General features: G+C 40.5%; 1 protein-coding gene across 1 annotated transcript; it reads right to left on the bottom strand.

Annotated features, from left to right (window-relative positions):
- Nucleotides 1-40,554: 40,554 nt before the first annotated feature.
- Nucleotides 40,555-141,584, bottom strand: LOC124783083 (heparan-alpha-glucosaminide N-acetyltransferase-like). The gene is made up of 11 exons (XM_047253995.1): nucleotides 141,288-141,584; nucleotides 119,720-119,832; nucleotides 119,522-119,625; nucleotides 119,219-119,346; nucleotides 104,183-104,289; nucleotides 86,473-86,580; nucleotides 77,730-77,999; nucleotides 69,929-70,215; nucleotides 66,701-66,825; nucleotides 64,198-64,381; nucleotides 40,555-42,741 (listed from the first exon to the last, which is right to left on the bottom strand). Exons 1-11 carry the CDS (start codon nucleotides 141,423-141,425, stop codon nucleotides 42,563-42,565), a joined length of 1,743 nt encoding a protein of 580 aa, XP_047109951.1. The 5' UTR covers nucleotides 141,426-141,584; the 3' UTR covers nucleotides 40,555-42,562.
- Nucleotides 141,585-144,179: the final 2,595 nt, after the last annotated feature.

Here is a 144,179-nt window from a genome sequence, read left to right as displayed (position 1 = left end):
ATCCGTTGACGGGAAGAAGAACGCGGGGCCACTAGCCCTGCCGTTCACAATCTGAATTAGTGATGTACATTTAAAATGAAAAATTGAAAAAAGAATGTTGAACAGGGCAGTGCAGAACTGTAGTAACACTGAGAGGGAGCTGTTGACATAAAATTTATGCATAAACTGTAAAACACAATGAAACTTTTCCCTTTACACGAGTGGCATGCAAGTTTTTAATTTAGTGGGGATATACATGTGGCAACATGGAACAACACGCCACAGTCATCGGTTAAAAGAACATACACATGTGCACTCCCATTTACAAGGAGCTCATTACTGAACAAATGGGAAAGTAGCGAAACCTTACAGTCCACACTGTCGGAAACTATTACGCCAATTAATAGCTACCAGGAAAGGCACTAAATGGACACGTTAAATGTTGGGTCAGTTTAAAACCTGCTAACTAAAAGTCGACAACTAATCGTGGCTAACATAAGATAAGACCTGAGATGAATTTTGCATCATTAAAGACAGGTAAATTTTAATGTGGCATAGTCATAGGATAAAAAATGATAAACATGTAAACTTCTATTAAAAGAGGACATCTTACAGCTATGTAAAATGAACTGGGTGGACCTTGCAGACTTCACTATAGGACACAGACATATGTTGTACATTCGTTAAGCCTAATTAAGGGCCACTAAAGTAATGGCGAAAAACACTGACCCAGTTAAGAAATAAACATGTGTACACCAACCAGAAAGAGAAGGAATAAGGCTGGACGCTGCTTCAAAAAAGAAAAGTTATTCAGCAGGACTGCGTGCTTAAGCGCAGTTTGCTCGTTCAAAATGCCTGACGGATCACGGCAATTGCTGCGGGTGATTTCTATTTCTTCTAAAATGTTTAAAACTGGGCCGTTACGTTGAATATGTAGAATGCTGCAGTTCGTGTTTATATTTGAAATGGAATGGTTATGACCTTCAGGTGGTTACTGAGAGCGGATTTGGAACTGCTAAAATCCTGATGTTGTCTGAACCGTTCGTAAAAGGAGCGGCCAGTATGGCGTACGTATGCCGAAGGGCAGTCACTACACTGGATACGATAGACGCCCGATTGTGCGTAGCGATTGTCTTCTCTAGTTTCGTGGTGCTTCAATAGTTTCCCGACCTTATGTGAGTGTAGTGCGGGTGTAGTAGGTGGGTATAAACCCCTCTTTTCTGAGTCATTTGCCGATACTGTCAGATATAACACCTACGTATGGGATCCTGCAAAACAATTTTTTAGAGTTATCATTTTTAGTAGATGAGAGGGTAGTCCGGTAACGATTGTTGGAAGCGGCTTTCAATTGCATTTGCTGATAAAGAACATCAACATCATTTGGATGGTAGCAACTAGCATGTGCTATGAATTTAATGGCATCCAGCTCACACTGGTAGTTTTGTTTTGAGAGAGGGACTCTAGCTGCACAGTAAAGCATTGCACGAAGAGCTGCCATTTTTTGCTGCTTTGGATGAAATGAGGAGCAGTGAATAACAGAACTAGTCGTAGTTAGTTTCCTAAATATGTTAAAGTGAACTTTACTGTCCTGTAACGTAATTTCCAGATCTAAAAATGGGAGTGTAAAGACAGAGTGGTATTCTATCGTACACTGAATCTTGGGGCGCATTTTGTTAAACTCGTGTTCAAAAAGTTGCAGCTAGGTGTCAGTCCCTTAATACAGGTGTATGATGTCATCGACATATCTTTTTTAACGTATTATTCTTTGAAGGTGTTGCGGGTGGGTTGAAAAAAAATTGATGTTCAATGTGATTGACGTAGCTTAAATATTAGCTATTATACTGGCAATGGAAGATCCCATGTCATGTTAGACATGGAAGGCAAAGTAATTATGGTCCAGAACAAATCTGAGTAAATGAAGGAATTCATTAATGTTTTGTGAATCTAAACGAGAGAACAGCTGTAAGTTGGATTCAATAATAAGAATCACCTCTTTAACGGAGATATTCGTATACATGCTTACGATCTCGAGATTTGCTAGATTCGCATCAGTGGCTACAGGTACATGTCTGAGGTGTGTAATTAACTCTTCTCTGTTCTTGATGGCATGATCATCATGGAAAAAAATATGCTTACTGAGGAAACTTTGCCGATTCATTAGCCAATAAGTAATCTGGGGCTTTAATAGTGTTGATAATTGGCCTGTAAAACACATCAAAATCGATTCTGGAAATCCACTTCGAATTGCCGGTTTTCCAGTTTCGCAATCGATTTTCGCTTCCACGTAAACGCAACGGTTTTGAAACATGCTTGGGCTGTCAGGTTTCGTTAGTTTCTAAAGATTTTCCGCTAATATGGACGGAGTGACCTTTTGTACAGTGAACGATAAGCAGAAATACTAGACAGAAGTTATTTACACCTCGTCTAATTGAAGAAAAATAGTGATTTTGCTGACTAAATCATAAACAGTATCAGCTGTTTTCCAGGCATCATAATTAACTGGGCTCGGAAACCCGCTTCAGATCTTTTAACATATAAACATGACAGCGAATAACAGTTTCCAAAATTCGGTTTTCGTCTTTCGGAAGAGGTGTTGCATGTAAACGTCGAGTTAGAACTAGAAGCTTCGAATGCTCTAAGAATTTGAGTGTGATGATTGTTTCTTTCTAATGAGTTTATTGCCCCATTTACGTGTCATATCACAGCACCTGAAATTAATCACCAGAGTTAAATTGCAGCAAGTATTAAGTCAAAATGTGACTACATGTCAACAACACCCAGACTCATTTCACAGGTCTTTGCACCTTACTACCTCCTAATAAAGTCCGTCACGCTCAGAATCCTTGAGCCATATCAATATTTCTGACGCTGAGGACCACCAAAATTCAGTATCAGTACGTACGAGTACTTGCACTAGTCAAGTAAAAAATTCTGTCATGCACAATGTCTGAATGTGGCCCAATGAGGAATATCTAATTTCTGTACTGGAAAATCGTCTGTAAATTGTAACAGTAATCAGAAATTTTTTAATAAAAATGGTCCTGATTCCACTGTAATTTCAAATCTGCAACTTTTATTCCTTATTAACTGTGAAATATACGCTACGCATTGGTAACTTAAAATAATTCGCTTACAATTAACTGGTGGCAGTACATTATTAATTACAAATAGAAATTGGTGTGAGTGTTGTAGCCAGTGGTACGTTGAAAACAAAATATTCCTAAGAAGTAATACAGTGCCCCGTGGCGTACAGTGTCATTGTGAATGTCGTTTTTGCCATTGAAGTTGTGGCAAGTAACTGTGCCATGTGTCACCTTCCGTTCTGCCGCTAGAGGCCGAAGGTGACAGTGCTGAAGGGGCTCTAGCAGCACCCCCTCTATAGGTGGTGCTGGCTCTAGTCGCCAGGGGGAAGGCGAGCACATCTGAACGCAGTGTCGAGTTGCTGCCAGGGCGATGTACTGATTGTCTAAATTGAAGGCTGAGGACGATTTGCTAGCAAAATCAGTTAAACAGGTGCATCCTGCTCATAATATTATTTTCCGAGGCGTGGTGAGAGATGCTCTACACAGTACAAAATCAGTTGAACGGGTCTATCCTGCTCATAATATTATTTTACCAAGCTTATTGAGAGATGCTCTACACATTAGTACTCCAGAAGTGAGATAAAGCAACAGATATAAGCACCTCCATCTTTTGAACTTGGTATTAAATAGTATGAGTAAAAAAAGTTACCGCATGGTTACGACTAGCCTCTGTTCCTCCAAAATGCGTTTCCTAAAATTGAATTGCTTCTCAATGTCAACACTAATCATCTCTGATAAATAGTACAATATTTCCCTCTTCATTCTCACATACCGTACTTCAAAATATTTCTCGTTGTTGTAGCAACTGAGGAAGGAGCATATGTGTTCACCACGTCCTTCCTGATACTCATTTAACTTATTAACATGCATTTCGACGTCGTTTCAACGGAAGCAGCTGCAGTGCAGTGCTCATCTCTAAACACAGAAATGTGGGATACGTCTCGTGAGCAAGCGGTTTCCCGATGTTACAGTGAGACCTTGGCCGACTTTTTAGGCGGCGTCACACTGGCTCCGACATCGGCCGATCTTTTCAAATCAGTACGCCACAAAGTGCGCGGTCACATTACAGCCGATCTCATCTCTCAGACGTACAGACTTCGGATGACAGTCGCTGAAATTCAAATCGTTTCGTTTTCTTCAGTCATATCGACTGACGTTCTCGCACGCGAAATATGGAATGTGAGAAACTGATAAATTTAGTCCAAGAAAGAGTGAGTTTGTGGCATCCCGAGGATGAAAATATCATAGTCGATATATAGTTCGAAAACTATAGACTGAAATCGCAGGTTTATTCGAGACCTCAAATAGGCAAAATCTTTACTGGAAATTTTAGGCATAGATTATAATCTCAGAATATAATTCGTTCAAGTGAAGAGGGTGGCATATATTATATGTTTATAACTACTGTACTGATTTTTTTTTTGTGGTAGGTTGTCATTAGTTGACTACAAATTACATTCATTACTGCTTACTGGCGTTTTATGTCAGTAGGGTAGTGATTCTATGAACATGAAGTGGTTTGAAAATATGGTGCCAGATATGTATTCCCACTTTTAAGTGCTTTAAGTTTTCAGAGTATCTTATGCTACCCTTTATGCTTATCTTTCGCTCGTGTGCTAAATGACAGTTATTGAAAGTTAATTGACGTATGTCTTCATAACTTTAAATAAATACAGCGAAATCGACTGTTTGTAACTTGTTTTTCTTGCTCACCACGAATTACGTCGAGTACGTAACAGAACGTTTCTCTCGTCATCTCATTTGTTCGTAAAACTTGGCTGATTATTTCGATAACTTAGCACGGAGTGTATAGTACCGTACTTCACGAAACAGGAAAGCTCATTCAAACGCATTCGGCGTCTCTTTAATATCAGAAGCCGCTATGCAGCACTCACATCCAAGCACAGAGGCGTCGAAGTATCCACCCCGCCCAAAGAGATTAAAATCGAACCTACATCATAATCAGGTTTGAGTTACCTGAGACTGAAGTCGTGTGTGTGAGTGTGTCGTCTATTTTGGACGAACAACTTACTGGCCGAAAGCTTTCTTTGTGACTTTTTGTTGTCAGTGTTATTAAAATGAATAAAGTAGGTTGTCTGCAAAAAGGCCCTTTAATTTGTTAAGCGTAGAAGAAAAGATACAAATCAAAGGCTGAGGCGCACATCAACCACCTACAATATTACGCACACAACACGAAAACAATTAAAAGGAAGTTGTTTATACTTCATTGTTAGCTGCGGTATTTCTTGGATTAGATCATTAATCCCTATTTACAGTTTACAGTTATCATATTTACTATTTTTCTAGTGTTTTTAAGCAGTATGACAAATAAATTTTATATAACAAACAATTTGGAACAAGTCTTTATTGACCAACGCAAATGCCCACCAGCTGCCACTGTGAAACACACTGCCCCATAAAATCTCCTCAGTTGTAACCAGCCGCCACTGTGAAACACACAGATATATCTGCCCCATAAAGTCCCCTCAGTTGTAAAGTCTTCGAAGCATCCGAACATATACAATTTGGAAAATTTTTAGCTCTAAACCCATTCCAAAATAATTCATAAACTTTCGAAAAATATATGCACACGAAAACAGTTAATGACAACTGAGTATGTAGTCTACTTATTAACGGTGGGTGCGTAAAAATAGACGAACAATGTAGCTTAAGGCCAACACATTTCAATTACGCCAACAACGAAAGCCATTTTCTGTCCTTCATGCGCTGTTTATATGAACTGACGCTATTAAGTAGCTTCATCTTACCAAAAAGCATTCTTGAAACTGGGCCCAAAGCTGAATATCTTTTTCCGCTGCAGAATTCACAAATAGGCATGCTTCATCAACATTGAGAACTGAAGTATTGCAATTTTTTACGCTCCTTATAATATTTAGTACCGTCATTCTCGGAAGAGAATGTCAGTAATGCTTCATGTAATAGTACAAAACACATCATAGAGTAGAACCACGTATAAGAATATCACAGCTTTCAATGCAAAGAACACACAAACAAATCTAAGCACATGTACTTCACGTGACAGCTGTCGTCTCAACACGTGAAATACATATTCCTGTCAGACAGACGCTTGATAAAATCAATGTAGTTTATTAGAGGGAAAGAGTGTGATCCCGTGCAAACGATTTTTCTTTTTCATCAAAAAATAGCTAGCAGAGATACAGCAGCCACAAATCACAGATAGGAGAACGTAAGCAATGAGAATAATAAGGTTTATTGTGTATTTTTGGTTTTAAACAGCGTAATAGATACATGTTCGCACATTACTTTCACGGATACTTTGTTGTGCTTTTATTTTTTAATGAAAAGAACTGCGAAGCTCGTGCTTAATCACTCCGTTCCCACACGATGCAACCGACTTGAAGTTAGCTTCATTTTCATATTTTTTTTTCACCGCCTGGATTCAGGGGTGCCAACATACGCGATTTGAGGCTACTCGCCGATTGTTTTCCACTGCGTCCCAAGCTCCGCGACTTCGTCTTCCAAGTTCATAGACCCATAATTAAATACATATCCGCCAACGCAAATGCCACTTGCAGTATGTATAATACACTCCTTCTTGACGTTAGCAGCCGAGGGTGCCATGCGCGTACTTTCTGCCATTTTTAGCTGTCCATATTTCCTAATTGAACATTTAACCAGAACTAAAGTATTTGTCTCTGGATGCTGCAAGTGGAATATTGCCACGGCGAATATTTATTGAATTATTGATCTCCGAATTTAGACGTCGAGGGATCGTATCTTCTGCAAGATTTTGTTATCGGTACGTCTTGATCAACTAGTTAATATAGTTTCTTTCTTTTTTTTTTTTTTACACTACACTGAAGAATGAGTCTTCTATGGACGCCAAATTTGGTGCACGGCATTGTACTGTTGAAGCTACAACTCTCCGAATCCAAAATCTACGGAACCCAATATCTGGATCTTCTTGTGTGATGGTTAAACAATGGAAACTCCAGGTAGGAATATCAACAATGTGGGAAAAGATAGATTGCTTCTTACCGTAAAGATAACACGCTAAGTTGCAGACAGGCACAATCAAAACACACTTACACATCCGCTTTAGGCCACAGCCTTTGTCGGAAAAAGTGAAACACGATTGCCAACTCTAGCAGCTCGGTCCACAGGTGCCAGAGTTGGCGGTCATGTGTCCATGAGGTGTGCTTGCTTGTGTGTTTCTCTTTTTCCGACGGAAGTCCATTGCCCAGAAGCTTATATGTAAGTGTCTTTTAATTGTGCATACCTGCAACTTAACGTGTTGTCATTACGTTAAGTCGCAATCCATCTTTTCCCACATAGTTGTGTGTTGGTCAAGTTTCGTTTGAAAATAGTTTAAGTTCTCAAGTGTGTTTGTGCGTTGTGTGGCAACGATTCTGTGTCTTCTATAAACTAAGTATCTCGCTGTAAAGCGCTGTGTTATTACGCAGGTTCGGTACATTTCAGCAGTTGGCATTCGGCCGTTTTGCGCCTGCCGGTTATACTGACCCGCAGTGGAATTCGTAGCTAACTTCAGGCTGGTAGCATGCTACGAATATACCGTCTTTCTCACGTACCCTGTTGGACCTATGAGTGCTGTGGCAATTTTCTACCCATCACATTTCTTTTCGTTCGCCATTTGCTCTGTGTACCTCTTCGATCCCAGCAGCACGGATGATATCTATATTCTTCTATCAGCAATATTTACATTCTCTTCAGCTGACTTCATCGCCCATGGAAATCATGTCAAAAACCATAAAATTAGACAAGAGAGCAGCCGAACGTGTCGTGTATATATTGCTAGCATCAAAGCGGAGAGGACGCGAATTTCCTTTGATGGTTCGCTCAAAAACCAGCAACCCGTGGATTGCGGGCGAACGTCTGCGAATGCGGTCCGAGCACGTTTCCACGCGCGTGCCTAACCTTTACACCAGAGATTTCTCATTGCCTATTGGACGTCCGCTTGTGTCGGTTCGGTTTAAAGCGGACCTACGAAGCATGAGCGCAGCTCACGTTTATGTCTACATTTAGTTCAGAGGAAATACAGGGCGATCGGCTAGGATAAGCTAGGGATGGCGGTCTTCACTGAAACAACTGGTTTCCGGTTATATTGGTTTCTTCAGTGCCAGTTTAACCTGACTGTTAAAAGGGCTCAATACAGCCTGTTTCTAAAAGAAGCTATTTTCGACTTTGTGTTTCTATTACTTCCGAAAGAAACGTAGAAATCGAACAAAGAATAGTGGCTAGTTGTAAAATACTAGAAAAAAATCATCAGCATTCTAATTTTTCGAAACTCTGCTCAAAAATCATGTAATCAGGGATTAAATCAGTATTTCAGCATAACGAATAGTCAGTGCCAAAAGGTGAAAACTGAGGTTGAGGAAGTCTATTTTTCGGATTAATTTGTCCGTTTTCATCGGCTACATGCAGATGATGGCAAATTGTGCAGACACCGGCAGCAGATCAGTTATTGTCTATGTTTATCGTGCATTATGGATGAATAGTTAGTAATTATTAATTTATTGCTTCCTCTTGTATTATATCATAGAAATTCCAGACAAATTTTTACTCCTTTAAAGCAAATGAAGTATTGTAATTCATTGTTATGGCAGTTCGTAATAATATTTTCAGACAAGGGTTGGTGCCATTTTGCAATGTAACGGATGGTGGCGAACAGCTAGAAGCTACCGCGTACACCAGATGGGTAAGACATTGTTGTCTCAGCAACGCTGTAATGTGTTAGTTGCTCGCTTCACAGGCGTCTAAAGCTAGCGAAATGAGGGATGCTCAACTACCGGACCTACCGATAGATGGCTCTACCAGCTGATTACTATCGTCTGTATTGCCCGCCATATTTGAATTTGCCAAGAAGTTTCTCTCGGTCTGTACGGTGTATAAGGAATTAAGGATTATCGAAATGGTGATTTCTTGTTCCGCTTTCAATTGTGCGAAGCGATGGAGTAAGGAAAGTGACTTACCATTTCACAGGTGATAAGACTGCCGATACAATACGACAACAATACAGACTTAGTGCGTTTGCTAATTCGATGTTTTTGAACAGGTTTCCTCTAAAGCACCCAGAGCTGCTAAAGAAGTGGATTACTTCCGTGAAGCGGAAAGATTTTAAACCCAAGTCTTGCAGTTTTCTTTGCGGAAACCCTTTCCCACAAGATGATTACGTAGTGAGCCCTGGAACGTGGAAGAAACGTCTCAGATCCGAAGCAGTGCCATCAATTTTTGACTTTCCGACACATTTGATGCCACCAAATAAGCAGCCACGACGACATTTTAGGATTTTGAGTGACTACGATGCTTCTCCATTTGAGGTAGCTAATTAATTTCCTTGCTATGTGTGTGGTTTTGACTTTTGTGAATTTATTTCGTACGGACACGGATGGGCTACATAGGTCTACGCAATGTTGTAATACAGTTCCATATTTTTGTTTTTAGCGTTCTGTCCTGGAATCCGTGCTTGATTTGCCCTCTGCAGAAGCTACTGATTGCGTGGAGAATGTTGTCAATGAGAATTCTTCCGTGGAAAGCTTGTCCCATTTATCCAATGCAGAAGCTACGAATTGTGTCGAAATCGTTAGTATAAGGATGTTTTCACACCCCCAAAGTTTTCTTATAATATTTTTTCATCAAGCCTTGAGTTATTTCAATCATATATAACGAAATTGTTTCTTTATTTCAGAGTGCAGTTGGTTCTCAAGTAATTGATTGTGGTATACAGCCGAAAGTAGAAATGGAAGACAAGCGACCGAAACTTGCAATTTTTTCTCAGACATTGTGCACGAATTAAAACGTAAACTGAAGTGTGTCCGTGAAAAACTTCGAAGAAGAGAGAAGAAAGTGTTTTCCATGGATGACATCATAAGTTCATTGAAGGAGAAGGGGCATCTTCCTGAATAGTTACATAACTTCCTCAATCATCAGAAAGGAACACAAGTGGAATTAGTGTGCAATTTAGTGGACAACTCTCTCTCGTCAAAGGGTAATAGATACACAACAAATGTGAAAATGTTTGCGATGACTGTGTACTTTTATTCACCAGCAGCATATGAATACCTGCAAAAATTAATGCCTCTGACCCATAAATCATTGATTCCCAAAAGGGGGGCAAGTGTCGACTGTGAAACTGGCTTCTTAAAAGATGTTTTTAAGTAGGCCTACATTGATTCGAACCCAATTGTAAGGGACCAGTTCAGCAATTCATGTCTAATTGTAGACAGTGTGGCACTTAGGAAGCAAGTAGTTTGGGACCAAGGAACTAAGCAATACACATGTTTTTTAGAGTTTGGTGGGGAAGTGCCTCAGTCAAAAGAAGTAATAGAGGCATCTGAGGCTCTGGTTTTCATGCTTGTCTCTATTAAAGGCAAATTTATATGCCCGATTGCATATTTCTTTATCAACGGTGTACAGGCAAATAATCAGGCCACACTGATAAAATCCGCTTTAGAGAGGCTGCATAGTTCTGGCATTAGGGTTTGGTGTGTTACATGTGATGGCTGCAAGGTAAATATAAGCACTTTACGTACACTTGGCTGTACTTTAAATTTTTCCAAGGGTGATTTTAAGAGCTACAATGTTTATTGTATCTTGGGCATGTCATATGATTAAGTTTGCCAGAAATGCTCTAGCAGAAGTATCTGCTATTGAGTCTCCAACTGGCATTATTAGATGGCATTTCGTTGAGCAATTGAACAAGGTACATCATCTCCAACTGGCATTATTAGATGGCCTTTCGTTGAGCAATTGAACAAGGTACAACAAGAAGAAGGTATGACATTTGCCAACAAACTATCAGGACAACATATAAGTTATGTAAATAGAAAAATGAATGTTTCATTAGCTCCACAGATTGAGTTCTAGTGTGACAGATAGTATAGAGTGTTTGAGGAGGGTTGCTGATCCAAATATTAAAGGAAGTGAAGCAACAGTAGAATTTTTGTATAATATTGATAGGATTATTGATATTCTGAACTCCAGAAATCCATTAGGTAAAGGGTATAAGAGCCCCCTGAGACTTGACAACAAATCTTATTGGCTTGGTATTTAAAAAAAAATTAAATTAAAAAAAAATGGTTCAAATGGCTCTGAGCACTATGGAACTTAACAATTATGGTCAACAGTCCCCTAGAACTTAGAACTACTTAAACTTAACTAACCTAAGGACATCACACAACACCCAGTCAACACGTTGGTATTTTCAGACACACTGAAAATTATATCAAAAGCTTAAAAATCATTGGTGTTCCATTGCTGCTCCATGCAAGAAATATTTTTGCTTTTGGGATAATTTTCAATGTGCAATCAGTAAGGCACATAGCTCTGACAAGTATGCTTCGTGTTGAATCTCCTTTGAAGTATTTGCTAACATATAAACTGTCACAAGACCACATAGAGCTTTTTTTCCCCTGCATTCAGTCCAGATGTGGTTGGAACAACAATCCAAAAGCATACCAGCTCAAATGTGCCATGAGAAAGTTGCTCTTGGGTAACAGTGTCACTGCAATGAATGGGAATTGCTCAAATTTTAATGTGTGTTGTTTGCCACCTGTTTATGATTTTCATGCAAGAAAGCATGTAGTAGAAAGTGATGAAAGTGCTGCAGAAAATGAAGTAGAGGAGTGGTGTGCACTTCTTGATGATAAGATTAAGTTCTCATTTCACAAGTAAAACATACTCAATTATATTGCAGGGTATGTGTCATTGCGCCTTTCAAGGCAGATCACATGCAAAGACTGTCTTCACATACTGAAGCCACCAGTACTTAAATCTGCATTAGAATGTGATTCTCTCTATGCTTTTCCCAATATGGCCAATAAAAATGCATTTGTAAATTTTGTTAAACGGGGAAAACTGTTTAAAACAAGTGACTGCATGTACTCTGTTGTAGAATACTCAGAAACTCTTTCAGATGATTGTGACTGCTGGGGATATGTGACAAACATATACAGGCCAAGATTTTGCATTGTGTTAAAAATAAATTTGTAGATTACCCATTTCCTGCTCTTCATGATTACCGTTATGAAATTAGGATTGAGGACTTACATCAGACTCAACTTGTTTGTAAGATTGCATCCCTATACTCCTGCATACGCTTAAAAACATGTGGAAAAAAAGCCTGCTGAGAAAATTTTAAACAACAAATCAAGTATAAGGCAGAAGTTAAATAAACTCATATTGTTTAATCATGTATAGTGCTCAAATTTGAAAAATTATGTAATGGGACATTCCATGCAGATGGGTGCGACATTTTGACAGATTTTTTAAAACTATTTTGTCCATAGATTTGTTGTTGTGTAATGATGAACTTCAAAAGATGAATCACATTGAAGTAAAATTAAGTCTTTACATCCTGTGTAGATATTGTAACAAAATTATAATTGTTTATTATACAAGCTTATTTTAAGATGTTTGGTGTTACAAAATATGCACTTGCATTAAAAACGGGTGATTTTTGTGAAATTAATGAAAAAAATGTGCTGAGACTTATTTGACAGATGGCTTTCAGCATGAGAAAATATGTCCCTCAATAACTATGTTAACTTGAATTTTTCACTTTAAGAAAACAGTTTAATCACAGGATGGGTGTGATCTAATGAAGTATGCAGTGGCCCTATGTTTCAAACAGTAATGTTTGTGGATACTCTGCAACATAAGAGCAATAAAATTGTTACTCTGTTAATTCTTGTTTTAATACTTCCTATAATGAACACAATGTTCCAGTTGATCATAAGCATTCTTATTACTTTATAACCATTCTAGAATAAGGGGACCTGAGTCAGGCAAAACCTAATTTTCTGAATTTTGTCCTTATTTTGTTAGGATGTCTTTCTATTATATTTTCCTGTGGAAAGGAGTGGGGGGGGGGGGGGGGAGAGAGAATGCAAATAATCATATAGAATTATCTTTCTAGCATTACAAAGTACAGAATACAGTGATTACAGGTACACGTGGAAATCTAGGAAATTTCAGTATTCATGTTACATGCCTAATTTTCATCAACATTTACCTTAATTATACGGTTACACTTTTTGCTGATTTGAACTGTGTACTACATGTTAAAAAGATTTTGTTTGGTCATAGTAATAAAAGCATTTCATTTTGTTAGTTCTTATGTCCCATACGGAACTGAAATTATCGAGTTATGATGACAAAGGAAGGAAATAACATTAAGGAATCTTACTTCACAGAAATTATGTAACAATGGTTACACTTTTTGCTTGTTAACTTTAACATAAACCATTTAGTTTTCCATTAAAAGTGAAAGCAGTTGCACGAGTCACATAAAGAACAAAGTTTCCCATAGGGAACTAAAGTATTTTACGTTTGAATTATTGCAGATCCAAAGTATTGTGATCTTCAAATTTCTATTTAAAAAAGTTTGTAACTCAAATTCACAGACATTTTGGAATCTGTACATACATGTGTGTAGCAAGGTACTTTTCATGTGCCATGTGGAACCTTTAATTTTCTGGCTTAAATATAATTTATTTCATGAATTACCTTTAATACCAGCACTGTCTGAATGCATTATTTACCATTCAGAAGATGAAATATTAGTGTACAGAATAACAAACCTCATGAAAAATGCAAGAGATTGTTCTGTACAGAACTTGGAATGGCTCGTAATCAATAGCAGGTAAAAAAGAAGGCTTCTATTAAACGTTCAAAGAAACCAGTCAGTACCTCTTAATTCGCCATAGAGGTGATACAGTAATAAAACAATTTACTTTTTTCAGAATTTCTGCTAAGTATTAAAAGTGTGAAGACGTATTCAATTAGTATTTGCTTTACCAATAACCTGTAGTACAAGCACACGTATAAGCAGATAATTATGGGAGTCAAGAGTTATGTTAAAATTAAAGATACTGACTATTATTACTTGCTCACAAAGCATTGTAGTTGCTGTACAATTTATGCTGTATGTGGTGTACCCAATGTGATTCCTGGAGTACATAATATTCTGTTATCCTGTGGGAGTGCACTGGTACCACACCTACTGAAAGTACGTTTTGTTGTGGAATAGTTGTATCAGGTGTCTGAACCACAAAACAGATCTCCACTGTGACACCCTCATGTTCTTGGTATGCTATTAGCTATTATTACAGGAATACTCTTCACATGGAGGAGGAAGCATAGTGAGATTTTCTTTTTCATCATTTCCAACATTGTACACAACTTTCTTGCACTTTTATGTTATCACATTTTTCCCTTGATAATCGAAAAGAGAGTGAGGGGAAAAAAATTTAAGCGAGCTTTCATAACTGAGAACTCTACTTGCGTCATTTGTTATTTTCAAAATGTTACTCTCTTTCCCAATACTGTCCTATTTCTTCAAACCAATTTTGAATTTCTCAGATTATTACATATTATTTACTGTACATTGTCCACTAATACTTCTGTTGTTACCAGATAGTTTGTAATGTGGCACTACCTTTGTGCCACTGGTATTGGCTAGTGTACTTTTGCAGATAAGAAAATCGACTGGACTAGATTGTCCTGTCAGTATAGGACAAATTCAGACAATATGGAACTTTTTACAATAAATTTGCAATATAATGTCACCCTTGTCTCACACAGATTGTAGCAGCCATTGGGGTGCCTGTCTGGCCAGCTTCTGCAGCTTTCACTTTCAGGTTTGTTTTTTGCTTGGGCCGTATACTGACAACCACTCATTCCAGTGATTGACACCATGTCAAAGACTGGAACCAAGATTCACAGAAATAGAATTCTGTGGTTGCAAGTCAAAGTGTAATTAATTTTGCTCACTGACATGTTTCGAATTCAATTTTAAATTTGTTTGGGTGTCAGACTGGAAAATTACAGTTTTAAGACACGCCAACCTTAAAATTAACAGCTGTGATCGAGGTTATTTTCAACAACTTCCTTCACTCCCTACATCATCATGGATCAGTCCAATACAAGTCATGCATTTAAGAGGAGCCTTAATGTTGGGCTTTGAGTTTATCTCATTCAAATGTATTTCTTGTCTCGTATCAAAGACTGAAGCACTGTTAAATACTGGTGCTTCTACCATATCACTCAGTTTAAATACACCGTGTCATGTACAGGCGTTAATAAAATCATGGCATTTAAATTACTGATCAAAGGGAGAGCCAAATTCGTAAGTGCATGTTGCAATTACAGTGTCAGCATGGCAATGCATCACTTCAGATAAAGAAAAATAACATTTTTTTCTGTTTATACGTAAGTAATACTTTAATAGTTCAGTTGTAATTTCTGTTGTCAGTAAAGATACCCCTCAGCAAACGATGTCAACTTTTTTTCAAGAGACGTCTTCACTGTTGTCCACACTTGATTTTCCGAATTATACCAGTAGTTAAAAGTTTCGGCAAGTATAGTAATTTGTTGACCTCCATTGAATCTTAAATAGTGTTTTAAAACGGGCAAATAAGTAAAGCACTCATAAAATGGTAAACAATTTATAGGTCCGCTTGTCAAACTTTCAAAACACACTCGAATTTAGGAATTTCATAGCAGAACTGTCACTGTTTTTTCTCGCTAGGTTAGAAACACTTCATTATGTTGATGTGTAGATATCTAGAACATCCAATATAAAATACTTATGAGGGCGCAGAACGAAAAACATTTTCATCCGTGTTTTGACACTTCGTTTGTTTGCCAAATTCAGATATGGCGGACACTCAATTATACAACGTCTTGCCGGCACGCGCTAGAGCCATCTATCGGTAGGTCCGGTAGTTGAGCATCCCTCATTTCGCTAGCTTTAGACGCCTGTGCTCGCTTCTCTCAGCGTTGTTATTGCAATAGCATTGATCACTTTTCCTATTTTCTATAATAACAATATTTCACAATAACTTCCTTTTTTTTAAGAAAGGTCTATTTAAAAATGACAAATTTTAATGCTGTTGCTGTGGCCAATTCATATTTCAGTTTTTTTACGAAGATATTAGTAAACAGTAAGACACATCAGTTGTAATCGAGACCAAACAAGTAACCAAAAATATTGCTTATTCGGAACTAACATAGAGGTAGCGGTTTTAATCAGTCGGCTTTTCCCATCCCTAGGTTAAGCAGAGGGGCGGGGCGACGTATGTTGCTGCTTATCTCCACCGTTCACCCAAGACACTAACTTTCGCTTACCGCTCAAGAGTCTTTTCCAGCAGTCCAGACGCTCTCGTGGAGTAAAGATCAGAGACAGGAGGAAGCTGCCACACCTCGAGGGTGAGACTTTGATCTTGGAAGTTCGGCTGGTTGGTTGATTTGGAGGGAGAGACCAAACAGCGAGGTCTTCGGTCCCAGCGGATTAGGGAAGGATGTGAAGGATGTGGAAGTAAGTCGGCTGAGCCATTTCAAAGAACTATCCCGGCATTTGCCTGAAGCGATTTAGGAAAATTACGAAAATGGTAAATCAGGATGGACGGATGCTGGTTAGAACCGTCCCCCTCCCCCCCCCCTCCCCCCCGCCACACACACACACACCAAATACTAGTCTTTGTGGAATGACAGACATATTAATTTCAAAAATTGTGTTGTGACAAACCATGGTTCAAATGGCTCTGAGCACAATGGGACTTAACTTCTGAGGTCATCAGTCTCCTAGAACTTCGAACTACTTAAACCTAACTAACCTAAGGACATCACAAATATCCATGCCCGAGGCAGGATTCGAACCTGCGATCGTAGCGGTCACGCGGTTCCAGACTGTAGCGTCTAGAACCGCTCGGCCACCCCGGCCGGTGACAAACTATGGGAAGAAATGGGAATACAATAAACTTGTTAGGTGAGATTAACTTCTCACTGTAACTATCTCTCTCTTTCCCACTGTCACTGTCACAGACTCTGTCTCTCATTATAACTGACTCTCACCCACTTCCACTTTCTGCATCTCTTCATCCTTCTCCCACTGGCACTGTATCCTCCACTCTTCTTCGAGGACTGTTCGGTGACAGTCAACTGTGTTCCACTGGCACTGTGTCCCTCTCTTTCTCACTCACTGCCATTTTCTCCTTCGCTCTTTCTGTGCCACGACCACTGTCTGCCATCTTCCAGTATTTACCACTTTTCTGTCCCTTTCCCACTGCTATCTCCTCTGTCAGCACAAGAAAGCGCGAATATGTTGGCCTGCCAAAATGTTTGGGAACATTTTTGAAGGTGCCTTGGAAGGTAGAATGAGGCAGCTGGTACCCCGCTCCTCCGTCAGAGTCTTCCGAACAAGAACATATTCGCCTTTTTTGTGCTCTGATAGCAGCATTTTTCTTTTCATCCTTTTCTTTTCCCTGCTACGATGGGGCAAGTCACTCACATGAAAAGAACTTCATGGGTCAGCAAAAGTATGTTAGTTTCAATATGTGAAACATAAATAACGCAAAATTAATTTTATACCTCAGACAGGATTTTATGTGCACAAACATTTTGCATGTGCTGCAGTACTACATGGCATTCTCGACACACTTCTGATGATAATGGAAACACTTTACGGCATATTTCTCCGTGGTACGTTGCTTAGTAAACTGCGTTGCGGCTCACACTGACTTTTGCGGCATACACTACTGGCCATTAAAACTGCTACACCAAGAAGAATTGCAGATGATAAACGGGTATTCATTGGACAAATATATTATACTAGAACTGACATGTGATTATATTTTCACGCAATTTGGGTGCATAGATCCTGAGAAATCAGTACCCAGAACAACCACCTCTGACCATAATAACGGCCTTGATACGCCTGGGCATTGAGTGAAACAGGATGGCGTGTACAGGTACAGCTGCCCATGCATCTTCAACACGATACCACAGTTCATCAAGAGTAGTGGCTGACGTATTGTGACGAGCCAGTTGCTCGGCCACCATTGACCAGACGTTTTCAGTTGGTGAGAGATCTGGAGAACGTGTTGGCCAGGGCAGCAGTTGAACATTTTCTGTATCCAGAAAGGCCCCATACAGGACCTGCAACATTCGGCCGTGCATTATCCTGCTGAATTGTAGGGTTTTGCAGGGATCGAATGAAGGGTAGAGCCATGGGTCGTAACACATCTGAAATGTAATGTCCACTGTTCAAAGTGCCGTCAATGCTAGCAAGAGGTGACCGAGACGTGTAACCAATGGCACCCCATACCATCACGCCGGGTGATATGCCAGTATGGCGAGGACGAATACATGCTTCCAATATGAGTGCACCGCGATATCGCCAAACACGGATGCGACTATCATGATGCTGTACACAGAACCTGGATTCATCTGAAAAAATGACATTTTGCCATTCGTGCACCCAGGCTCGTCGCTGAGTATACCATCGCAGGCGCTCCTGTCTGTGATGCAGCATCAAGGGTAACCACAGCCATGGTCTCCGAGCTGATAGTCCATGCTGCTGCAAACGTCGTTGAACTGTTCGTGCAGATGGTTGTTGTCTTGCAAACGTCCTCATCTGTTGATTCATGGATCGAGACGTGGCTGCACGATCCGTTACAGCCATGCGGATAAGATGCCCGTCATCTTTACTGATAGTGATTCGAGGCCATTGGGATCCAGCACGGCGTTCCGTATTACCCTCCTGAACCCATCAATTCCATATTCTGCTAACAGTCATTGGATCTCAACCAACACGAGCAGCAATTTCGCGATACGATAAACCGCAATCGCGATAGGCTACAATACTCCTTACACGAGGCATCACAACAACGTTTCACCAGGCAACGCCGGTGAACTGCTGTTTGTGTATGAGAAATAAGTTGGAAACTTTCCTCATGTCAGCACGTTGTAGGTGTCGCCACTGGCGCCAACCTTGTGTGTATGCTCTGAAAAGCTAATCATTTGCATATCACAGCATCTTCTTCCTGTCGGTTAAATTTTGCGTCTGTAGCACGTCATCTTCGTGGTGTAGCAATTTTAATGTCCAGTAGTGTATTTTGGTGTATACTTTGAGCCTCTATATCTCGGAAACAGATAAAGATAGGATGAAGTTTTCGAGGATGTTCGAGATAGAGATCTTACTAATATATCATAAAAACCACACTCGTGTGCTGTGCATAGCCATCTTGGAATCTGCGGCTCGATTTTATTACCCAAAAACCACGTTTTGTGGTGTTTCTCATAACGGATAAAGATTATTGCAAACAGGGAGATGGCACTTTTAGATAAATGCCTGGAGAATACAACGTTAAAATTCAAGCAACTTGATGCGGTTATTTATTATCTTGATTACGCCTCACATCGGATTTTACGTGCGTAGTTTACGTGTAGATGTAGGGTAATTTTTGAGTCTCTGTATCTCGGAAACGAATGAAGATATCAAGAAAATTTAATACAAATATATGATAAATGTAATGTCGAAATGATACGGATACATCAGCTTCATGTACGTTGGACACTATTTTGCAATTCATGTCCCTCACCCACTTCGAAATGTTTCATTTGTGTCTATTTAGTCATCATCACATTATTTGTTTTTGATTTCAACAGCAATCTCCAACACGTATGGAACATGTACCTGAATGTAAACCACCTGAAGATTGGCACAAGCTCGAAACCGGCTGTGTGTTAAATAAAATTATCATCTATTGCGACTGGAAGCATTTATTATTCTACAACCTATTTTCAAGATTGGTCGAGATTGAGCTCTTAGGAACATATCGTAAAAAATTCAGCTAATTGCTGTACATAGTGTTGTGGACTGACAAGACAGCCAGTCCACAGTGACAGGTAACCGAAAGGCACGCACTTAAACTCATGCAGGCTGGCGTGAGGTCTGAAACAGGATACGTAATGAATGCTATAAAGAAAAGTACGTAGCTGCTGGAATACTTAACTTTAATCCACAATTGGTGAACATTGGTCTTGTTACTGTACATGCTTCATTAGATACACAGCAAAGGATAAATGGCGCCTTGCTAGGTCGTAGCAATTGACTTAGCTGAAGGCTATGCTAACTATCGTCTCGGCAAATGAGAGCGTAATTCTCAGTGAACCTTTCATAGCAAAGTCGGCTGTACAACTGGGGTGAGTGCTAGTATGTCTCTCTAGACCTGCCGTGTGGCGGCGCTCGGTCTGCAATCACTGACAGTGGCGACACGCGGGTCCGTCGTATACTAGCGGACCGCGGCCGATTTAAAAGCTACCACCTAGCAAGTGTGGTGTCTGGCGGTGACACCACACATAGTAACTTGGAATCCGCGGCTCGGTTTTGGGAAAAAAAAACTTTTTTGGTGGTTTTCTAAAGAATCGCCCAGAGCTAATTGTGCCTAGATAAGCTCCTTAAGGATGTTCGTAGATTACATCACATGTAAAAAGAACCAACCACTTTGCTTCATTTACCTAAATAGGAGGATATTCATACTTCGACCCTGTACCATGTTCACACCTAGAGCTGCATCTTCCAACGACAGCAAGCCACCATCAATATAGGACAAATCATCCAGCTGGTTTGTCAAGGGAGTAGTTTCGTCGCTCACTTTACGTGGTTCCTTTAGATTTGTTATGATCCTCATTAGAGGCGAGGTACGGCAAAGACCCATCACCAGCATTTGCTCTTTCATTGTTACACCCTATTCAGAAAATAAAAATTTTAAAAACTGTGTGGAGGAAGTGTCCACATTGTATGAATTAGAAGGGATGAGATCAGAAGCCAAAGTGTAGCGCACTTTTTGGATAAACAAACAGGAAAACTTTGAAACTTTGGAGATGGCAGAATTAATCCAACAAGCAGCATCTTTTTATCCAGAGGTGAAAACAGGCCTAGAAATTTTACTGGCAGTGCCTTATTCCACGGATACAACTGAAACGTCGTTTAGTACACTCAGGTGGATAAAAGCAAGGCTCAGGTCAACAATGACTGAATTTATGTTAAATGAGCTTCGTACGCCCAGTGTATATGAAGAACTTGTACTCACTATGGGCGATTCTATCATGGGAAATATCATAAGCCATTTCACCGAATATCCTCGAAAATTACTTTTAGGACAGATGTCTAATCAAACAATTTAAAATAAATAAAGACATATTTATATTTATTTCTTTGACTATCCATTATGCAGCATCTCCCGTAGGCTTTTCCCCTACACCCTACATACACCTAATGTTTCATATAGGTGTCTTTGTATAATTTGTAGGTCAAAACAAGAGCAGGGGACACAGCTTAAGAAATTTTTTTATTCCCTCCCTCCTGCACCTCCCCCCCCCCCCCCCGCCCCCCCCCCCCCCCCCCCCCCCCCGCCCCCGAAAGCCAACAGCAGGGTACGCCCATGACCTGTACTTGCAGGACAATGACACTAAGATGATCCTTCTGTTGGGTATAGAAAATGTGGTGTCACCGCCAGACACCACACTTGCTAGGTGGTAGCCTTTAAATCGGCCGCGGTCCGTTGGTATATGTCGGGCCCGCGTGTCGCCACCGTCAGACCGATGTTCACCAATTATGGATTAAAGTTAAGTATTCCAACAGATACGTACTATTTCTGCTAGTATAACTCCTTTAACTGTTCCAGACCTCACACCAGCCTGCGTGAGCTTAAATGCGTGCCTTTCGGCTTCACCTCCCAGTGGCTTGGCTGTCTTGCCAAGTCACAACAGAAATGCCCAAGTTCTACCCAAAGCAATTGACCCTACCTTTCTATCACTGTCACATGAATAGCGATTCTATCACTGTTGCATGCATACCGATTCTTTATTTCTATTTATTCTATGGCTGATCTGAAATGTGGCTCTAATAGACTTCTGAATTCATTCGTGGTCTCTTCACAGAGAAATGATATGTGGTCTACCCCACAGTGGCAGCTGATCAAAGGAGCCAAGGCAGGCCCAGCTTTCTCTCTTTTCTGTAGTAGAAGTAGATGTAGTAGTAGTAGTAGTAGTAGTACAAAAATGGTTCAAATGGCTCTGAGCACTATGGGACTTAACTGCTGAGGTCATGTCCCCTAGAACTAAGGAAATCACACACATCCATGCCCGAGGCAGGATTCGAACCTGTGACCATAGCGGTCGCACGGTTCTAGGTGGTGGTTGTGCTGGTGGTGGTGGTGGTGGTGGTGGTGGTAGTAGTAGTAGTAGTAGTAGTCGTATAAGCAATAATTATTTTTACAATAAACATTTATACAGTTTTTTCAGCAAGCATTAAAGATGTTAACTTGCTATGTTTCTTCTAAGCCACCAGCACTTGACAGCAAGTCAAAGCACGAAAGCTTAGCCCTGACCTAAACTGGAGAGAAGCGTGAAACATATGGCGAGGTGGCCAGATACTAGCCAGGCTTCAATTCCGGTGAGAACTTGCGGTGCTGAAATACTGCTATTTTGCTAGATTTTTTGGAGAGAAAAATTCGGAGTAGGAATTAAAACCCAGGGAGAAGAAATAAAAACATTGAGGTTTGCCGATGACATTGTAATTCTGTCAGAGACAGCAAAGGACTTGGAAGAGCAGTTGAACGGAATGGACAGTGTCTTGAAGGGAGGATATAAGATGAACATCAACAAAAGCAAAACGAGGATAATGGAATGTAGTCGAATTAAGTCGGGTGATGTTGAGGGAATTAGATTAGGAAAGAAGACACTTAAAGTAGTAAAGGAGTTTTGCTATTTGGGGAGCAAAATAACTGATGATGGTCGAAGTAGAGAGGATATAAAATGTAGACTAGCAATGGCAAGGAAAGCATTTCTGAAGAAGAGAAGTTTGTTAACATTGAGTGTCAGGAAGTCGTTTCTGAAAGTACTTGTATGGAGTGTAGCCATGTATGGAAGTGAAACATGGACGATAAATAGTTTAGACAAGAAGAGAATAGAAGCTTTCAAAATGTGCTGCTACAGAAGAATGCTGAAGATTAGATGGGTAGACCACATAACTAATGAGGAGGTATTGAATAGGATTGGGGAAAAGAGAAGTTTATGGCACAACTTGACTAGAAGAAGGAATCGGTTGGTAGGACATGTTATGAGGCATCAAGGGATCACCAATTTAGTATTGGAGGGCAGTGTGGAGGATAAAAATCGTAAAGGGAGACCAAGAGATGAATACACTAAGCAGATTCAGAAGGATGTAGGTTGCAGTAGGTACTGGGAGATGAAGAAGCTTGCACAGGATAGAGTAGCTCGGAGAGCTGCATCAAACCAGTCTCAGGACTGAAGACCACAACAACAACAACATTAAATACGTAGTTTACCGGCCATCTAAACAAATTGATGGCCTTAAAATCCAACCCCCACCTCCCTTCCCCATCACTATGTTTCCCTCTTAACACCTGCATCAACAACCAAAAGAATTTTACCTGCACCAGCAATACCCATTAAAACTACAGAAGAGTATTTCAGTTTGTTGAAATAAATTGATCCACTATCCAGTGAACATTGAAGTTCACAAAGGCCTCAATCTATTGCTCCAATGCAGTTCAGAAATTTCAATAGCGGAAAATATTTTAATGTTACATTCTTGAGGTGCTTTTTGCTAACCGGAGGCTTTATTTCAAGTGCAAACTCTAGTACAATAGCAGAACATGTGTCAAAATATGAAAGTAACAGTACATCTTCTAAGCATAAATTCAAATGCTAGATGTCTTAAGTGGTAAAAGAGGCACACGTTGCCAAAACACTGAAAGAAAAGAGAACAAATTGTTTTAATACGAAATAATTTATTTCATATTGTTAAAATTAATCAGCAATTGTCTAATTAAAGAAATAATTAATAATTTTAATTATGATGGAAATAACTAATTAAACAGATTTGGCACTTACTAGCAGTGTAAGAGCCAATTCCGTTTATTTATTTTTTCCACTATAAACAATTAAAGAACAGCAGAAATATGCCATTTTTGATTTTTTATCAAGATAAATTCTCATTGTTCTAAGGGGCGAAAGCAGTGGAAAAACGTGAAAGGTACATTCAGGAAGAATGTGCTAACTCCACATGTCCATTTTGTGCTGCCTCCAATCCTCCACACAAGAAGCGAAAAATTTGCACCTACCATGAGTTCGCCTGGGATGTTGTTCTTTTTAGCACAATGATAGGAAACCTTACGTCTCCTTCAGGGGATAAGACCACACCACTGGAATCAATGGCAAATTACAGAGACCAATGACATAGAACCTATCTATCAACGATGCACAGTGAATATGACAATAGGCTTTCCAGACCCACTGTTCCAAGAAAAGCTTAAGGAAAAAAGACGTGGAAAAGTGAACGATGGGACTGTAGGAAGAAAATGCTATTTCAAATATGGGGAAACAAACCGCTACTAAGGGAGGTGACCATAATTTCTCTTAAACTTTACATCCGTAAGTGAGTCATTATATGGGAACACGAAATGGGGAAGGTGCATCAACAATATCCTCCATGCTATGAGTCATTGTCAACCAGTAGTAGTTATGTTGAAAGAGAAAACACCTATTGAGGAATGAATAGATACATGAATCAAATGAAAATATCATGTATTTTTTTAATAAAATAAACTGATTATTTTCTATGTTTACTCTTCTTTCGACTCTGTCAGCCACAGAATTCTATTAAAAAAGCTCCACTGCTATGGTTTTAAAGGTAAAGAACTATCTCTGATTAAATCTTATCTGAATGAGAGAAAACAACTGTACATTTGAACAAAAACAAATCAGACATTCTGGGTGAAACACAAGGTGTCCCATAATGTACCATGCTTGGGCCCTTGCTTTTCATAATTTATATAAATGTCTTGTCCAACATGATAGAACCTTGAACACAATCAAGCAGAAAAGTGCAGAACACCTCAGAATATCCGGTATATAGTTCAGAACAAATGAATAACAAATTAACCACTCTAAAACTGTATATATTCTTTTTAGCCTATGTAACAGCAGCAGCAACAAAAACAACAATTGTAGTGCCTCATTTAAGCTTCTTGGGATTCCTCTTGATCCAAAATTAACTTGGGAAACTCACACTAAGTATGTATGCAAAACATTAGCCCATGTCACCTATCTGCTAACTAAACTTACGACTTATGTGATGGGCAAGCTACTGCTGAACTCCTATTATGCCGTTTTTTCCATATCTACATCACATATGCAGTACTGTAATGGGGAAAAGAACTTTTATTTGCCAGAAAAAGGCCATTAGGTGCATTGTTGGAGTAAGAAACCATGTATTATGTGGGGAATACTTTAAAGAACTCAAAATACTGACAGATCACTGTTTGTTCTCAGCAGCCTGGTGACTATTGAGGAAAACGAAGACAGTCATAAACTGAGTTTCTATACATAACCATGACACAATAAAGGCAGAGGATGACATTCCAGTTACTAGACTTTTAAAAAACCCAAAATATTTACATATACAAAGGGGTACAATCACTTAATATGTTACCACATACAGCACAGAGCATATCACCGAATGTCTTCAGAAATGTTACAAAAAGGTGGCTTAAACAAAAAGCCTTCTTCACGGTAGAAGAATTTAAAAAAAGCAATTAAAATGATCTAATCTACTAAAGGTGCTGTATGATATGACCACTATATTACTTCAGCTTTTCAGGATATATTATTGTATCGTACACTCATGCTTTATTTTCATAATACTTTTATACTTAATGTTTAACGTGTGTCAAGCATATCTCATTTATATTTGTCAAAATGTTTTTCTCAACATTGAGTATTGTTTTACACATACTGTTTCTCCTTTTGTCATTCTGCATTACACATTTATATTTAATGATTACTAAAATGTGTCAAGTAAAAACCATGGATATTCCATCAAGATGTTAAAAATGTATGACTCATTATGTAGCTATACAATATATGTAAAATGCTGATATCAATTGCATGGAAAATATTTATAGATGGATCGATAAATTAAATCAAATCGACTACTTTCGAGATATATATGTATATTATAAAATACTATCAATTCTTTGCTAACGTAAAACAATAAATACATAGTTTAAACCAGAAAGATTTTTTTTAAACAATTTTTCAGTAAAGTGTCTGTAATTTGGTAAATTTATTTTTTACATACCTCAGTGCTACAAGTTTCTTTGCTGATGTCATTTGCAGTGGAATGGTTGATTTTTTTCTGTGTTCAAGCTAGGAGCTATTTTATGGAGTATTTAATCAAATGTTAGACAGACATTCTTGCCTCAGCCAAAACCCTGGTTTGGTCATTTCGTAAATCACAAAATATGTGGTGGCACACTTCATAAACTTTTCTACTCCCATTAATCGTATTCCCTCCAACAACTCACATTTCCAAAAACAGCTATTTTCACTCAAAATGAGGAGCTTAGCTAGATCATGTGATGATGCCATGTTACAAGCTGATGGAAAATATCGCTCTGCCACTTTTATCATTGCCAACAACACTCACCATTCCCCCACTCATGCCCACTGCTCGACGACTCACATTGTAACTGTGGCCTTACATGGGTCTTGCACTCAGAATCTGGTATTTTATGGTCACATCTAGAGAACTTGATAAAATACCAATATTTTTTCAGAAAAATATCACTATATATTTTTTCCCCATGTATCAACATATCGATATCGAAATGGCATTATTGAGTGCTGATATTTTTGTTTTATATTTTTTCACAGTTTTCGGTAAATATTTGAAATTCTTCTTTTGAAATTGTAGTAGAACACTATTTTACTTTCACTGTGTGAAGGAGTCTTACAATTTTTGAGCCTTCATCACGTCCAGTCTTTCTCTTTGAGTGTGTGAAGCAAGTATTGGCGGCACAAAGAAGAAGTCTGATTGCACTGGGCATGGTGGTGTGAATAGAGTAACAGGATTTTTTATGCGAAGGGAAATAGCACACCAATTGCAGTAACAAACAATTTTTGAAGTAATTAGTGTGCTACTCCTTAACTTCAGCAGTTGCTGAAAATAATGAAAAAAAATCTAAATGAGCAGAGTGGTCTTTGCAGTGGGTGGAGCCGTGTGAGGGGAAATGCTGATGTAATTGGCACTCGGCACTACCAACAGAAACTGCAATATTTAACTTCACAACACAACTCTGACCCTACAACTGCTATGTTCCTGGCATTTGCAGAAATGAAAAAAACAGGGAAGTCAACATGAAGCACTTCAGACAAATCTGATGTGTGATGAAATCGGATGATAGACCCATCAGACACCTTTTACTGTGCCACTTACATGGAGTTACCATTGTTAGCAAAGTGGTTATTGCCAAGTGTGTTGTGCATCGTTTTCCTTTCAATTCTTGTCCTAAGGGGAGTAAGCAAGCTACTAGATTGTTGATGCACAGAATATCGAATAATAAATCAATACTGTACCTAAATATACAGCTCTAAAACTGGAAGTATATTTAAGATGTGGAGCCGATATTTTTATAGGTCAAGTTACAGCAAACGATCTCTGACAAAAAAATTGTGATATATGTTTGTAATAATGCACAGTAGGCCATAGTGGGGCAGAACATGTAAATAAAACTTTGGTGCTAATGTGCAATACGTAAAATGTTGTTTAAGGCAATAGAATTCCCATCAACTGGGGAACATTGCCTGTTTTTGGAAATGATTACTTTTGGGCACTTTACAAAGTTCCTGACTAACCAGTGCGCACATCACAGTTTGCTTTGCACACAAACATGTTTAACAACTTCAATTTTGCACATTTTCAGCATTTTTGCAGGTTTATACTGGTGTTTCTGCTTTCATCTTGGAATATATGATTTTTTGGTAGTCTAAAAAGGGTCTCACCCTTCTCATTCATTTACATATGGGAATTATCTATTTATCTTTCCTAATGATCCACATAATTCTCTATCAAATACACACATCAAAAGAAATTTTTCATTGGTTGCAAAGATGGACTTCGCGATGGACGTCGGGAGTGAAGTTGCGCATCATGCAGCCTACTGCGCAAAGTTTGAGTCGTAACACGGCGTCCTGTGGCTGCACGAAAAGCATTATTCAACATGATGGCATTGCTGTCAGGGTTCCTCCGAACCATAATCCACAGGTAGCGGTCATCCACTGCAGTAGTAAGTAGCCCTTGGGCAGCCTCAGCAAGGCATGTCATCGACAGTTCCTGTCTCTCTGTATCTCCTCCATGTCTGAACAACATCGCTCTGGTTCACTCTGAGATGCCTGGACACCTCTCTTGTTGAAAGCCCTTCCTGGCACATAGTAACAATGTGAATGCAATCGAACTGTGGTATTGACCGTCTATGCATCGTTGAACTAATGACAACATGGGCCGTGTACCTCTTTCCTGGTGGACTGATTGGAACTGATTGGCTGTCGGACCCCCTCCTTTTAATAGGCACTGCTCATGCATGCTTGTTTACATCTTTGGGCGAGTTTAGTGACATCTCTGAACAAAGTGTGTCTGTGACTGTGATCCAGTATTCACAGCCAACGCCTATCTTCAGGAGTTCTGGGAACTGGGTGATGCAAAACTTTTTTTGGTGTGTGTACAATTTAAGATGTGAAAATTACTTCGCATTACCTGGTAATGTTGCACCAGCAAGACTGATGGAAATGGGACAACTTTTTCTGCACTTGTTTTCAGATTGTGCTTTTTTTAAATTTTGTTTTAGATGCCATGATGCATGAGGACCAGGCTGGGAGGCAGCAGTGATCAAAGCCATCATGAAACTGCTCACCAACTTACTGTCTCTGCAACGGTTATTAAGGAAATGTGCAGTGGGACAGCAGCCCAAACATATTTCAGCTAGAACAATTGAAAATAAAGTGAAGTGCCTTCATCCAAAGACACCAGAGGCACCAGCTGCAGCACCTTCCCCCAAATCCCTATGGAAAAATTACGCTATCTTCACAGATGTAGCATTCTGTACCACCACATAGGCACATGCACCAGTGTAGCATTAATTTGAAGAAAGGCAGATCATGTAACACATAGTGACTAGTACCTGTCCAAAGCAGACAAAGGAAAATGAAAGACAAATTGAAATGGAGAGGAGAATTGGAAAATTAGTAAAATCAGTCAAATCACTCCTTTTTCCTCCCAAGTATTAGTCGCCATACGCAGATCAAGTGCACTGCTACGGAACATGACATAACAACCTGACATAGTGGCATTCAATGTACTAGTTGAAACTGATCAGTCAATGAGAGCAACCAATGGCAGGTGACTGCTACAAAGATTGCCAGCAATTTATCGTCCATTTGTTAGGCATTTAATGAACTCACCGTTGAGCAGACTACTCAATGTGAAAAATAAGGTGGTGCACAGCAGCGTAAGAGGTCATGTGCAAATTATACAGGCTGCTTTAAAGCAACTACCACAGAATCACAGAAATGAAATGGCATTAAGTAGTGACATCCACAGTGTGAAGCCTATTGCTTAAATTATTGGTTTGACACCAAAGGTGGCACTGACCTATATGTATCCACTACTAAGAGAAGCGAGGAGCCAGAAAAATACTGGCATGTTGAATTGTGATAGAGGATACAAACTGCACTGACTTAAAGATGAGTACTGTAATTATTTTCAGCAGAAGTATCAACTTCAAATTCCATTAAAATTCAACCTCTTTTAATAGCAAATTAGATTTATGACAAAAATACAGCTCAATGCACAAAATTTGTCTATAATAAGCTATAAATTATTATTCAAGTGTATTATTTCTAATGATATGTGCATGGAAAATGTCTTTTTCAAGACACTGCCATGACACATTCAACTGTTTGCTTTATCTGTGTGAATGAATAGGTGCAATTGGCATGACAACTTCAAAAGAGAATGGATAATTTTTAGTAGTCTGACATTCGTGTAATTACAAAATTTATAAAATTCAAGTTTCTCCAACATAAAATGCTTCAGGCAAGTCGTGAAATGGTTTGGATGACTTGTTTGCATAATCAAACATCTATGAATATAACTGCCATGACCAGAATCTCCAATTCATTAAACATACACACTGGTGACAATTTATGTTATGCATCCATAGAAAAAGGCAATTGATTTGATGCATGTGTTTTGGTTGCCAGGGACTGGCTACCCCCAGATGTTGTTTGATGATGGCTTACCTTCTGACTGCTATCACTTGTGTGTGTTGTTACTGTATTGCACAGTTTTCTTCTTTGCTGGCTAGGGATGAACACAGTTTTGTTGTCACCAATTGTTTTGCCTCAAACTGATGCTTAGCAACAGTATACCTGTTGGAGGGATCCTTGTATTGTGAGAACATGTCAGGCCAGCCTGAGTGGCCGAGCAGTTCTAGGTGCTTCAGTCTGGAACCGCGCGACCACTACGGTCGCAGGTTCGAATCCTGCCTCGGGCATGGATGTGTGTGATGTCCTTAGGTTAGTTAGGTTTAAGTAGTTCTAACTTCCAGTGGACTGATGACCTCAGCAGTTAAGTCCCATAGATTTCTCTGTGAAGAGACCACGTCCCATAGTGCTCAGAACCGTTTGAACCATTCTTTGAACAGTGTCACATATTTACTCTCAGGAGTACATGTGGAAAATAATCCCCAGATAATTTAGGAAACCATCCTGTGACAATAGCAAGAATATAATTATGCTGGGACAAGTGGAATAATGCCTAGGGACCTCAGAAAGGAACACTTGAAATGGAAATGCACAGTAGAAAATTTGTTGTTATTGAACTTGAAATAAACACGCGGTTACAGTGAAAGAGAACATAAATGCTTTTATTAACATGCACAGAACAAATGTAACCCAAGGGCAGGCAACACAATACTATGTTAATGGAACGACTATAAAAGCGTCCGTAGCAACTGCAGCAAAGATAAATATTAAGCAGAGGCATCAAGTCTAAATTCCAACACCTCCGCTAGAAGCGATGTCTCTCGGTACCTCATTCTCAGAGTCCAAACTCTTGTGTTAGTTCCTGATGTCTGGTTCTTGGCAGTGGCTTTGTCATCATATTGAAATTCGCTCCACTGTGATTTCTCCTGAATCTATCTTTTCCCCGATAAAATGATGCATGGTGTCAAAGTGTTTAGTGCGACCTCTGTATCCACTTGTCTTTGACAGATCAATTGCATCTTTGTTGCTGCAAAACAATCTTATCGGTCCCTCTTTTGGCAAAGAGGATCTCTCTCTTTGTGGACATTGCAGCCAAAGTGCTTCCTGACATGCAGAAGTTACAGCCATATATTCTGCTTCTGTCGTCAAGAGAGCTAGTGTTGGTTGTTTTTTACTATTCCACGAAATTGCTTGCACCTTGTGACACAGATAAAAAACCAGTGGTTGATTTCCTATCTCCTATGTCCCCAGCCCAGTCAGCATCAGTGTAACCTGTGATGTCATGATCGTCTTTGGAAAATTGTAGCTTGAAGTCTTTAGTTCCCTTTATATACCTTATGATTTGCTTTACAGCTTGCCAGTGGGATATTCCAGGATTATTATTAAACTGACTCACAATTCAAATTGCGTACGCTAGATCTGGTCTAGTATGTAGTTGTGCATACATTAGACTACCTATGGCTTCTTTATATGGGACTTTCTTCATCGCATCTCTTTCTCTCTCTGTTTTTGGGCTCATTTCATGAGTTAATACTTGGTTATTGTCAAGCAGAGTGTGATACTGGATTACAGAGATTCCATGTTATACTTTTGTAAAATCTGATTTATGTAATGAGTCTGATCCAACCATAAAAGTCCAAGCTTATAATTTCTTGTCACTCGAATCCCTAGACAACTGGATACTTCTCCAAGGTTCTTTAGTTTAAGTTGTTCCTTTTAAATGTATCGTATCACTGGTGAGTATGTTTCTTCATAATCTAAACCTTTAACTTGTGAACATCCCTTAACTACAAGTTGAGCTTTATGGTGAATTATCTGTCCTTATAAGTCTCTTTTTATCTTGTAGACCCACCTAGCTTCAATCGCTTTTTTGCCTTGAGGCAGGATAGCTGGTTCCTAAGTTTTATTTTCTGCATGCGACTTCAATTCTTCTCTACTGCTTGAAACCATTTCTCTGAATCCTTGGATTGCAAAGCTTCTTCCAGAGTTGATGGCTCTGATTCTTGTGAATCTTCTGTAGTACAATAGGTCACATAATCATCTATCTTCTTCAGTCTGGGTAGTTTGGAAGATCTTCTGAGCATTTGTTGAGGCAGTTCAGATTCTTCTTCTATTTTGAGTAATCCTGTTTCTTCTGAAATGCTGTTATCTGATCTGTTGTCCCTTGAATCATCTTGAATCGTAAAGTTCTCCTCCTTATTTGTGAATGGAATAGATATCTGATTTGGTTCCAGCAAATTATCACATGTTCCTGGCTTGTTATTATTCTCTTGAATTATTTCTCCTTTAAATATCACATCACTGGATTTAATGATTCTTTGTTGAACCAGACGGAACAACCGGTATGACAGCTGTCTTCACAGTATCCAATGAGTATGCACTGAACACATTTCTTGTCCCATTTTCGCCTAATGGTTTTTGGTAAATAGACAAATGCCTTACTGCTGAATAATCTTAGATGTCGGAGGTCAGGTTTCTTTCCTGAGAAAGCTTCCTGTGGCGTTATGTTGGAGGGCTTTTGTTGGTGATCTGTTAATGAAATAAACTGCAGTGGAGACTGCTTCTCCCCAAAAATTTGTAGGTAATTTTGCTTCCAATAACATACATATTGCCTTTTCCACGATTGTTCTACGAGGTGCGGCTAGAAAAAAACTGGACTGATGCTGGAAAAAACATTTATTTACAATTATTTACAATTTCATGTTATCTCCTTCAATGTACTCTCCTCCTCGGTCTCTACACCGCTCCATACGAATTTTCCACTGTTCATAGCAATGCTGCAGATCATTTTGGGTAAGTCCATACATTACTTCCGTCGCTTTTTCTTTTAGTGCTTCAACAGTCTCAAATCTAGTTCCTTTCAAAGCTGACTTGACTTTAGGGAAAAGAAAAAAGGTCACAGGGGGCCAAATCAGGTGAGTAGGGTGGATGATCTAAGATGGGAATGTTGTGTTTTGCCAAAAACGTCTTCACTGACAACGCACTGTGAGCTGGGGCATTGTCTTGGTGAAGGATCCATAACTTTTTTCTCCACAAATCGTTCCGTTTTCTCCCTACTTGCTCACGTAGGGTAGCCAGGACGCTAATGTAGTAATGCTGATTCACTGTTTGTCCCTCTGGTACCCAATCAATGTGCACAATCCCTTTGATGTCAAAAAAAACGATCATCATTGCCTTGAATTTCGATTTTGACATTCATGCTTTTTTTTGTCGTGGAGAACCAGGAGTTTTCCAATGCATCGATTGGCGTTTAGTTTTGGGATCGTAAGTAAAAAACCACGATTCATCGCAAGTAATAACATTTTGTAAGAAGGTGGGATCACTTTCAATGTTTTCCAGGATGTCAGAACAAATCATTCTTCGGCGTTCCTTCTGTTCAATTGTGAGACACTTTGGAACCATTTTTGAACACACTTTGTTCATGTTGAAACTTTGATGAAGAATCTGCCTAACACTTTCCTTGTCAACTCCTGTTAACTCAGACACTGCTCTGATTGTTAAACGGCGATCTTGTCGAACAAGTTTACTGATTTTTTCAATGTTTGCATCAGTTTTTGCTGACAATGGTCTGCCAGTGCGAGTGTCATCACTGGTGTCTTCGCGGCCATCTTTAAATCGTTTGAACCACTCAAACACTTGTGTTCGCGATAAACAATCATCGCCGTACACTTGTTGTAACATTACAAACGTTTCACTTGCAGATTTTCCTAGTTTGAAACAAAATTTGATGTTAACATGCTGTTCTTTCTGTACACTCAACATTATACGACGCACAGACAAAACGTCAACTACTTAAAACAGACGCCACATGCAGACTGAGTGCAGGAGGCAGATGAAACTCGACCAGTAGGCGGCGCGAGAGTCACGTGACAGGCCACGCGACTTTCAGCCTTATTGCATTCGTTTTATTGTTTCACCAGTACTAGTCCGGTTTTTTTCTAGCCACACCTCGTATAGTGCTTTGCAACACCATTTTGTTCTGCAGTGCAGGGAACAGTGAATTCATGTTTAACTCCTCCTTCCCTTAAAAAATTTGCCAGTCTATCATTTACATACTCTTTTTCATTATCAGTTCGCAAGATACAAAGCCTCTCGCCTGTCTGATTCTCTATGAACTTTTTAAAATTGTGTATAATGTCAGGTACTTGGTATTTATTGCTGACCGTATACAAAAAAATCTTTTTAGAGAAATCGTCAGTCAGAGTTCGAAAATATTTAGGTCAACCAATCGATGTGGTTTGCATTGGACCACACAAATTTGAACGCACTAACTCCAAAATTCTTTTAGCTCTAGAAGTGGAGTGAGGAAAGGAAAATCTAGTTTGCTTACCTTCTAGGCAGGTAACACATGGAGTGTCGACGGCTCCTTTATATTTGATGCCATTAGCCAAATCGTTTCATAATTCTTCCATCACATCTGAATGTAGGTGGCCTAATCTTCTGTGCCATAGATCAATCACTTGGTTGGTCCAGCCTCTATACATTCCGTTGATTAACGATGCTGTAGCTATCAGTTTCTTCTCTTTATATCGAATGCGACAACCTCTATTGTCCAAAATGACTGAGTGACCCTGTTGCACTATTTTGCTTACAGAAAGTAAATTTGTACTCAGCTGAGGAACATAAAGTACATCCGTCACCTTAATATTTATTTTCTCTCGGCCTGCCACAGTTTTAATATGCGTGCAACCTGCCCCTTTAACGGGGAAATTTTTGTTGTTGGCCATGACCACTTGGGAACTGGGAACTGACGCTACGAAATTTAAATCACATGGATGGTTTGACATGTGAGCTGATGCACCAGAATCGACAAACAACTCTTTGTGTATAGCTTTAGTTGACAGTGGCATCATGAAGAATGCCTTGTAAACTGATTTCTTTAATTACTGATTTTTTGCTTGCCTTGTTTTTACTGTGACAATTTTTTGCTATGTGTCCAATATTGTGGCTGACACTATGACAGAGCACCTATCATAAGTGGTGTACACAATGTGTGCGAGTACGAATAAAGTTACAATTTAGTCCTTAACGCCCCTGTAGATAGATGCTAAAACAGCCATATATTTCAAAACACTTGTAAATAAGTAAATATTTTTTATCATAGCATGCTTCTGTGGTAGGATTTAAAAACTTTTCCACAACTATGCCCAATATTATACAAAGGACACTAAATTCAATGCGTCTGGCTGCCAGATACGACACCATTTATTGGGCTGCCAGATATGACACCATTTATGCACTTAGAGATCGACTGATGTTCTTAAGGATATGACAAACCTAATTATTAGGAGTAAGAAAAATAATGAGCAGAGTTTAGAAATAGTTCCTAAAAGCATAATTGAATCATACAGATTTGTTGTACAATGCAAAGTACTAAAATGAATCACTATAATGCTCAAAATCAATGAGATTGGTGGTTGGAGTTACATGGCATCTTAGGCATGGTGCTTTCAGACAGGATCATTTGGCAAACATTCAACATCTGTGAAAGATGGGACATTAAGTGCAAATTTCCTAGGAAATACATACAAACAGTAAAGCAGCACATTGTCAAGCTATTCGAGTATGGAAGGCTGACAGAGCCTGTACATAGAGTGACGCTTTATTTACCCAATGACTGGCAACATTTATTCAGAACAAAATATTTTGTATTACAGAATGAAGTAAGTTATAGACCCAGACAGAGCAAACTAACCTTTGTTCATGCCTACTGTCTGTGATGAAGATCTTTATAATTAAACACTTTTTTTCTGTGGCATTTCTTGATGACATTCCTCTTTTGTTTCCAATGCAGTTGATGTTCATAAAAACATCATTTAATGTATAAGTGCTGAAACTGTGTTATGTGCAACACTTAAGCACAGCTGATATTGACCTCCCCTGAAGTACGCACAAATGTCCTTATGTATCAAACGGAACCTACAACAGCTGCAAAAAGCAGAGTGTTCTCTTTCCAAGCTAAAAATAATACACTGACTGAGGAATGGATGTCTAGTCTATCAGCAGGAGAAGGGCAGTATGCATAGCTGCAGGCTTGTTTGACTGGCGAGAGACTGTGACCGAAATGATGAAAAATTTTAACTGGCAGAACTGGAAGTAAGACAATGCACATCTTGCAAGAATATACTGTGATAGATGACGAGATGAAGTGGTGATGTTTTGTTGAGATGAGAATGGGATATGGGCAGGCTCGAAATGATCTGCAATTCAATTCAGTACCACATCATTAGTTATCTGATCTTACCACTGAACTTCCACCATTATTTTGTACCACCACGTTTTGAAAGCTTCTCTTCACTCCTTGTCCACATTATTTACTCATACTGTCCACATTTCACCTCCATTATAGGCTACTAAACTCTATACAAATACTTTCAGAAAATGCTCCTAACAATTAAATTTATATATGGCTTATAACTATGAATCCTTTTTGCTTATCACCTCTTGCAAACAAACCATTCTTCCTTTCATCATAATCCACTACTAATTTTTCCCCATGAGGCAAATGGACACTCTCTGGGCAGGTCCTGATCTGTGCCTGTTCTCTGATAAACAAATTTCGGAATTTTCCTCACAGTTAATGTACATAACAATGTGTCCTCTCAGTATTGCAATCTGTAAGTCTTTGCACTTCAAAAAATTAGAAATGGCTTCATTATTGCAAGAATAAATCTAAAAGCCTGTGCAGACTCAACATCCTTGTCCGTGTACAGCCTCCTCAAATTTGTCCAGAAATTATCAGGCAACAAGAATGGAAACACATAGAGTAAAATCAATGTAATTGCTCTATATGGCCCTATTCTTGCTGATACCTCATTATAGCCTGAATGTGGTGGGTGGCGAGTATGTAAAAAAGGCATGGGATGGGGAGGGTAAGGTATACAGTAAAAAAGACAATGCAGATGTATGTGCAAATACAAGAAGCAGCTAGCTATGAAGTGTGGTAAAATGAGGGTTGGGGTGATTGTTAACATAAATACTGAAAGAATAGTACAATGTGAATGTGGATTATCTGGAATGAGAGAAAGAGGCATAAAAAGTTTTAGAGGGGAGTGTGGAACTGACCTGAAGACAGGAGGGTGGAATGGAGTGGAAACAGAAACAGAGCAAGAGACGAGGAAAACAGTGACCGGTGAAAGAAAGAAAGTGAGACTAGTGTTTTAACATCCCATCAACACCGCAGTCATTGGAGCACCAGCTCAGGTTATGAAAGGATGGGAAAGGAAATAAGCCATGCCCTTTTCAAATGAACAATCCTGGCACTTGACTGGAGCGATTTAGGGAAATCACAGAAAACCTAAATCTGGATGGCCATCAGGGATTTGAATAGACGTCCGCCTAAATATGAGTCCTATGGACTAACCAATGCGTCATCTTGCTTGGTGAGACTGCTGGAGATTAAAGCGAGGAAGATTGTATAGATAAAGACTATTTAGGGGGGTCAGTTCCAATGCGATCTGTTCGATCAGCAGTGTTGGTGGTTGGATCCCAATGACCTAGGTCACTGTTAGTCTATGTCCTCAACATGCTCTTATCACCCACTAGTGTTCTCACCATGTTATACTCTCCCAGTTGCTAGCCAGCTTCTTTTTCCACTGCCCAAGTTCATCTATGTTTTCCTTCTTCCCTTTACTAATCTCTCTCAGGATTCTATATAGTTAATTTGCAACAAAGTTTAGCATTTATTCTTTTGCTCCCCACCTCATCTTGATTCCAGTGTAGGTGACAGTCCTTCCCATTTGCACAACAGCATGTTTCAAAACTGCATTACCTTTCTGTATTAATGAAGAAACAGCATAACAGTTGCTGAATGAACAACCTTTTGTTGCATATACGACCGGTTTTGGAACACTGAAAGTTCCATCATCTGTTATAAACTGTAATAATGAAAATATTATGTTACAAGATAATGGGAGGGGATCCTCAAGTCTTTTGTTGGATAAGGAAATATACAGTTAAAAATTTCTAAGTAAAATAAAACAGAGAACAGGATGTTACTTACAAATAAAACAAGTTAACCCCTCTGAGGTCATCTTTGCTCCCAAGTGTTGTCATGGAACAAAAGTTCCATGTCAGAAGAATAAATGATTTTTTTTTGGGGGGGGGGGGGGAGGGGGGGGGCTAGAAACATTCTAAATACCAACATTACAACTGGACACCAAAAGTTACCACAATCATAAAACATGTTAAGATTCAATAAATATGTGAAGAGAAACCATATATTGTGTGGAATTACATCAATTCTGTAAAAACCATTCCCCTGTGCCGCCTAACCAGGAACACTAAGAGGAAAATTATGCAACAGTAAATATCTACTAGGCGTGAGTATTGGGGGTGCACACAGCCTGTAACACAGGTGCTGTCTTTATCAGGTACATGATTGGTAAACTTTTTAAACTGGAAAAGTAGGAAGTAACAGCAAAAAGGAGACAGAATCATCACAACATTAGGAGAGAAGAGAAGAGGGGAGAGAATCTGTACATCTATTACGTTACACACACACACCTTAACTTGCCTGAATCATGTTGTAACTAACTAAAATATTTTTGTGATACAAGTCACAGCATTAATTAATAGTATCAAGAGAATGGGAACGGAGACTTCTTAAGATTTCAATTTCTTCCAGGACATGGAGTATTTGACCTTTCTCTGCAGTGTGTAAGACAGATAAATTATTGCTTACCTGCTACAGCTGATGCTGGCTGTCAGTCAAAATCATTATCAAAGATCACCTGGAATTGGCTAGATCTTTGTGTTCTTTAAATCTCATATGAAAATTCCCATCTGTCAGGCCAATACATCTGCTCTTACACATACAGCTTGTATCACACTCAATACGACACTCAAGAATAGGAGAAGAATGCTTTTTGAAAAACTCACAGTTCCTTAATCAAATTTTTTGGTATGAGAACTGCTGGAATTATGTTAGCTGACAACAGTTTCTTTCCAGACCTCCATGATGCAGAATCTTATAACACTTGTTCCTTTTCTCCACTGGATTGATAGCGATTCCCTTCAGTGCTCCCCTTCCCCACTAGTATTTTTTTATTCAGTTTCTCAACCACAGACTACAGATATACATTACGTGTGGCAATATACTTGATTATACTGAACTCCCTTTCATATACCTCTGGTGTCAGGGGAAAATTATTTATCTATTCAGGAAAGACCTGAAGGCAGCAATTTAATGTTTAAATGGGTGGTTTGATATTAAATGTTCAAATGTGTGTTAATTCCTAAGTGACTGAACTGCTAAAGTCATCAGTCCCTAGACTTACACACTACTTAAAGTAACTTACACTAATGTATGCCAAGAACAACACACACACCGATTCCCCAGGGAGGACTCGAACCTCCGGTGGGAGGGGGCACGCGATCCGTGACATGGCACCTCAAACCGCGTGGCCACTCAACTTGATGTTTCATTTGGAACTAAATCACTGGTAGACTCTTTTCTAAAAATATCAAACTCTATCTTACCTCCATTTAAGGTGATCTTCAAGTCAAAATATAGCAAGGTCCCCTTGATTTTATGTTAAACAGAATATTTATAACTATTATTTTTTTCTGCATAATCCACGAGTGCAGCAATTAATGAAGATACCTACGATGTTTCAACATCATGTGATGTATACAGCTCACACTGCAGCACTCTGAACACTATCATTTTAATAAATAATTTTCAGGCAGTTATGGAGATGTGTATTTATTTCCTACCTACCTACCTATACCTAATTTTTAAGTCTGCTTGTAGGAGCCCAAAAACTGTCTTTTCATAAATCTGAGATTTTTACATGAACATATTGAATGCAGATTGGGAATTAAGTTACAGATGATGAAACAGCATACTGAACGATGCTCAGTCACACAGCGTAGGGCTACTCTTGGATACAAATTTGTTGATATTTGGGACATACCAACTCAACACTATTTCGTTATTTTACAACTGGTCCCATAACCTCAAGGAACAAGTCCAGCACTAATAATTTTATTTGCAACTACAGGTGGCTGAATATATTAAGACATTCAATGTAACACATTTTGGCACCATTTGCTTGCAGCTCTACGATGCTTATATGTGTTGTTCATAAATAATTTTACTTTTTTATATTTGCTTTGAGAAGAACACTAACTCAACAGTTATTTTAATGCCAACAAACTGCTAATACTATTCATTTCCTGTAGTACCACTGATTTTTATTTTCTTGACTGTAAAATTCCATGTTTGAATCATTTCCGTTTACTTACATTTTATTTTCTTCTTAGTTTTTTCCTTTATATTTTGCTTCTATTTTTATTCTCAAGCAAATAATTCTTTGGCTGTTTCACTGACACTTTTTTTGGGAATCTTTATACCCCATCATTAAAAAGGGATGAATAAACACATTGTTTATAAAAATATTTCAGAGTCACAAATATTCAGCACGAACTGTCTGTTACTGGGCATTTTCTCCAGTGTGAATTTCCATTTCATTTAAAACTCTGTATTAAGCTGCGTTTGAACAAAAGATTAAAATTTAGGAGCACTTGTAAAAGAAATGTACATTTAAACATTTCTGTTATTTTTATTTATGCACATAATATTACAATGTAAGGAGATCTAAAAATAGGTGTATCTAGCATAAAAGTAGTTAAAAAATACTTATTTCTCTGTATGGTTTCGTTCTTTAACTTTTTTTCAGTGCTGATACCAATTAAAACAGATAAAAGACTATTAACAGTAGGTCTTAAGGCCATATTTTTACACATGAATCACATTACTATTGATAAACTGATTTTACACCAATGTTTTAAAAGAACACTATTCAATAAATACAATAAAATTTTAAATTCATGTGCTCAGATCATTTTAAGCCAGTATTTGCTTGAATTAAATTTGAATCATATTCAAGTTCACTTACGTCACGTTGGATTTTTATTACACGCAAAGTGCAAATGTTCAGCTAATGTCACACTTACAAAATTGGGAGGCAAGCTCACCGATCAGTTGAAGTAATCAGTGGTTGCATATTGTACACTCTTAAGGCACAAATTTTATTCTTTTTCTTACTGGTACTTTTAATGATAACAAATAAATCCTAATGACACATGATTAGCTGTTTCTGAAATTAACAACAATGCTGGAGCAGTCTTATTAATAACAAATAAAATGCAATCTATTTTGCAAAAATACTCAAAGTTTGTTAAATAAATAATGTTTACTAAAAACAAGCCCTAGAACAGGGAGATTAAAGTCAAATTTCAGATTTAATGTAGTCGATAATAAATGGCAATGGGACATTGGGATTCAGATTTTGCTTCCTGCTCTACAGATTATACTTGCTAGGGAAATCCTTCATGAAACGTGAGGGACAATAATGCTTTACGAAATGTGCAACATAAACTGAAACAGATAGTTCATAGTTGTCAAATACAAAGGAAAGGACAATAAATCCTTAATCCTAAGGACCAGCAGTGCTGCTTCTGGAATGCAAAATAAGACAAAAGAAGTGACTGTTAAGGAAAGACAATGACATAGAAGAGGCAGCAGTGATCACCTGGATCTCTTTTACCAATCCAGGTCAGGTCCACATGGTCCTTTTTTTGTCATTTACATACTTATCTTTTTCTATTTTAGACAGTAACCGTTTGTCTCTTATGTGACCTAAGCATTGCCACTGACCTCAGTGATAAATGTTACAGATGTGAACTGAATACTATATGAGGATTACTGATGGGAATATGGACTGTGGCTGTAAAACACAGAGTGGTTAAATTCCCAATTGTTCAGCAATATGAAGAGTAACAGGACTGTCTGCTCCTCTGCTCCTATATGAAGGACTGAATTGACTGACACAACTGAGTAAAATACATATTAGAGGATCACAACATCATAAATACAGCTTTTCAGGGAAAATTCATTTCACTGCATAAATGCTGGACACAATGTTCTTGCATATGAGAGGACTTTTTCAGGGATGACAATGACGACTACCTTTTACACAACACAAAATTATTATGAAGTTAAAAAGGATAAGGACAAGACAAGGAAATTTTAAGGTAATCACAGACATGTTTGTAAAATAAATTGTAAGCTCACCAGAGGATTTTCAAAAGTTGGAGAGTTGGATGAGGACAAAGTACATGAATTCCAAGCAACTGAATAATGAAATAATTCAATGTAAAATGTAACATAATAGTTTGCAGGGAATATATATGAAATCCTCACTGATTCTTTAAAATTGTGAAATATGAAATCTGTGTGTTACAGTAACTTAAAACAACTAGTATCAAGTGACAGCAGTCTGAAAATTAATATAAACTAAGATAATTTTTTTACACATTATTTGGAAAACAATAATTAACAAAAAGCTGCCAAATGCTATGTTGACAAAACAGAATTTATAAATTACCATTCATTCAACAAAGAATAAAAATAAATCAAAATCAACTTCTGCTATATGAAGACAGCTGTATAATCAATTCCTGTGTACCTAGTAGTACTCAGTGACAATAAATAGTGTACAAGATATATCCTTGAGTATTCATCTCATATCACGTGTGTGTGTCATGTATAGCAGATAAAATCAGTCTCTTAGTAACACTTCTCAAACAGTCACAAAACAGTCTTTGCGATACATAAAATATGCTATTATTAACCACAGAGCAGTACCCCAGATGTTCATTGCCAATAGCTCAGAATGATTATTGTAGAGAGGTTTCCAACTCCATGGAAACATATGCCTTGTCAACTCATGGCCAACATATAGCACCAATGAATTCATGCCTGAATAAAATAAACAACCAGTCAATTTTACAATTACTATACAAACAAATGGGTAATACAGGTACAAGCAAAAAAGAAAAAGTCCTAAAACAAATAAAGCAACAAGTGGTAAGAACATCAAAACCGCTCCTTTCCGTGATGAGGCATGCTATGAAGGCAAAAAATTAAAACAGTGAAAGTAAAAGTTATCACATGTATATGAAATAAGTTATTCAACACCTCCAACTCAATGTTTCTTCTTACTGAAACTGTTTAATATGCACACACTGCAGCAGTACTTTTTGGGTTGGAGTGATCATACTGTGGTAAATCTGAGAGAAAACTCCTGCTTAACTTAAGTATGACATCAGTATTCACCATTTGTTCTTCTCCAGTGCAAGGACTTGTATCGAATTTTATGAGAAGTTACATTACCACATAATTTATTTTTACTTCACAGTAAAATAAAGCTGAAAGGGTCCACAAAAATAGCAATTCAACATGTACAACTATCACAACATGCTCAATCTTTATGTTATAAATTCTTTCAGTCTCCCTCATACAAGAAGTGATTATGCAAATACTTTAAACTAATTACTTACGTTTTTAAATAATACAGGGTGTGTAAAAAAGAATCACTCAATTTTAAAAAATCATAACTATTATGTTATTTGAGATATGGGCGTGAACAATGTACTGATGGAAACAGAAAACTCTTGAGTTTTACATGGTTCCCAGTAGGTAGAAGTGTGCGCCTACTTCAGTTCTAGCAAAAATGGTGTCAGGACAACAGAAAACGTTTTGTGTTCCACATTTTGTGCAGTGCAGGTCAGTAATAACTGTTCAGCAAGACTTTCGTACTAGTTATGGTGTTCCTACAGCACAGAGCATTAGGTGACGGCACGAACAATTCCGAGAAACAGGTTGTTTGCGTAAAGGCAAATCACCGGGCTATTCTTGAGTGTCTGACGTAGATGTCGAGCGCATCCGCCACAGTTTCACAAGGAATCTGCAGAAATCCATTTGCCATGCAGCTCTATTGCTCAACATGCCCCTGCTGTCTATCTGTCATGTTTTGTCAACGTTTATGCATGAAACCATACAAAATTCAACTACTGCAAGCTCTTCATGAAGGTGACAAGGAACAATGTTTGGAGTTCTATAATTTCATTCTTGGAAAGATGCAGGATGACAGTTTTCTTCCACACTTTGTGTTTAGTGATGAGGCAACATTCCATTTAAATAAGAAGGTGAACCGTCACGATGCGAGAGTATGGTGTACATAATAACCACGTGAATTTTTACAACATGAGAGAGGTTCTCTAAAATTTAATGTGTTTTGTGCAGTTTCACGGGTAAAAGCGTATGGTCCATTTTTCTTAGCCGAGAACACTCTTACAGGAAGCACATATCTTCATTACTGGCCTCCAAGGTCACCGGACCTGACTGTATGTGATAATTTCTTGTGTGTGTGTGTGTGGGGGGGGGGGGGGGAGTTTATAAAAGAATTTGTTTATATGCCTTTGTTACCAACAAAAATGAATGAACTGAGACATTGCATAACAGCAACTATGGAAGCTGTAACTCAAGACAAGCTCGCTGCAGTGTGGGGACAACTTGAATACTGCATTGGCATATGCCGTGTATCTCAAGGGAGTTTCCCATTCATCAAAAAACAAAATTCATTGTAGATGTTTATTAGTTTCAGAAATATAGACATGCTAAATCAGATGTTTCTTTTTGATACACCCTGTATTATGGCACAGATATCCAAGGCCAGTGTCAATTTACTTGAAACCTTTTTCATCATTAGAACGCATCACTCTGTAACAAATATAGAGCAAAATATGATGTTCAGACGAAATTTAAAAAAATCTTCTTTGGGGTGACAAAATCTTAAGGTTTAGTTTCAACGTCCCAAAGAGGACCATTGAAAATTCATTGAAACATTGGCTTCTGTTTTATTGATATTTAATTTTCAATCTGTATATGGACTTCACCCAAATTGCTTTATAGCAGAAAAGCTTGGATGCTGACACAAAAACAACTGAGTAAAATACAAAGAAGTGTTAAGGGACGTACGAGGAATGGTGGGATGTGAAATTAATATATTAAGCATAGAATTGGTACATAGTAAAAAATAAAATAAAAGACAGAACTGGATGCCTAAAGACAAAAATGATATTTTCATATCTTTAAATAATGTTGTTTCTGCCTTCACTTCTCACTGGTTCCTTGTAGGCCACAATCAGCAATCTCAAGACTGTTACTTAAAGCCCCCCCACCCACCCTAAGCAGCCATTTTTTTTTTTTTTTTTTTTTTTTTTTGAAGTGGCCCATCTCCATAACTGAGGCTCTGAAGGCCCTAGTCAGGATCGGGTATAGAAGTAAATAAATATAATTTAAAATCATAAATGACAATTTGATAAAAAAGCTCAACTTAGTATGTTGTCACAAATTTTTCCGTGGGGAGGGAAGGGGTGAGGGGAGGGAAGAGATGTCATATGTTGATGACATGTTGACATGTATGTTGTTAACTTCAGGCTATTGGAAGCCTGGGAGGACACTCCAAGATAGCAAATCAAGAGACACAATGCAGAGAGAGGGCAAAGCATTACCATTTAGGTTACCAGAAATAAACAGTAACACTGTGGCCCTGCAAATTGCAGTCACTCTGCGCAGCTGTCCCTGAGTAGATGTTCCAGTTCATTTCAGAAAATTAACTGCTAACTCCATTTACAGCCTAGATGCTGTTGTAAGGCATTAAAGTAGAAGATGGTCACAAACAGGTATATCTTAGCACATGCAGCAAGCTCGATGCTCTCTCCTGAGAACAGCAGCATCAGTGGGTCTACCCAAGTTAGAGCAGATGGGAAATACGTAAACCTGCTCGGACAGTGGTCTCCACTCATGAGTAGCCTCAGAATGGGACAATGTGATTTACAGCACCGTCGTTGCTAGCTATAACTGCAAGGGCAATGGCATTTAGCTTTCAGCTGAAAGCTGTTGCTACCAAACTTTGTGTTTCTTAATGTGAAAGCCAGGAGCATCCCTTTCCACAGAGTAGGAGACAATGAAGAATCTGAAAGTGGTTGGACAGAAGCACCAGGGAGACGCAGAGCCACACATTACATTGGCCAATGTCTGTAAAGTGCTGGTGGATTGACGAGCCAACTATAGATAAGCAGAAATAGAGCACTGCCACAATCCTTTAAAAACCCAGAGTTCTCGTTCAGATCATTGGGATTGCCAACTGTGTGTCACTTGTCGCCAGCCTTGGGTACACTGCCACAAGTCTGTTTCTCACTTGGAGTGTTGCTCTCTATTGCCACTTCTGACAACTCTCACCCCACACATTCAAAAACTTACTTATGTTGTGCAACCAGTTACATCCTTTACTTTTTCAGATGTGTAGAATTAGCATTCAGTGTAGCAGGTAATTTGAATGCAAATAAATAGTGTTATTCAGATCTCTGAGTTCCTTGAGTCTCCTGCTGCAAGTATCCTATTGAGTCCAAAAATGTGTGCCTCTCATAAGTTCCCTTTGACAGTATTTGGGGCCAGTTGAAGAAGTCAATATGCCGTCACTGAAAGTTAGTCTGTCTGCATTTGCTAATTGCTCGGAAATTGGAGAATGACCTGTAGAACCCTTATTCCCTCTCTCCTATCCAGAAAACTACAATATGCAATGTGTTATTGCAGCCACATTCAGCCAAATCTACATAGAAGTCTTAAAAAATTCGATGAAACTATTATGTTTATAGTCATCTCAGTAGCTAATTACTGCCAGTAACAAATGGCAAACTCCAAATGATTTGAGGGTTGGAGTCTGGTACACTGTTGCACTATAGAATGATATTCAAAAGCGATATACTGTTGTGAAAGTTTCATATCAGCGCACACTCCACTGCAGAGTGGAAATCTCATTCTGGATATACGATTGTACCACCCAGCGATGATGATATATCAGCCAAAGTAGTAACCATCTACCCAGCTTCACGTGCTGTCTATGGCAGCTGGTCCTCCCAACAAGTATCTAACCATAGGAAGTCACATGATCACTGAGATTCGACTTACTGCAGCCAATGATGTTCGAGGGACAGTTCTGTATGCTGCTAAATTCATTCAGCCTTTATGTGCTAGTCCCACACTACTGACATGATACAACAATCAATAGATAACAATAAGGGAAATTCCTGGAAGGAACAACATGTAAAATAAGGAAAAGGCAACCACTCACCTACAGTGGACTGATGGGCGAAACACAGAATGAGCTTATCAAGTGACTTATTGGGGGGAGGGGGCAGCCTCCTCCCCCACCCTCCCCCATTTTCCATGACCCCTTTGGGGACAGATTTGCAGCTTCATGTCAAATTCCTTTTTGCTCACTTGCGGGCTGAATCTTGGAGGGGCTACCCCTCTGTCTAATAAACTATATGCAACGAAGGGCACTCCCACCATGTGGCATTCTTCCTTCTGCCTCTCCCAGCAGGAATCTACTATCCTCTGCTGTCTTCATATTGGCCATCCCATTTTGACCCATGGTTTTTTACTCTTTAATGAGCCCCCCTCCCCCACCCCTTTTGTGTTTGCATGGCCCCTGTCTTTGTGGTTCATATGTAGCTGGACTGCCTCTACCGTTTGACCATTTACACTAAACATGTCCTCCCACCTTTCTTGTCTGTGGTGTTAGAGGATGGCCTTTTTTTTTTGAAAGTAGTTTTTCCTCCCAGATTTAAGTACCTGGATTTTCTTCCAGAAGTTGGGTCCCTCAGTGTTGGCTTTGAGAGGCCTTCAGTCTTGCTTCCATGCTGGCCAGGTTTTCCCCCCTTTTCCCCTACATTTTGTCTGGTATTTTATACCATTTTGTTTCCCCTTTTCTTGTGTCTTCTTCTCGTGATGTTGTCTCAGTTGTGATGTGATCATGGTATGAGTGAGGATTGAAATAGGTTGGTGGCAGTGCTGCTGCTCCATTCTGCATAGTGCCTTTGGCCCCCCCCCCCCCCTCTCCAAACTCTTGTCCTTTACTCTTTTTGCTGCCTCAACTTTCCATTTGTCTCTTTGTTTGCCTATTTTCCTTACCCTTGACTGGGGTGTGCTATTTGTGTTGTCCCTGCCTTAGTTTCTGTCACCTTAGATCCGATGACCTCCCCGTTTGGTTCTCCCAACCGTCCTCCTTCCCCCAAAATCAACCAACCAGCCAACATCTGCTGGTTCTTTAGGATTTGTGCAAAGAATTTGTATTTGGAATTGGATATGCCTGGAGTGCAATCAAATTAAATCAGGTGATGCTGAGGGAATAGATTAGGGAATGAGATGCTTAAAGTAGTAGATGAGTTTTGCTATTTGGGCAGCAAACATACGATGATGGCCAAAGTAGAGTGGATATAAAATGCAGACTGGAAATGGCAAGAAAAGCGTTTCTGAAGAAGAGAAATTTGTAAACATCAAGTATAGATTTAAGTGTCGGGAAGTCTTTTCTGAAGGTGTTTGGAGTGTTGCCATATATGGAAGTGAAACATGGAATATAAGCAATTTAGACAAGAAGAAAATAAAGCTTTTGAAATGTGGTGCTACAGAAGAATGCTGAAGATTAAATGTGTAGATCATGTAACTAATGAGGAGGTACTGAATAGAATTGGGGAGAAATGAAATTTATTGGCACACACTGACTAGAAGAAGGGATCGATTGGTAGAGACACATTCTGAGACATCAAGGGATCACCAATTTGTTGCTGGGGGGGAAGTGTGAGGGGTAAAAACCATAGAGGGAGACCAAGAGATTGATACAGTAAACAGATTATGAAGGATGTAGGTTGCAGTAGTTACTCGGAGATAAAGTGACTTTCACAGGATAGAGTAGCATGGAGAGCTGCATCAAAACAGTCTTCTGGCTGAAGATCACAACAACAACAACAACATGCCTGATACTGATGTTTTACATCAAGATTGGAATAAAACACCATGTTGGGTCCTAAGACTCCACGTAGCAGGTGGCCCACTATATGCATGACTTCAGAGTATGCCCATCCTGTACTTGACTGTCACTCCAACATCTAGTACAAAGACAGACAATCTCTCTCTCTTTCTCTCTCTCTCTCTCTCTCTCTCTCTCTCTCTGTCTCTCTTATGCACCCGCACACACCACACACCACACACCACACACACACACACACACACACACACACACACACACACACAAAGAAATGGGACATCTTGGAGGGGCTTCCATGCACAGGGCAGGGTGGAAGATTGGAAAGTAATGAAAGGCTTCCACTTATTCCAGATGGAGCACATTCACCTGACATTTCAATATGATGTCCTTTACCAATATTGTGACTGTTTGGACACGACTTTATTGTACAGAATGTGTGAGCCATCAACACACCTGGCCGCTGTCCATCCCAACGCTCACTACTTTATTTTCATAAATGCTGCCATAAACAGTTACATTTCTGCCCCCAGCGAGAACATGCTGTCATTATATGCAGCAGGCAGTATGTTTACAAACTTCAGAAAACCAGAATGTAGTTAATGTTCTAGTTTCTTCAGATGTGATTGTCACAGTTTGTATACCTGCAGCGAAGAACATGTGTGTGTGGTTTTTTTAAATGTTAAAGTATTGGTTTTAAAGTGACCAAATTAATCCTGTCAAGGACTTTGGACTTCGAGAAAGGAATACGATACTCAGCTTTCTGTTCCTGTGTTACATATTGTAGTATACACTGAATGGAAACCAACCATGCAAGAAGCATGTGTAAAAGCTGTTAGTTATGGCTACTGATACCATAGTACAAAGAATGTACTGTTATCTGTGTACAATATCCTGCCAAATTACTCAAGTACAAAAGTCGTTTTCGTCCAGGCCTGTCTTTCAGGCTTAGAATACAGCTGTTTCACCACACGGGCCAGTTGGTTACTTCGTTCCAGTACAAGTGTTTCTGAGCTGTGCAGGTGGTCATTTTCTCTGCAGTATATCCTGCATTCTCACATTTTCCCTGTCCTAAACCTCCACTAACCTGTTTCCCACTACCTCATCCTACCTTTCCCTTGTCTCTTCTGACCACACAACTCCTTCCCCATCCAGATCATGCAGTGCCTTCTCCTGCCACTTGCCCCCCCCCCCCCTCCCCCTTCCTCCATCCCTCAAGTGAGTTCCCTCTGTGGTGTCACCGCCAGACAGCACACTTGCTAGGTGGTAGCCTTTAAATCGGCCGCGGTCCGTTAGTATACGTCGGACCTGTGTGTCGCCACTGTCAGTGATTGCAGACCGAGCGCCACCACACGGCAGGTCTAGAGAGACTTACTAGCACTCATCCCAGTTGTACAGTCGACGTTAATAGCAATGGTTCACTGACAAATACGCTCTCATTTGCCAAGACGATAGTTAGCATAGCCTTCAGCTACGTCATTTGCTACGACCTAGCAAGGCGCCATTACCAGTTATATTGTGAAGCATGTACAGTCAAGAGCGATGTACACCAATTGTGGATTAAAGTTAAGTATTCCAAGAACTACGTTCTTTTCTTTATAGGATAATTACTTTATCTTGTTCCAGACCTCACGCCAATCTGCGTGAGCTTAACGCGTGCCTTTCAGCTACCTCCGAGTGGCTTGGCTGTCTTGCCACGCCACTACACCCTCTTCCTCCCCTCCCCTCCCCTCCCTCCCTCTTTTCCACCAGTCTCCCGCACTCTCTCCTCTTCCTGTTCTTCTCCATCTTCCTTCTCTCCAAGCCCAACCCTCCCCCCCCCCCCCCCCTTCCTCTATCTCTTATGTTCTCTACCCTCTGTACCCCTTTCTTCTTGTCATGCAACCTCTGAGTGATCTGTCACAAAACCGGCTACGCAGTATCTCGCTACCTCCTCTTCGCCCTGTGCATTCTTCCATATCTCCTCCCCACCTCCATCAACACAAGCAACTGCTTTCACTAGTAAGTAATCAGTCCCATAATTGGGAGTGTGCACTTGGGTGTCTATGTAGTTGTGTGTGTGAATGTTTATACTTTTGCAGAAATGAAAGAGAGAGAGAGAAAGAGAGAGAGAGAGAGAGAGAGAGAGCACTTGGAAGCTAATGTGAATATGAATATGAATATCCAGGTGGGAGAGAATGTGAGGAATAGGGCAAAGAGGAGGGAAGGTGGAAATCACAGCGAAGAGAAGTGTGGCAGAGTCCAACTGATAAACCCACCCAAGGGCGGGCAGCAGGTACGCAACATCTCAAAGCCACAAAAAGAATAGAATAGGATGTGTGAGCAGGGGAAGAGCAGCCAACGATGACACAGGAAACCAAGAGCTGAGACCACTGAACCAGAAGAGGGTGGGGGTGAGGTCCCAGTGTCAACTAGAGGACTATCAACAGTGCTTTTGTAAAGGGCATCTTTGGCCAAACAGATACCACGATTGCGAACTGTGTCCAAGAGGAGCAGTGTGGAAGGCACAGCTGAGCCATAAGCTTGATAGCAATAGTCCAGATGGAACAGAACTAAGGCCCAAGCAACAGAGAAAGTACAGTTCTGGTTCAGGATGGATCATAGTATGGAGACAGAAACGCACCACCCACGATTAAAGGGGTGGACAATTAAATCCATGCAAAAGTGTCCATGTGGAAGTGCACCAGACGGCACCCTGCAGCTGTTGGTTTGCAGAAAATCCTAAGAAATTTTGGTCTTATGTCTAAGCGGTAGGTGGATCAAAACAAAATGTCCAGACACTCTGTGACCAAAATGGTACTGAAACAGAGGATGACAGACTAAAGGCCGAAATACTAAATGTCTTTTTCCAAAGTTGTTTCACAGAGGAAGATTGCACTGTAGTTCCTTCTCTAGATTGTCGCACAGATGACAAAATGGTAGATATCGAAATAGACGACAGAGGGATAGAGAAACAATTAAAATCACTCAAAAGAGGAAAGGCCTCTGGACCTGATGGGATACCAGTTCAATTTTACACAGAGTACGCGAAGGAACTTGCCCCCCTTCTTGCAGCGGTGTACCATAGGTCTCTAGAAGAGCGTAGCGTTCCAAAGGATTGGAAAAGGGCACAGGTCATCCCCGTTTTCAAGAAGGGACGTCGAACAGATGTGCAGAACTATAGACCTATATCTCTAACGTCGATCAGTTGTAGAATTTTGGAACACGTATTGTGTTCGAGTATAATGACTTTTCTGGAGACTAGAAATCTACTCTGTAGGAATCAGCATGGGTTTCGAAAAAGGCGGTCATGTGATACCCAGCTCGCGCTATTCGTCCACGAGACTCAGAGGGCCATAGATACGGGTTCACAGGTAGATGCCGTGTTTCTTGACTTCCGCAAGGCGTTCGATACAGTTCCCCACAGTCGTTTAATGAACAAAGTAAGAGCATATGGACTATCAGACCAATTGTGTGATTGGATTGAGGAGTTCCTAGATAACAGGACGCAGCATGTCATTCTCAATGGAGAGAAGTCTTCCGAAGTAAGAGTGATTTCAGGTGTGCCGCAGGGGAGTGTCATAGGACCGTTGCTATTCACAATATACATAAATGACCTTGTGGATGACATCGGAAGTTCACTGAGGCTTTTTGCGGATGATGCTATGGTGTATCGAGAGGTTGTAACAATGGAAAATTGTACTGAAATGCAGGAGGATCTGCAGCGAATTGACGCATGGTGCAGGGAATGGCAATTGAATCTCAATGTAGACAAGTGTAATGTGCTGCGAATACACAGAAAGATAGATCCTTTATCATTTAGCTACAAAATAGCAGGTCAGCAACTGGAAGCAGTTAATACCATAAATTACCTGGGAGTACGCATTAGGAGTGATTTAAAATGGAATGATCATATAATGTTGATCGTCGGTAAAGCAGATGCCAGACTGAGATTCATTGGAAGAATCCTAAGGAAATGCAATCCGAAAACAAAGGAAGTAGGTTACAGTACGCTTGTTCGCCCACTGCTTGAATACTGCTCAGCAGTGTGGGATCCGTACCAGATAGGGTTGATAGAAGATATAGAGAAGATCCAACAGAGAGCAGCGCACTTCGTTACAGGATCATTTAGTAATCGCGAAAGCGTTACGGAGATGATAGATAAACTCCAGTGGAAGACTGCAGGAGAGACGCTCAGTAGCTCGGTACGGGCTTTTGTCAAAGTTTCAAGAACATACCTTCACCGAAGAGTCAAGCAGTATATTGCTCCCTCCTACGTATATCTCGCGAAGAGACCATGAGGATAAAATCAGAGAGATTAGAGCCCACACAGAGGCATACCGACAATCCTTCTTTCCACAAACAATACGAGACTGGAATAGAAGTGAGAACCGATAGAGGTACTCAAGGTACCCTCCGCCACACACCGTCAGGTGGCTTGCGGAGTATGGATGTGGATGTAGATGTAGATGTAGATGAAGCCATTGAATATGAACTAGCGCAGATACAGCATCATCCACATACAGAGCAGGAGTGATCAACAGTCCAACACAGACCACAAAGTCCATTAACAGCGATGAGAAGAAAGGCACTTAATATAGATCCCTGTGGAACGCCATTCTCCTGGGACTGTGGAGATCCGAGAACATTGCCAACCTGAACCTGGAATGACCACTGGGTCAGGAACTGGAAAATAAAAATCAGAAAGGGACCCAAAAGGCCCCAATCATGGACAGTTAGAAAGATTTGATAGCACAAAGTCATGTCATAGGCCTTACAAAGATTGAAGAAAACTGTGATAAGATGCCAATGCGGGGAAAGGGCCTGTCATATTGCAGTTTCCAATTGATGCAGATGATCGACTGGAGACCGTCCCTTCCAAAAGTTAAGACTGGCAAAGAGACAAGAGGTCCCTAGATTTGAGGACCAAACAGAGCTGATGAGCTACCATCTGTTCAACTAACTTGCAGAGGACATTGGTCAGACTGATCGGCCTGTAACTATCAAGGGGTGATGGCTTCTTACCGGGCTTTAAATAGGACAGGAGCCACAATACTGTTCCTCCACTTAGGGGGAGAAACATATTGGAATCAAATATGGTTAAATATCTGGAGGAGATATTACCAATGTGGAGGACTGAGGTGTTGAAGCAGCTGCTTATGTATGGAAGTTCCCATTCATTAGAATGTTTATTGTACGATTCGTCTGACAAGGGGTAAAATGTAAGTGGGAAGCTTCAGCCCGTTTCTGGAGGAGGACAGCACCTGGATAGGAGGCTGAGGCTGAGGCCATCACAAAACGCGTCGCACCTTGGGAATGTGTTCTGTGAGAACTGATGGTTCTGTACAAAGGCCACCCGAAACAGAAAGATCCGGGATGGAAGACTGCCTCTGGCAACCTTGCAAGGTGTGGAGCACAGCCAATAGCTGTGACATAGGGACAGAAAATCCCAGGTAAGAGACAAATTGTTCTCTACACCCCACTTGGTCTATTTGATTAAGTAATGGACTTTGGTATGAAGATGTTTGAAGGTAATATGCCTGGTGGAGAAAGGATCTCACTTAATACACTGCAACGCCCAATACCAATCACAGATGGTGATAGCAATGGCCGTGCTCCACCACAGGACTGGCCAGCAGCAAAAGGGGCCTGTCGTGTGGGACGACAATGCCGGCAGCACAAATAACTCTATCAGACATATGACAAACAACTTCATCAAAACAACTGACAAAGAGAGAGGGGGGGGGGGGGGGGTTACACAAGACCTGGGAGATATATAGTGATTGATAGCCCAGTGGGGTGTGGGAAGGGAATGTGAGACTCAATGAAAAGTAATCACTATCTCAGAGGTCATCACACAGTGACTAATGTAATGAAGGGAGAAGGGGAGGGGAAGTGAGTGAAAGATCTATGGTAGAGGAAGTGGCATAATCAGGACTGAAATGTGTAGTGGTACCATCATTAAGGTAGCACAGGTGATGGTCCGCCAGGAACTGTGTACGAGACCCCGACTAGGCAAAGCAGCACTGACCCACAAGGAGTGATGGGCATTAAAATCCCCAAGGACAAGGAAGGGAAGTGGTAGTTGCTGAAGGAGGGAAATTAAAGGAGTGGACATATGTGCTGCTAGATCTGTGAGGATAGTAGCTTCTATGACAGAATTTCGCCTAGATTTAATCTGAAGATGGGTAGGATTACAAAGTTTTGGAAGATTCAGATTCTATAGTAGTATTCTAATCAGAAGTCAGCAAGCCATTAATACAATATTTCTGTTTTCTGTTAAAGCTGATTGTAGGAAAATAGCACACAGCTGTGTGCACAATTTTAGTTAAAATATATATTAGAAAATATATAGCCTATTTCCGTTTGACATTTATCAAAACATTGAATAAAAATTTTAAGTAAATCAGTCACAAACTTTCTCAGATTTTTGCTAACAACCTTTCCCTGTTATATGAGATATATTTATAATTTATACATATTAGAAAAATATACAGCCCCTATCCGTCCAAATGTTTATCAGAATACTGTGCTAAATTTTGTAATTTAGAGAGTTTTGGTAAAAACTTTAAACAACAACTTGTCTTTATATAGTGGTATTGAAGACAAATAAAGGTATTAAAAATTAAACTACTACAATTACTTGGCACATTTGATACTTTCCAAGTTTTAGTGTTGTGACTCGCCGATTTTTCAAAGTGCCGCCGCACAGTTACGCGCATCCTCTGCATGTAGCGCTGTCTGCCAGCCATGCAGCAGCAGCGCCACCTAAGGGGCCAGCCAGCCAGCGGCCGCTAGACTTGGACTCAGTTATGATTTGACTGTTAAAGTGTACGCACGTTTTGCTCTGTTTACTTGATCTGTGACTTTCATGAATTGCGTCTTCCTTGAAATATATTTGTTCAACTTGAAGTTATAACAATTGGCAACAAGGATGGGATATTTTTCTTTTCCATCGTTGACCCACATGTTTCCATGGCTACTTTAGTGCAACTATTGCAAGGTTTCATCGAACAGCAAACGCTTCTCACAAATGCGATTCGTGATTTTGTCGTGGCATCAAATGTCTCTCGTCGTTGTCTCTACCTCCTTTTCCTCCTTACGACGAGACGGCAGAAGACTGGTCTGATTACGAAAAACGTCTTCGACAGCACTTCTTGGCATTTCATCTCGCGGACGAACAAACATGTAAGTCTCTCTTCCTTTCATGGATTTCACCTCAAATGTATCGGTTGTTGTCGTAATTGGCTCCTTTGAAAGATTCTGCATCTTTGTCCTTTGCTGAAATGTGCTCACTTCTGTCTGTCTATTTTCAAAAGCAAATGCATGTGGTAGCCTCTTGTGTTGCCTTTTATCGTTGTCAAAAACAACTGAATCAAACCTATCGTGCTTGGGCTGCTGAACCTCCCGGCCTCAGTAGAAAGTGTCAATATGTTACTGAAGTTCACAAAGAATCCTACGCCGATTCCATGGTACAGGATGCTATTATCTGATTGGCGCCCGACAAAGAAGTTAGGCAACATGCCCTTCAGTTGGCAAATCCGACTCTAGATGAAGTCCTATCCATCGGTCAGTCTTTTGAAATTTCTCATGCTGCTGGAGCGCAAATAGAGGCATGGGGCAATGTCGAGGAAATACAACCTCTGTGCGATGTTGACGAGAGCGTGTGGCGTGTCCCCACCGGCCGACGTGGCTGCAGTACACTCCCAAGCGCAGCCTCAGCCTAACTATAAACAAACCTCTAAGAAACTGCAGCAAAACCCACGGCAACTTCCTTCATGTCCGCGGTGTTTTACGAAACATTCATGAGAAAATTGTCCACAACATTGGGCCGTGTGTCACAAATCCAAAAAAAAAAAAAAAGAGCGGTCATGTGTCATCCGTTTGCAAATCCGACTGCATACATGATGTTCATGAACATGACGCTGATTCTGATTCTGTGTTGTCTGTCAATTGCACTTCTTCCCTTTCAGGGAAGTTATTCCTCACTGTCCAAATACTTGGTCGAGATGTTCGCATGCAGGTGGATACTGGTTCTGCTGCCACTATCATCAATTCTCAGATGTATCTTCAGTTGGGTTCTCCAATCCTGTCACCTGTCACTAGGCAATTACGGACTTAACAATAAACAGAAGATTTCTCTCTTGGGAAAATTGATGCTGAGGTATCTTACAAATCTGTCGTTCGCACTGTTCCCATATTTGTGGTTGACCACAGTAACACATTCTATCTTTTTGGTTTCGATGCCTTTTGCGTTTTTGGGTTCTCCATAGATGGCTCTGTCAATATCGTCTCTGATGCTATTCCTTATGCTCAATTGGATTCCTTGTTGATGACATTTTTGTCCCTTTTTTCTCCTGGGTTAGGCCATGCAAACGACTTTGAAGCTCATATCACGTTCAAACCCACTGCTCGGCCTAAGTTTTTTCGGGCTCGGCCCATTCCTGTGGCCCTTCGTGATCAGGTCAAAGGGGAGCTGGATTGTCTCACTGCTTTAGGGGTCTTGCTTCCTGTGACTTCCAGTGAGTGGTCCTCTCCTGTCAGCCAAATGGTGATATTCGTTTCTGTGGAGATTTCAAAGCCACTGTAAATGCTCAATGCCTTATCGACACTTACCCTATGCCTCGACCTGAAGAATTGTTCACTAAACTTGCTGGAGGCCAGTATTTTTCTAAACTTAACCTGTCAGAAGCTTATCATCAAATTCCTCTCGACGCTGCTTCCCAACAGTTCCTGGTCCTTAACACGCCTTTCGGCCTCTATCAATACCGAACAATTGCCATTCGGGGTTGCCAGCGCCCCTGCTCTCTTTCAGCGATTCTTGGAACAATTATTGCTCACTGTCCCTGGGTGTATAAATTACCAGGACGACATTGTTGTCACTGGCTCCACCACTGTCCAACATCTTCAAAATCTCCACACACTTTTTCATGTCTTACAGCCTGCCAGTCTTAAGTGTAATTTTCAGAAATCAAAATTTTTTCAGGCATCTATCACATACTTGGGGTTTCAACTCTCTCGGGATGGTATTCGTCCGCTTCAGCAAACTGTTGCTGCAATTGATGCCCTTCCTCGCCCTACATCTGTTAAGGAACTGCAGGCCTTCTTGGGGAAAATAGCATACTATCAAAAGTTTTTACCGTCTGCTGCTTCGGTGGCTCAGCTGTTGCATCGCCTGTTGCATAAAAACGTGCCTTTTCACTGGTCCGTGTCATGCGATGCGGCTTTCCAGAAATTGAAGACTATGCTGAAACAGGCCCCGTGCCTGGCTACTTATCAACCTGGCCAACATCTTGTTCGTGCCACGGATGCCTCTCAATACAGGGTCGGTGCAGTCCTTGCGCACCTTTTTTCTGACGGTTCCAACAACCAATTGCTTATGCCTCCAAAACGCTCACGGATGCCCAACAAAAGTATTCTCAAATTGAAAAAGAAGCTCTGGCCATTATTTATGCTCTTCATAAGTTTGGTGTTTTTCTCTATGGATCCAAATTTCATCTTGTTATGGATCACAAACCACTTGTTTCCTTGTTTCATCCATCAACGTCACTTCTCGACAAGGCTGCACACTGCCTCCAGCGTTGGGCTCTTTACTTGTCTCATTTCAATTATGAGATTCATTTCCGGCCAACGGCTCAACATGCGAATGCTGATGCACTGTCTCGACTTCCCATGGGTCCTGATCTGGCATTCGATAGGGACGAACTTTCGTGTTTCCACCTGGATGTTGCAGAGCAGCGGGTTGTGGACGGATTCCCCATCACCGGGGACCAGCAGACGGCTGCTACGGGTTCTGACCCTACACTCTCCCAGGTTTTACGCTGTATCCAGAAGGGTTGGCCAGATCATCCATCCACTAAGACCTCTGATCCGTTGCGGAACTACTACGCTTTGCGTTACCGCCTCACAGCTAGGGATGGTGTTATCCTCCTTTCCACCGACAATGCTTCACCGTGTGTTGTGGTACCTGTGTCTTTGTGTGCTTTGGTCTTGCGCCTCCTTCATCAAGGGCACTGGAGTGTCTCTTACACAAAATCTCTGGCGCGCCGTCATGTGTACTGGCCCGGCATCGACTCTGAAATAGCACACATGGTCGCTGCCTGCGGCCCTTGTGCGTGACAGGCCACCGCCCCGAAGTCATCTTTGTCACTATGGCCTTCGCCTGAGAAGCCCTGGGAGCGTATTCATGCTGACTTCGTGGGACCTTTTTTAGGTACTTATTGGCTTCTCGTTATTGACACCTACTCTAACTTTCCTTTCATTGTCCATTGCACGTCGCCTACCACCGCGGCAACCACCAATGCTCTAGCTTGCATTTTCTCTTTGGAAGGCTTTCCCTCTACTCTTATTACTGATAATGGTCCGCAATTTGCCTCTTCCGATTTTGCGGATTTTTGTGCCCATCACGGCGTCATGCATGTCACAGCCCCTCCGTTCCATCCACAGTCAAACAGTGAGGCTGAACGACTGGTCCGCACATTTAAGGCTCAGATGAGGAAACTCCTGACTTCTTCTGCTGATGATGCACTTCTCCAATTTCTGGCTTCTTACCGTTTCACCCCCGTGGGCGACCACAGCCCGGCTGAGCTCTTACATGGCCAACAGCCCTGCACGCTACTTCATCTTCAGCGGCCTTCCACCTCACGGCCGCGGGTGCCTTCGCTTGGCCGGTTCACCGCCGACGAGCTGGTATGGGTACGGGGATATAGCAGGCGGACAAAATGGAGTCCTGGCCGCATCTTACGATACCATGGCCAACGCCTGCATGAAATCCAGACGGACACAGGTGTTGCATGTGGCATTCGGACCAGCTTCGGCCTCGTGTGCCAGCAACGCGTTCCGGATGCCGCTACACCACCTTCGGCTCTACCTGACGCTCGGGATACTGCAATCTCTCGTTACTCACAACGCTGTCCTCTCACCATCATATCGGTGCCAGCACAAGAACTGACACCACCAGGAGACGTGCCCATGCAGGAACCAGATGACCATCATCTGTCGGAGCAACTCTACTCGCCTCCTTCTCCTACGGGTGCGGACACATCGCCCATGTCTATAACAACCGGACTTGATGCAATGGCCAGATTGGTGCACGGGGCCCCAGCAGATTCGACCCACACGTCTCCTGTCATCTCGACTCGTTATCATCAGAGACACTTTTGTTCATACGTGAAGCCTCTTCCTCGAGACTTTATGGCCAGTCAAACAACACCTACGGACGTTTGCAATCTACAGGCCATCTCCATCAAGACCTGTGCAAAAACTTCAAAAGGGGAGAAAAGTGTTGTGACTCGCCAATCTTTCAAAGTGCCGCCGCGCAGTTATGCGCGTCCTCTACATGCGGCACCGTCTGCCAGCCATGCAGCAGCAGCGCCATCTAAGCGGCCAGCCAGCCAGCGGCCGCTAGACTTGGACTCAGTTATGATTTGACTGTTAAAGTGTACACACGTCTTACTCTGTTTCCTTGATCTGTGACTTTCATGTATTGCGTCTTCCTTGAAATATATTTGTTCAACTCGAAGTTATAACATTTAGAATGGAAATTAAAATGGCTCTCTTCCCTGAGATAAAAACTGTCCTGCTTCATATATGAAGAAAGGTCGAGGATGACTTCTTCAGCATTTCTGGCAATGTACTGCATCATCATGTGATGCTTTGGTCATGATATGGTGACATGTCACTAGTTGCAGCAAACTGGTGATTTTTGAGCCTGATAAATTTTATAGGCTTCAGAAGTAGGTATTTATTTTGAAACCATTACTTTTTTTTATCTTTGATGAATCCCTTACAGTATCTGACTAACACAAGCTCATAGTTAAAACAATTTACATATTTGTTTGGCGCAGCAAGCAACATTCTTGCCTCATGTGTGGCTTGTCATACTTGCCACATATAGTTTCTCTCTTCTACACTTTGGCCATATGTTCATAGTGCTAACACTTTGAAGACTGCATGGGATGAGAAACATAGGGCCACACATCAAGCGCATGGTATAAGCCATTATGGGTTTAGACTGAGATGGTGATTTATATGTTGTCATATTATGAGCTCCCAATTTTCATTCTGTAATTCTTTGATGCCGTGTGCTTTAGGGCTGTGCACAATACATCATAGCTACAGTTGAGAGTTCATTGATGATCCATGTCTGTCTTCATACTTTTGCATGCAGTATTTGCAGGCATGACTGTTGATATCTGTATCTGCTAGTAAGTGTCCCAATACACCGACGCTTCACCGATATCAGGATTTTTTCATATAAAAAGAAGAAAAACACGTTTTCAAATGATTCCTCTATTCTTTTAATAATCAAAAAGACATTTTATGAAACTGTGTTGTGTTTACAGCTTTACAAACAACAACTAAATATTGTACTGGGTTATTCAGTACTGTCAAAACCTACGAGCCTGTTACAAAGCATTTCTTAGTCATTACTTTTGTTACTAAATATCATCCCTTATTAAGATATTTTTGCTAACCTATCAAGTTGTGAGTATAGCCATAGTGAATGTCCCATTTGAGTGGGATCTCTTTGCTGAAGAGATTTTTCCTGTCTACATACTGATTAACAGCCACGAAGGCTGTACGGGCATTAATAGTAACAGATGAGGTTACAACAGTTGAGCTCATTGCCACACCAAAATAATTTCAAATTAAATCACCATGCTACTATCTGACGAATGCCAATACAGACAGACAAGGCAGTTATGCTGTACTGCAGCAGATCTCTGAAGTGGCAAAGCACAGATACATACATACTTTGGATGATAGTAGTCGTTTTCTGTCCACCTGCTGTAGCCCTGTTAAAACACCCATTTCATGTTGTGGACCATTGAAAAGCTGGCAATTTGCCCTACCCAGTGGAAACTATACTGTGTGAAAAGGACTGCTGACTCCACCTGAGTTGTACATGAACTGCACGCAGCAAAAAAAAAAATCATGGCAAGTGACAAAATGTATTTGGTATGCCACATCAGTAACAGCTTGCTCCACTGAAAATTATAATTTTGGGGAATACAAAATCTACAGAGTTGCCACAAATGTGCAGGAAAGATGACAGGTGGGTAAAGAAATATTCCTTACTCCACGTCTTCTGAGCATAATGAAGTGGAAAAAGAGACAGACTGAGTTGGGCATGAACTACATGTGGTGAAACCTCTTAGTAAAGTAGGTTTTGTAACTCCCAGGTAGTACAGACACACTGTTGGATAGGAATTATTTGAGGAATTGAAAGCTATGCTGGAAAGCTAGGGACACAAATGTTGATTCAGATACAGCCCCACTTATCTCAACACAACCAATAGAACAGTGCCTACTAGTTGCCCATTAATGAGAGTTTTGCCTCATCTGCTGTCCACTTCACCAGAATATAGCATACGTTTAGGATGAAGTTTTTTAAATAAACCATTCTTATGGTATAGGCAGTTTAGCCACAATTCTCATTTGCTATGACACGCAACATTCTAGTGTTCACCATGCAATGATCGCTGAAGCATGCAGAAAAATGTTTACAGAAGGCTGGTGAGCCAGCTCAGCTTCATTGCTATCCTTTGGCGATATAGAAATGTCCCAGTTCATCATGGAGCGATCAACTTCAAAAGCACATGATGAATTACTAGACAAATAGGATTTCACTTCAATTTGCAGAAAGTTTCTTGCATATCATCACCTAAAGCTAAAATGATATGAACATAATGGAAAGAGATTAGATCAGTTGAGCTGGAGTACTAATGAATGAGAGTACATAAATTCACATTTATTTTTATGGTTGGAGGAATACTGTCAGTGGCCAAATGCATAGAGATGAGGAAATGTGTTTATTAGAGAAACATTCATATAATGCCTGTCCATACTGAAATGATTGGTGGATAAGATGAAGAGCCCAGTTATGTCTCTGGATCTGAATCCTACAGATGCGTGAGACAGATGAACTGAGTTCATGAGCTGCCACCTATGACTGTTACAGACTTCCTGACAGCTTTTTGTCAGAAAATGTGATCAACAAGCAATAGCATTCTTGTCTTGACCAACACAGAAAGCATGCTATGCACATAATAAGAATATGTGCCATCTAAGAGCAAGTGTATCATTTTGCTGCTATGGAAGCGAATTTACAGCTCAGTAACTTTTCCTGACATGTCTACCTTCACTTTCATAACTTTTCTAATTACATGTTTTGGAACTGCTTTATGCCAAATGGCTTCTGATTGAGCTGTATGTGAGAAATGACTGGCAGATTGAGAAAATAAGGCACAGCACTAACATTGCCTCATTCTACACAATAAGTGCTTTGTTCCATTACTAATATAGACTACTTATTAATAACTCTTGGTGATACGTCATATATAACTGAATAATCTGCACGTATCTGTCCTGAGTTTAAGGATGAAAAAGTGTGGTGTGCGGATTAACTGCAATAATGTTGGAACCGCTCCACCTCCAACAATAGATCTCTTTATATTACACCATTGTTTGGCCTGTGATGCATCAGTAGCAAATTATAAATAAATTTGTTAGAAGTTAACTTCTTAATAATGACTATAAGTCCTTGTTAACACTCATTCACAGCTAAAGAAAAACTTAAAATTATTGAAGAAGCGCAGAACCTTGGAAACCATGCAGTGAGAAGAAAGTAAAATGTAAGCGAGAATTGTATTTACCAGGAAGGGGGGAGGGGGCAGGGAGGGAGGGGGGAGGGTGGCGGGAGTGGAGGCCCACAGCTCCAAGAAAAACAAACGGTAATCAACATGCATTTTGTGGTCAAGCATATGGAGCTCGAAAATGGCTCTGCGGTTATGAAGATGAGATGCGACAATATGGATGCTGGTAACACGGATCAAAAGGAGAATCCAGCCTCCTGATATGAACTGGCAGCAATAAGAAGCAAAGGTGTACAGTGATGTGTGTAACTGGCAATGCACAAAAGCTACCACTTTATGTGATATTAAAAAGGAATACTATTCCGAAAACATCACTGAAAGTCATATTGGTGAGAGCAAATCCGAAAGGATGGATGGAATGACCTTGTTGACTGGGTGACACATGTTTGGCAATGTCACATTGGTGCGTTATCGAATTTATGTAACATGTCGGTGCTCAACTGCTTCCATGGACGTACAACTGAGGAAGTGCGAGACAAGCTATAACAAGGGAAAGCTGCCTTGGGTATTATCCCTGGAGGTCTAACAACCATCCTACAACCACTAGGTGTGTGTGTGTATATCAGCCATTCAAACCTGCACTTAAATAGCAATTTGGGCAATGGATGACGCATGCATGCACACAACCCCCCTCCCCCACTCACTCACGGACAAAGACAATTTGTCCTCTCCCCTCCCCCCCCCCCCTCCCTCTTTCAAATTACGGTGCACAGATTATTTGAATGTATGGTATATGTGGTGACTGACACACTTCCTGCCCCCACCCTCGTCTTGCTCTCACCTCAACTTATTGTGCACAGATTATTTGAATGTATCCCGTATTTGCGCTGACAGACACAGCAGTTTTAAATCGTATGGTACTCAAAATATTTTCAGCAAGTATATATCTTTAAATGAGTATTAGTTTACCTGCATATAGGAATGGAGCTCCACTCCACCAGCGATGACAGTCTGCCACAAAGTACAATATGCTAAGCAGAAGGAAAGCCATGCTTGCAGTTGCCAGCACATATGACAGGGACCAGAGATTCTTATTGACTGGGATGATTCCATCTTCTTTCGAGAAATGACAGAGGATTCCAGCTAATATGCCCTGTGTAATTTTTTCAATGGAACATTATTTTCATGAATAATTGATAAAATACACAAGATAAATGAATCTAACAGGTGTTATTAGTTGACTCTTAGCCTATAATTCACTACGCAAATTTAATCTCAAAATGAAGTGTATAATTAACATTGCTGTGATTTAATTAATACATAATTCTTCCTTAGAAAATCCGGGATGGAATAATGACAATATTATGAAAAGGACAGATTGCTACTCACCACATAGTGGAGATGTTGAGTTGCAGACAGGTACAAAAGAAGGCTGCTAAAAAAGTAAGCTTTTGGTCCAAAATACCTTGTTCTAAAAACACACACACACACACACACACACACACACACACACATTAAAGGACAATTCAAATATACATGACCACTGTCACTGGCCACCAGTGCTGGACTGCATGGAACTGCAGACAGGCGAGTGGAGCAGAGGAGAAGAGAAGTAACAAGACTGTGGAGTATTGGTGGGATAGAAGGCTGTGTAATGCTGGAATAGGAGTGCTGAAGGGGATAGGTGGGCGAAGGCTTGTGACTAATGGAGGTTGAGTCCAGAAGGGTTATGGGAACATAGGATATATTGCAGGGAGAGTTCCCATCTGTCCAATTCAGAAAAGCTCTTATTGGTTGAAAGGATCCATATGGAACAGGCTGTGAACAGTCACTGAAGTGAAGAACTCCATGTTGTGTAGCACGCTCGGCAACTGGATGGTCTAACTGTATCCTGGCCACAGTGTGCAAGTGACCATTCATGCAGGAAGACAGCTTGTTGGTTGTCATGCCCCATAAAATGCAGTAGAGTGATTGTTCCTTAGCTTGTAGATCGTTTCACAGGTAGCCCTACCTTTGAAGGGGTAGGTGATGCTTGTGATTGGACTGGAGTAAGTGGTAGTGGGAGGATGTATGGGACAGAACTTGCATCTAGCTCCACTACACGGACATGAGCCATGATGCAAGGGGATGGAAGCAGGGTTAGAGTAGGGATGGACAACAATATTATGTAGGTTCAGTGGGCAGTGGGAGGGGTGGGAAGGTTAATGGGTAGGGTATTACATCTCACTGTGCTCTGAAATGATGAATATCCTGCCCACTATCCTTTGAACCTCTCTCACAGTGGTATTCCCCTGCCCACCGAACCTACACAATGTTCCTGTCCATCCCTCCTCCAATCCTGCTCTCAATCCCTTGGCTCATGGCCCATATCCCTGTAGTAGTGCTGCAGGCAAGACCTGTCCCACACATCCTCCCATCACCATCTTCTCCAGTCCAGGCACAAGCATCACCTATTCCATCAAAGGCAGGGCTATCTGTGAAACTAGTCATGTGATCTACAAGCTAAGCTGCAGCCAATGCGCTTTTCTACATGGGCATTACAACCCACAAGCTGTTTGTCTGCACAAATGGCCACTGACAAACTGTGGCCAAGAGACAGCTGGAACATCCAGTTGCTGAGCACACTGCCCAAACTAATGTTCTTCACTTCGATGACTGCTTCACAGCCTTGCTATCTGGATCTTTTCTCCCAACACAAACTTTTCTGAACTGCACAGACAGGAACTCTCCCTGCAATATACCCTACTTTCCCGTAAGCCCTCTGGCCTCACCCTTCATTAGTGACTGTCGTTTACCAAACTAACCCCTTCCTTGCTCCCGCTCCAACACAGCCTATTCCACCAACACATCCACAGTCTTTTTACGTCTCTCCTTTTTCACTCCTCTTACCCCTTCCCCTCACTGATATCTGTCTAACTGCCCTACCCAGCCACCACCATGTCCGCTATCTCTCCCATTCCCCACCCCAGCCTCCTCCTTACCCACACCAACCAGACTGCTTCTTCTGTTACACACAGTTGCTCACAGTCCAGCCTTGGCAGCCAGAGGCAATGATCGTGTGTGTGTGTGTGTGTGTGTGTGTGTGTGTGTGTGTGTGAAGGGGGGGGGGGGTTACTTTAGAAGCACACCTTTTGTCCGTGCTTGTCTGTGACTCAATGTCTCCACTCTATGATACGTAGCAATCTATCCTTTTCATAATATTGCCATAATTCTTCCTTACATTTTTTTTCTTTTCCCTTGCAAAGATAGTCTGTGTACCTAGAAACAGATAATAACCACTGTTTCCTCCGCAACTGTTACTGTGTCAGACGCTTCCAAGTTCACTATTGCCAACTCCTAGACTAATGGCCACTGGCCTACACTGTGCTACTAAGCAAACTTTGAACAACAGACAGATATATAAATGATAGCCTGATAGACAGTTAGATGGATGGACAGAATATTATTTTTACAATAGACTTTGTGGACTCACAGTAATCACTCCCCATGACAACCAGCGGGAAATTCTCATAAAGGTGTAGTTATAACACTGCAGGATTCTACCAGCATGAACTCCTAGGTACACCATCAGAATTGATGTCAAGGTTCCAAGTATACCTGCAAAGACAAAAATAAAATTGTGGAATGACAGCAACCTGCACACATATTTATTAGTTATTAGTAACAGTCTATCTTCACTCCACATCACCATGGATTGTGAACATCAGTATGTTTCATCTGTTGGTGTAATGTTAATTTGCAGAAATGTAAATAATTAATTTCAGTATTACTGAACACAACTGACTGCAGTCAAGACAAACACACTGCAGCAGTGGTGCTTCACTCAATGGTAGGCCATTTGAATTCTTATGGATAAAGCAACTTTATTACAAGAACATTCTCAACTTCAGGGGATGGATAGCAATGTGATGTTTCCTATCAGCATCCTATGCATCATTGAATTCATCATCAAAGCCCTCTACAACACTTGAAAATGGCACATCACTGAAATCAGCTGATCATGTGAAATAAACAACTGTAACATAATACAGCCAAGGTGGAAAATGGAATGATCATTTAATAAATTTCTGGAAAGCAGAATGTGCTTTCTTCGTAATTTTGTATTCTTGAATTTGGAAGCCACCTCAGTGCTCTCTCTCCCTCATTGCCATCAAAACCACATTGACACGACATTACACTCTACATGATCCCATCACAGCACCCTCTATGAAGAAATTACGTGTCAGACATAGCACTAATGGTTCACAATTTAAAAAACAGGTAGGAAGGAAGATTAGGGTTTAATGTCTTATTGACAATCGTATCATTTACAGTGGAACACTAACTCAGATTGGGAAAGGATAAGAATGGTAATCAGCTATGTCTTGTTCATAGGAACCATCATGGTATGTACCATAAGTGATTTAGGGAAACCACGGAAAACCTTGTAGGCCAAAAGGGGATCCAAACAGCCGTCCTCTCTCATGCGAGTCCAGAATTCTTAGCATGGCACCACTGTGGTAAGTCTCAGATACACAAATTTAGGTGGTTGAAGTCTTAATGGACATCAAAGTCAGCAATTTCATATAACATTTACTCTTTTGCATTACTAAAGAGAGTAATATTGTCAAATATGAAAAGCTACTGACACAATCTAAGAACACAAAATTATCAAGAAAGCACATGCTGTACTGTCAAACTGAGTAAGGATTATTATGCATTATGTAGGGATCTTGTCTCAGTGGTGGTGGTGGTGGTGGTGGGTGGTGGGTGGTGGTGATGGCAATGGAGGGAGAGGGAGAGGGAGAGGAAGAGGATGAGGAGGAGGATGAGGACGAGGAGAAAAACAAACAGGAGTGATGGTAAAGTGTGAGATAGTGCGAGAACTTGGAAGTGGAGTGGATGCAAATGCTATGGACAACAGTTACAGTAAAGTTCTGCTGAATTACTATAAAATTAACTGATATTAAAGGAAGTGTGTACATTGTAAAGACAAATTTTCTGGATGAAAAACAAGAGTTTGGGAATAAGACAATTTCAGTGGACAGAGACTGTGGTCATGCGTGTTTGAGATGTGTTTATGTGAGTGTGTCTGTATGCTATCTATTTGCATTGAAGGCCTTGTTGGCTGAAAGCTTACTTTCTGACAGTCTTTTTGTTGTGCCTATCTGCGACACAGCATCTCTGCTATATAGTGAGTAGAAACCATTCTTTTCATCATATCATTATGTAAGAGAAATAATCATCAGAACAGTGTTGTTGTTGTTGTTGTTGTTGTTGTTGTTGTGGTCTTCAGTCCTGAGACTGGTTTGATGCAGCTCTCCATGCTACTCTATCCTGTGCAAGCTTCTTCATCTCCCAGTACCTACTGCAGCCTACATCCTTCTGAATCTGCTTAGTGTATTCATCTCTTGGTCTCGCTCTATGATTATCAAGAAAGCACATTCTGTACTGTCAAACTGAGTAAGGATTATTATGCATTATGTAGGGATCTTGTCTCAGTGGTGGTGGTGGTGGGTGGTGGTGATATACAGAACAGTGTAAGAAAATAAAAATAATAACTAGAAGAGCAAAGAAAAATGTTTACTTGCACAGAAGTTCAACCCTTTTACTCATTTCTTCATTTATATTTTCCATTTAATATAAGGATAGTGGATAGCCTATGAAACAGCCTGGACAACTTGAAGCATTAACACAGAGCTTCCAGGATACATTGAAGTGAGCCTGCCTGAATCAAATCTGCCTTGTGGATTAATGATGAAGGCTAGGGAGCCAGCCAGCCTGGATGTGGTTTTTACGCAGTTTCGACATACAACTAGGTAAACACTAGGCTGGTACCAATGTCCAGTGCCAGACACACACTATGCAGATATCTAGGAAATGTCCTCCCACTTGAACATGAGATTTATTTTAGACACAAACAGATGGGGTACACAAATTCCATCCCAGGGGAAATGGTAGCATCAGTAATGGCATTGTCAACCACCTGACACTAACATTGCCCATACTACAACACCAATCCTCTCAAGAAATGGGCCAAGCAAAGGAGGAAGAAGAAGAAAAAGAAGAAGAAGAAGAAGAAGTGGATAGCTTATGTTCCTGCTAAATCAAACAAAGAAATAAACTGTTTTATATATTTACTCTTTTTCCATTATTGGTGGTTCATTGGTGAGGAAAAAATCATTATGAATAGTTACAGAATTTTCACTACTGGCAGATATTCTGAAAGTAAAATAAAATTCTATCTGCACACATTTTGTATCATTTGATGAATGACCCCTGTAGCACAAGAAACTGATTGAAATTTGGAAATTTGTGGTAATTTCTAGTGGACCAAACTGCTGAGGTCATCAGTCCCTAGCCTTACATGCTACTCACTCTAACTTAAACTAAGGACAACACACACATCCAAGCCTGAGGGAGGACTCGAACCTCCAACAGAGGAAGCTGCGCGAACCGTGGCAAGACGCCCGAGACAACATGGCTACCCCGCAGGCAGAAATGATTGAGCAGCAGGGTTTATTGTCAACTACTACACAACGATATTCAAAACAGCTCAGTCTAATAAACAGATCAACAAAGCTAAGCCTCTGACAGATGAACTTGCAGAACTCGTAATGTGCATGATACAGGTGTGTACATTCTTCTGAATGTGAAGCTCAACATAAAACATCAAGTATCACATTTTTCTGATGATATGATTGCTGCAAGCTGTACTAACCTTCCGGGTCATATACTTGATCATTGTGGTAAATGGACTTGCATGTAGGGTTCTTGTACATGTGCTGCGGAGTGAGGATGTGGCGATCAATGTAACCGGCAGCTCCACCAGTGCAGTTGGCATACTGTCCATGCATGTGCCATCCACCAGGTCCCAAGTAGCCCCGCGGGCAGCCAGGAACAGGTAAAGCTAGTGAGATAGCAACGTGGGCCGTAGCCAAAGCTATCACCACCAGCCACTGACACCAGGATTCTATAATATCTGATAGTACTATGTAGCGCCCATACCTACAACGGAAAGATACCATTATTATAATGCATCTGTTTATTATCTAAATTTGTTTGTTGAAACCAGTTTGTAAGACTAAAATGAAACCTAACGAAAAGTCTGACAAATGTAGGCCTTATAAAACTGTTGTTACAGGACGAAAGGGAAATTACAAATATCTTCATCAGTTTTCTACATCTGGGAAAATAACTTCTTCTAAAGATCATCATAATCAAGGAGGATTTAGGTATCTTTTTTATTAAATCTATACCGACAGACAAGTGTTGCTTTGATCAATGGCTGAAAAGAAAATAGTTTAACACAGCATTGTCAAACAAAATGAAAAAAAAAAAAAAAAACCCCTGATTTCCTGGTCAAAAATAAACATTTTTCTGGATGAAAATACTCTTTTCCTGTGTTCAGTAACAAGCAAGGTGGTGCAGTGATTAGCACACTGGACTCACATTAGAGAGGACGACGGTTCAATCCCGTGTCCTGCCATCCTGATTTAGGTTTTCCTTGATTTCCCTAAATCGCTCCAGGCAACTGCCAGGATGGTTCCTTTGAAAGGGCATGGCCGACTTCTTCCTTCCCCGTCATTCCCTAATCCAATGAGAGCGATGACCTCACATTTTGGTCTCTTCCCCCAAACAACTCATCCCTCCATGTTCAGTGACAGTACACTTTCCCTCACAGTTGCAAAACTAATCAATCCTTTGAATGGTGTAGAGCTACCGGCACTATAGGAAACGAAACACCGCAAAAAAAGTTTTTTGGAGAGATCTTTGACACACAGCAACATGTAGTATTTTCTTACTACAAAAATGTAAGTTCAAATTCCACCAAACAGAGCACATTAGTTTCTGAATCACTGAAATTGAGATTGTGATGTGGTTTTATCAGCTAATCATAGCTCATTTCACTTGATCTCACCAGCTTATAACAGCAGATATTCGTAGTATAGGCCACGAGATGTAGTCAGCCAATAGCAACATCACTGCTAAGTAGTGCTAACACACAAAGAGGAGAAGTTGATGGTTGATATATTAATATGGAGATAGTATAGCTACATGCAAAGCTAAGCTTTCAAATATAATATTAGTCCTTTTCTGTGTGTGTTACCCTTTAAGATATATCAAACACAAATGTGTCAGTAAAATTTTAAATAATAATGTAAATGGCTGGTCTTCTGGGACCAAAATTTTTCTAAGTAACTGGTCCTCTAAGTATTAAGTTTTGAATGAGAGTCAAACACTCTCCAATTTAAGAAATTCATCTCACATTCTCACACGTAATGTAATTCATTTACTTCGAAAGTAATACTTCTCAAATCACCATCCGCAATATTTTCCCGTGACCTGTTAGATATAGGTTCATTTAAACAGTTGCCAGAAAGCACCAGAAAGTACGCATTACTTCGCATGTGCAACTACAATGATGTAGGAAGCCGATGCTTGGTGTTTGCTCTGCTCATACACCTTTCAACGTATTTCTGCTTGGAATTTCATGCGTAGTGAGGCATCACATGACCATGTGCTGCACTGCAGCATGTTATTCAAAGGGACATACAGTTTTGTACTTAAGGAAATTGTTTTATCATATCCTGTCCAGATAAGGAATGCAAAATAAGAAAGCAGTCCTTTGCATAATATTCGTTTATAGACTCTACACTTTGAAGTACCCTCATAGCTTGCTATGTGATGATTTTAAAACTGATATTTTTTATTCATACTCTGCAATACTGTTATGTAGAATTTCCAATCAGGTTTACATCCACATAGCATTGAAAAAAAACTAATTATACGGAATACACACTTGGAAAAAAAAATAAAAGCCAGCTATTTGTATACACCAAAACTAAGGATGATAAGTTCTGCATCTTTATTTTAAACGACATAAAAGACGAACATGGTTTTCTGTAAAGCCAAAAGCCAAGAAACTGTATACTTGGAAGTTAAAATTTTACTCCAGGAGTAAATATAAAGCCTCATGGGGAGTTAAAATTATAAAATGCAGTGGGCTATAAGTTATTGAAGAATGGCGTTCTGCAAATTTAGACATAAACAACACAATTCGTCTGACCTGCAACACTGTCTGCCACTCCCACCATACTATCCCCCTCCCCCCCTTTTTTCCAGTCGCCACTCCCATCATTCACTGGTGCTGCTGCTCGCAGTGTGGTTTCAGTTGCCTGAGATTGCAGTCGCATGTGTGAGTGTGTGTGTGTGTGTGTGTGTGTGTGTGTGTGTGTGTGTGTGTATTGTTGACAAAGGCCTTAATGGCCGAAAGCTTTAACTGTTAGAGTATTTTTGTTGTGCCTAACTGCAACTCAGCATCTCCACTATATGGTGAGTGACAATTTTCCTTCTCATAATATTGTTACATTTTCCATTGTTTGAACATATTCTTTACAATATTCTTAAACTTAACTGCAGCAACAAAGACATACAAGCTGCACAAACTTCAGAATCCAATCAGAATATACTATCTACAGAACAGTGAACATGCTCGTACCAGGCACTGATATTGTACCACTAGTACAATTTGGCTATCCACTGCTTGTTGTGAGGGACTGTACAGCTTATCACACATCATGGGGATATGACTGTGAGAATTGCAATGGTGAGCTATTAATGACTATCCTAGAAGACAAAAACCTAATGCTGCTGAATGACAGACACCCACAAGAATAACTTCAACATTACAGACAAGATTGGCAATAGACCTAAGCTTTGCATTACCTCATGTGACACAACTATCCAACTGGAAAAGAAAAGTACATCCTTTGTGTGCCTGCTATTCTTGTGTGGTGAGGTATCAAATATCAGAGAACCGTGGAAAATCTGGGGAAATATATGAGGCATAATACCCAACAAAACTACATTAACCTGCAAAAAATACAAGAGAAAACCAAGATTTTTTTAAAAAAATTAAACGAGAACAATTGGAAAAACCTGTGCAACTCTACAACTAAGGTACCAGAATGTCAAGTGTAGAGAAGAATGTGAAGAGCTTTAAAAACAATCGTTATCGCACCATTAGAAGTCACTGTCTATGAATTGCGTTATGGAACAGATGTTACAAAATCTAACACCTAGCTCCATCAAACACCTGCCTAGCACAGATCTAAATTCCAATGACATCCCCTTCTACAGTCATTATCAATGGCTGAGCTGCAGAGCACTTTCTCCTCTGGTAAAAATACTGTCACTACCTCAGGCAACTTCCACTACAATATGCTATCATTTCTGCCATATGAAAGACAACAATACCTACCGGCTACTTATAATAAAACGTGGTTTGAGGATCACAATAGTAAGCCCCTTTAATGATACTTGTGCCCAAACTGGGAAGAATCCAGACTCGGTGCCTTAGGTCTATTACCAATCTTGTCTGTAATGGTGGCATCATACAGACAAATAGTGTTACTATAATGCCCCTACAAAGTGCTGGAAAAACTTGTCAGATTCCAGTAAGAACATTCATTTGAATGCCATGAACTATTCCCTAGTAGTTAGGTGGTTTTCACAAAAGGAAACGTACTGAAGATGTTCTGATACACCTAGTTAGTGATAAACAGTTCTGTTTTAACCAAAACAACTATCTACTAGTTTTGTTGCTGGACCCATGCAACCCCTACAATGATGTAGTATTTCCAGTACTAACCACAAAACGGAACAACATATACCCCGCACATTTACAGAACACTTGGCATCTTTTTTGTCTGAATGGATGCTACTAGTTATACATGAATGACATACAACAGGACCACAAACTATGAGTTTAGGGTTGCAGCAATGGTCTGTTTTGGCACCTACTCTGTTTGATATCTACACATATGAACTACATAGGATATACTGGGAAAAGGTGAAAGTTTTACAATACGCAGATGAGACTGTCTATGGGACCAGTCCAGCTGGTTCCAGTGGCCAATCTTACTCATGATAATGTGATGGGGCCAACAATTTCAAAGCCAAAAGTGCCGCTGGGTCTTAGCTTGGCAACCAATCCAGTTCAGATGAAAGCAGCACCCAGTAAATACAAAGTAGAATAGTGTGACCCACAACCCAAGAGCAACAAGCAAAGAATCAGAGAGTGTTTAGCTTCTACATGCAGATATTCTCAAGCTGATGAATACTGGGCAGCAGGGTAAGCTTTTCATCAACGAGGAGTGCCAACATAATTGTGCAACAATGTCAAAGTGCTGGGTAGCTAAGCAGCTATCAGTGTCAGGATGAACCGTGGTATGATAGAAATGCATGGCTCATACAAGGATATTGGAACCATGGGAAAGGGTCTAGGGCAGGGCCCTTTGGAGGGCACCTTGGAGCTGGCATTTGGCCTTGGATGCAGATCGAGAGCTACAGCAAATGCAAAAACTAGTAAAATTACAGCCCAGGACTTTCTACTGGTCCAACGGACATCACTAACCAATTTATGGTGATAAGGAACGGTGTAACACCCAGTACAGAGCCCTGAGGGATGCCATTCTCTTGGACCTGTGGGTAACTGAGCAACATCCCAACTGCTACCCAAAATGATTGGTGACGTAAAACTGGGAAATAAAAATCGGTACAGAGCCTTGGAAGCCCCCAGTCTTAGAGCGTAAGAAAAATGTGATATTTGGGACAGGAAAGACTGCAGTGAGATGTTAGTATTTAGAAAAAGTCTGTCGGATTGCTGTTTCATCTAACCAGATAGTCAGTTGTGGATCGTACTGAGGTACTTCCCAGTGTACACCCTGATAGGGGGACAAAAGGCCCCATGATTTGAGAACCCAGTTTCACCATCACACTACCATCATTTTAAGCAATTTGCAGAGTGCGCTGGTGACACTAATTGGTAAGTACCTGTCAATGGACACTGAGTTTTCCCTGCTTTAAGGATTGGGATGACGGCATTACTGACCCTCTGCAAAACAATTCATGGCACAATTCAGTTGAAGACCCTGAGTAGATGGAGTCTATGAGCCACATTCAGTTGTTGGATCATCTGATTGTGCATTGAAACATGGCCTGGTGCTGCAATTGTGCTACAAGACTCTAACAACCTTGTTCATACAATCTGATGAAGAGGGGGTGAAAGTGATGACAGAGACATACAACTGCCAAATGGCTCTTCAGAGAACACACTGTTTGGCAACTGGATCACTGGGTGGTGGAAAGCAAATGACAGAACTACTGGAAAGTAATGACTGCCACAAAGATTTCCATACAGTGACCATTTTCGTAAAGCTATGAGATTGGGGGAAGAGATCGTAAGGTCTGTGGTGTTAGGTATTGATACCACCCCATGGGTGTCACAGTTGGCAATGGAACTGCAACTTTCTGTCTGACACTGACAGCAGCTGTGCGGGATCTGGCACACCCAATGGTGCGCACCTGCTGCCCCACACCTCCAGCAGCCAAGACCACAAGTGCCCTCCGCCACAGCAATATAGGACGGCTGGTGGCAGCCACTCAACCCACTTGCACTTGGAGCCTCTTCGCTACAATACCTTCGTTCACGCTTAGTACAGCGAATCTCTTCCTTGTTGACAATCTGATAGTTGGACTCTAATTTCTTGCTGCATTATTTGTAATGAGTTTTCGAAAGCTTGGAAAAATACAAGTTAAGTAAATCTGTTTACTGTGTTAACTTGTTCGCCAATCATTTCTGCTCCTGGCCAGTTTTCCTGTGACAACAGTATTGCACTAATCTGTAGCCCACCTCTCCTTACCGTTGTGTACGAAGTTGTATACAACAAGATCAATGCCTAAAAAAAGTGTGGCACTGAACTGAGTAGGTGTACCATCAGTGAGGAAACACAGATAAAGATTGGAAAACAGTTGGTCAATCAGAAGGTATCTAAAGAACAATGTTGAATTCCCCCAGAGAGGGTGACTGAAATAATCAAGCAGGAGATAGAGGAGGGAGAAGGTTCTCAGATTACTGTGGCCATTTCAAGGAATGTTACGTGCCCCACCCAGGGGTAAAGAAACATTGCAAATTGTGATGCCTGAAGATCATTTATGATAGCACTGCCATTGCTTTCAATGGTGTATGGAGGGGAATCCATCCACTGACAACATGCATGTGAACAATGTACAGATGCCTCCAGTATGGTTCTTACTGAAGGCACAGTAATATGAAATGGATGAAGAATGGTCATCAGTGAAATGCATTTATTGGAGAGCAGCAGAGACCAGAAGGACAATAACTGTTATATTTCTAGTGGGTGACAGTAACATTCAATGCTGTTCCACTGAATTAACACATTAAGTGCATCCTGGGTGTGAAGGGGCCACTCCATGATCACTGTCTGCCACTGGTGAGAGGGGAATAACATTCGAAAACACTGCTTCTGTGTCCAAAGGTGTGGGGTCACAGGAGTAGCCTTCTTCCAAGATTTATTTTTCTCCTTAGCTACTTTAAAGGGTTAGGACTCTCACAAGGGCTTATCCACTGAGAGGGTAGGGACTGAGAGTGAGTGTGCAGCTCTAGGACCCACAGTCCATGCTCCCTTCAGTCACTGGATGGTATCGGCTTGCTGGTGCATAGATTTACAGAGAGATGATTCCCTAAATGGACCCCTGTCACTAGTAGATGCTGGGGAAAGATGCACCTTCTCCAGTCAGAAGCAGACCGTTGAGGTCCCCAAAGACGGAGCTGCAGGAACCACAAGAAGGGAGGTTTTAGCTATTATAGGTAAACATTTGAGGCAATGAAGGGAGTAAATACTCAAGATGCAGCCGATGACCTGGTGACAGTAGTGGCAAAAGTTTATACAACTGGGACAGGATCCAACTGAACATACCTTTTCTAAGCTTCAAAACATAAGAGGCAACTGAAGACCTAAAATCCCTTAGTTTTACATTCCTTAATTAGTGTAGGATACTTCAGAGAATGAGGAAGATGACTGTCTCAGCAATAGACAGAAAGATGGTTCCTCACATGTTGAGTTTTCATGAAATGGCCAAAAACAGTCCCCACAAATTGGGTTGTTCATCCAATGGGAACACATATGCCTGAAGCATTGTCACTGAAAGCACCACATTGGAGATGGAAAATATGGTTTTACATCGCAACGGATTACTATGATTTTGACTTTCTCTGGAAGCAAATCCCCCCTCAAAAGTGAGGATGAATGCTCTGGTTGTGCAAAGTGAACCCCTTGCTTCTCCAAGATATCATGTACTTTCTTATCCATCAGCAGGTTTTAAGTCCCAGTGAAAAATTAGTTTTTCTTATTTGTACACTATTCGAAAACTCATGTTCCTCTCAGACACAGATGTAATCATTAGTAAAGATCATCATTAATTACCATTTCAACAGAAAAATCATAAAACTGCAAAATATCATTGACAACAAAAAAAACTTTTATGTCATATATACAACACTAACAGTGACGAGTATTTCTTATGTACACAAGCAATAAAGTCTCTGTAGTTCCTTAATTCGTTGGTATATTACGTAATACACATCACAAAACGTAGATCAAAATTATAGCCTGGAAAAGTCTTCTAGAAACTTGTAAATATATGCGGTGAGTTACCTGAATGCCCCTTCTCGTGACATTAGCAAACTCTCTATTGTGCCAATCACCATGTAGCAGACACCAAGCCTCTGCAACACTCCAGGCAGCCGCAGGGTCTTTACATCAGGTTTTGTACCATGGTTACCACATGAATTCAGAATCACTCCTAAGGCAATAAGGAAAAGTGACCTACGTAACACGTGTCCGAGGACATGGAGCCTCGGTTTACTGGAGCGCAGCTGTGTGCGCAGAGATATCGCCAAGCTCAAACCCATTATCCACATAAACCTGTCAACAGAAAATGGTTTCAAATACTCTTATTTTATTGCACTGAACTATAGAAAGGATGTATGTTTTCATTCTCTCTCTCTCTCTCTCTCTCTCTCTCTCTCTCTCTCTCTCTCTCTCGTGCACACACACACACACACACACACACACACACACACACACACACAGAGAGAGAGAGAGAGAGAGAGAGAGAGAGAGAGAGAGAGAGAGAGAGAGAGAGAGCACTGTATTTCACAGATTAAAGAAACATTTGTTTCTCACTCGAATCTTTTCATTCCAGGCAAATTATAATTCATTGTATACCAAATCACACATACAAGCTGCAAATACTTGAATTTCTACATAAACTTGAAACTCTTAATCTACTTTCAGACAGTGGTGCCTGCCATTCTTACAATCTCTGTATCAGCACATATACTCAATCTGACTTCCGTTCATCTGCATATCCACTTTTGCCCGTTCATCTGCATATCCACTTTTGCATCTTAGGAAGAGCTGTTTAATATAGCATCCCACATATGTTAAATTTTGAGTAGCTACACTCAAAAAATGGAAAATCAAACAATGGAAATTATATGTCTATACTGTTGCACACATACTTGCAAGATGATTGTGAATCATTTCTTGGATAACGATAAGTGTTTTTGATTAAGAGCTGTAAAGAGAGTAGTAATTGTTAGGGTCTTTGTAGTCTGCTGTGTTATAAACATAAATCTTCAACTGAATTCATATGAGGAATGGGCAGAATAGCCACATATTTTTCTTTGTGCTTGCATGTCAGGTGCCTACAAGGATAGATTTTTGTATTTTCATAAGTAGTCACTGTTATTCCTAAATGTGCTCTCATGGTATTTGTATTTAACACTAAACAACGTTGGCACTGTGAATTAATGTGAAAAGAAAGAATGAAGGAAGAAAGATCAGGGTTTAAAATTCCATTGATGACACAGTCATTATACATGAGAATTATAGATCTGACTAGGACACAAAAAGAAATCAGCCTTGTCCTTTTTGAAGGAACCACTCCCTAGCAATAATCTTAACTGCTTTATAGGAAACACACAAACCATACAAAACTTAATCCATCCATGCAGAGGGACTTTCAGTCCTTTGAGAAGTAGTTTACTATGGTTTGTGCAACTGGAGAGCCTATTACTGTGCCATTCATTATTTTATACCTCAATAAAAATTATGAATTTCCGAAAATCTGCATCTACACTGATACGTTGAGTCCACCTAACGACGTGTTGCGGAGGATACCACATACTAATACAAGTTATTTCCTTTCCCGTTCCACTCACAAATACAATGAGGGAAAAATGACTATCTATATGCCTCCATACAAGCCCTAATTTCTCGTATCTTATATTCATGATCCTTACAAGCAATGTATGCTGGAGGCAACAGAATTATTCTACAGTCAGCTACAAATGGCAGTTCTCTAAATTTTCTCAATAGTGTTCCTTGGAAAGAGTGTTGACGTCCTTCCATGGATTCCCATTTGAGTTCCTACAGCATCTCCGAAACACCTGTGTGTTGCTCGAACCTACCAGTAACAAATCTAGCTGCCCACCTTTGAATTGCTCCAATGTTTTCCTTTAATGCAACCTGGTAAGCATCCCAAACACTTGAGGAGTACTGAAGAATAGGCCGCACTAGCATTCTATATGTGGCCTCCTTTATAGATGAACCACTTTTTTTTTAGAATTCTCCTAATAAACTGAAGTCTACCATTTGCCTTTCCTACTCCAACCCTCACATGCTCATTCCATTTGATATTGCTTTACAACATTATGCCCAGATATTTAAATGACATTACTGTAACGCAGGAGAAAACACATAAAAGTTAATGAAATTTGCAAGTTTTTAGAACCAGTGGTTCCTCCTTCAGCAGCAGGGTTGAAGGGAAAGAAAGGGGGATCAAGGAAAATGACTGACAAGGTTTAAGAAATTGTAAGAATTATGGAAAAGTCAACCGTAATTGTGGGTCAGGCGAGACTTACTGGATGGCATGAGGAGGACAGCTTTCCTTCTCATCCCATCCATTAAGTCAACCCAGGCCAAGGTTTTGGGTGACTTTTCTGTAATCCTCCCCATTTCTTAAACCTTGTCAGTCATTTTCCTTTATCCCTCTTTCTTCTCCCTCAACCCCGTTGCCAGAAGAATGGGTCGCTGATTGTGAAAGCTTGGACATTTCGTTAACTCTCACGAGTGACCTCGTGGTGAGTAGATTTTTTTTGTCTATCCAATTATATTTCACTATTTCATGGCATTGCCGATCACACTGATAACATATCACCTTCAAGGTGTGTTACAGCAGTCTGATAACAGGTACGAAGTGACCTAAGGTGTATATAGTATCAAAAAGAAAATTCTCTCAATAAAAGTATATAATTATGAGACAGAATTGCTGGCCAGTACCTACCTTCAGAAGAAATGGCAGTACTGCTGACAGACACATATAAAAGTATACACACTATTGTGGCTTTTGGAACCAGTTACTTTCTAGTGGAGGACAGAGGGAAGCACTGGGAAAGGTTAAAAATTATGAGCATGCCACTCAGCCCCAGTATGACAGGGGACCGACCAACAGTTGTGAGTATGAGATTCTCCCCCTAATTAATACTAACAACACTGAAAACAACAATTTTTATTGCCAGCAGTACTACTACTACTACTACTACTACTACTACTATTACCATCACCACCACGGCAGTGAAAACTTAACAGGAACTGTATGAGGTGCCACCACAACTGTCCCCAGATCATCCAGGGTTGCCACAAGTTTCCTGAAGTGATATTCCCTCCTGACAATTCCTCAATTTCCAAATAAAGTTTTAGCTTTTTTCCCTGTCAAATTCTGAGATCTGTGGGGTAAGTTGACAAAAAATGTGAGGACTTCTATATTTCTGAACATATTACTAACTCTAAATTAGAATGAACAGCACGTTATTCTCCCCTTACAGGATTTATGATCTGATGGGTAAGTAAAGAGGTTTCGGTGTTTATTAACAAGTTGACTTGAACTTTGAAGTTTTTGCTCCTTCTCCTATACATGATGTATGAACTTTACAGGCAAGATAATGTGTCAGGTGTCTGACCACATTGTCCGTAACTGGTTTATAATAAGTGAAGATATTTTAAACTCATCTTTGCAACTATTGTACTAGAAGCAACATTGCCAAATGAGAGAATACTTTAAAACATGCAAATAGATGGTGTTTCCTGATCCGACTGAAAATCGGACATAACATGTCATAAGTAACATCAACCACTCTTGTCACGAACTGTTTTTAGATTCAGAAAGTAAGCCAGATTGTAAATATGTTTCACTACAGACCACTATGGTATTTTATTTGGTGACAAATATATGCATTTTCTTGTAGTTACAAAGATGGATTTAAAATACTTTCAATAACTTAAGGAGAAAGATTAGAAATATGTAGGCCTCTTCAAAAAAGCGTAAAAGAGTTGTATAAACCAATAATATAGTGAGCACCAATAAAATGTTGCTTCTTTTATGTTCATTATTGTAGGCTATTACCCACTGTGTTATGTCCTTTGTTTTACACATATTGCGCAATTTTTCTCTCAAGAAAATTATGAGTGCATAACACACAAACCACCAGGACTGCCAAAGTTTTCTTCCTAGCATCACTCTCTCTTGAACATACACTCTAAGACAAAAGACACAATGCATTACAAAGGAATTATCTGTATGGAACAGAAATTGGTAGATCTGATGTACTTGTAGAGACAAACAAAAGCTTCACAAATTGAGCACATCAAGAACAAGTTTGTCCATCTCGGCCCACTATGCAATCAGTTATTTGGCTCAGAATTGATTGACAGAGTTGTTGGATGTCCACCTGAGGGATATCATGCCAAATCCTGTCCAATTGGCATGTTAAATCATCAAAATCCTGAGCTGGTTGGAGGGCCCTGCACAAATGCCCCAAAAGTTCTCAATTGGGGAGAGAACTGGTGACCTTGCTGGCCAAGGTAGGGTTTGGCAAGCACAAACAAAAGGAGTCTAAGCTCTCACCATGTGAAGTGGGCATTATCTTGCTGAAATGTAAGTGCAGGATGGCTTGGCATGAAGGACAACAAAATTGTATGTAAAATATCGTCGACATACCACTGTGCTGTAGGGGCAAAGCAGAGGACAATCAAAGATGTCTTGCTATGAAATGGCACCTCAAACCATTACTGCTAATTGTTGCTGAATGGTGATCGACAGTCAAGCTGGTATCCTACCACTGTCTGGGGCTCAATTTGAAGCACGGCTCATCACTGAAGACAGTTCTACTCCAGTCAGTGAAATTCCAGGCTGAAGATGTATCTACATCTACATGCATACTCCACAAGCCACAAGCATGGTGTGTGGCAGAAGGTATCACATACCATTACTAGACACGTACCATTGCTAGTCGTTTCCTTTCCTGTTCCACTCAGAAATTGAGTGATGGAAAAACAACTGTTTATATGCTACCGTATGAGCCCTACTTTCTCATAACTTCAGAGTGCTTATGTGAAATATATGTTGGCAGCAACAGAATCGTTCTCCAGTCAGCTTCAAGTCACAGTTCTCCAAATTCTCCAACAGTGTTTCTCAAAAAGGATGTTACCCTCACTCCAGGGACACTCATTTGAGTTCCCGAAGGATCTCTGTAGCAATTATGTGCTGTTCGGACCTACCGGTAACAAATCTAGTAGTCCGCCTCTGAAATGCATCAATGTCCACCTACAGTACACTCAAACAGCTCACAGTAGTGTCCCACATGTGGTCTTCTTCACAGATGAACCACACACTCCCAAAACTCTCCCAATAAACTGAACTTGACCATTCCACCATCTCTATCACAATCCTCACATGCTCGCCCCACTCCATGTTGCCCTGGAACACTACACCCAGACATCCAAACGGCATGCCTGTACCAACCAGGACACTACCAAGGTTGCATCTGAACATTATGGGTTTGCTCTCCTACTCATCCACCATTCCACATTTAAAACCAGATGCCATTCATCACACCAACTAAAAACCTTGTCCAAATCATTCCACACCTTTCTACAATCAATCAACTTTTGACACCTTCCTGCACACCATAGCGCATCATCACCAAAAAACTGCAGACCACCAAGCTCACCCTGTCTGCCAAATCACCAATGTATACAGAAAATAATAGTGGCCCATCACACCTCCTTGAGGAACCCCTTATCATACCGTAGTCTCTGAAGAACACATGCTGTCAAGGACAACATACCGGATTCCATTACCCAAGAAGCCCCCAGAGACACTGGCATATCCATGATCCATGAATCCATTCAATATCTGCCCCCTACCTCCCCCCTCCCCCTCCCCAACAGTCCACAGTGGGAACTATGTCAATTGCCCCCCAAAAACCTAGAAATACAGAATCTGCCTGCTGCTCCCAATCCATAGCCTGCAGCATACCACATGAGAAAAGGGCAAGCTGAGCCTCACAAGAGCGATGCCCTCCAAATCTGTGGTGACTCATGGACAAAAGCTTCTCAGTCTCAAGAAAATCCATCATATTCAAATTGAGTATATGTTCAAGGATTCTTCAGCAAAGCAATGCTATGGATACCAGTCTGCAATTCTACAGCTGCAGGTCCGCTCTTTCACTGTTCTCACATACAGGAGTCACCTGTGCTTTTTCAAGTCACTTGGGACTCTGCACAGGGTGAGTGATTCACAATATTTGCAAGCTAAGAAAGGGGCCAGAGCTGTAAAGTACTGCTTGTAAAACCAAATTGGGATTCCATCCAGACCAGGCAACTTATTTGTTTTCAACTCTTTCAGTTGTTTCCCTACTCCAGCACTGAGCGCCTACATGCAGCATGTTTACTTTACTTTGTTTCCGTGTACGGGTGGAATTGTGAGGTTTTTGCTTGTGACCCCATTGCTTCTTGCATGTTGTTGTTGTTCGTACGGTCTTGCTCGGTCATCCGTCATCTTTCTTGTACATCCTTTCCTGTTCGTTTTGTTTGTGCACGGGCAGCTCCTGTTCAGTCCCGCCGCACTGTCGTCCTCTGCAACCCCGTGACCGCTCTGGTCACGGTTACAACACCTACACCAGAGATACTTAGTACTATGTTGTTCATATGAGAGTCTGTTCGATGGTTAAATGACAGTATGTCTGTATGATTCTCTTGCATGAACAATTTCGTAAACACAAAACTTAAAACTTCAACTTTCCTTTTGCTATCTTCAATTGCAACACCAGATGGGACAATTAGTGACTACATGGAAGTCTTACACCCACTTAGCAATTTTACAGAGGACGAGAATTTCCTCAGGTTCTTTGCCAGATCTTTTGCTAAGGTACGGCACCGGTAGTTATATGGTTTGCGCACAGATCTTTTCACAGATGCACATACGTCTACTACCCTTTGTCTGGTGACACAGCAGACAGCAGTGGGATACCAAACTGACAGTCACCCACCAAATGACCTGATAACCAGGAGTGATGGCCTGAGGTCCCATTACTCCTCATAGCAGGACCCCTGTGATTGTCATCTGCAGCATCCTTAAAGCACAGAGCTACGTCGATGCTCTTCTATGCATTCTTTTATATTTCAGCAAGGCAATGCCCACCCACGCACGGAGAGATTTTCTGTTGCTTATTTTTGTGCTTGCCAAACCCTACTTTGGCCAGCAAGGCCACCTGATCTCTTCCCAATTGAGAAATTTCAGGGCATTATGGCCAGGCCCCTCCAACTATATTGTGATTTTGAAGTCTAACACACCAATTGGAGAACATTTGGCACATTATCCCTCAGGAGGACATCTAACAACTCTGTCAATCACTGCCAAGCCGAATAACTGCTTGCATATGGACCAGAGATGGGCCAATGCATTACTGACTTGCTCAGTTTGTGAAGCTCTTATCCCACATTTCTGAAATTGTAATCATATGTTTGTCTGCGCATATACATCATGTCTACCAATTTCCTTTTTGCTGTGTTGTTTTTTGTGTCTTAGAGTGTATAAACTACTTTCAAAGTGCAAAAATGCACTGCAATAAATAAAATGCCTATCAAATGTTGCACAGTACAAAGTACATGGGGTGAGACACAGCCGCAACTCCTGAAATACACTGCTCATGGCCTCAGGCCAGTAAAGCAAGCACTGCAGCCCTGGGTTTGTTGATACTTCATGAAAATCTGTCAATTTACACCACACATGAACAGACCCAGCCTGTGGACAGATCGGAGAGACTACTTCCAACAGATGGCGCCTGCACATTAGTGGTAAATGATGGACCTAAGCTCGGTGGGTGCGATTTATTAGAGATACCCGGAGAAAAGGCCCGCAGTTTTGACCCATCGCAGAAATCTGCTCATGTGTGGCCAGCTATTCACTTCCGTAATCATGAGTCGCTGACAGTGTGCTTTTGAACTGAGACCATGGTGATTAATATGGAAATGGCTCACTTGTGTGAATACTGAGAGATTCAAACAACCCACTACTCACTCCTCCCTCCTGTTATCGCCGGCAGCAGCTCGGCTAGTGGCAAGCAATGGTGGCTGCACTGACTGCAAGGTGAGAGCTACTGGTGGGGAGGGGAGAAGCAGTAGGAAGGATGGAGTAGGGAGGAGGTGCACAACACCCAGCAGCTAATAAGCTGTGTCCAGTCAGCAACCTGTGTGGTGGCTCCATAAACAAACCATTTCATCCATTAAGTCTAAAACAAGATATTTCCATCCCCCCCCCCCCCTCCCCCTCACCCCAGATTCCCAAAACATTTCCCTGACACGTTTGAAATTCACTGATAGTCCATGATTTTCAGAAGTTGGGGTGACCCTGTCATCAACTTCAGCCCTTTCATACTCAGTTGCAGAATACTGTTGTTCCAAATGGCTAAACAGTGCTCACACTAAAGTAATTGAAACACAGCTCAGTCAAGCAATGCATGCATCTTATCACAGGATGTACTCATTCTACGAATGCACACTGGCTACTGGTTCTTAATAATACTCCACTGCCATTTCTAAGAAGACCACAACCATTTCTGAATGTGTGGACAAGAATAAAAAACAACCCAGAATTACCATTTCATTCAGAAATTTATGGAACATGGAACATTCAATGGCTGGAACACACTTCCTTGAAGCAATAAATTAACATTCCTTGAGAGTGACCAGTAGGTTTTCATCCACCCTGACGACACTGGTGTATACTGATTCAAATCAGAACTGACTGGGGCAGATATGGGGTACTACTGCACCATCGAGCATGGAAATCGCCTCCTGAATGTGAGTGCAGTGAAGAGCAGCAAACAGTACATCATATACCATTTGAATGTTCTCTTAGAGCATTCACAGGAACAATTGAAGACCACGATTTGTATGCAGAAGCTTATGACTTTGATACTAATAACAAAACACTATACTGCAGAATTAATAAAAATGGTTTTATGTAACTATAAAAAAGAGATAAACATACCATGGGAATACAAGGTCTGCTACTGTGAGACCGTTCCATACGGAATGCTTGAAAAACCAGTAGTGGCCTCCTCCATAGTTGACAAATATCATCAGTGCTATGCATAAGCTGAAAACAAAAAAAAAAAAGAACAAATTTGTAAAATACTGAAATCAACATATTTTATTATTATTATTCTAATATTGTTCATACTCTCTCCTGCCCCCACCTCTCTCTCTCCCTCTCCCTCCCTCCCTCTCTCTCTCTAACATATCATTACAACTGAACCATCAATGTTTGTGTTACCATAACAGGCCCATCAGGCTACATTATCAAGCAAAATTACGAAAGGAATCCTCTCTAGTACACTATGATAGGTGGCATATACACATATAACAGACCAAAAAATCACAAGAACTTTTTAGCTATGTGTTCTGTTTTGCAATGCATGAATAGGTAACATTTACTATGAATTTGTCTTACATTCAATGCCAATAACCATCTTGGCAAGAAAAACTGTTTTCTGGTAATACCTCTACAATTCAGTAACAAGCCTTATGATTACTGACTATCTATATTTGACCTGTCCTGGAATATTATAGGGTATTCACAATTCTGGTTACACAGTTGTAGGTGTTGGGACTCAGGACAGCAATATTTGGTAATAAACCTATGTCCAGAAATGCACCATTGGGAAGATAATGACTTTAAACAAAGATAGGCAATACATATTGACAGGGGAGGCTTGTCAGGTGATGTGTGAAGTCAATGTCACATGTTATCAGAGAACAATCCAATGAATTGAAGTGCATGTACATCTGTTATCATGAACTGATCAAGAAAGACAGTGCACTACAGAATGGCAGAGTATATGATTTCTGAGTACACCGACATTGTTAAATCCAGCCTAGTCGTCAAATATGGGGTGTCTAGGAAACCTGATTTCTCAGGTCTATAAACAACAATTCAACAAACCATATTAATTAGTTACAAGTTTCACTACAAAATAAAAAAATTCAATACTTAACTTTGTGTTACACAGGTGTGTCACAAGCAAAGGGCAACATACAAAATAAGCAACAATACATAGAAGGTACACCAAAGTAACTAGTGTCAATGATGCTCTAGAACTTGCTAATCTTGAAACTACTCTTCAATTGAGCTGCGACCCGTTGGATGCAGTACTTATGTCCTTTTCACATAGAGGCCACTGCTGTCGCGTTGTCATCTTGGAGAGCGGTCAGTCAGCATGCTATTGGCTGACTTATTCTCACAGCCGTCTCTTCTCTTTCGTTCGAGACTGGCATGCCAGCACCTGACTTTACGCCGTAACAGACATGTTGCTCATCTCCCCCCTTTTCCCCCTCTCTTAGCATTCTGTCCACTCCTCCACCCCTTCTCTCTGCCCATCACCTCCTTCACCCCCTCTCTCTGTTCATCTCCTCACCTTTCCTTCCTGTGTCCATCTCCACCTTTTCCCCTCTCTCTATCCATCTCCACCCCTTCCCTTTCTCTGTCCATTTCCTCCTCTCCCTATGTATATTCATCTCCTCCTTCCCATCTCTCTGCCTGTCTCTTCCTCCACCTGTCTCAGTCCATCTCCTCCTCTCCTCTCTGTCTGACCATCTTCTACTCCTCCTCTTCCTCCTCCTCCTCCTATCTGTGTGTATCCCGTCCTTCCATCTTGCTGCCTGTCCATCTCTTTGTCCTCCCTTCTCTTTCCATGTTATTACACTCACCCCAATAAAAGGCTGAAGGTTCTTATGCCTACAGAGTACCAAACTTGACTGAAATCTTTCCATGGATTTCAGGAGAGCTTTTTACCCAAGGAACTCTATGCATATGCACTCGTGAAATATATTTCACTCATATTTAACATATTTCATGGACATTTGAACACATATTTCACCTGTATCTATAGTGAAATCCCCCTGCAGTTTCATTTTCACACAGCTCAACGTTTATGATGACATACCTCCTGAAATGTGTGCTGTAAAATGATGTATCTTTCTACATACACTCAGCGGCATATGTGAACACTGGCTGTAAAGAGTGTTGTGAATAGAGTTAGTAGCAAAAAAATAGTAAATTAAAAAGTCCTGCAGTTTTTCACATATCTCAGTATTTGTATCATCTGATCTGGGTGTCATACAATGATACAATTTTTGTAGATACATTCAGTGGAAAATTTGTATACTGTACATGAAAAATGTTGCTCATATGCAGCAGTGATGAAGTAATAAACTTAAATGTCTTGCATGATGTGGTAGTTTCTCATGCATTCAATGTTTATGGCGTCTTACCACCTGAACTAAGTGTCTTACTGATTTAATTTTTTTGGTACATTTAGTGGCATATGTGAATACTGTCTGAAAAATGTGTCATGAATACATTTAGCAGTAAAGAAGTAATAAATTAAAATGCCTTGCTTGATGTGGCAGTTTTACTGCACGAACAGCAAAACTGTAGTAAGTTACAACTTTTTCTTGCTTTTATCACTTTGTAGGGTTGGCAGTCAGAAAAAGTTTTGTAAAGATTTGAAATTATTTGTATAGTCTTTTACACATCTCTAAGTGCTCTCATTCTCAAATACCGGGTAGCTAAAGCATGAATATTTTCGCATCGTGGGTTACACTGCTTTTTCACACCCACTCCAGCACCTTTGACAGACGGATGGTTCTAACGCCCAGTGATTCTTTCCAGACAGTAAACGAAATGTGTACCAAATTAGGCTGAAATTGGTCCAATGGTTTAGGTAGGGATGCGGAACACACATGCATACATACATTTGTTATAATTTGTGTGGATTCCAGAGTTATCTCTTCCTCTTCCCCACTTCCCCCCATTGGCCCCCCACCACCACCCCACTCAAATGCAGTTTCCTATCAATAAATGTTATGCGTCATCTGTAAATCCTTCCGAGGTCATGCTCATCCCACTGCTCCTTTACCCCTGACTTGGGTCTGACAGTTATTTATGAGGGTTGGTGAAATTTCTGAGTATTCAGGCTGATTGTTATAAGAGCACCTCCACAATACAACTTGAACAGCTGGCATCTCACTATATTCTTCAGATGAAAACTTCTGGGAAAGGTTTCTCCACCAAAAGTGACACTGAAATGGTACACGCTATGCCACTTCTCAGACAGGGAGAGTATTATTGTTGGATGAGCATAAGGAAATACAGAAAGACTTAAGAGAAAATTTCCACTACATGTAGCAAGTGTTGGTTCCTGTAAGTGAGGTTAATTGCAAGATAATGACGGTAACAAAGAGAAAGAACACAACAGTATCCAATTACAAATTTAGTGATGAACATCTGGAGTATGTCACGCTGTCTAAGTATGGAGGGGTAATAGTAATAACCAATATCTAATTAGCGGGTCACATAACATGAATACTAGGGAAGACAAATGGAAGACATATGTGTTGGACGAATTCTATAAAAGTGCAGTGTATCCGCAGGGCAAATCCCATTTAATAGGTTGCTCTTTCTGTCATCAGTCTGGTTTGGTGCACTCTTCTGTGCCAACCTCTTCATCTCGGACTAGCCCTTTTACCAAACATCCTCAATTATTTGGTGCATACATTCCAATCTCTGTCTTTCCATGCAGTTTTGATACTCTACATCTTCCTCCAGTAAAATAGAACTTATTCCATGTTGTCTTAGCACATGTCCTATCATCTTATCCCTTCTTGTTGTTCCACATTTTTCTATTCTCATCCATCCAAGGGCAAATTCCCTCTTTTTTTATCTTATCATACACACATGTTCAGTGATGATAGGCCCTGCAGAATCCTGCTTCCAAAAACTGCCTTAACTCCTTTCTGTGTTGTGCTCAATTTCCTCCAGGTGCCTTCAGTCCCTAGGGCCACCAGGTCCTTCACCAGATAATCCATCCAGCACTGACTCTGTCATCATATGGAGCATACAGTGTTTGGTTTCCCCTCAAGTACCTTCTTAACCTGTCTTTCTTATAGCATACAGGCTACATGGCCCACCCACTGGATTCTTTCGCTCTTCAGCTTCTGTAGGATTGTTGGCTGTTTATTCAGAGGTAAATTTCCTCAGGCTTCCTTCTCTTCTTCGATTCTCCTTTATCAGAGATCAGTCCCCATATCTTCCTCATATCTCTTCTTAATAGTTTTTCTTTATCTCGTTTAGTCATGCTCCATGTTTATGAACCATACATGACTCCTAGTCATATCACTTTGTTATCTATTCTTACCTTACTGTACAATGATACTCATTCTGAACTGAGTGTCTCCCTCAGGGAATACATGCATTTCATATCCACATTCCTTGATGTCCATTTTTATGCTGCTGTCACTGGTAAACCAAGATTTCAAATATCTAAGTTGGTGAACTCTCTTGAACCTCACGCCATCTACCTCAAGAAATTCTTCCTGCTCTTGTCATCTTCCTAACTGCATTAACACCATTTTGTCTTGATTCACCTTTAGCCCAACCTTCTGTGCATAGTTGTACTCCAGCCCACTCCCATTGCCTAAATTCCCTTATTACTTCCTGTAAGATGACACTGAACAGAACACATGAGAAAGCATCCCCCTGTTTGACACCTGTCACAATCTTGAATGTTTCTGATGTTTAGCGCTCCACCTAATTTTCAGTATCCTTCTATAGCACCTCATGCCGAATGTTCCAATTCTCTTCTTCCCCAGTTTTCCCACAGTCCATGATTCACTCCCAAACAATGCTGTGCTCCAGACATACATTCTCAGAGGTTTCTTCCTCGAATTAAAGCCAATTTTTGATTCTAATAGACTTATTTTGGCCAAGAATTCCCTATTTCTTTATGCCAGTCTGGTTTTCATGTTCCCCTTGCTTCATTCATCATTTTATTGCCAAGGTAGAACAATTCCTTCAGTTTGTTTATTTTGTGGTCCCCAGTTTTGATGCTAACTTTATCACAAATCTCCTTTCTGTTGCTCATCATTACTTTTGCCTTTCTTCAGTTTACTCTGAATCCATATTCTGTGCACAGTAGACTGTTCATTCTATTCAGTGTGCCTTGTAATTCTTTCTCGTTTCCACTGAGGATAGTAACATTATCAGTGAATCATATCATTGGTATTCTACAACCTTGAATTTTAATGCCACTCCTGAACTTATCTTTTATTCCTGATGTTGCTTCTTCACATTACAGTTTGAATAGTAAGAGAGAAAGGCTGCATCTCTGTCTTATGCCCTTTTTAACATGAGTACTTCATTCTTCATCTTCCATTTTTATTGTTTCTTCTTGGCTCTTATACGTATTACGTGTTGTCTCTCTTTCCTGTAGAGCTTGCTCCTAATTTTCTCAGAATTTGGAACATCTTGAGCACTTTACATACTGAATGGTTTTTCCAGGTCAACAAATCCTATGAATGTTTCTTTCTTTATTTATTTATTTATTTTTGTATTCAGTCTTGCTTCCATTATCAATCACATCAAAACAGCCCCTCTGGTGCCTTTACCTTTCCAAAAGGCAACCTAATCTTCAACAGACCCTCAATTTTCTTTTCCAGTCTTCTGTACATTATTCTTAACAATAACTTGGACGCAGGAGCTGTAAGTCTGATAACTCTTGTGCTTATGTGTATTTGCTATCTTTGGAACTGTGTGGATGATATTTTTCTGAATGTTTGATGGTGTGTTTCCAGTCATGTAGATACACACAAGAACTTCAATTTTCAATTGGTTGCATTTTGCCCTAATGATTTTAGAATTTACAAAGAAATGATATATATGCCTTCTGCAATATTTGATTGCAGGTCTTCCACAGCTTTGTCAAACTGATTGTAATACTGGATCCCCTGTGTCTTCCAAATCAACTTTCATTTCTTCTCCCATTATGTCAGCAGACAGTTTCTCTCCCTTGCAGATAGAGCTTCAGTGTATTATATCACTCATTCACTCTCTACTCTGTGTTTAATAATGGAATTCCTCTTGCAGCCTTCCTTCACTGCCACCTTTCTTGTAGCTATATTTGTCAGTTTGTGAAGGCATTGCTAATTACGCATATAAAATTTTTTACCATGATTTTCTTTCGTTTTCTACTTTTTTCTTTTGTTCCTGCCAGCATATGTAATTATGATGATGTAATGCACTATTGTGGTTTTTAAATGTAAAGATGTAATATTAATTATTTCATTTGCCAATGGATAAATATGTTTCTTCCTTTGTAACTGTGGAAATGTTTGTAAATTTCTTTTTTGGTATATTACTAATTGTAAAAAATGCAGTCAAGAACATTTATAAAGATTTATGAAATTTATGATAATGATATAGCATCTGTAGAAAGAGGACAGTGATAGTGATATCGACAGTTGAACAGAGGATGTGTAGTAGAAAGTATGGTGGACGATGCATCTGTGAAGCATGCGCGGGAAAATGATACTGCAGTTTTATGAAAAGCACCCGGAATTGTATGGACAGTGATACCGAACTACGAGAATTTCAATTTGCTTCAGCACTGCAGTACGGAATGCCATCGCCAGCGAACTTTAGGAGCAAATAAACCAGATAGTGAAAGTACCTCTAACAAGACTTTCGGGTGGTGGAACCGTTGACTTTTGCATTCTATCAAACCATGAAAGTGGAAACTTTAATGAAATGTGCAGTATGTCTGACTTTCAATGACACTGCAGAAGTTTGAACTGCGAGAACAGAGTGGACATTATTTAAGGGGCTGCATCACGTAAAAGAACAATTCTATGAGCTACGTATTTGTGGCTACAGGTACATGAATGTGACAAACTGTGTAGTTACAGACGAAAGCATCATGGACAGTGCACAAAGCGTAGAAATGAATGCTGTCTACGTAATGTGCTTTGCAAGGGGGGACATGTCAACAACGGTCGCATACCAGCATCTTGTGGTCTGTTAATCACTACTGGGTTACTGATACAGCTATGCAGAAACTTTGTTCGCATTTCACCAGAGAAGTTTAATAAGTGGAACTGCCTGTATCCTGCTCACATCATCATAACCCAGCGACGACGTGCTGCCCAGCGCAACGCTTTGTATGCAATGAAAGGTTAAGATATTTCACCGAACACTATCCCCTGATCTAAACACTTCCTTTCTCTATTAAAAGTAGTAGAATTATAGACACTATTCAAATCAATTCTTTGTTTGTTTATGTTTGTTTTCTGCTGTGGACAATAAAAGTACCATTAGTGAAGTAACAGTTGCACAGTAGTCATTGCTGAAACACCAGTAAATATAAACTACTTCTTCTCACTAGAACTATTTCTCCTTGCATGTCAAAATTATTGCAGTCACATTATTTTAGGTGATTTTATGTATTGTTGTGAGTACAGCAATGTGATAGTGACTAATAAGAGTATTTTGTCGCGAAATACAGCTGTGTGCGTAAATTACAGTGACCGCCACAATTGTCTGAGATCAGATCAATAACATAAAAGCTGCTATTTCACCATTGATGCACTTCCTGCCATGAGTGCGAATCACATACTTCAGTTGTCAAAACACATGGGAAATGTTTAAACAGTATTAAAAGCTTTGACATTGTACTGCTTCGAGTCATAATATTAAGAGGTGCTGGTTATACTCAAAAGCGGGTAAATGTACGGTGAATCCCCACAGTGTTCATGTAATTATTAACTGTGTTGTATGTGATTCACATAATTTTGTCACCTTTTCTAAATTCTATCAGATATTGTCTTTGATATTTTTGAAGTTTTGGAGGGTATATACACAATTTTGTTGACTCAGGTTATTTTCAGAGCAGTTTCTCGTAAATATTCGGTTTTTCAGTTCATAAATGAAGTGGGATTGTGAAATGGAGTAGTGTGACATATAGTTTGGTTTTACAACTAGAATTTAGTGTGACTTCACAGTTCAGATTTTGAGAATTATTTTTCCTATGGGGTAGGTCATCACAAGTCCAACTTCTGTGATTGCCTTTTCAGAGACATCCTCTCCTCTTCAGCTGAAATGCCCACTGTGGTACTCATCAACACAGTATCTACAACCCTAGAGAACTTAAAACACATCTCATCATTCTTCAGTACTTTGGCTCCCACAACTTTCCACACTGATTCTTCCCGATGATTCTCTCGAACTTCAACCTACTGTTACTCATTTCTTAGTTGAGTCTGATTCTAAATCTGCACCTCACAATTCAACATCTGATTTCTGAATCTCGGTCTCACCACGATGTAATCCAGCTGGTATCTTCCCATGTCACCAGGCCTTTCCAAGTACACTCTTTCCTTAAGTGATTTATAAACAGTGACACACTATTATTAGCTGAAACTTACTGCAGAACTCAAATAATATATCTCCTCTCTTTTTTCTACTACTGAGCATATATTTTCCCGCAACACCATCTTCCATTGCTTCCCCTATGATAGCACTAAGTGGTTCTCTGCAAATGGACTCTCACTACATTTTGAGAAAACACAGTATATACAATTCTGTACAGTAAATGGCATAACACCATTGATAAACATAGACTATGAACAGAAGTCTGTTGCTAAGGTGGAAAATTCAAAATTTCTGGGTGTGTGCATTGATGAGAAATTGAAATAGAAGAAACACATTGATGATCTGCTGAAAAGGTTAGGTTCAGCTACTTATGCTAGCAGTGTTATTGCATATTTTGGTGAAAAACTTATCGGTAAATTAGTCTACTATGCCTATTTTCATTCACTGCTTTCATATGGCATCATATTTTGTACTAATTCATCATTAAGAGAAAAGGTATTCATTGCACAAAAGCTTGTAATCAGAATAATATCTGGAGCCCTCCCAAGATCGCCCACTGCTTGAATACTGCTCAGCAGTGTGGGATCCGTACCAGATAGGGTTGATAGAAGAGATAGAGAAGAGCCAACGGAGAGCAGCGCGCTTCGTTACAGGATCATTTAGTAATCGCGAAAGCGTTACGGAGATGACAAATAAACTCCAGTGGAAGACTGCAGGAGAGACGCTCGATAGCTCGGTACGGGCTTTTGTTAAAGTTTCGAGAACATACCTTCACCAAAGAGTCAAGCAGTATATTGCTCCCTCCTACGTATATCTCGCGAAGAGACCATGAGGATAAAATCACAGAGATTAGAGCCCACACAGAAGCATACCGACAATCCTTCTTTCCACGAACAATACAAGACTGGAATAGAAGGGAGAACCGATAGAGGTACTCAGGGTACCCTCCGCCACACACCGTCAGGTGGCTTGCGGAGTATGGATGTAGATGTAGATGTAGATCACCTTGGAGACATTTATTTAAGGAACTCTGGATATTCACAGCACCTTCACAATATATATATTTACTTACGAAATTTATTATTATTAATAACCCATCCCTGTTCAAAACTAACAGCGATGTGCATGGCTACAGCACTAGAAGAAAGGATGATCTTCACTATTCTGGGTTAAATCTGTCTTGGGCTCAGAAAGTGGTGAATTATGCTGCCACAAAAATCTTTTGTCATTTGCCACATAGCATTAGAAGTCTGAGAGATAGCCAACCAACATTTTAAAAAAAATTTTATTTTATAATGAAGACCTACAAAATTTAAAGATTTCCTTATATCAGTCCTAAAATATTAATATATAATTGAGAAACAACTTTGTCGATGAGCACCCATAATACAACGACTTATGTGGATTGACGGCAGCATGATGAAGGGAGGATTGTGGTACACCGATGCTACGGTATCTAATGCTACAGCAGACGACACGTACGAGGAGGCTACTATGACGACGGTATCCTAGCCAAATAGGCTAAGGGGCACTTGATATACTTTTTCTCTAATATGTTAATTTTATGACAGAGAATACACTGGTTTTGAAGTTTTTTACTAATTACTAGGAACAACTTTTATGGATAGCAGCCAGAACACACCACAATAACGCATGCTGTGCAAAGATAACGCCGCAGCAGAAGACCACATGGATTAACAACAACATGGCAGAATAGTGGTTACGGTATGCTGTTACCATAACAACGAATGCCGCGCAAAGATGGTATTACACCAGCAGACTTATACAAAGTGGCTACCATGATGACGGCATCCCAACCACACAGGCTAGGGGGTGCTTGATATATACAATCGCCCGTGGCAACAGCGTCCCTACCACAAAAGATAGAGGGCTCTGCTCTATCCACAAATGATGTGAAAAATGAATGGGACAACGGTTACCTGCATTTTAAATAATTGTAAATTTCTCGAGGTTTAATTAGTTATATTTATTATGCTTTATATTACAACTGGAACAAATTCTAAAATTTACGATTTCTTGCTTAAGTATGTAACACCGTTGGTCACCGTAGAGGGCGTTACCGTCTGCCCACGTGTTGTTGGCCGTTATTTAAGCTCATGCAGAGAGCCAATCATGCATAGTTACCAACCAAGTACAGGCAGTGCGACGACTCCAGTGAGTGACCAAATGGGTATAAAAATCTGTAACTTTGACTAATTGCTTGTAGATTACGTACATGATTACTTACTAATATTGTAACTTTACAGTATAAATTGCCCTGAAGATGACCCCATCGCGGGTTGAAATCAGTTGGCGGCAAAATAAATAATGCGACTGTGACTGTGATTTTGAATAATTGACAAGAATAGGAAATGCTGGGTGGCTGGATTGGGCAGGTTTTGCATGTGGGTGATCCACAGGGATATGATCCTTGTGGTAAGGGGTTGGGATTGGGAGTAGCATAGGGATGGACTAGCATGTTGTGGAGGTTGGTTGGGTGACAGAACATCGCTTTAGGAAAGATGGGAAGTATCTCAGGTAGGACGTTCCTAATTTCATGGCATGATGATAGGTAATAAAAGCCCTGGTGAAGGATGTGGATCAGTTGTTACAGTCTGGTGTGGGATTGGTGATGAAGGAGACATTACTTTGTGGCTTGGTTCTTGGTGTGCTGGGAGAATTGGGGACACAAGGGGAAATGGCACAAGAGATCTGCTTGCAGACTAGGTATGGGAGATAGTGTCTGTCTGTGGAGACCTTCGTGAGACCCTTAGGATACTAAGCAAGAGAGTCTTAGTCACAGCAGATATGCCATCCCCAGGTTGCCAGACTACATGGGAGGGATTTTTTGGTGTGAAATGGGTGACAGCTGACAAAATGCAGGTACTTTTGTTGGTTGGTGGATTTAATGTGGACACTGGTGTGGATGGAGCTATCAGAGACAACGAGGTCAAAATCTAGGAATGTGGCATGCTGGGTTGAGGAGGACCACATTAAGCAAATGGGACAGAACGTGTTGAGATTGTGAAGGAGTGAAGATAGGGTGTCTTGGTCCTGAGTCCAAATCATCAACAAAACTGATACACACTAGGGATTTGGTGTTTTGGGAGGCTAGGAAGGTCTCCTGTAGATGGCCCACAAAAAGGTTGGCACAGATGGGTGCCGTGAAGGTGCTCATGGCTGTACCATGGATTTGTTTATATACCTTATCTTCAAATGAGAAGTAGTTGTGGGTTAGGATAAAGTTAGTAAGATTGTATCAGAGAGCCAGACCCTGGTGGTGGAAATCAGTGAGGAAAACCCAAAGGCAATGTATGAGCAGGACCTAAAATTGTATTTACGATTCTTGTAGGTTACTGTCAGGGTAATCAAGTACATCAGAAGTGATCGTGGTGGTATGTTGGCAGCAGGAAGTATTGCAGATGAAACTGCAACACAGTAAGTGAGCAATTGCCACCTCGAGTCACCTTCTGCGAAGGCACAAGGTGGATGCAGTCTTGATCCAGGAACCCCATTTATGTACGGGGGTGTTATCAGGCCTCTGAGGAACTGGAAGTAAGTTGGGCTGGAAATCTAAAAAAACCTAGAACATACTTTTATGTCAAAAATAGAATTTTATTCATGCCAATGCCAAATTTTTGTTCTGGGGACTTAATGGCCATCAGGATCAAACAGCATGGGGAAGGAAGCACAATGGAATTTGTACTAGTTTCAACATATCTTCCTTTCTTACGAGATCAGTTCTCCTCCTTTCCAGGAATTGAGGAGACTTGTAGGCAGCCACTGGCAGATGCCAATAAGGGAAAATTGTCGTGAGCATTGAAGCAATCATCTCACCAACACACCAGGTTGAAGATATCATTTGGTAAAACAATGTCTTGCTGCTTGAAGAAGTCTGTAAATGCCTGCTGCACTCCCTCATCCAACATGAATTGTCAACCCTTCATGGCCTCTTTGAGGGACTAACGGTGTGATAATTACACGGGACAGATTAGGATTATAGGACAACACTTGACTGTCTTCCAATTGTGCATAATGAATGAGGTTGGTCTCCCAGGTCAACAGGCGCCTTTTGCTGAACAGTGACCAGCACGGAACTTGGCACACCATTCCAAAACAGTGCTTTTCGACAGACGTGCCGCCCCATACACATTCTTCATTCTCTGATGGATGTCTACCACTGTTTGTCCTTCAGCAGCCACAAAATGAGTAACAGTAGAAGATCCTGTTGGAACACATTTGGTAATAATCTCACCATAGTTCCACACTTCCACTTTTACCACATGCCCGCAGAAAAACATGAATGCCACACTAAACCCTAGCCTACGTGATGGTGCTTCTATGCAACCAACAGAGTTGTTTTACATGGTATTTATGCTGTAGCAACAGCCTCAAACGGAAACTTTTTGATCGTCCTTTAAGAAAGAAGGGAAGACATGACTGATATAACTTTTGGGTCCACCTTAATTGGTAGTTATGTCTGACAATGGTAAATGGTAATGGAGTCATCCTAATCTGATGACATCTATAAGGGGAGTTCAAAAAGAAACGAGCCGGAGGCATAATTACAGAAAGCTATACCTGTACGTTAGATGTATTGACCCTGGTTGTTGAGACACTTATCCCACTGTGACGCAAGGCAATGAATGGCTGTCCCATAAAATTCCCGGGGCTGTGATGTTAACCAGTTTCATTCATACAGCTGGACATCGTCGTCCAAGGTGAATCGTTTGCCCCTCAGAACTTTTTTAAGGGGACCAAAAATGATTCACTTCCTGTAGCATGAGACAACAGTGAATGCCTAGCTTTACTCACTAGCCTTGACCACCCTTCGCCAAGTGATCAAATCAAAACGACCAGGCAATTTCACCCATGAGGTCATTCTGCTCCACAGCACTGTAAAGCCTCGTATGGCCAACACAGTCGTGACATTCCAGCAGAAATTCAAATGGGATGTTCTCGGCCACCCTCCAAACAGTCCGGACCACTCTCCCTGTGATTACGTTATTTTTGGTTCCCTTAAAAAGGGTCAGAGGGGCAAACGATTCACCTCGGACAAAGACGTCCAGCTGTACGTGGGGAACTGGTTAACATCGCAGCCCCGGGAATTTCATGAGACAGTCATTCACCGCCTTGTGACACAGTGGGACAAGTGTCTCAACATCAAGAGTCAATATTTTTAACATACAGGAACTGGTTTCTACAATTATGTCTCCGGCTCGTTTCTTTTTGAATGCCCCTTATATATAAAGTTTGCAGTAGAAATGGGTGTTAAACTGACCATGGTCTATAGGAATCTTAGAAAAATAGACTTGGACTCATATAGCGAAGACTTATACTCACACTTATCTGAAGTTAAAACTGTGGTAAGAAATCCCAAGCACCTTGAGAAAATGGCAGATGAAGTGATGTCTGCCACTGTAAACTCATACTTAAAAAACTATCCAGTCACCAAGAAGTGCACAAACAGGAATGTAGATTGGTTGATCAATAATCTGGAATTGCTAAAGAAGAAGGTAAGAAGACTATTCAACTTTGCCAGAAGGAAACGACAATGAGCAAAATATCAGAGCCCTTGCCAAAGACAATCTTGATATTAAGCTAGCAAATCCATCATCCTGGGAGGTATTTTGTGAGGAGTCAGAAAGTGCAGCTGTTAGGGCTAGACTTTCACAAGAATACCAGCAAATCCAGGAGGCTCTCAGAGAAAGGAGGATAGTGAGTATACAAGAACAAGGCACGAGATGCTGGACGTGCTTTGTAAGACTCACTTCTCTCAGTGCATTCTTGCAGATAACACAGACTAAGATTCAGTCTCCATGACACACTGGTTTTCAGGTAACCAACAGGAGAACTGGGGATCTGTCAGAGATAGTGCTGACATTAGGAAAATCCAGTGGTGGTGGGAACATTTCAATCATTTATGTCACCAGGCCCAGATGGAATATTTCTGGCTCTATTACAACAAACAGGAGAGAGATTAACCAGACACCCATATAGCCTGTTCAGAATTGGTCTAGCAGCAGGGGTCATTCCTAATGCTTCAAGGACAGTGAAGATTGTTTTCATTCCAATGCCTAGGAGAAGTAGTCACACTGAGGCTAAGGACAGAGGACGATCAGGCTGTCCTCCTTTCTCATAAAGACATCAGAAAGACTGGTTAATGTTTATATTAGCGAAAGGAGGTTAACTGAGGTTCCTCTACATGAAAACAACACACATTTCAACTGAGCAAATCATGCAAAACTGCAAACTTGTTAGGAGGCGGAAAAAGCTCTACACTTTCAGAAAATTGTTCTCTGCATCTTCCTGAATACTGAGGAAGCTTTTTGTAATATGACCTTCAAATCCATGGTTAGAGCTGCAGAAGCGCATGGCATTAACATCATTAACTGGTGGATTAAGACAATGCTTGGTAGACAAAGGTACAAACCACAATGATGAATGAGAAAATGGCAGTCAGCACCACAAGAGAGTTTCCTGAAGGAGGAGTTTTGTCTCCACTACTGTGGAAGCTAGAATGAACTCATAAAATAGTTAAATGCTGGAACTTATTTTTTTGCAAGGATATACAGACAATTTAGCCATAGTAATACTTGGCAAATTTGCAAGTACTGTTAGAAAAGTAGCACAATTCACTCTGAACAGTGTTCAATACTGGTGCAAGAAACAGTGTCTAAGTGTAAGTTCCAAGAAAATTGTTATGTCACCATTAATGAGGAAGCATATCAAGGGCATGTGCTTGAACCATGAGCTCTCCCATGGAATTCTACCAGCAGTTAAGGTAGTGAAGTATCTAAGGGTAGCCCTGAATGCACAACTAACATGGACACCCCACACAAACAATATATGTTCCAAGGAAAAGGTGGTCTCATTTGCAGCAAAAGGGTTGTTGATAAAAACTGCAGTCTAAGCCCTGGGAACATGTGTCAGATATTCACCTCTGTCATAAAACTTATGATAATTTATTTGATTACAATGGGGTACAATGAGGTACAAGAGAAGGTGGCTGCAAAAGAGCTTGTGGAGGTAGCGGCAGGGGCATACAGGTTAAAAACTGGAAACATTTAGGATATCCAGAATTGCACACTAATACATTGGATGTGATAAAGATAGGAATGATCGGGGAAATGCCGGCTGACTGCACAGAACCTTCAAAACTTTTGAGAGTAACAATTGGAAGTAGGGAGCTGTGGAATAATGAATGACAATACCATTCAGGAGACATAGTTTGTTCACTGATGAGTTAAAAACGGGTGAATGTGCTGGAGCCAAAGTATACGGGGTACAGCCTAGACTAAAGTGTGTAATCTCTCTAGGAAAGCTCACCAAGCTACTTCAGATAGAGATATTTACTATCACCGTGTGCACAGCGGAGACTCTACATAAGTGCTACAATGAGATCAAATGTTGTTGCAGAGTGCCATGAATCACTTGTGAGGCTAGGGGAAAGCATCATGGTAAACATGCTTGGGTTGTAGGTCAATCAGGAATCAGTGGTAATCAACAAACTGACACACTGTCTGGGACAGGAGTAACAACTTCATTTGTTGTACCGGACCCTGTCTTAAGGCCACTAAGGTGATGGTAAAATCAAAACTATGTGGCTGGGTAGTAACCCTGATGAAAGATATTAATCCACGTTTTTGAGCAGAGGACTAAGGTGCCTGCTTTCTCTTTGGTACACAATTTTGATCTGAAAGACAGACTGACTGATAAAAATTGACTGCTTCAGGTTACTATTTACGTCAGATTTTTACTATGATCAATAAACATAATTTAAATGTATTTACTGCTTATGAAAATATTCTTGCTTCAAAGTAAAAGATAGAATTTAGGGCAGTTTGAACTGAGTTCGATTGCTTCCCATCAATAAAAGGCTTTTTAGAAGAGGAAGGGGTTGAAATAAAGAGGAAATTCATTGGACGACATTCATTGAAGAAGTTATTCAGCACCTGATAAGTTTAAATGGAGTTTGTAATCAGTTTTTTCCAACCGGACAGTGGATTAAACATCAAAATTAACTGTAGATTGAGAATCCACTTACTGTCAGTGCAAAACTTTTGAGTGCATCTAGAGAGGAATAGAAATATTTTTATTGATAAGCATATCATTTACTATTGGAAGAAGGAAAAACAGATGAATGTCCTCAATTATTGCAACTACATATAAGTGCACAACAGTTTTCTCAGGCTTTGTCAACAAAAAACACACTTCTTGCCAAACCTATCACCAGAATTCATCTTTCTTAAATAAAGTCTAATATGAAGAATATCTGGGAAAATAAGGACCAATATCACTCATCTCATAAAAAGTTGTCTTGTTTGGCTATGCTACTTTATAATTAGGTTATTTTGAGAACTTTTAGTTATTTTTGAAATTACTTCTGGAAGCAAATATTATTTAAAAATTATCTTTTCTACAAATGTTCCATTTATAAACAGGTTCCAAAACAAAGATGGTTGTTGAAAAGGATTCCTCTTATTGAAAAGATTAAGAAATGCTGCTTGAGAGGATCAAAGAATAATTAATGGTGATTAGTGTGCAAAGATTGTTTGCCACAAGTCATCAGGAAAGACAACTGAAAATGTCGCATCATTCTCCGCCATGACAATGCCAGCAAGCTAACAATGGACTATTTGAGGGAGAAAAACTTCAAATCAATGTCTCTTTGTCCTAATTCCCCTAATTTATCACCTAACAACTTCTTTTGATTCCCTTATGCCATGTAAATATGAGTGGACAGAGTCTCATTACCTCAAGAGCCTCTTAAACCTTTTCAAAATCATGTTTTTGAGGTAGTAACATCAGAGTAGAAAAAATATGCCCAGAGCATGAACGCATGCAAATGCGTCCAAATTTTAAAGGTGAATATTTCGGGATTAGTATCAAAAATGTTTTTCTTTCATTGATCTTATGAAAACTTATATGGCAGCAATCCAAACCAGCCAATTGCTACTCTTTTAACTGATGTAATAATTTTGCTTCACAAAAACATATCAAGGACACATAGTAGCAAACTGACAAAAAGAGAACCCTTGGTCTTGCAATACAATGGTGCTAGCTCTTTACTGTATACACTAAAACAGTACTCACGTAATCTGCAGTTAATACTGCCTCTGTACTCTTAGTAATGTTTTTATGAGTTGTTCAAATGATAAACTTTACGGCCAGTAATGTCTCAGATGTGTTGACTCAAAGTGAAAAAGAGATTACTGTGTTGAGATGAAAAGTGGATAAAATAGCAGCAACAGTGACAGTAATGACAGTAATAATATTAAAGGTGATAATACAAATCAAAATAAAATAATCTCCCTCTTTTACCTTTTACAGAACATTCTCTTTGTTCAAACCATCAGCTTCTTACCATTATCTGTCTTTGTTTTACCAATGACTGTAATTTTCATCTTTTTAAACAAATAATTACTTTGCAGTGCATGTACAGTAGCATGAAAGTTTATTTCTTTAGTTAGTGACGTGAAGAATATTCACTTACCCTCGGAAGATGTCTACAGATGCAACCCTATTCTGTCGACGGATTATTTGCAGTACCTCATTTCTTATGATTGGAGGTGCATCACCAGGGTTTGGGCTACCAAGGTCCTAAACAAAATTTAAAAAAAACCTCTTAGACCATCCCACACATACATCCAAGTTGCAGATATAATTTATAACCCATTTTTAATCCAAGAGACTTACTATTTCATGGTGATTCAAAACGATATTTGCAAAATTTCTATTAGAAGAACATAAACACATACAGTGAGATACTGTTAAGAAAAAGTAACTTTCTTTTTGAAATGAGACAGTGAACAGTTCAGAATGGAAATGGTTATGGCATCAAATGTATTTGCACACTTTTTTGTTTTGTTTTGTTTATCATGGTAATGTAGCGAAACAGAACAAATTTCAATATGATGCACGGGAGCTGTAGCACTACCACACCTTTAGCATCCACGCAAGCAGACATCATGATGGAGGCAGACGATCTGGCGTGGACAGTACAGCAGAGTAGTGTGGAATCTTGCCACGGAGGGTGCTTGTGACACACGGTATGAACAGATCTGCTGGCAGAGGTGTTTGCCTGCATACTGCAGTACGCCGTGTGGGCCAGAGCTTACTTAAGAGTTTGACCACCACAGACATCACCTAGTGTATCATATGTCACGTGTTGTGCCAAGTGCATAGCTGTTAATTGTCCACACCAGCCACTTGCCGACTTTTTCCTATCCTTATCTCTACACAGGTTCAAACTGCCTGCTTCCTCGTAGATCGACTCACTATGTGAGCTCATTTCCCTCCCACAGGGTTCTGTTCCCTGGCTATCATCGAGCCACCTTCGGTCCATAAAGTATCTATGCCAACTATGTAGTGAAGTGGCATTGTCACGCCTGTGAAGATTTTAAAGTGGTGACAAAGGACATTCTTATGCATGTGACCCCCCCACCCCCCTATATTTTCTTTTCCCCTCTACTAGCGCCACCATGGGGCTGACATTTCTGCAGTGCTGGCAGGCATAGTTGCACCTACAGAAGAACCAGCAGCAGCAACAGGAGCAGGTGCAGATGCAGGTAAACCACAATGCAGGCTGGTTGAGTATGGGGGACGGTGGGGGGGGGGGGGGGGGGGGGAGACGCATGCGTCTATTGTACCATGTGCCACACCTGACTGTTTGCTGGTTTCAATGACTCAATGGGAAGATGGGAGAATTACCTATGCTGGTTCTTACTGTACATCCAGGTAATCTGTATTGACCATCCAGTATATATGGCTGCCTTATTGTTGCCTAGCAATGCAGATTTATACAAAGTTCTCCACAATTTTAAGCCATCCACTGAGCCTGAAAAACTTTCCTTTGATGAGCTTTGTCAGTTGCTTACACAATATTTTGGTCATCAAACCCATGTGATGTGGTGGTGGTGGTGGTGGTGGTGGTGGTGGTGGTGGCGGCGGCGGCGATGCATTTGCAATTTAACCAGCACCACAAGCGCCCCGGGCAGCTGTATGCAGTCTGGATAACAGATTTCCATGGCCTCTCACACAAGTGTCGTTTTGAGTATCCCAAACATGCTACTTCTTAAGCAAGCCCACTAATTCAGGACTTGACTGTCAGGTTTACTCCTGACCACAAGGTGCAAACTAAGGTGCTGACCTTGACTGACCCTTCTTTAGCCAACATTGCCCAAATTGTGATACACATGAACTTACGGTGGTGGCAAGGGCTTCCTTCCTGGAAGTGGCACAATTGGGTGTGCATGTTAACAAAACCCTGGAGCCATGAATAATATCACAAATAGCCTCCCCAACTTCCGAGTCACCACGTGTCCTGGTGCAATGCCATTTCGGTACTGCCTGCCCTCACCTGTACTGAGCTTATCGAGTTTGTGCCGCTCGCAGTGTCGTAATTCCCACCAGCAGCGTGTTTTGGGTCCTTGGCATGGTTCTTCTTCCTCCTGTTGGGTGAGCAACCGGTCCTGCTCCAATTGTCATTTGTTGCACATTCGCAGAGATTGCCCACACCTGCAGGCACCATGTGAGGTGTGCGTGTGGATCGGTCATTGGGCAAATGTTTGTGACACTCCAAGGGCTGTAGCCAGTCTTCAGATGTCCAAACATTTTATGTGGACTCTAGGGTTGCCTCTGACACCCCGCACACATTCCCTCAGGGTATTATGCTAACATTGGTAGTGATAAAATTTCAGGTACACACTGAAGCAACAGTCAGCCATCTAACTCAAATATGTACAGGCTATTGGGATGTCCCAAGTTACAACAGCCGCTCCATAAGGTTGCTTATAGTGAACAGCATATTGCTTTGCGGAGGCAAATGTCCATTTCTGTGCATTATAAGAATGTGGAATGACAACTTGCCTCAGCAGTAGTCAATTCACCATTGCCACAAAACATTTTTGGGCTCAACACACCTTCTGTTTTTTGCTTCCAGATCATTGACAAAGTGCATTTAGTGACTCAACCCACATCTTTTCATGATTTGGACTCCTTACAGCAGTCCTATAACCTGCTACAAGAGAACGCTTTCGACCGAGCAGAAAATTTTGAGGCACATGTTTCTCTTACGTCATTTGTGGTACCCAGTTTTTGTGCCCCACCCCATTTCCATCGTCACGTGTGACAAGGTAAATGCTGAGTTGCAGTGTTGGCTGGATCAGGGAGTCATTTCTCCTACTCCATCTCACCAATGGGCCACTCCTTTGATGGCGATTCAGAAGCCCAACAGTGTCATGCTCCACTGTGATAATTTTAAACAAATGGTCAATGCCTAGTGTATCAAAGATTTGTAACCCATTCCACAGCAGGCAAGGTTGTTAAAGTTATTAATGCGGAGGGGTGTGGTGAGGGGTCGTATTATTTTTCCTGCATCATCTTGCAGTTGCCACTAGACACAGTTTCTTGGACTTTCCCGGGCCCCAATATCTCTTTTGGGTTTTACCAGTTTCATCACTTGCCACTTCGAATATTTTCTGTGCCAGGAATTTACCGATGGTATCTGCAGTCCAGGACATTCCTTGTTGCGTCAATTATCTGGATGACTTCTGGGTAACAGGCTCTGATCAGGAGGAGCATTTACAAAACTTTTTAGTCAGTTTTCCAAGACCTTCTGCAGAGTGGTCTTCATGGCAAGCCGGAGATGTGCAGATTTTCACCCTGAACCCGTATTTTTTGGGTCATGTGCCTAGTAAAAATGGTCTAGTCCCCACAGACAAGCATATCTCAGCCATTGTCAACCTACCAGCATCCATGAATCTTAAGGAACTCCAGTCTTGTTTGGGAAAGATTTTGTATTATGCTCAGTTCATTCCCAAGGCCATGCACGTCTGCCATCCTCTTAACTGGCTTCACCAGAAGGGCTGTACATTTGTCCGGTCGGCACATTGTAAATGAGCTTTTCAATCTCTCAAGCAGTGTTTGTGCTTCGCTCCCTGTCTGGCTTCCATTACACTCGGTAAACCTTCAACTGTGGCCTGTGATGTGTCTGAGTATGGCCTTAGTGCCATCCTGTCCCATCAGAACCCAGATAGCACCGAACAGCCCATTACTTATGCATCAAAGATGATTGAAATTTCTAATTAATTACAGACTGGAAGGTGATCTGTATTGGCTTTGAAGAAACCTTTAACAATCAAGATCACTTTCAATACTATTTATTCCTGATGACCAGTTTCAACAGTTAAGACTGTCATTTTCTGAACTTCAAAAAACTTGTTATACATCCTATTCCATTATGCCTGTATCACACAGACCATATTGACATTCTAGTGGATGGTATATAACACATTCCACACAGGTTTGTTAACAATAAAAACAGTTGAACTCTGTACTTCAAAGAATGTGAATCCCTGCTACATTTAACTTGTTCTGTAAATGTAACAGTGTGCACAAATCTGCACTGCTGCACAATTCAACATCTGAACAAGCATCAGCGGAATGCATGTGCGTGGACATCACTTGTTAGGTAAGGTATTTTTTTAACAGTATAGTTTTTGTTGGTGACAAATCTGTTTTTGTTTTTAACAAACCTATGTGGAATGTGCTATGAGGTTTGATCAAAAAGTAATAGGAATTTTTAATTTTGCAGCCTTTATGCCTCCGATTTTTAAAGGGTGTTTTTCTTTTTTTTTATGTGGTTGGTACACATGATCCTAATGTGTGTTTGCATATTCAGCTGTTCAAAAAGGTTGTGTGTGTTTATGAGTGCGCAGTGAATTTTTAATTTTGGAAAAGATAGCTCAAAAAATTTGTATCAAATTTTACTTGAAAAATGGGGTATAAACATTTTAAAAAGTGTCGAGAATTCACTGAAGGTGACGACTGCCCTGAATGTACTATCACACCAATTACTGATGACACTGTGGAAGTAGTAAAGAAAATGGTTCTGGAAAATTGCCAAATTATGATCAGAGACATTGTTGATGACACTGGCATATCCTTTGGCTCATGTCAAGCAATTTTTTCAGATGTTTCGGACATGAAACTTGTAGCAGAAAAGTTTATTTTGAAACTGGTCATTTTCCACCAAAAATGACATTGTGTAGACATCAATCAGGAATTGCTGAATGAAGTCGACAGTGATCCAGAACTTCTAAAGAAGGTTATAACAGGTGACAAAACATGGGTGTATGGTTATATGGGTATGACATCGGAGCCAAGGTTCAATAGTCCCAATGGAAACTGCTTGAAGAGCCACAACCGAAAACCATTTGACAAGTTCAATCACATTTGTAGGTTCTCCTCATTGTTTTCATTGATTACAGTGGACTTAAGCATCACGGGTTTCTGCCTTAAGGGCATACTAGCACCCCAAATAAAACAACCAGAAGGGTCATTCCATGTCAATTCAACCAATTTGAGAAAATGTTCCAGCTGATAGTCTCAGATTTGGCTGAAATTTACACCAATGCTACCAAGTGTGGAACACTCATGTACAAAATTTTAAGTTCCCCAGCCAATTAGTTCCAGAATTATGGCTTGTGAAAGAAGGTGGCGTGACCCGGAAATTGCAACCCGCATCTGGCAATCTATCTTGAGACCCAACTTCAGGTGTTAACAACTTTGGAACTATTCTGCACAGTCCAGTGAAATTTTTACAACCCAGTAACATCCACTTAGAGAACACACTCTGTGAATCAAAACACCAACAACATATTTCTGAGGGAAAATAAAAAATTCCAAAATGTGATTAAAAAATGTAATACGTTAAAAGGTACATATTGTAGGTGCCCTCTAAGCCAAATATAATTCACTCAAAAAGGGTATAAATTTTTTTGTGGTAAGCTTAATGTGCCCTAAACACACACAGAACTCATCTTGCCCATAACAGTCATACAAACAGAGTTACATCCACACGAAAATACAAAAATTTGAAAAATTACCTGAAAAACACGGATTTTCTAAGTGTGGTAGCACAAAAGGGACAAGTGATATACAAGCCAAATTTCAAACACTGCATAAGTAGATCATAATATAATATGTGGCAAAATTTCAACTTGTTATTGCAAGGTATTTGTGAACAATAAAAGTTGACAGAGATGTATTTGGTTACGTTTCTTTTAACACAATTTAGCAAGTAATAGTGATGATGCAGACAGCTTGTTTCAGATTAAGCTGCAGAAATTGTTGGGAACCATTAGGCAACAGAAAGTTAAACAATGGTAGTTTTCAGGGACAGAATGAGTCATTGTTAGGCAGGAACAACAAAGGAAACAAGCAACAATTACAGGTTATTCATGTTTTTAAGATTCTAGTTCAGACTGGTCAGCACTGTTGTGGAAAGTCAGTATGGAGGCAGAAGAGTGTACTAGTGGTGCTTTTGTTCAAACAAGTTGCAGTATTGGTAGAGCACAAGCATTTGAATGTCATAAAACAACATATTGAACAAAATGTGGCATTCACTTTGTGCTGTATGATCTGGATGAATCGGACCAAGATTTGTTGCTATGGAGATGCGGGATACACCCTGTGGGCACAAGAAGTACAGTTCCAGGAAACTGTAGTGTTTGTTATCATCATATGAAAGTGTTTCTGGATAAGTATTCTTTCCTACAAAGAAGTCGTTTTGATCCATTTTGGATTCATAAGAAGACAGTGAAGTGTAGCCTCAGAGAAACTGATATAAAATCAGTATTGAAAGTTTACCAGTGCATGGGACTTAACATGAAACCAGGACAAAAGTTATGTTCCAGGTGTGTTATACTGCTAAAAAATGAAGAATATTCTGATAATTTATGTGACAGTGACGAAGAGTATCAGCCACCTACAACCACAGCGGATGAGCAATTAAATACTTCAGTGACTGCTCTTGGTTTGTCTCCCATGAAGACACACAAAGTTGGGAAAAGAGACAGGACCAGCTAGGGTAGAAGAAAACTACAAGAAGCTCAAATGGAATTAAAACACAAAATAGCTGACACACTAATGATGGCAGAGGAAGAACTATCTGCTTCAAAGGAACAGAAATCATGCCAGAAATGCTCTGATTTGGACAAAATTGTGCATGATTTGAAAGAAAAATGTGCCATATCCACACGCCAGAAAAAAGTTGCGATTCTTAGCCTTGCACCTTCCAGCTGGTCTATTGACTACACTGCAAAGAAATTCAATGTTTCTACATATATGGTAAAGCAAGCTAGGAAAATATAAGCAACCCAAGGAGTGCTTCCACAACTTCAGCAGGCTCAGGGTAAGCAACTGAGTTCAGAAATAAAGGTGCTAGTGTCGGAGTTTTATGAAAATAATGGCTACAGCCGAATAATGCCTGGAAAAAAAAGACTATGTAATGGTGAAAATGGGAAATGTACGTGTACAGATGCAAAAAAGACTGTTGCTATGCAACATATCAGAACTATATGTAGAATTCAAGGAAAAGTATCCCATTACCAAAGTAGGTTTATCATCTTTTTTCAATCTTCGGTCAAAATGGGTTGTGCCTGTAAGTGCAAGGGGCACACACAATGTTTGTGTATGTGAGACCCATCAAAATACTAAACTGATGTTTGCTGCTATAAAGGATTCTGGTCTGGGTTATAAAGGTGCAATAAAGCTGCTAGTGTGTGACATCAGTTCCTACCAGTGCCTGATACACAGGTGTGAAAAGTGTCCTGGTAAGGCAAATCTTGCAGAACACATGAATAACAAACTGTATGGTGAACTCCTTATGGATGATGATGAACTTGTTTCTTATAAACAATGGACACACGTGGATGCACAAGTCTTGAAACAAAGCAAAGTACAGTGGAAGATTTTGTTGAAATGTGTTGTCAAAAAACAGACAAACTGACCACACACAACTTCACAGCAACAGCACAATCGCCTTATCTCCAGTTTTGTAAGGATAATTTGAAACAAGATGAAATTATAGTAATACTAGACTTTTCTGAAAATTATACATTTATAGTTCAAGATGCCATCCAAGGATATCATTGGGAAAACAGTAAAGCAACTCTCCAACCATTTGCTATTTATTATAGAGGTGAATCAGGTGATGTGTCTGTCATGAACCTGTGCATTTTTAGTGACTGTTTAATTCATGATGCCATTGCAACATTTTGCAAAATACTTCAGTGATGGGGCAGCTAGTCAGTAAAAAAACTGTGAAAATCTCAAAAATTTATGCATGCATTACCATGATTTTCAGATTCACACAGAATGGAATTTTTTCACAAGAAGTCATAGTAAAAATGTATGTGATGGTATTGGTGCTACCATTAAGTGCATGGCATCACGAGCTAGTCTGCAGCACCCTACAGAAGGTCACATTCTAACACCTCTTCAATTATTTACCTGGGTACAGAAAAATATCTCTGGCATATAATCATTCTATGTTTCGAAAGATGAGGTGAAATCACTCGAAGAGTTGCTAAAAAGCAGACTAGAACACCCTGTTGCAGGCACAAGGAGCCATCATCACTTCTCTCCAGCGGACTCTGACAATGTGCAGATGAGTAGATCGTCCGGTTATAACTATAGGTTCATGCACAACATGTGTCTTCACAGTGTGTCTGACTCAGGATTCAGAAGCAAAAACAGCAACATACAACCAGGTTGCTATGTTATTGCTGTTTATGATGACAAATGGTACTTAGGATATGCTGCAGAGTGCTGTGAACCAGAAGGTGATGTATTTGTGAACTTCATACCACCAGCATGACCAGCGAGATCATTTCATTGGCCACGTTTGGCAGACAGGTGTTGAATTCCTTTTGAACATATTCTTCTGACAGTTCCAGTTCCCACCACAGTGCCAGGAAGACAGTACAATTTGCCACCCAATGTACAGAGTATAGTAGCTAAAGCGTGGGAGAACTACTTTTCGAAGCAGAATCGACTGGTTTTTAGCAGTTAAGGTGCAGTAAACATTAATGATAGGTTGTGTTAATCTGTCTATATGTTGTTGCTTAGTGATTAAACAGTTGTGGGAGAGAATAAGAAGAGGCAGAACAGTTTATGATATGTTTCTACAAAATTGTGTTGTGGAACAATTGCCACATCACAAAATACATCTGTCACCTTCCATTGTACACAAATGTCTTGCAATAACATGCTGAAATTCTGAGATATATATCATTATGGTCTACTTACACAGTGTGTAAAATTTGTCTTGAATACCACTTGTCCCTTTTGTGCTACCACACTTAGAAAATCCATGTTTTTCAGGTAATTTTTCAAATTTTTGTATTTTCGTGTGCATGTAACTCAGTTTTTGTGACTGATATGGGCATGGTGAGTTCTGTGTGTGTTAAGGGCACATTAAGCTTACCACAAAAAAATTTATACCCTTTTTGAGTGAATTATATTTGGCATAGAGGGCACCTACAATACATACCTTTTAATGTATTACATTTTTTTAAATCACATTTTGGAATTTTTTATATTTCCCTCAGAAATATGTTGTTGGTGTTTTGATTCACAGAGTGGTTTCTCTAAATGGATGTTACTGGGTTGTAAAAATTTCACTGGACTGTGTGGAATAGTTCCAAAGTTATTAAGACCTGAAGTTGGGTCTCAAGATAGATTGCTAGATGCGGGTTGCAATTTCCGGGTCACACCACCTTCTTTCACAACTCATAATTCTGGAACTAATTGGCAGGGGAAACTGATACTTTGTACACGAGTGGTCCACACATGGTAGAATTAGTGTACTTAATTTCAGTTAAACCTGAGACTATGAGCTGGAGCCCATGGTTGAACTGACATGGAATGACCCAGAACTGTGGCAAAACTAGTAATGGAAATTGCAGCACTATAACGCTCCCACTCACATTTCAATGGTTCATGAACTTTTGGCAAAAAACAAAACTGTTAATCTGCCTCAGCCACCATATTTGTCGAAAATGGCCCCCTGCGACTTCTTTCTATTTCCAAGACTGATGGGAACCATGGAAAGATGACATTTTGCCACCATTAATGACATAAAAACAAAATCACTGATGGAGCTGAACACTATAATGAAAAATGAGTTCCAGAAGCACTTCCAAGACTGGAAAAAGCACTGCACAAGGGTATTATATCTGAGACGGATTACTTTGAAGACAACAAAGTTGATGATGAATAAATACAGAAAAAAAAATTTTTCATTACTTTTTGATAACCTCACATATACTATCCACTATAATGTCGACATGACGTGTGATACAGTCATAATGGAGCAGCACTTATAACACCAAGTTTTTGAAAGATCAGAAGGTGACAGTCTTAACAAATGAAACTAGTCATCAGGAATAACTACTACTGAGTGCAATCTTAGCTATTAAAAGTTTCTTCAAAGCATCAAAGACACTTTCTGCCGCACAGTATAATTATTCACAAGTGGAAGAGGAGGCGCTAGCTATTATTTTCGGGCTTAAGGATTTCCACATCTTGAGTATGGGGTGAAGATCCTGCTCATCACTGCTCACTAATCATTGGTTTATTATTTGACCCCTCATTATAAGCAGCTGGATATGACTATCCACTGGTTGCAGCACTAGGCCCTCTTTCTCAGCATCTACTGTGACAACATTCATTACCACGCCACTGCGCAAGGGGTCAATGCCGAAGTGCTATCACAGCTGCCAATGGAGCCCAATCCAGAGTTCAATCAGCTGAGGGCTCTTGTGTTCGCACTGGATGAGACCTTGCAGCAAAATCTGTCAGACTTTCTGTTGATGACACATGAAGTCGTGACCCCCATGGACCCCGACCTGCTTTTCCAGAGTATCATTTCAGCAGTCGAGTTGGTTTGGTAGGAGTACATTTCTTCAGGTGTAGTCCCAGTGTAGTGTCCATTTTCCCTTTTCCATGATTGGCTCAACATTGCCCTGGGGGTTCATACAGTCACAGATGAACGATGCTGCCATGTTGTCATCCCCCTGGCATTGCATCCTCACATACTCCAGCTGCTATGTGCGTCACACTGGGGTATAACTCATATGAAGACACTGGCTCAACGTTAAGTCTGATGGTCAGTGACTGATTGTGTCATCGAACATCTGGTGTGTTCTTGTGGGGGTCTTACGCAGAACCAGGCTGCACCGCCATCCCATTTCTCTCCTTGGCGATTCCCAGAGCACCCTTGGCACAATGTGCATGTCGAGTTCACCGGGCTCTTTTTGGGCAGCATGCAGTTGTTGGTGGTCACTGTATTTTCCAGTTTCCACCACTTAGCCAAGCTGTCCTCCACAGCATTGACTGCCACAGTTCACTCACTGCTGGTTACTCTTGCGATCGAGGGATTTCCAAGGACCCTGGTATCAACAACAGTTGGCAGTTTGTGTCACAGCAGTTTGAGGACTGTTGCGTTTGCGGTGGTATATAACATCTGATCACCACTCAATTTCACCCACTTCTAACTTGGAGGTGGAGTACTTTGTGCTTACATTTAAAGCCCAAATGAAGACATCCGTGCCCGTTGCTTGACGTGATTATGCATTGTTGAGCTTTCTGGCTACATACTGTGCAATGCCAGTTGAGGGGGCAGTCTAGCAGCACGTTTGCACAGATGCCAGCTGCAGGCTCTCCAGGGTTAGCTGCACCCTGAGTCGCACACCAACTGTGGACCACTCTGTTTTCCTCCCGGAGCTGCCATTTGTGCCCAGTCTTTTGACAGGTGGCAGGGTTGGCTGCTGGGTGTCATGGTGAGCAACAAAAGTTGGAAGTGGTTTGTGGTTGATGTTGGTAGGGAGCAACTGACCCGCCATGCCAATCAGCTCCACCTACAACCTGTTGGAACATCACTACAGTAGCCTCCTGGTCTGCAGGTTGGGTCATGACATTGTTCCAGGTGAGCGCTCCTGCTCGCAGCGACGTGCTTTCATGTTGTCGCTCCATGTGCTCTGCTGTCTCCTGTCACCAACAACAGCAGCTCTCAGTGGAGCCCACACTTGTGCCTGCCAATCTGGAGCTCATGGATTTGGATCCACCCTCCTCCTCCTCCTCCTCCTCTTCCTCTGCCTCCCCACCCCATCATCGATGGAGGTGCCATAATTTCCACTGCTACCAGTGGACTCCCACTGCCACAGCATCCATGCCCATTTGGGTGGGGCCAGTGTCGTTGGAGTTAACTCTCTGCATGATTGGTCCACTGCCAGTTTTTCCAGGGACTTCTCTAGTTCTGTGTTGGTGGTCTCGGCCCAAGGCTAGTCACTTCCGGCTCTATGTGGCCTTTTCAGAGGGGAGGGATTTACTATCTCTCCCAGCAGACGCACGATGGAGACAGCCAAGCTGGTGCGAACAGTGCAGAAGCCTGCCGTGGGAGGGTGCACACGACAACGTAGTATGGGCAGACCTGCTGCAGGTGGCAACAGGACAGGCGGACTAGCACTTTTTAGAGTTCAACCACAATGGACCTCAGCTAACGTATCGTGCTGTGTGTTGTGCAGAGTGCTGTCAGTCATATGTACCAGCTGTGCACTGAATTCTTCCCATGCTCATCTCTATGAGGGTTCAGTCTCTCTGCTTCCTACAGATCGATTCACATGGCAAGTTCATTTCCCTCCCATGGAGTTCTTTTTCCCCGGCTATCACTGAGCCAATGTCAGCCCATGAAGTGTGAGTGCCAACTGTATAGCGAAGTAATGTTGTCACGAATGTGCAGATACCAACTCACCAACATTCAATGATTAAGTGAGAAAATGACTGTTCAAATAGAGAGTGTACAAAATGCACAAAACACTAGCAGGTAATAAAGTGCATGAACTGGTTGTACTTAAACCTGTTGCTTTGTTGATGGTGAAATATATATCAGAGAATATACAAGAGGCAGTTTAAAATGAAGTTTGTGCGATGAAATATTAATCTCCACCTTGAAACAGTACAATGCATACTCTGGAGCACAGCAGATGGTGCAGAACTGGTAGGAGGTGGTCATGTAACTTGGCTGGTTGATTGGTTGGGTGGTTGGTTTTCAGGGAGGGGACCAAGTAGCGAAGTCATTGGTCCCATCGGATTAGGGAACGATGGGGAAGGAAGTCGGTCATGCCCTTGTTAGGCAGTGCACTAACAACTGCGCCACCTCACTCAGTTGGTCATGTGACTCTCACCACTACAACACTAGCATACATCTTGACGGTGAAAAGCGTGTGTACATGACAATCACTTACATGGAATCAAAACATTAAGACTGATAACTGTGGAGACGTGACAGAATGATAGAAAGGAGCCACTGTGTTTGAATGTGCCCATGGCCACAATGTGAATGAAATTAACTGATTTGTTGGCATATCAATGTGAATTGTCCAACATGTCTATAAGAATGATGTATTAGTCACAGTTCAAACTCAACAAGAATTGCTACTGCAGTGAATGCAGGGCCATCTCAAGTAGTTTGTGAGCAAACAAAGCAAAGGCAATACCATGCAATGTACAGGGAGTCAGACCATTGCTGAAAGCTACACATACAGTTACAAGTCTTCAATGGGCCTAACAACACAAAAACTGGGCAGTGAGTGAGTGGAAGCATGAGGTGTGGTCTGAAAAGCCAAAATTATGTAAGATACTGATTGCACTGATGGCCCAGTCAGACAATTAACTCACAATGTGTGGAGGTAGTTCAAGACTGAAGGTGATTCTGAGATGCTTTGAGTTACATGCTTTGGAAATGTTTTAGTTCTATGACCCACTCCCACTCATTTAGGTCACTGTGAATGTGTATTTTCTCAGCCACAAAAAGTTGCCCTTTCTTCAACATCTTCACAATGAGTATTTGTTGACACACCCTTCTTCCAAAATGACAAAATGTGTGTTCATAGGTGTGCAAGCACATGTTCCTGGTTCAATGAACACTTAAGCATCCTACTGCATCTTGACTGACTCACTAAATCAACCAACCTTAATCCAATATAAAAAATCTGGCTCTATTTGGAACAGCAAGTGGTATGTAGCAATCAATATCTCAGCAATTTCCTAGCTCTACAGGGCATAATTATAAATGAGTGACTTCAACTGAAAAATGACGTATCTAAAGAAACTTGACAACCCTCTTCCTTACCAATTAGAAAACATTTTGAAGGCCAGGGGTGGTGTTACATAGTACTAGCGTGATGTCTTCTGGTCTTGGTAAATTCTTTTCTACAGTGTGCTTATAAGATACACTTAAGGAACTGGGGAAGTGACAGTTAAGCAGGAGCAAATGAGGCTTGCAAAAACACACACACACACACACACACACACACACACACACACACACAGTCAAGGAAAGGAACCAAAACAAGCAGAAGACTGTTGAACAACATTGTAAATATGGTAAGTGGCTGCTTACAAGCCCGTAAATGGGATTAAACATTAATTTTCAAACAAAATAGACAGCTGTTTACTTGTAGGGTATACTAATGTAAGGAATGAAAACTTGTTTCAAAGAGCATTAGACATGTGAAAGAAGATCACACAGAAGTTACTAATCTTTCCTACATCATTATAATCTTTCCCTCTCCACACATTACCTCAGTTTGACTTGAAATGCTGCAAGTAAAATACTATCTCCAAAGGATTAGCCAACATCCAGCACGTCTACAATACGACCTAGCTGAAACTGACTAACTGTGCTAACTGACACCATCTATGCCTAACATCCTATACAACAGTCAAAATAACAGATTGCTCTTTCGGTAAATTAAATGAAGTTACTATGGGCTCAGCATTTTCATGTATAGTACATGATTTTTAGTACGTCTAGATCAACTTTCAGTCAATCATCGCATTAGTAAGTGGTTTTTAGTATGTCTAGAGCAAGATTCAGTGAATCAACACATTAGCTATCAGTAAACAAGCAAATATGACTTCAACAACTTCACATTCTATCTTGTCTTTCCATTTCCTCCTGGTAAATGCCTGGCAGGATACATGGGTGCATTACAACATACACAACAGGAGTGCAATAGTTTAATACACTACAACAGGGGCATAATACAGCTCTGACAAAATGTCAAATACTTCAGTGGGGTAAAATATGGTGAAAATGAATAGTTATTTAAATGAATGTAATGGGAAAAAAATCACACAACAAACAGTGTGCTGACAAATAGTTGAAGAGAAGGAAATAAATAACACATTAAGAACAATTCATGAAATGTTGAATGAGAAGAGAGATGATACAGGGACTTGGGAATGAAATTAATTTCACATAGGACATTGTCATTTAATATTCCTCCATTGTACAGGTTCACAGAAATGTTTGAAGCAGTGTGGTAGTTTACATATAGGAAGCTGTCATTAAAGACACAAATGAAAGGAAAAGATGTGGTCCTTTTACACTGATATCTTGATTAATCAGGCTATAATATATATGAGCAAGACAAAAATAGTTCTTTGATTCTAAATGCAAACACAGTTTCCAATGAAGGAAACTGTTTCATTACACACAGCATTTGAACTTTTCAGGATGTAGGGCATATACCTCCAATGTCAGCAGCAAACAAAAAGATAACAATGTGTTTAATACCTTTCACTTTTTTTTTTCTAAAAGATAATTTTCTACAATTACAATGCTACTCAGTAAAGTAACAATGTACACAAATAATTGATAAATAGTTTTCATACTAACATTTTCTAGCTCTGTGAAGGAGAGATTCCTCCTCCATAGGTTTGTAAACCATCCTGATTCCACAACTGTAGCAAATGCGTAAGATATTATACTAAGAAGCAGCAGCAAACAGACAGCCACAATGAGTGCTGTAAGAAATAAAAATAACTGAACCATGACTGAATAAAAACTATGAAAATAAAAATTATGAAAGAGAACAGAAACATAATTTAATAACTTTACATAACATACTTAGACAAACAGTTATGATGCAAATATGAAAATATTTCACACTACTGAATCATATGTATCATATATACATACGAAGAAACTGTGAGTCAGGCTTCTTTATATTGTATAAGTCACTGCAAGCATCATCAGATATATTCCACCCATATACACCATACTCTTTGAATGTAACGTTCCTCCTGTAATAGTTGCATCCAGACCATTCAAATTAAGACAGTCAGCAATCTCCTACATGGAGAAAAATACTAGTATGGCAGAAATATTTGTACTTACAAACACCATTTGGAAGCATTGAAAGAGTAACGCAATAAAAGAGGAAATGTTGTTTTCACTGTAAATGAAGCATTTTCTAATGCCCCAACTGTGTACCAAGGCTGATAGTCACACTGAAAAGAAAAGAACATAAGTATGATTTCTTTTACATTTCTAAGACATTCTTAAATGCAGTAAGGATTAATTAAATTTTAGAGACCTTGCGAGTTCAGCATCACCATTTGTTTGACTATAGAAAAGTCTACATTCAGTTGCATGATAAAATTATAAACGAGCTATGCAATACACATTAATCTTTGCTTATCAAACAATAGAATATCCAGAATAAATAACAATAACAATATCAATTAAGAGAGATTGCTGTTCTTTAAATAGAGAAGGTGTTCACCAGCACACAGCCACATTCAAAAGTAGATTGTTGGATATTTTCAGCTTTCATGAACAATCCTTCATCACATCAAGAAACAGCACTCACAGACAACAGCAAGCGCATGCTTGTGCGCACGCTGACACTGACCAAATAGTCTACATTTGAATGAAGCTGTCTGCCTTTCAACACCACCTCTTTGTGGTTAGTACCAATCTATCCTAGTTGTTAACCTGTGCATTTGCATGTTTTCCGTAAAAGCATAATGCTATAACAAGACAGGTAAGCTATTTGTTTAGCAAGACTTTACCATAGCAGCAGGAACCAGAGTCTCAGTAAGAGAGTAGGTAGTGGTTTAACACTGGGTTATGAAGGGGTGAAATAAACAACATTCCAGAGGATTTCATTTCTGCATGTGGATGTTCTGCACTTGTCTAAACGAGAAGGTTAATGTCAATCTGCGTGTAGTAGGTGGTATACATACCATGATTAGCGCAACCACAATATAGTGCACAAATGATGCTTTAGAAAACAAGACAAATTATTCAGTATTTAACAGTTTACCTATGCCTCTTGCTCAGTTTCAAAAATACACTAGACTCTTGCTAAATAGGCCAATCCTCGCACATATGGGTGCCGGATTAACGGAAGTGCCAGATTGTTGAGTGTGTCTAAAATTTAGTATAAACACACAGGGATTGTACTTTATCAAATCAAAAGATACATCCATTTTTACAGAAAACTTAGTCCTTGAGTGTGTACATGCATATTAGTATCACCTGTCATTGACTATTAAACATGTCCCAAAGTTTTAGTTGTCACCATGATGATACGTGATGGTACTGTGCTTTATCACACAATGGGCTTTAAGAGCATTTCATAGTTACTGCCATGTTTCTGATTGTTGGTCAATGTACTCCAGGAAGACGTCTCTAACTTCAGCACCAGCAGTTTGAGATATCCTCATGTTCTCTCCTCCTATGTCCTCTTCTTCATCAGTTTCATCATAGCTTTCCTGTGAGGTTATGATTACCTCTTTTATGCTGAAGTTTGGTCATAAATAGTTGCTCATCCAACACCGTTGCCAGCAACAATGGTTTCCTGCGAAGAATCTCAGTTGAGTTTATATCTAATTCTGAGTTTGTGCTTGAGGTCAGAAATACGGAAGCGTCTGATCCCACCCGCCTGCTTTGACCCATGACGTCACAAATATGGCGGAAACAAACACACACACACACACACACACACACACACACACACACACACACACACACACACTTTCCACAAGAAGCCTAATGACACTAACGGAACAAGCGCGGGAAATGGGGTGTTTTGGGTGGGGGGCAAACTCAATATAAACAAATTTAGACGCCTTGCGTAGCTACAACGTGTAAGTGAAGACAGCCATGCATGAATACCCACCCACCTCCCCAGGGGTCGTAACCCCTGCAACCCATAGAAGATAGAGATGCTTCAGTAGCTGATTAGTGTTTTTTGTCTTTTAAAAAAAAAAAAAATCTCACGGGATAGAACGAACAGATCAGAAAGATAAATATAATAAACTAAAACAGAAATTTGAGGAAACATAATTAAAATAAGTAATAAGTGTTTTTAAATTTTAAAAAAATCTCACGAGATAGAACGAACAGATCAGAAAAGTAAATAAAATAAGATAAAACAGAACTGGAGACAGCCACACTCAAACCAAACTCCGCGCCGTCATGACGTCACACACGACAACACCCTTACGTCACGGGTCAAAGCCGACGCGTGGGATCGGACGCTTCTGTCGACCCTTGAGGTCTAGCATAATGTGTCTCCCTTTAGAAGCCATGACAATGACCTGTAAGGAAAGCCACAATTTCAAAGTGTACAGGATTGTTGAACACTGTTGCAGACGAAATTTCATTACTGTAGGCATCATTTCAGGTTGAATGACTAGAGGTTGGATGTGTGCCGGATTACTGAGAGGCCGGACTACTGAGGGTCGTATTAGTGAGACTTTAGTGTAATGCATGGCAAGTTGTTAAACAGACTTCAATGGATTTGGTAACACTCTAAATGTAATAGCCAGATAGACAATAAGATGGCATAGACTGACTATACAGCTCAGCTGCTCAAAGAAGTAAGTCTATTTCACTATAAGTGAAACACTTGGTTTCAGAAAAAGAACAGTTTAAACAGAGTTTGAAAGACTTTTTAATAAGCAACTACTTCTACTCTATGAATGAATATCGTAACAGAGACTGTCAGGCCAGCTTAAGTAAAAATGTCTGTCAGGTTTCAGTTTCGACAGCACTTGGTCACAACAGTCAAGATTAGGTATTTTGCGTATGATAAATTTCTTAATAGTGCATAATAATGTTTCATTCTGACAGCGTATTAATTCCGTAAATATAAGCTGTTCCAGTTTACTGTATTGTATTCACCTATTTTGACAATCTCCTGACAAATGATCCATAATTGCTGTCCTATGAAAAAATGTTATTTAGAGACACTGTACAAATGCATGAAGTATTGAAAGGTGGGAATCAAAACACATACAGAAAAAACATACAGAAATCAACAACAGTCTTTTTCTGAAGACCTTAATACCAAAACAACTACTTTTTCACAATGAGTCCATCTTCCTTTCAAAAATACAAGCAAGAATTATACACCTTTAGAGGCACATCGTAATCATTACATCCTACGAGGGTCACTCCAAAGGAAATGCACACTATTTTTGTAAAAATACAGTTTTCATTCTGCATGTGTGAAAGTTTTACAGTGTGTAGATACATCCTTCCCACTTGTTTTCAAACTTAGTTCAACCTGTTCCCGTGAGTGGCGCCATCACAGCATGTCTTCATGGTGGCTGCTACACTTGACGTTCACCAGAAGCAACGCACTGTCATAGAATTCCTGTGCTGTGAAAATGAGACAGGGGGAAACATCCAGAAGAGGTTGAAAAAGGTGTATGGAGATGCTGCTGTCGATCGCAGTACAGTTAGTCGGTGGGCAAGCAGGTTACGTGATGAAACCGGGCACGGCAATATTGAGGAGTGTCCTCACAGCAGCAGGCCTCATACTGCACACACTCCAGACAATTTGCAGAGAGTTAACGAATTGGTGACTGCTGACAGACGCATCACAGTGAACGAATTGTCATGCTACGTTGGGATAGGGGAAGGAAGTGTTTGCAGAATACTGAAAGTGTTGGCATTAAAAAAGGTTTGTGCTAGGTCGGTTCCCAGGATGTTGACAGTGGCTCACAAAGAAACAAGAAAAATGGTAAGCAGCAAACTTTTGGAGCAGTACGAGAATGGTGGAGATGAATTTCTTGGAAGAACTGTGACAGGTGATGAGACATGGCTCCATCATTTTTCACCAGAGACGAAGAGGCAATCAATGGAGTGGCATCATGCAAATTCACCCAAGGAAAAAAAAAATTCAAAACCACACCTTCTGCTGGAAAAGTTATGGCTACAGTGTTTTTCGATTCCAAAGGACTATTGCTTGTGAACATCATGCCAAGTGGAACCACCATAAATTCTGATGCATATGTGACAACACTGAAGAAACTTCAAGCTCAACTGATCAAGTTCGACCACATCGGCAAAAAGCAGGCTGTTTTGATGTTGCATGACAATGCACGGCCACATGTCAGTCAAAAAACCATGGAAGCAAACACAAAACTCGGATGGACGACACTGAAACACCTGCCTTACAGTCCTGACCTGGCTCCATGTGATTATCATCTCTTTGGGAAACTGAGGGACTCTCTTCGCGGAAGAAGGTTTGAAGATGATGACTCCCTAGTGCACACTGCCAAACAGTGGCTCCAACAGGTTGGTCCAGAATTTTACCGTGTGTGTATACAGACGCTGGTCCAAGATGGTGTAAGGCAGTTGAGAGGGATGGAAACTATGTGGAGAAATGAAAATATTGTTCCTAAGGATGTATCTACACACTGTAAAACTTTCAAACATGTAGAACAAAAGATGGCTTTAAAAAAAAAAGTGTGCATTTCTTTTGTAGCGACATCATAGATGAGATTCCTGAAGTAAAAAGGAGAGATCAGAGTTTAACATCTCACTGATGCTGAGGTCATTAGAGATGCAGTTTTGTGTCAGTTGAACAAGGAAAGAAAAGAAAATGGCCATTGTTCTTTTAAGGAATCACCCCAGTGTTTGCAATACATAATTTAGGGAAACAATGGAAAATCTAACTCATGATGGCTGGACAAGTATTTCACTCTGTTTCTCCTTAGTGTAAGTCCAGTGTCAACCAATATGCCACCTTGCTTTGTGTTGAACTTAAATATCATGGCGGTAGTCCAATCAACAAGCTACAATGAAATGGCTTCCTGTGTAAAGAAAACTGGGAGCAATTTGATCCACACATATGACAACAGTTCAACAGGAAGTTCTACCGGTATGTATGAAGTTTTAAAAGCACACCAACGTTAACAACAGTGCACTGATAGAAAAAAATTAATTTATTATGCAGAATCAAAACTCAATCACTGCTGGCTAATGACGAGAATTTCCCTATAAATCAGATTACTTGCTTCCTAAGATGGACAACAGTGTGTCTGCAAATTTTGTTCCACCCATCTTCAGTGAGGAAATTCACAAGGAATCGACCACATACAAAAAAAAAGTACGTAACACATATTTATAAAAGAAGAGAGCTAATGTTCATTCTATGAAGCCAAAATGAAATGGTACTTGAGAAAGTTGAACAAGTAAAAAATCTGAAGACTTTCAATTTAAGGATGACATCAGACACACAATGGAAGGGTCCTCACACAAATGTGAAGATTATGCCACTCTTTGAGTGATATTACATGCCCTGGATGAAACATTCCATTGAAAGTGTAAATGTAGGCCTACAGGTGTCGATCAACAGACTGAGGAAATTATACAGAGGTGTGACTGATGCATCGTCCATTACACAGCATGATCTAAATCTCAATGTTTACAGTAAGAAGTTACATACACAACTAATTTCCAAGAGTCAGGGTCTATTTATTGGGAGACTGAAGTAAGTAGTAGTAACACCAATATACAAAAGTGGAGACAAGCAACTGACTTCTAATTACAGACCAATCTCAATTTTTACTCTGTTCTCAAAAATTTTGAGAAAGTAGTTTCCAACAGAATGCTGAACAATCTTTCTGAGTATAGCCTTTTAACAATAGCACAGTTTGGGTTCTGTAAAGACTTGTCGACTGAGAATATAGTGTGCAGTCTCACAAATTCAATTCCAATAGAACAAAACAAACACAAATTGCTCTGTTAGCCCTTCTGTGATCTTTCCACGACCTTTGACTGTTAGATCATAAAATTCTGGTGGGGAAACTAAATGATAATGTATTAGAAGTATTAGAGGGTCACATCAGCAAATGATGCAACAATGTGACAGGGATAAGGTTAAATTCAGAGTAGGGAATCTTTAAACATTGGAATGGCACAAGATTCAGCATTTGGAACACTCCTCTCTTTGGTCCACACAATTGATGTACTGGGAACTTTGGAGGACTTTTCAGAAACTATGTTTGTGCTGATCATACAAGTATGGTTCCCCCCCCCCCCCCCCCTTCAACTGTCTTCTGACAGATTTGATGTGCCCCCTGCCCCAAGTTCCCCTCCTATGCCAGCCTTTTCATCTCAGAGAAACACTTTCTATCTATATCCACAATTATTTGCTGGATGCACTCCAATCTCTGTCTTCCCCTACAGTTTTTATGTTCTAAAGATTCCAATAACACGATGGAAGTCATCTCATGGTGTCTTAACAGCAAACAGTCCATCTTTCACTACCATGCAATGTTCTGCTCCAAACACACACTCTCAGAAACTTTTTCCGCACATTAAAGTCTACATACGATACTAGTATACTCCTCTTGGTCAGGAACGTGATTTTTGCCAGTGCTAGTCTATTTTTTATGTCCTCTTTGAACCATCCATCATGAGTTATTTTGCTTCTTAAATAGCACAATTCCTTGACTTCGTCTACTTTGTGATCCCCAATTCTTATGCTAAGTTTCTCGCTGTACTTGTTTCTGCTACTTCTCATTGTATTCGCCTTTCTTCAGTTTATTCTCAATCAATATTCTGTAACCATAACTCTCTTCACTCCACTTAACTGATCCTGTAAGTCGTCTTCACTTCTATTAAGGATAGCTGCCTATGTCATCAGTGAATCTTATCATTGATATCCTTTGACCATGAATTTTAATCTCACACTTGAATCAATCTTTGATTTTCATCATTGCTTCTTCAATGTGTAGATTAAACAGTACAGGTGAAAGACTGCATCCCAGTCTTATACATTTTTAACCCGAGCCCTTCGTTCTTGGTCTCCCACTCTTACTGGCCCCTCTTGGTTCTTGTACATATTATATATTATTCATTTTTCCCTATACCTCATCCCTACTTTTCTCAGAATCTCAAACATCTTGCGCCATTTTATACTATCAAATGTTTTTTTCAGGTTGACAAATCCTACAAATGTGTCATACCAGACAAGGTTTCCTATGCTGGACAGGCCTCTATCAGAGGAGCCGGACACAGAGTGTGTCACACTGCTCCATCTTTTCCTTATCCAATCCCAAGCTCTCCTTTCTTGACATAGCAACATAGGGTGGTGGGGTGGGGGAGGTGACCCAAAAGTAGAAGCCCTTGGGGAGTCCACCGCTAGAAAAAAAAAATCCAGGTCCTCTAGGTTAAAACAGGTTCTGCTATGTTTCCCAAAGAAAATGAAAGGAGACTGGATGAATCAAAAGGCATCGACTCTGATTAACAACAATGGTTCTGATTTGTGGAATGTGGAATTAACATGGATTGGAAGGACTACTCGAGAATATATGGAAGCACTGAAAATTGATATCCTGGTAATGACAGAGAAAAAAAGAAAGGTATTTTATTCAGCTGGTTTCAAAGCATAAAGCCACTAAATAATTATGGGAACATAAATGTGTGGCAACTGAGTCAGCTAGTCATTGGGAGTCACATCTAAGACAAAAAGACAGGTGTCACACCTAAGTCAAAAAGACACATGGGAGCAGAGGACCAATAACCACAGTGACCACCTGGACAGCACAACGCAGAAGTGACTAGTGCAGGCACTACTCACTTCCATGTCATGCTGTCCAGACTATCATGCATTTGTTTGACATTGGTGTGAGCCCCATGACTGACTGACTTAATCAATACACAGTTATGTTCCCAAAATTATTTGGTGGCACCTGAAGCTGAAGCTTTATGCCTCAAAACTGACCGTAGAATAAATTAAGAAATTATTGGCAACTAAAGTGGACTTTTATTCTACAAATATGTTCCTCACTTGTGGATGTTCACTTTATCAAATATTATGTAAAAAATAAAAGATGTGGAAAAGAAGTGATTTGAGACTATATTCTGTATTGGAGTGGAAAAAACTGAAAGAGCAAAATCACTGGCAATAGTTCTTACAAGAAGAAAATGCAAACAAGGAATAATTAACTAGAAGGAAGTGAATGAAAGAATAATAAGCGTAAAAATAAAAATTCATGGAATAAAACTGGAATTAATTGGGGGTGTATTGGCTTAATTAAGTTGCCCCTGAGAAGAAGAAAAAGACTTTTTCAATGACTTACAAGAAGTGGTCGATGAATGCCTAGATAGACGTGAATTCTTAATGATGGGAGACTTAAATGGACAAATTGGAAAAAGATTACTTGAGGACATTCATGGTCTGTGGGGGGAGGATGTAGAGAATAACAACAGTAGGAGGTTTATTAACTCCTGTAAGGTACAGCAATGGTCAATTTCAGCGCAAAGGAATTCATAAATACATCTGGGTTAAGTCATCAAGGAACCTCAAATCAGTTACAGACTGTGTAATAGTGCAAAGACCATGGGAGATTTAAGTACAAGATATAAGGCCAGAAACAGGAACAGCGTGTCTCTGATTATTACTTAAAAAACTGCTTTTTCAATTAAGATCAAGACAAAACAGGCAAAGAAGGTTAATGAGGTTGGAAGTACAACCCCAGCGGACGCCAAATTATGATACATCTACTGCAAGAAAAGTGTGAAAAGTCTGTATCAGCAAAGATTAAATCACAAACTGGATACAGTAGTGGAGCACTGAAGCATCAATAACAAGACTGGCGTCCAAAATTAAAGCAACAAATTACTATTTCCCTGACTTGCATCTAATTCACGATATAATCATACAAACTCAACCAAATGTCTGTACAATTGTTTTCTGCCTGGATGATGACATTCCAGTCAACAGACACCCATGCCAATGGTGACATCACGGCACCTATGAAACATAGTGTTTGCTGGGTAGCCCCACATCCACAATCACTGTGTACAGTCACACATGGTGCAGTATAGGACTGAGAAGATGCCTACCAGACTCTCCGCAGTGGAGAACCACAGAAAGAAAGGAAGCAGGACACTCACAAACTGATGTGGCCCAAGGGCTTAGTGCGAATCGTTTTGTTGTTTCTTGTATGTGATGACAGTGTATACAAACCAAAACTGTATTCCGAAGACCAAAGCAGAGCCGACCACATGTCACTTCAGAAGAGAGGACCATTATTTGGCTGTAAGGCCACAACAGTAACACCTTAGTACTCCAACGGCAACTGTCATGTGAGCTCGCAACATCAACTGGACGTGTTGTATCGATGCAAATGGTGTGCAGAAGGCTTCTGCAAAGTAGCCTTTATTATTGGAGACCTACTGTATGTCTACTTCTGAGGCATTTTCACAGAAAGGAATGTATAGTGTGAAGTCATCAACATGCCACCTGCGTGGTCGAACAATGAACCAAGGCTGTGTTCACAGATGAATCCCAATTTAGTCTGGATAGTGATTCTCAATGGACTCGCATATGGAGGGAATGTGGAACAAGATTTCAAAACCCAAACATTGTGAAAAAGAGACCGATATTGAGGAGGATCCCTAATTATATGGGCAGGGATTACATTGACCACTCAAACCGATCTTCAAGAAATTGTACAGATGAACAGCACCGTTCAACTGCTGTCATGTACTATGACGAGGTCTTGGGACCTCATTTGCAGATGTTGAGAGAAGCCGTGGGCCCAGACTTCGTTTTGATGGACGATAATGCTGTACGGGTGGTTGATGTTTTCTTGAAAATGGAAGATACCGCACGCATAGCTTGGCCTACTCATTCTCCCAATTTGAATCCAATAGAGAATGTCTGGGATGCACTACGGAGACTGCTTGCATCACATCAACATCCACCAACCACTCTTCAAGACTGCGAGCAGCTCTACATGACGAATGGGCATTCCTGCCTCAACAAGAGACCGATGACACCATTCACAGCATGCCCCATTGTCATCAAGCCTGTACTGCTGGTCACACCCCATACTGAGCATATTAACCAGTTGTCAAAATGTGTGTGCAAATCCATTAAGCTGAAAAAATTAAAGAGCATTTTTGTCTACCATTATGCACATTGCAGTTGTTTACATTTTGTATTCTTTACATTGTTTCTACTTTGCTATCACCTGTTTATACTGTTTAGTGGCAAAATAAATGCAAACTTACAAAATTTTTGTTTTGGACACCAGTGTATAATGTTTCCTCAAACAGTCTGTTAAGGCGGCCAGGTGGGCAGCTTCAGAAAGGGAAAGGGAAAAAGAGTAAGAATGGAATGATGACCATGGAGTTCTTGAAGGTGACAGGAAAAGAAGAAACTATGTCACAAATGGTGAACTTCAGGGAATAAAGAGGACTTGGAATACGATATTGCAGTGCCTGTGTTATTCTGATTATGATGCACAGTTCCTATGGAAATGCATGCATGACCTGTATGGGAATATACATAATGGATGTACAAGTCCAGGTTGTAGACACATGGTTGATGACACTTGAAAGTTTGCGTCTCACCATGAGTCATGCATGGATAGCCAAATGATAAGGCGTCCGCTTGCGATAAGCGGGAAATCCGGATTCTCATCTCGGTCCAGCACAAATTTTCATTGCCATCATACCATTCCACAGCTGGTGGTTGTCATGATTCACAGTTGCAAATACATTTTATGAAGAGGACTTGGATAGGTAAAATGCTTAGAGCTACAAAACCAACAATAAAGTGTAAGGAAGAGGAATGGAAAAGAGTATGTGGGGTAATAGAGCATTTGCTTGGATGTAGGACATCAGCAGAGGTGTGGAAGATCAAAATGGCTAGCAATCCCACACCTACAAAATGATCTATATTTCTTGAACAGTGGAAAAAGCACTATGAAGAACTTCTGGTAGAAAGAAAAAGGAACCAGGTGATAGAAGTCTATAACGAAAGCAGTAAGCTAAGTAATACAGAGCCTACATTAAAGGAGTAAAAGAGGTATTGAAAAAAGCAATAAATGGAAAGGCAAATGCACTGGTAGGAGTTGTGACAGAATTCTGAAAATATAGACCACCTCAAATGCTGAGACTTATAAGTAAATTGTTCAATCAGGAGAGGAAATGTCAACAAAGTGGTGTAAATATAAGTAATTGGATAGGTAAAGAATCTACTCACGAAGCAGCAGCAATAGGAGAACACACTTACAAAAGGTATTACAGTTTGCAAACTTTCAGAGCCAGTTTTCTGGGAGAAAGATTGAAGGGGAAAGAAGAGGGTCGAAGGAAAAGAACTGATGAGGTTTAGGAAACAGGGTAAACATCGCAAAAGTCACAATGACCAGGGTTTTCTGGGTGACTTTTCCTAGCTCTACCTCTTTTCTTGAACTTCGGCAGTCTTTTCCTTCCCCCTCTTCCTTCCCTTCCAACTCTTCTGCCAGAAGGAGCCACTGGCTTTGAAAGTTTGCAAACTGTAATACCTTTTATATATGTGTTCTCCTGCTGCTGCTTGGTGAGTACATTCTTTTCTACTCAATTACTTACATTTTTAAAAACTGATTATTTTCAAGAGAGTGGTGTGTATCACACATATGTGCTACCTACAAAAAAGGAAACAAGAAGCACCCAAGCAATTATGGGGAATTAGTACTATGGCATCTATCAGCAGATGTTTTAAAACTGTACTAAAAAACAGGTTGGGAAACGAGATCAAGGGGAAAGATGTTAAGGGACCAAGCAGGTTTGACAGCTGGACAATCTTGCAGGGATCATATTTTTAGCCTTAGAAAAATAAGCGAGTGGATATATTATAAGGGTCATGAAGCACATACAATATTTGTGACTTCAGAAGAAGTGCATGGGGAAAGTTTAAAGACCCATTCAAACACTGACAGGACAAAGGCAGGGCTACAACATGTTGCTAACTCTGTTTAAAATACGTAGGCTACGCATTATATATTGGAACAGTGGAATCAGCCAATCCGAGATATGAGTATTCCTCTCCAGCATGAAACTGTCTACTCATAATTTGCCAATAATCAAGTAGTATAGCTCAAAGTAGAGGGTATGTCAAATTTATGATAAAGTAGTTACTGGTTGGACTTGAGCAAAGTGGGTTTAGAATAAATATAACAAAATATTTAGTAGTGGGAGGAGATGGAAGGGGTCTAGTACCGAGATAAGGAACCATTCAAGCAGTTTAAATACTTAGTACCTTTTTCTTATGGTTTTAGGGTGCAAAACTGCTACCAATGGGAGCGAAACTCAAAAAGTGGGAAACTGAAAAACAGAAGGAGAGCTTAGAAAACCACTATAGAAGGAGGGGAGATGGGGGCGGGGGGTTGTTATCCCCAAAAAGAGCTTCGTATGACCGACGTCATCTCACTGACACTGATAAACTGGAGAAGGTGATCCGCTGAGTGCGTGTCATCTGCTAAAATGGAAGATATATCAGGTGACAGCTGTAAACAGGGGTGTAGCAGAGTAAAATAGGGGCACTGAAGTAAAAGGTGTCTCACCGTCCACAGTTGAGAGCAGTGGGGACAAACTGGGGGCGGATCGCCACTTAAAAGATGTCGATGGCTAAAAAGACAGTGCCCTATCTGGAGTCTAGTAAAAATTACCTCCTCCTGATTACGAGTTCGGGAGGAAGAGGTCCAAGCACAGGGAAGAGCTTTCATGTCCCACAATTTATTATCGGGAAGTGTAGACCAATGAGCATGCCATAAAAAAGCAACACGACGACATAAAACACTGTAGATCGGTGAAGGGAACCATAAGAACAGCAGGCTGAGGAAGAGAGACTGCAGCCTTGGCCGCTATATCGGGCGCCTCGTTTCCACGGATACCAACGTGTCCTGGGATCCAGAGGAATGCCACAGACAACCCCCCCCCCCCCCCCCCCCGATGTGGAGGCAGTCCTGAATCTGGTGGACCAGAGGGTGGACATGGTAAAGAGCTTGGAGGCTGAGGAGAGAGCTGAGTGAATCTGAGCATATAATATACTGTATCTGCTGATGGTGACGGATGCATTGGACACCCTGGAGAACAGCGTAAAGCTCCGCAGTAAGAACCGAACACTGGTCGGAAAGCTGAAATCTATTAGGGGTAAGCCAACAATACAGGCACTCTCAACACCAAATGCCCGATGATAAACAAGAGAAAGGGGTACCATCCTTGGGAACCTGACAAAGGTCACGGAGCAGGCAGGTCTGGGGGTGGAACCAAGGTGGTGCTGTACCCTCAGTTGTCAAGAGAGTTTTAGGAAAGTGGAGGGAAAGAGGATGCAGCAGTTGATGGAAGTGGACTTCCGGTGGTAGTAGAGAGGAAGGGCGGCCTGCATACCCTAAATCCAAGAGGCATCGAAAAAAAGGTCATGGGCCAGATTAGCAGGCATCGAAGGCAGATGGCTAGTGTAACGGCTCAGAAGGACAGCTCGCCAATTGGACAGCAGAAGTTCAGCAGTCTCAGCATAAAGGCTTTCCATGTGGCTGGTGTAAAAAGCTCCAGATACTAAATGCAATCCACAGTGGTGAACAGAGTCAAGACGCCGAAGAATAGACGGCTGTGCAGGGGAACAAGACAGGAAACGTGGGAGGACCAGCACAGTTTTCTGTAAAACATTTAAGTCCCATGAATTTAATGATGTCCACGAATGGAAGGTTAACAAGGCCTAGATGTAGGGAAGGCAGAGGAAACTCTGTACAACGCCAAAAATTTAAAGAGATGGTCTTACCGGGAGAAAATCGGAAGCCGGTTTTGGTGCTCCAAGAGCGGAGGCGATCGAGACATCCTTGAAGACGTCATTCAAGAAGGCTGGTTCATTGAGAGCTGTAATAGATCGCAAAATCGTCGACAAAGAGGGAGCCCGAGACATCGGGAAGGAGACAATCCATAATTGGATTTATGGTGATGGCAAACAGGACAACACTTAGCTTGGAGCCCTGGGGTACCCCATTTTCTTGGGAGAAAATACGAGAGAGAGTAGTGTTAATCGGCACTTTAAATGTACAAAAAAAAAGGGAGTAGCCGACTCGAAAGCCCCAAGAGAACAGTGTGCGGAGGATGCTTCTCCTCCAACAGGTATCGTATGCTCTCTCCAAATCAAAAAATATTGCTACCGTTTGGCGTTTCCTGAGAGAATTGTTCATAAAATAAATGCAGATAGCAACTGCAGAACGATGCTTTCAGAAACTGCATTGGGCAGGTGTTAAAAGGCTTCGGGACTCAAGCCACCAGGCTAAACAGCAATTCACCATACGCTCCACGACCTTACATACACTACTTGTGACAGATATGGGGTGATAGCTAGAGGGATGTTTGTACTTTCCAGGTTTGGGAACAGGAACGATGATTGCTTCCCACCATCTTCTGGGAAAAGTACTGTCGGTCCAAATTCGATTATAAAGGTGAAGGAGATAGTGCAGACTATGGTATGATAAATGCATCAACATTTTGATGTGGACACCATCCAGTCCTGGGGCGTAAGAGCCAGAAGAAGAGAGTGTGTGTTGGAGTTCCCGCTTTCGCTATTTTGAGAGGAGAAAACAAGAGGTCGCACTTCCGCTGCACGTTTCTTTGGGAGAAAGGCTAGCGGGTAATTTGAAGAGGTCTAAATCTCAGCAAAGTGTTGACCCAATGGAACAGTGAGACCAGAGATCGGGGAGAAACTAGGTGCACCAGATAACCCTGTAATTCAACTCCAAACTTCTGAGGAGGGAATGAAGGTGTTAAAAGAGCTAGTACAGAAGTCCCAGCTGGCCTTCTTGCTATCATGGATGATGCGACGGCAACGCACATGTAACTGCTTATAGCAGATACAGCTGGACAAAGTAGGATGGTGGCGGAAAACACGAAGAGCATGTCTCCGCTCGCACATTGTGTCATGGCATGCCTCATTCCACCAAGGAGCTGGGGGGCGACGGGGCAAATCGGAGGTGCAAGGTATTGAACGTTCCACGGCTGTAAGAATAAATTCTGTAACATTAGTGACCTGATCGTCGATGCTAGGTAAGTGACAGTCATCGAATTTGTTCACCTCTTACAAGAAGGTCAAATAATGTATTGTAGCCACACCTAAAATCTCTCTGGATATTTAGACTTGAGGACGTAAATCCTGGCAAACACTAATTTTCATCCTAAACATTTTCTAAATTTTTCCATTATGTACTGTATATAGCCCTCAGTGGTGTCTGACATCAGTGCAGTTACACAAATACTTAATATGCAGTATTAGATATGAAAAGTGACATTGGTTATTTTTCAGGTACATGCTTTTCTCCCAGTATATAGTAATCTACAAGTAATTCCTATGCCTATAACTGTGATTGGGTTAGCACTAGTCACCATTTGTCGTTAGCATACTTAAAAAAAATTGCCTCCTGTGACCGCTCTGCTGTTAATGTACAAACTGACTCATTTTTCCATCCTTGAAAGCTCTGCTTCATAATGGGATCTGTGAAACAGTGAGGAAAGACTATGTCAAGATAATATTGCCAGTATTGGAAGATTATGGCAGCAATCAAGATTTTTGTCATACCGTACTATTAGCCAGTCACTGCAGCAGGTGTACAATAGCCAATATATTTGTTGCAGACTATACAGTGCCATATTTTCTTTATAACACTGAATTAGCAAATCAAATTAATTTTTAGTTGCACGCTTTGTTAACAATGGAAAATTGCTGTGTGTTATTAAAATTTTCCTGCATACAAGGACAAAAACTCCATGACAATCTGTTGGAGTCAAATAAAAACTGCGGTACCAAACATGGGCATTGACCTGTGATGTAACTGTGTTGTGTGACATTATTGTGGCATGGTATCTTTGAAATGGATTGTGTTTGCAGATGGCGAGGTGGAGCAAGTGGTTGCACACTCTATCCAGGGATGTTTGTGTTACTAAATTGTTTGTGAGCTATGTTAGTACAGTAGTGAGCTTAACTCTGTGTGCTATTTGGTGTTTTGGGAGTTTGTTTTTGTTGGCCTGTCAGCGAGTTTCTTTGATGTCATTAGTTATTGGCTATTACTTTTGGAATTGTTAGATTGTTGTACTGTTAATGATCTGAGATTTAATTTTTGTGTTTTTGTTTGATACTGGGTACAGATCAGACGCAAAATCTACTACTTGTTAGTTAGTTGCTGCTACGGGCAACAATATGGCTGTTACAATTAAATTTCTCTAGTTATATGGCCTCATGAATCAAGACACTGCTTCTCACACCATGGATGAGTCCATGTGGTGGTATCAGCATGACAATATTTGGAGGTTCCTGGTTCAGTAATTGTTATTTTGTTTTCCGTTTTAGTGTGTGTGTGTGTGTGATTTCTTTGTCACCAGAATATGGATGGTAAGTATGTTTTTATGTTCTTGTTTTTCTTCAGTGTAAGAAGTGTAGTGTGTTTGTTTAAGTAAAAAATTTCTCTGAGGTGTTGGTATCAAAATTTATGTTGGAGTGGTCTTTTTATGATTTTGTGGTTTGGTTCGGTAGTTGATAGTTGAAGTTCATATGTAGCAATTATTGAGATGGGTATCATGGTGTGTGTGTGTGTGTGTGTGTGTGTGTGTGTGTGTGTGTGTGTGTGTGTGTGTGTGTGTGTGTGTGTGTGTGTGTGTGTGTTGTAGTTATTTCAGTCTAGATATGTTTTCATATTTTATTGTACTGTTAGTTGTCGTTTATTTAAATTGTGGACTTCGTTTAAGGTTTATTAGGCATTAGTTTTATAGATCCCCACCTCCAGGCATAAGGAAATACGGAAGCGTCCGATCCCACCCGTCTGCTTTGACCCATGACGTCACAAATATGGCGGAAACAAAAACAAACACACACACTTTCCACAAGAAGCCTAATGACACTAACAGGACAAGCGCAGGAAATGGGGTGTTTTGGGTGGGGGGCAAACTAAATATAAACAAATTTAGATGCCTTGCGTAGCTACAACGTGTAAGTGAAGACAGCCACGCATGAATACCCACCCACCTCCCCAGGGGTCGTAACCCCTGCAACCCATAGAAGATAAAGATGCCTCAGTAGCTGATTAGTGTTTTTTGTCTTTTTTAAAAAAAAAAATCTCACGGGATAGAACGAACAGATCAGAAAGATAAATACAATGAACTAAAACAGAAATTCGAGGAAACAGATAATTAAAATAAGTAATAAGTGTTTTTAAATTAAAAAAAAAAAAATCTCACGAGATAGAACGAACAGATCAGAAAAGTAAAAAAATTAGATAAAACAGAACTGGAGACAGCCACACTCAAACCAAACTCCGTGCCGTCATGACGTCACACACGACAACACCCTTACGTCACGGGTCAAAGCCGACGCGTTGGATCGGACGCTTCTGTCGACCCAGGCATAAACATAAGTGTTAACCATTAATCTATTCTGTCAAGGCAACACAAGTTTTCATATGTTTGTTTTGCCAAATTTTTGTTGTATATTCTCACATTCCCTCAAAGACAATTTGGTTATCCAGCACATTTTACCAATTTCCTATTATTTTTCCCTTTAAACTCTTGCCCTCTTCAATACCTACCTTTTTTAGCTGACATTTTTGTTCTTCTGTTTTCCTGTAACAAATTTTGCTACTTCCAATAAATAATAACCCGTTTCATATGAGTGTGTATGAGATCATGAATATGCTATCATACGTATCTTGCGTATCTAAATCTTGCTAAATAAATTCCCATAAAAATAATTTGAAAATTCCTGTCTGCAAAGTTATGTTGTTCCCAGCTTCGTATCTGTTTTCAGTACGCACATTTCTGTGCTATAATCAATTGAAATTCTACAGTGGCGAAGGACTGCCACATCACATATAATTGCTCTATTTTTTTATAAAATATAGTCAGTTCCATTTTTAGTCCTATTTAGTCCCGGTCATGACCACTTTCAGTGTGGTTTCATCTGGTAAAATATGTTGAGAACATAGCCTGTATGTTGCTGTACACTCTACTAATGACCCCTGTCAGTTTTGATAACACAACTGGTTTTTCTCACTGAAGAGCTGGTCATCAGTATTAATCCTATTATAGAACAAAAATTCTACATCATCATTACATAATAGGATTTTCTGCCATTTATCTGTTTCTTCAACTCTTTATTGAGGACTTCTACTTCCCTATCACAAAACATATTGGAGCAGACCTGAATGATTTACATAGAAACTGTTGTTTATTGTTAACAAACTACTTGCTAGTTGATCTGAACTTTCTTCAATATCTGTAGTACTATTTTTAAATTCCTTGTTTTTTAATAAACAAGTAAATTTCCTCCATGCTCTGTCCCTCTCCAATTAAAAAAAAAAAAAAAATAAATAAAAAAAAAAAGCACCAACTTTAATTCTATTGGCCTTAATTCTTAGGCTCACTTCTGATAACCCTACTATATCCCACATAATTTCATTTTACTCCTCTTTCAACTTCACTAACCTATCATCAAATTGTAGAGTCAGTCAGAGTTAGAGATGGTGGCGAACTTGGGAGAGCACTTGAATGGAACAGACAGTGTCCTGAAGAGAGATAATAAGATGAAGATCAATAAAATTAAAACAAGAATAATGACATGTAGCAGAAGTAAGTTGGGTGATGGTGAGGGAATTAGATTAGGAAATGAGACACGAAAAGTAATAGACGAGTTTTGCTATTTTGACAGCAAAGTAACTGATGATAGCTAAAGCAGTCAGATACAGCAGACTGACAATAGCACGAAAAGCACTTCTGCAAACCAGGAATTTGTTAATATCTAATGTACATTTAAGTATTAGGAAGTCTTTCCTGAAGGCATTTGTCTGGAGTGTACCCTCATATGGAAGAGAAATGCAGACAATGGACAATTCAGGCAAGTAGAAGATAGAAGCTTTTGAAATGTGGTGCTACAGATAAATGATGAAGATTAGATGGGTATATCGAAAAACAAATGATGAGATACCGAACCGGAATGGGGAAAAGGGAAATTTACGGCACAACATGACTAAAAAAGTGACTGAATAATGGAACACATCCTAAGGCATCAAGATATACAGAGTTTGGTAATGCACGGGAGAGTGTGGTGGTGCAAACTGCAGAGGGGGAACAAGGCTTGAATACAGTAAGCAAGTTCAAATGAATGTAGGTGGTGGTAGTTATGCACTGAGGTTTAAAATTGGACAGATTACCATTGAGAGATGTATTAAACTAGTCTTTGTACTGAGGACCACACCACCACCACCAAAACAACAACAACAACAACCTCTGGCTTACCCATAATACATTTAGTCAAGAAGGAAGCAAAGTGACTCAGAATACTGCATGCAATTTGGCTCGAGAGCAGCAATCCATATTTCTTTCTCCTCTATGTGACTCGATAAAACATTTTCCTTATGGCTATTAACAACAACATGATGCAAATGTCAGGACTGGATACGGAATCTTCCTTCGTTGATCTCCTCAATTGTCACAAATGTGAAACTGACGCTTGTGTGCTAGTTCTTAGAAGATTCGGGTCGACAGAGGCGTCCGATCCCAGGCATCGGCTTTGACCCGTGACGTAAGGGTGTTGTGTGTGACGTCATGACGGTGCGGAGTTTGGTTTGTGAGTGTGGCGTGTTTGAAGATGTCGTCGTGTTGTGGTTTGTTGTGCTCTCTGGTGGTATGTTCAGGGTTTTCGATTGTGTGTTGTAATGGGCTCAGTTTGCTTTTGCTCATTATCCAGAATTGTTTGAGTGTCGGCTGTGTTTGTAGTGGAATTCGTTTTAGTGAGTTAACGATTTTGTGTGATGCTTAATTTAGTGATGTTCGCTGCATATCGTGTGGTAATTGTAGTAAAATTAATCGGTTGTTGTTTTTGTTCAGGAATGGAAATGACTGATAAAATTAACAGTGCGCAGGTCACGAGAAGTGTTCGATCCCAATGTGTGGCTGTGTATGTTGATATTGGTATCGGGAGATGTTTTTCGGCTATATAGGCCAAGGGAAGTGTTTGATCCTAATTTATGGGATCGGGAGCTGCTGTTGAGCTATATAGGTCAAGGGAAGTGTCCGATTCCAGATGATAATGTGTTTAGTGGTGTTTGGGGAGTTTTGTGATGTCGGATTTTTTCGTCGTTTTGTGTGGTTTTGTGTGGGGGTGGGTGTCTAAATTTGTTTATATTTAGTTTGTCCCCACCCAAAAACACCCCATTTCCCGCGCTTGTCCCGTTAGTGTCATTAGGCTTTTTGTGGAAAGTGTGTGTGTTTGTTTTTCGATGTATTTTCGTCCTCATAATGTGTATGTACCGACTTTATATGCGCCATATTGGAATCGTGGTTTATGGTCGTTTCCGCCATATTTGTGCCGTCATGGGTCAAAGCAGACGGGCGGGATCGGACGCTTCCGTATTTCCGAAGATTCATTTTTTGCAACCCCAACCTGACTTATAGTTTAGTAATGTTAAATGACAGGTTAAATTTTGTATTAGCAACCCCGACACATCATACAGGAAACAAATATCAAATCTAATGAGGTAGGTATTGAAGAGAACTCTGATTGGTGATACACACAAAACATGTAGGATGGCCGACTTAACAACCCGTTCTCACCCAGCCTTATAATACCAATGGTTCAAATGGCTCTGAGCACTATGGGACTTAACCTCTCTGAGGTCATCAGTCCCTTGTAATACCAATCACCCTACTGGCTAATGTAAACAAATGATATAAAAGAAGTGAAGCCATCAATATTGAAATACCTAACTGGACAGCAGCATTTTTCATTGCCTAATAAAGTTTACATGCTTGTGCCTTCTTCTACATCTCATGTAGGTACAACAATATTTTGTCAGAAGTGGACAATGGTCTGGCAGAGATCTTGTTTATAATCCGCAGGAATATATAACTGAATAGGAATCCTTTAATATCAATAGTCTTCTCAACTACCAACATAAACAGAATATCTCTCTTATTGATGGACAAGTATTTCCAGTCAGTCTCAGAGTAACAGTGATTTTGTGCCAAACTACAAATCTGAGGGTCATGAATTCGATCCCTGTAGAATTTTAATCAGTCACTTATTACTTTTTTCACTGCTAGCAGTGGTTGATATGTGGAAACTGGCGAATTGCACAGTGTTCTGGAATCCATATTAAACTGGAAATATCCCTATACTGGGTGAATAAGTCAGTTTAAAGGTCAGAGGAAGGTGAGATATACTACCCCCAATAGAGCCAGGTGCAGTAAGGCACTGTGGTGTAGAGATCAACCTTTGGGTTGATAAAAACATCTGTAACCATGTCACAATTAGTTTGTCTCTATTTTACAATTATTTATATTACAATCTTCTGTGCAAGTTTAATAAGTTCTCTCCTATACCAGTATCCCAAAAGTTTTCATTTGAATTGGGGCATTTGAACTATTTGATTCTTCGATAATTTTAAGTTCTATTGGCACATTTTTTTAAGCATCAAATAACAGCATATTTACAGTATTGTATTTCTGGATAGCTGACAGTTAGCTATACTTGAAATGAAATAACATTATTCTTTTAAGCTTTCGTTTTTCTTGAGTGGGTAAGGTACTTCGAAATTATAACAGTGATAGTTAGAACCTGACACTTGTGTTTTCTTGTGCTGCACAAGATACATATTCATTTGGGTTTGTTTTGTCAAATAGTAAACAAAAGACCGTTTGTCTTTCACTGCGCAGTTGTCACTGTTGTTCTTAATAGCATTATTTACGAGGTGGTGATGGCTCGGCAACAGTTTAATAAAGGCACAATGTGGCATCCACAGCATGCAGTGAACAATTTTGTAATTTAACTCAAACGGTTTTCTGTCGATCAAGAGCTGTATATGTGAAGTAATGTTGTTTAATACTTTTATCTTACCGAAACACATTCTTCAGATTGAGCCCAAAGCTGAATGTTGTTCTCCGCTGCAGAATTCACGACGAGGCATGCTTCATCAATGTTCAGCACCGAAGTATTGCAGTTTATAACGCTGTTTAAAATATTTAATTGCGCCATTCTTAACAGAGAATTTCAACTGCACGTCATAAAGTAATAGTAAACACTCACAAAATCACATGTAAGGACATCACAGGCTACTGTGCAAACAACACAAACAAATCTATGCGTCACCCATCATTAATACTTCACATGACACAACTGTCATCACAACGCCACAGTGACTGTACCAAGCAGAGTGTACCAGGCTGGCCAACATTAGCGTCAGCTGCTCGAAACTTTTGAGATTTTCTATAGTGTCAGTTGCAATGAACTGCGCATTTCTTTCAAAGTCTCGCTACCTTAAGTTTCACGGAAGAAAATAATGTTTATCTATACGGGTTTTTCTATGTTCGAAGCGTTATCTCTCTAATCAAGATTCAGTCATTAGATTCAGAATGCACAGATACAATCACATGCGAGTTGTCCAACTGTTTTTACGACCTTATACTGCACGAGTGGCTAACTATTCCGATTAGAGAAATGTACCGGTGTCCCTTTGCGCACAAAAGAAAGTAAGGGAAATAATAGGGAATAACTGATAATTGGAAAGAAAAGGAAAGTGGAGAAACAGAAAATGCGATATGTATTTAAGTATGCTCTTTTCATTGTAAAATCATGTAGGAAAGAGAATTGCTACACTACATGAAGAAAAACGCTTGAAGTGCAAATAAACATACAATTAAAGACACAATCGAATCGAGAAGCCTTACCTAGCACTTTATGGCTGAAACAGACAAGAGAAAAGAAACAAGGTCGTACAAACTACAATTTATAAAGAAATGAAAGTGCCTCGAATTGTCGTAACAAATAACGTGAGCTGGAACGGTGATTCCGTTCTCCGTATTCGAACAAAAACGCTACAGTCCGATTAAAATTACTTGATAGTTGACGTCTGCCACCGCAAGAGCGTTGCTACGTCGGCCGCCAGCTACAGCTCGGTTGAAGATAACACATGAACACGTCGAGCCACTTCACAAGTACTGTTTGTCCATGTGTAATGCGGAGCAATGTTGGAAACGGCCGCTGCAAGTTACGACTGTAATGCGAGATTCTCTGTCTACAGCGATTTTAAGTGCCCAATGACCGAGCGATGTGCAGCCTCGTGAAGCACAATGTATCTGAGAAAATGGGGGTGAAGCCCAGCCCAGTAGCTTCCATACTAGCAGTCTGCTGCTTGTTGCAATGGTAGCCATTGTTGAAAGTGCTATGTTTGCTCTCGTTTCGTTCGAACGACGTTCCGGGAACCGCACGACTGTTTTGGCTGAGTTGCCAAAGGCTTAAAGAAAGGCTTTCAAGAATTATCGATGAAGTAGGGAGTGACATATCCGGCTTTGAATTTTCTGCCGTGGTAGATGGTGATTTTATTCACAGTGGACATGATCCGGAATCCAGCGTGTCTGGCGAGCGTGAAAGTGTCGAGGAAACGGCTGAAGGAGAATCAGAAAGCGAGAAAAGATGAGGAACGCGCTAGAAATACTTCTATAGCAAGGTCCAGGTGGTCGGTAGTAGAACGAAACAGGAATGTCAGAAATCCAGCTCGTGTTGATACCAACACTTCGATACTATTTCAGAACACAATCATAGGTCAACCCACTCACCGCTTGGAGCTACATTTTCAGTGATGCTTACTTACACGGGCAAATAAAAAAACTTGAAAAAAATCGAGGAAAGTGCAGGAATATGCAGAGAACACAAGTCGGACCTTGTACAATGTCTGAAGTGAAGAGCTGTATCGGCCTTCTAATCTACACTACTGTAATCAACGCGAGTAACGAAGACATACGTTCTCTCTTTTATGCCGATGCGATTGGCCGTGATATTTTCCATATCACCATCATCAGCAAGATTTGCTGCAATTCTCAACTGCCTGACGTATTACAATCTTGACGACAAGGAGTTACGTAAGCTTACTGATCCAGCAGTTACTACGCTACTGGCCATTAAAATTCCTACACCAAGAAGAAATGCAGATGATAAAAGGGTATTTATTGGACAAATATATTATACTAGAACTGGCATGTGATAACATTTTCACGCAATTTGGGTGCATAGATCCTGAAAAATCAGTACCCAGAACAACCACCTCTGGCCGTAATAACAGCCGTGATACGCCTGCGCCGGCCGGAGTGGCCGAGCGGTTCTAGGCGCTTCGGTTGCAGGTTAGAATCCTGCCTCGGGCATGGATGTGTGTGATGTCCTTAGGTTAGTTAGGTTTAAGTAGTTCTAAGTTCTAGGGGACTGATGACCACAGATGTTAAGTCCCATAGTGCTCAGAGCCATTTGAACCATTTTTGATACGCCTGCACATTGAGTCAAACTGAGCTGGATGGCGTGTACAGGTACAGCTGCCCATGCAGCTTGAACACGGTACCACAGTTCAACAAGAGTTGTGCCTGGCGTACTGTGACGAGCCAGTTGCTCGGCCACCATTGACCAGACGTTTTCAGTTGGTGAGAGATCTGGAGAATGTGCTGGCCAAGGCAGCAGTCGAACATTTTCTGTATACAGAAAGCCCCTTACAGAACGTGCAACATGCGGTCGTGCATTATCCTGCTGAAATGCAGCGTTTCTCAGGGATCGAATGAAGAGTAGAGCCAAGGGTCGTAACACATCTGAAATGTAACGCCCACTGTTCAAAGTGCCGTCAATGCGAGCAAGAGGTGACCGAGACGTGCAACCAATGGCGCCCCAAACCATCACGCCGGGTGATACGCCAGTATGGCGATGACGAATACACGCTTCCAATGTGCGTTTACCGCAATGTCGCCAAAC

The sequence above is a fragment of the Schistocerca piceifrons genome, chromosome 1, assembly GCF_021461385.2.
Source record: "Schistocerca piceifrons isolate TAMUIC-IGC-003096 chromosome 1, iqSchPice1.1, whole genome shotgun sequence".
Classification (NCBI taxonomy): Eukaryota; Metazoa; Arthropoda; class Insecta; order Orthoptera; family Acrididae; genus Schistocerca; species Schistocerca piceifrons.
This window is presented reverse-complemented; position numbering and strand designations above follow the sequence as displayed.

Coding starts and splice junctions, on each gene's coding strand:
- LOC124783083 (XM_047253995.1), bottom strand. CDS start 141,425: ATGGCGCAATTAAATATTTTAAACAGCGTTATAAACTGCAATACTTCG. Junction 119,347..119,521: donor GCCTGACTCACAGTTTCTTC/GTATGTATATAT, acceptor TATTTCTTACAG/CACTCATTGTGGCTGTCTGT. Junction 66,826..69,928: donor TCAAGTATATGACCCGGAAG/GTTAGTACAGCT, acceptor TTGTCTTTGCAG/GTATACTTGGAACCTTGACA.